Raw genomic sequence first — 144,179 nt, 5'->3', positions numbered from 1 at the left:
TCCCAAAAGTGAGACACATATCCTCCTTCTTTTGATTCCCATGGAGCCTCACGTGGGCTCAGCACAGAGAAAATACCTAATAATGTTTGGTGGGTAAAAAATGAAATAAATTATTCTTGAGGTGAACTCAAGAACTTAGTGGGCCTAGACCAGGAAGGACCAGGACAAGAAGGAGGGCAGAGTCGATGGAGTACTTGCGATTAAAAGTCCTAAGGGATGGATAGCTAAGAAGGAAAACACTCTGCTTTTCCTGAAAAGGTCATATTCTGGACAACCCTCGATCATTCATTCACCTGTGTAGTGTCTTGTCCTGAGTACCAGCTGGCACCACGTGTGCTGCTGAGGTAAAGACAACAACGAATATGCACACGCTCCTACTCCAGGCAGCCCTGTTTCTGTTTCTCTTCATGTTGGTGCCGGCCATTTGGCCACAGGCCCAATGTGCCTGATCCTGGTACACTGTAGAGTCACAGAGATCCCATCCATTAACACAGCTTTTGGCAATCCAACTTCAGGAATGGAGCTGAAGGACAGTTGCAGTGCGGTGTGACAGAAACAGGTCCTATCCTCCAACAGATAGAGCTGTGAGTCTTTAAATCTCCTATGTTACACATCCTCTCATTTTTGGATCTCTAGCCCTTGGTCCCTCCATTGTATCAGTCCTCATAGATCCCCCAAATGACCAAAATATAATCTCTACACTGAAAAGCCTTCTTGAACTAGGAGAGACAACTGGGGGCAGTGGATCAAGTAGAGCAGTTGCCTAAATTTGAACCATAGGTGCCATAGTCACTAGTGAGTGGGTTTTATTGAACCACCTAGTCCCACACCACTGCTGACTAAATGACCTGACATATGCAAGGACTCTTCCCAGTCCACAGTTGACCTCAACAAATATTAACTGCATTAACATGTACACACAGCTTTGTATAGTTTCCGTTTGTAATTGAGATGCTTCAGGATCTCCTTTCTTAAAATGCTATTTTGGAAGGCTATCCATTTGCCAAATACCAACGTTCTTATTAGTTATTTGTCAAGCATCAGGTGACTTCCTGTTTAGTCATCAGAGACTCAAGCTGTGCTCTGGAGACAGAATGGCTTTGGGAAGGCAGTTAGGGGATCTGAAAGCACTAAGGAGGAGAGCCTGGCTTAGGCTGGGAGGCCTAAAGAGGAGCTTGGGAAGGGACAGCAAAGGCAATCCAGAAGGAAAGAAGGGGCCTAGCAAACGCTGGGTAGGGAGGCATGTGACACTACAGGTCCTGTCCTGGGAGTAGAGTCTGTGTGAAGACTGGATGAGAGGAGTCACCACAAATAACCTTGGGCCAGCTTCAATGAGTCTTTCAATGAATATATTGGTTTTGCTTTTATTTTGAAGGTCCCAGAGAGACACACTCTTTGACAGCAGATTAGGAAAAGTCAGAGAAGGCTCCACACAAGACCAATCTGGAGGTCACTGTGGTAACCAAACAAATTACTGCCTGAATTGAGCCAGTGACCCAGGAGTGGGATTGAGAGATGTTTTGGTGGCATGACAAGCAGAAACAGCAATCAGGAATGAGGGAAAGGGGAGGCACCCAGGGGAAAAGGCCACTGAAGGCTGGTAGCACAAATCAGGAAGAGTGATCTCTGGGAATATGGTTTTGAAAGACATGAAGGACATCTAGGTCATACTTGTTGAATATGAATGAAGGCCACCACGATCTCTGACGTATCTTTTAAGTACAGTGGCCATAAATGGTTGCGAAACTTTTTATCGACATCTCCTCAGGGCAACAGGTGGAGGACTGGTCAGGACCAACTGGCACCCAGCCACCTTTTTAGGAGCTTCTCACATCCACCTCCTCAGCTCCCATCCCTGAGAACACCTCGCCTCTGTCCACTCCCAACAGCCACTTGCCCCAGCGGGATTCCAGAGACTAGGAGGTACTCCACAGCCTGACTCAGGCAATCTGAGCATGCTCATTCTGGCAGGCAGAGGCCCCAAGCAAGTCTTTCTCTGGGAAGACAAACTGGTTCTTATTGTCTCCACCTTAGGCAAAGCCTCAACCTTTGGCTTCTCTGAACAGTTCATTCCCAGGAAGAAAAAATGACCTCCAGTTGCAGAAGAGCATGTGATACCTCCCTGGTCATAGCGTGAACTCCCTGAGAGCAAAAACTGGGTCACATTGGTCCTCATTTCCCTCCTGGCCCTCACACCTGCCTTAGTGCAAGGAAGTTTAGACAGGTTTTAATGCTTTTGTCTTTGATTTCTCTTCACAGCTAGAAACTTCTAACACGTACACACTATATTCATAAAAATCCAATAGGAGCAGATGGAGAGATGGCTCGGTGGGTAAAGTGCTTGCTTGCACTGAGGACCTGAGTTCAATTCCCCAGCACCCACATAGAATGCCAGGCAGGCACTTCAGTGTGCATATGTGCTCCATTGCAGACAGGAGGATCCTTGAAGTTTACTGCCCAGCTAGTTTTGGCCAAATTAGTAAATTCTGGGTTCAGTGTGAGACCTGCTTTCAAAACAAACAAACAAAGCACTAAGGTAAAGAGAAACTGAAAAGACACTCAACATTGACTTCTGGCCTCCATACACATTTATCCACACACATGTGAACACGTACATAGACAAATCCAGTAGAAGCTAAGGCAACAGTATTGCTGTGAGTATAAGGCCAGCCTGGGCTACATAGCATGAATCTGTTTAAATAACAAAACAAACAAATAAAAAAAAAAAAAACCAACAGGAAAGCATGCTGGGTCAAGGTCAACAGAAACCAGGACCCGTACTTCCTGCTCCTTCTTTTTCTTCACAGTTCGGTACCAGCATGTGATGCAGAAACTAAGAATCCCAGGAAGAGATTCCCAAACCATGCCTAACACAGGGCAGTGGTGGGAGTCTGGAGTGTGAGGAACAGAGCCAAATTACATCACCTTCAGCAAGACACTAAGGCAGCTCCAAGAGCCTTCCCTTTCCCCGTGGTCACACACATTGTCCCAGGGAGCCTGGGAGTGGAACACTCAGGTGCTTGCTATCAAAACAGGTCAGCTCACAACAAGACAACTTCCCCTCTCATCTTCCGTTCTGCTGGACCTCCTTACAGTCCTCTCTGGCCAGGACAAGGCAGATGGATACAGTTGCTTCTCACTCCAACCATAGGGATGCATCAGGAACTATTGCTCTGGGTCCTATTAACCTTGAACCAGTATGACATTTTCAGACCCATGCCCTAAATGAGTTATGGAATATCAGCTGTCCAAGTGGCTTCCCTTCCTCCACTCCCCGGCCTCGGCTGGATCCCCCACTTGGTACCAGCCCAGCTTGTCTTTCATTTAGAACAGCCTTTGACCTTCCCAGGGGAGCAGTCAGTCATGCAAGGTCCCCACTTGGAGAACAATCAATTTAGACTTCAGTAATTTGGGAGACCTGGGGAGATTTTCCTAAATGAGATCCCTGCTCCCGGCATATGCTCTCAGTTGCCTAGCAACTGGAGGAAGCGATCTGGAAGTCTGGAACTTATACCACAGCCCCCTGTGAGGTGATGAGCTCGGTGTGGTCCACCTAGGGGAAAAGGCACTGTAGCTGATAATTATCAGGGGTGACAACCATAATCCCAGACCTGCTATTATTGTGTTTACAGAGGTGCAATTGCTACAGAAGCTCACGCCACTGGCCGGTTCCCAGGCCCTCACCCTTCCCGCCCAGTGCTGACTAAGGGAGTAAAATAGCCTCCGGCAGTTCCCAGGAAAGGAGGCTACAGCCTCATAGAGCCCTGGGGTGCTCTGATACCGGTTTGACCACTTAATCTGTTTCCCAGAGATGTGAGTGGCCCCCAACAAGGAAGAATAGGAAATGTATGTGAGGCTCAGGGTGAACACCCTTGGATTGGGTGGGAGCATCACTGGCAGGTGGCCAGGACCAGAGATAATGCCCAGGATGCAGGAGAGCTGGGCCTGTTAAAGAGAAACTGGGCTTTCTTCCCTCCCTTTCCTTCCCCTCTCCTCCCCTCTGCTCCCCTCCCCTTCCTGCAGGCAGTGGTCCACTCTTCAACGTCCTTCTGAATAGCATGCATAAGGCCAACCTAAGGGAGAGGGAGAGAATGTGAGCAACCTCCTTCTGGTCTCCAGCTGTCACATGTGATGGGATAAAGAAAAACAAGAAATTCAAATCTCCCATGTCATGAAGCCAGTGAGATGGGAGGACCAAAGTCTATAAAGCCAGCCACTTGCCTTTCTTTCTTGGGAACTCCTTTGTTTATGAGTTGCCAACCTAAGCTTCAGAGGTTTAGGGAAAGAAAAAAAAAATCACCCAGACTCGCAACAAATTGTCTCAGAGAATACATCACCCTCCCAATAGCCTTCTAGTTCTGCCTTCTGTCTCCATCCTTTGTGCCTCAGGTCTGAATCCCGGATTTAGCAACAATATCCTCCCCCTCCCCACCTCCTCTTTTGTTTCTCTATGAGGTAAAGAGAAGATTATCATGGAGTTCACCTGAAAGTCAAGACCTTAAGGACCAACTATGCAAATTCCTGGACTCAGAGGCCGCCATTACACCTTGTCTATTGAGCGTTCCCATTGTATGATAAGAAAACTGAGGCCTAAAGGTCAGGGAAGGCAGCTGCCTCATGCTAACAATGCTGGTTAGAGGTAAAACAGAAATCAAAATACAGACTTCTGACCACTACACAATTGATCTTTCTAACATCCCAGACTGCCTTGATTCTGCTTGTGCTTGGGGCTCAAAATACACACACACACACACACACACACACACACACACACCCCACACACACCACACACACACACACACACACACACCACACACCCTACACACACCCCACACACATATCACACACCACACACACACACACACACACACACACACATCACACACACACACACACACACACACACACACACACACACACACACACACACACCACACACCACACACACACCACACACACACACACACACACACACACACATACACACACCACACACACACACACACACCACACACCACACACACACACACACACCACACACACCACACACCACACACATAACACACACACACATACACACACACACATCACACACACACACACACACACATCACACACACACACACACCACACACACACACACACCACACACACACACACACACACACACCACACACACACACACACACACACACACACACACACATACACACACACCACACACCACACACACACACACACACACCATACACACACACACACACACACACCACACACACCACACACCACACACATATATCACACACCACACCACATACACACACACACACACACACACACACACACACACACACACACCCCTAGCATTGTTCAGTGCCAAACACTTTAACTTTCCAAGGATTTTTCTACAAGGGTCTCATCTTATCCTTTAAGCATTGTTTTCCAATCAATGAAGTAGGTAAGACTACTCCAGTTGTATAGTTTGGGAAACAGGCCACAGTGACTTGCCTCAAGCCATAACAAACATGTCCAAACTGTTCATCTCTCAGGAATTGTTTCTTCTTCTTCTTCTTCTTCTTCTTCTTCTTCTTCTTCTTCTTCTTCTTCTTCTTCTTCTTCTTCTTCTTTTTCTTCTTCTCCCCTCTCCTCCCTCCTCCCATCCCTCCTCCCTCTCTTCATCTGCCTTTTTGAGATAGGATCACACTTTAGCTTAGGTTGCTCCTCTGAAACCTGGGATCCTTCTGTCTCAGCCTCTCAAGTCCAGGGCTATAGGCTTGTATCACCATGCCTATCTCCTGGTTGCTTACCCAGCCCCTCTGCTACCATACTCCATGCTTCCATACATTGGCACGGTTGCTCAGAAGCACCTAGAAAACCAAATGGCACTATTCCTGGGGCCCCTTCCAGAGAACAAGTCTGCCCACCAACCAATCACCATCTTTACTCCTGAGCTAATTTCATCCCTCTTGCTTGTCTCCACTTAAGGACAAGTCATTTGCCCCTTGGTTCTTTCTTGTCTTCTCCTCCTCTTTTTCCCATCCCTTCCCACTTCTCAACACTCTGAAAAGAAGAGCAGTTCTACCTGTGTGCCTTCCCTCCTTCAGAGCTGCATCAGTGGAAACAGCCTGCTCAGCATTCCTAGATGCCACTGCTGTCTGCAGCTGGCAGGAGCCTCCAGTAACTTTTGCAAACTGCCGGGTGGTATTGTTCACCAGGAACCTGGCTCAAGAGGGCATTTACCCAAACCTAGCTGGCCTCTCTGCTATGGACAGGGTTTTCTTTAGACTCTTCGGACATTGTGACAAAGCAGTGGTTGAGAGCCTCTGAGAATCCCTTTGAGGGCCTGATAAGCTAGGGTGGCTGTGCTGTATCCTGACACTCAGATTCCCTAGGTCTGAGCTGAGCCAGGAGAGTTGCATTTCAAGTACCAAGTGAATGCAGATGTTGCTAGCCCAGTTGCCACACTCTGAGAACCACCAAGGGGTGAAGGACATAATTGACCCTCACTGAAGACCATGGGATGGAGTGTGGAGATGGGGGAAGCGTTGGAAAGGGGGAGGAGGGATTCAAGGAGTTTGACTAAGCTAGCCCAGCACCTGTGATGACGTGCAAGCTGTAAGAGGTATGTGTGACTACTAGTGTGCTCATCTGGAAATGACTGTGCCAGCATTGGAACTGCAGCTGAGCGATGAGATCCCCTGGCAACTTAGCTTTCAGTTCGCTCACTGCCTGTTTCCCCTTCCCATTTTCATCCTCCTTCTCCCCTCCCCTTTCAGTGACTCTCCTGCAGAGAAAGTTCCCATGTATTTGGCTCACTCCGCTAGTGCCTCCATAGCCAGTGCTGTCTAGGGATTAAGGAATTGAGGCCCCTGGGGCCATCGGTGTGAGCTATGGGCAGAACAAAGGGTCTCCAAGGCACCTGACCACAAGGCCCCTGAAGGCAAGAGTGTGACCAGTGACTCACTGGCCACATGGGAGAACACCTCAGGCCTCCTGCCTCTAGTTCCATGGAAAAAGACTACAGGAGATGGGGTCAGGGAGGTAGAAGAGCAGACACAGAAGCCAGGCTGTGCTGTCACACACACAAAAGAGAGGTTGGTACATACCTCTCTTTTCCCTCTGCAAAGGGCCCAGCCCAGGTAAGAAATGTCCACAGGAGGACAGGAATCAATTCCTTGAGGTAAAGGAAGGTGTCTTTGGGAAGAAGAGCCCACCTGTGTGGAGGGGGCAAGAGAGCCATGCACCTTGGCCCCAATCTCCCCTCTCTGTGATTGTCTTGGAGTGATGGAGACTGCTGAGGAAAGAGAAACTCCTGGCACCCCGGCTCACTGTGGAGCCACTCTGGGTAGTACACAGAGGCCTCACAACTCCAAAATGTAATGTCGAAAAGCCAGGAAAGCTCACCCACCCCCTCCTGAGTGTTTCCCAAACTTCCCAGGAGCCTGTGCATAAAAAGTACCCATAACCTAACCATACCTGTAGGCTGAGGAGGTATATAGTATCTTAGCTAAGAGAAAGATGGATAGAACCTCTGCTCCCCAAATCCTGGTTCCAGCCCCTATAATAAGACCAGAAATTGGACTCTTGGTATTCTTTGAGTTTAGAGCATAATGTGTTTGGGCTGGGGTAGGGGGTGTAAAGAACTCCAGGACTGCTCTCTGCAGTAAAAGAATTCTGTGAGGTGGGTGGGAAAGAAATGGGGACAGAAAGGGACCGTGAGAACTTATCAGCACCACAGCCTGCTTGTGAAGGGGCCTCCTGCCAGTGTGCTGGAGGAGCATCTCAGACTTGCCACCCTTGGCCTCTGTGAGCAACATGTTTGGCCTCCTCCCTGCCTCCACATCCTCCACACCCTTGCTTCTTCCCGCCTCCCACCTGCCAGGCATGTTGCAAGAGTCTATTGACCAATGTTTACAGAATGCTCCAAAGAATGATCCAGTTGCCAAATGCCTGAGTCATCTGGCCTAGTCACCCTTTGCTCCTGGTCTGGCTTTCCCACCAGAGCAGAGCTTGTGTTCAACAACATTGCTCATCAGGCCTTGCTAGCCAGGAGGCCAAGCCATTCTACAAAAACAGCGAAGAAGAAAAGCAAGGCACCTTTAGCAAGTGCCCCTGTCTGATACAGGCAGGGACTGAACCCAACCAAACATCACAGAACACAGTTGTAGGGAGCACTCACTTTTCATCTGAGGAAAGAGAAGCAGGAGGGGTTAAAGGGCTTGACCCAAGGTTAGAACTAGTGAGAGAGCCAAGCGTGGAAACTGGTTACTTTCAACCAAGCTTATCCCAAAGCAGAACCTGGAACAAAAGCTCCTGGGTAAAGGATACCTTTGAGGGTGTGATGCCAGCACAGAGAAACAGTCAGGGCAGGCTCTGCTGAGAGTCTAATCAATCCTACAAACCATCAAAGAAAATATTTTTAAAGTTTAATATTGAGTGCATGAGAGAGGGAGAAGGAGAGGAGAGAGAGAGAGAGAGAGAGAGAGAGAGAGAGAGAGAGAGAGAGAGAGAATAGGTGCGTGCATGAACCTGCAGAGTCCAGGTGTGTCAAACCTTTAGAACTGAAGTTATAGGCATTTTTGAGGATATCCAACTTGTTACACGGATGCTGGGATTTGAACTCTGGTTCTCAAGATTACACAGCAAGACCTCTTAACTGGAGAGAGCCATCTCTCCAGCCCCATTTGAGAAAAAAAAAAGTGTATCTCAAAATGATGATCTACCAGGGTAAAGAGGGGATGGATTTATCTATGTGCTCACAAGGCCTACTCCATGGTTCATCCACAGAGCTGGAACCCCTCCACAGAGCAGGGCACCTCGGCACAGCCTGGGAAAGAGGCCAGCAGAGAAGATCACAAGGGCTCCAGTAAGGGCTAAACGCTGGACACATGTTCCACTGCACCATCTGGTATGCTGAGGACCTCACATGAGGTCACTAGGGCACTCCAGGGGAAGTAAAAAGTGAATCATAGTCCATGACTTCTATGCATTCATTGGACAGATATCTGTCGCAGGCTGTAAATACTAGGTTTAAGAGAGAATGAGGAAAACAAGTTCTTGTTCACAGGGAACTTACACTCTACTGGGGACAGAAGGACATGAATAATTAGCAACTAAACAAATCACCAAACACCAGGTCCATATCAGGCTCTCAGCTAAACACCAAGAAAGCCCAGAAGAAAGGGTTTCCCTCCTGGAGAGACTAAGGATGGGAGCCATCAAAGAGAGCAGCATTGGTGACTGGGGCCTGCAAATGCTCCTCTGGAGGACACAGAAGGGACACCCTCCTCCAGGCTCAGAAGCCGAGGGCATCAGAAAAGGACCTCAAGGAAACACCGGACACAGCTCTTTGAAAGGCCTCATGGGATGAGCCAGGAACAGATGAGAGTGTTCCAGGGAGAGAGGACAGCACAGGTTAGAGACACTGGTGAGAGCCCAGAATTCTCTGAAAAATGACGTCAATATTCCCAGTTGACTTCAGTTACTATGTACAAATGCTGTTTTTTTAAAAAATGCAGTGGAATCCAGTCACGTCGGCACACACCTGCAATCTCAGCTCTTTAAGAGTAGAGGCAGCAGGGTTAAGAGTTTAAGGTCATCTGCAGCTACATAGTGAATTGGAGGCCAGTCTGGGCCATATGAGACACTGTTTTTTGGTGTTTTTTTTTTTTAAAGAAAAAAAGAAACAAAACCAAGAGAAAAGCAGGTGGGGCTGAGACACAAAGGCTGCTACTAGAGAGCTTGGATGCAGTTTTGAATTTCAAGCTGAGCCTCATTTAAGTCTGACTCCAACTAGCTCTTAAATATCTCAGCCAAGATGAACTGTCAAACTATCCAAGACAAAGGCTGGCGAGCAGGAATATGTGTGCATGAGGCTCACAAAGAAGACTCAGAGACCTGGGAATATCTAAGAAGGGCTGGACCAGAGCTGCCTGGGTCATGTGTCATCAACCCTGCTCTCAGAGCTTGATGAGATGCATGGGACATGAGGCCTCCCCCTTGGTCACTCTATCTCATGCACTAAACATCAGTTTCTCCATCTATCCCAGCTCTTCAGCTTCCAACACAGCCCTCCCCTTGGCTGTGTTGGTAGTACTCCATGGGCTGCCTCCTAAATGTCAGGGCCCTTGGGACCCTTGGGTTCAGGTGAGATGCCTCTGGCCCTCCTTTGGTTTGTGCAGAATACCCGCCAGGGCCTTCCAGCTGAACCCCACCAGCAAGAGCTAATACCAGGAAAGCAACTGGCAGCTGGCTGCCTCTCTCACAGAAGCCTGTCACATCCATCATCCAGGCAGGAGAAGAGCTTCCTGCAGCTCACAACTGCACCCTGCAATTCCCCTGCAGAGCCCTTGTCAAACTGAGCTCCTGGCTTCTGCTCGTTCTTCACAGACCCTTGAGATGATCTGCATGCAAACAAGAGCAATCCCCAACCCCCCCCCCAACACACACACACATACACCAGCTGATTCTTAAATTTGGAGTAAAATAAAATCTGGCTCAGATTCTCCTGTAATGAGATGACCCAGGCCACAGCACATGTCCACAGGGGTAGCTGGGCACCTCACCCTATAATTGGACCCAAAACCAGGACTTACTCAAACCTTGGTGTTTCAATTTCTCCTTTGAACTATTCCCATCTCATCAAAATCCCCTGGTCCTAGATCTCAGGGATTTTGGGGTGTGCCCTTTACTGTGATTGTTGTTCTATTCTTTACATCAAACTATGATCCAGGGGCTTCCAAAATCATGCCTCAAAACTAGACCACGGAGGGACTCTGAGGAAACTGCCAGCTAAAAGCAGACACATGGTTAAGAGAATGTGACACATCCTCTAAGTATGGTCCTTCCAACCATACTCAGCATACTCAGGTACTTCTACAGCTAAAAGAATGATGCCACGAAGAGTATTCTGGGCCAAAGAGTGTCCCAAGCTGAGGGAGAGAGAGAGAGAGAGAGAGAGAGAGAGAGAGAGAGAGAGAGAGAGAGAGAGAGAGAAAGAAAGAAAGAAGCTATTCCAGGCCACACACAGACATGAATCAATGAAGCTGACCAGCCCCAGGATGCTCTGAAGCAGCCTGAGCAGGAAAGCCAATCAGAATCCTTTAGAGGGACTGGCATTCACTATCCTGAAGAGTCACCTTGACCCTCACACCTCACCACTGTTGCTGGCTCAAGTCCTGACAATCCCTACAGACACCTAGGGGAGGGAGGTGCTGAGCACACAGTCCTGGAGGGAAAAACTTGGGGTTCATCAGGTCTCCTTTCCTACCGTTAAAGAGCAAAGAATCCGGTGCTGATTGAAAACTGCCCGAATGCTTGTGACCTCATCATCTTCCATGGCAGCCAGGACAAATACCCACCAACACCATCTTTAGGCTCCTGCTAGGAGCCTGCAAAGCACATCTGTCTTCATAAGCCCAAGCTGAACAAACTCATCTCACTTTAAAAGAGAACCAAAACAGGTAACCCTCCCCATTTCTTCTCGGAGCTCAGTGACAGACTGTCTGATCCACTTCATTACCTCCTCCTACAGGGGCCCATTCATTTCCACCTCCTTTTCCTCCCGATTCTTTTGTCTTGTTTTTTTTTTTTTTTTTGTTTTGTTTTGTTTTGTTTTGAGACAAGGTGGCATATAGCCCACATTAGCCTCCAAATTGTCACAGAGCTGAGGATGACTTTAAATTTGTGACCTACCTGCCTTCACCTTTCGATACCAGAGTTGTAGGTATGAGCCACCACGCCCAGAACTCCTCTTGGTTTTCTTTTTTCTACTGCAGCATATGCTGACAGGGTGGGCTTAGTCTTTAACCTGGGGTTTATTCTGATAAACATAATTTCTCTTACTCTGCCATTCTGTCTCAGTTTATGGTTTCTCTTTTCTACCCTTCCCCTAAAGGTCAAAGCAACCAGATGGTTGCTAGTGATCTCTGACTGCCATGTCAAAAGAAAGAATCCGTAAGAGAGGTAGAATAAGGTGGCCAACTCTCTGGGCTTTGGTTGAGTAGTCGGTGGAATAGTAGAAAGGAATGCTCATTTGGTTGGGAATCCTTTCTGCCTCACTTTATTCCATGTGCTAGTGGCCTCTCCAAAGCCCATTATTAAAGCCCATTATTCATATCTTTGAATAGCACAGTAACAATACTAAGTATACACTCAGTAAATATTAGGTGTAAGGAATCCTTGGTAAAATCAGAGCTATTCATTGCATGCTGGATCGCTAGTATATTTCAAAATTGCAGAATCTTGAAGGAAGACTGGTCCATTAGTTCATGCCCCACTCATCACTGGACTATTGAATTTCCAATAGAGCACCTTCCTTGACTGGGGAAGTGAAACCAAACCCCACAGTTCTGCTCACACTTGTCCCAATTCCAACCAGACCACTGTCTACTCCTCCATTCCATTCTCAACAATGAGGAAGCAATCTGAAATAAAAGAAAGACAAAAGGATCCTAAAGAGGCTGTGGGTTTAGCTCGACGGTAAAAACACTTGCCTAGCATATCCAACATTTGGGGTTTAATCCCCAGCAATACACACACACACACACACACACACACACACACACACACACACACCCTTAGAGTTTTAGGTCCCTCAAAATTTAACCCTTTCCCCATCCCGCAGAAATATTATTAAAAATCCTCAATGACACATGGGACGAGAACAAGGACAAGCCTTAGTCTCCAGCCTTTAAGTGTCCAGGTGAGATAAGAAGGCAGGAACAGAGCAGCAGGTTAACCTTGGACTAGATTTTAGACAAGGTCTTCTATAACACAGGTCAATTTTTATCACCTCTGAGGCTCTCAACAAGAAAGAGGCTGCTTGCTAATGGAGCCAGAAGACTGGCTGGAAAATTCCTGCCCATTAGTGTATTGTATAAATGGGGAAGCAAAGACACACTGTGTGAAAGGATCATCATGAGTGAGTCTCTTTTACTCTGTAACTGAGCACTTTGGGAACTGGACCACTGGGCTGCATCATAAGAGAGAGCACTTCAATCCCTGTATCACTGGATCCTGAAAATATTGAGCACTGTTTATTTCCAGAAAGGATGCATTCTCTTAGTTACTGAGTGAGAGCTGAGGATGAAGGCCAATGGCAACTCAAGCCTGGCATCCCCAAGGCCCTAGATCCCCATATCAAAAACTAACATATGAAAATGAAATAAGTGAGAGAAAAGGTCCAAAATAGATATGGTGATAATGGTTGGCATGGAGTGGCATGAGAACTCTTTATACACTATAAAACTCTATGACAAGTAGTATGGAGTCTCTATAAGAGGAGCTGTGTGGGGCTGGTTGGTGGTGGCGCACGCCTTTAATCCCAGCACTTGGGAGGCAGTCGAATCTCTGTGAGTTTGAGGCCAGCCTGGTTTACAAATCAAGAAGCCCTGGAGAGAGAGAGAGAAAGAGAGAGAGAGAGAGAGAGGGAGAGAGAGAGAGAGAGAAAGAGAGAGGTGATGGTGATGTGTGGGCTCTTCAGGAAATATTGGGGACATTTTCCTCGCCTGAAGGATAGTTGTAGGGCTGAGAGCTTTTGTTTATGCTTTTCCCCCCTCTTTAGGCAGAAAAGGAAATGTACATATTAAAAATATAAGTGGAGCCCATGAGATGGCTCAGTGGTATAGGTGCTGCCACAAACTCTAGAGACCTAAATTCAATCCCCAGGACTCTCATGACAGGAGACAACCAACTTCATTTGTTTTTAGGTTGTTTATTTGCTTTCTGAGACAGGGTTTCTCTGTAGTTTTGGAGCCTGTCCTGGAGCTCACTCCATAGATCAGGCTGGTCACAGAAATCCACCTGCCTCTGCCTCCCAAGTGCTGTGATTAAAAGTGTGCACCACCACCGCCTGGCTTTGTTTTTGTTTTTAAAGACAGGTGGCATAGCCCAGACTGGCCGACAGATTGCCATGGACCCGAGGATGACTTTGAATTTCTGACCTACCCACCTTCACTTCTCAAGTTCTTTATGTCTCTGTTGTGTTGATTTATGTCTGTATGTGTCCTGCAATAGCTTTTCTCTATACCACAGCCTGGGACACTCTTAGGTCCAGAATGTTCTTTGTGGCATCATCCTATGAGCTGTAGAAGGACCTGAGCATTATTCAAAGAATTCAGAGAACCTGTTACATTCCCTAATCTTGTCTACTCTTAGTCTATGGTTTCCTAAGGGTCCTAGTCTAGTTTTGAGGAATGATTTTGGGAGCCCTCACGGGGTTCCTGGCAAATGGCAGCAGAACCTTGGTTCTGGGATGGCCTTGGGCTTGACTTTCCATAACTAAAAAGGAAAGAAGTTAAAACAATAAAAAACCCTCCCAACAGATTCCACCTTCTTTGGTGGCCACTTCCTTCCTTCCCTCCTTTTTCCTTCCCTTCCTGCAGGAGCTACCCTGCCCCACCTTCCTTCCTGGAGAGGGGGACCTGCCCTTTCCTCTTGCAGAGCTAGTGCCAAAGGATGAACAATGTGGTGTGTGTGTGTGTGTGTGTGTGTGTGTGTGTGTGTGTGTGTGTGTGTGTGTGTTACAGAGGTGTGTGTGTGTAGTTCAGAAGAAACAGATGGGGTGCAAAACAAAGCCAGAAGTGAGAAGCAGGGATGGAGTAAGAAAAATTTAGCCCTCAGAGTGTGTTTCAAGAGTCTCTGGCGGGTTTCCAGTAGTTACCTTTGCTTGAATTTCCAAGCAAAGAAAGAGACTGGTGACCACAAGAGCCACAGAATCCCATAGTGCCACTCACAGAGCCCAAACAACGTGATTTTAGAGTTGCAGGAAGAAAAAAAAAAAAAAGTGGGCGATGCAAAAGAGATTCAACCTAGGTGGTCATTTGCAATCCTCTGTCCCACCGGCCCTGAGTAAAGGTAAGGAAAAGCGGGAAGCAGCAGCGGGAGAGAAGTCAAAGAGTTTCTGGGAGAGTCTCGCAAGGCTGAGGATAGAAAGAAGGTTCGCTAAAGACGGCAGGACTACAGAAAAGGTAACATGGAGCTGAGAAACATAAAGAGACCGAGCAGTCGTCCTCGCAACAAAAGTGCAAAGCTACCAAAGAGACAGACTGGAGGAGGGGCCAGATAGAGTCCTGGTTAAGACAGCTTTGGAGGGAAGGCCAAACTTGAGGTGGCAAGCACAAAAGACAGCACTCCAGGAGGCAGCTGAGAGGGGTGGGAAGAAGGGAGCGACGAGGACGGCAGGAGGCACAGGAATCAAAGGGTCTGCTAGGGAAGGGGGGGTCCCAAGAAAGGCGCCCAGGAAGGCCCTCTTTGTCTGGCGAGGGCGGCGGCGGGGGCAGCACGTGCAGCTGGGAGCGCCTGAGAGAGGCTCGCCGCGCGGGGGGCGGCCCCGGCGATCAGCGGGAACCTCTTGCCTGCGGGGCCCGCGCTCCAGAAGGGGCGCATTGTTACGCCCTCGGCCGCAGCAGATTGCCGCTGTCCTGCAATACCCTCGCACCCTGGCAGCGCGCCACTGGCACGGCCCGGGGGTTGGAAATAACTGCGCCGTTCCCATGGCGACCAGGCAGCGACCGCCCCCGCCCCGCCCGCCGCGCACCGCCGGCCCCTCGCCGCGACCGCCTCCCCCTCCGCCCGAGCGCTCCGGTAACCCTGGCAACGGCGGCTGCGGCTCAAACTCCGACCGCGGCCCGCCCCGCCTCCCTCCTCTCCACCCGCCCGCCGCCCGCGGCGCCTGGCCAGCCTGGGCCTGCGCTTCTCGGCTGGGCCGCACTAGGACCCGCCGCGGGCGCCGGCGCAGGAAGTCTCCCCTCCCCCTCTGCCCCGCCAGGAAAGCAGGAGCAGGAGGAAGTCCCAGGCAAGGCAGGTCCCTGTGCAGCCTCCTGACCTCCAGGCGCCTTCCGAGCCTCCCGGGGGTCCCCCGCCCTTCCTCCTGGGATGGGAGGAGACCTTGGCCCGGGATCCTGGTTCTGCATGGTCAGATGAAAGGGACCAGGGGGAAATGCCGCACAAGGCTGGAGCACAGGGCCAAAGCAAGTATCGACCTCGGGATTTGGGTTCGACCTGCGGCCTAGGGAACGCGGGCCTCCAGCCCTTGACCGTGCACTGGGTGGGTGGTCCCAAGTCCCTGCTTCTCCCGCTAAGATGTTCCAATCCTTTTATGACCCTCGCGCATTTTGAGTATAGGAGCTTTTTGGACCCCACATTGTCTCCTGCTACCAGGGTATGAGTGAGGATTAAGGTCAGTGTTGGCAGCAGACCCTCGCCTCCAAGGAGCAAAATATACTAATATTTGGAGCATGAGCTCCTGTCGGTCAGAGGCCCCAACGCTTGGAAGCGTCTCAGCTAAGTTAATGTTTACCTTAGCGAATAGGTGTAACTAAATCTACAGTAAGTGTCTCGTTTGTCCAGAATGTACAGAGCATCCGGAATAAATGCTGTGAGGAAGTGTGCAGGGCACTTTGGAATGTCCTCAAAATATAATAAAATGTTAATCTTTACATTTGTAATGTTCTTTCTTCAAAAAAATTGTCATTCCATGTATAGTTTTTTTGTTGTTAGTGTTTGGTTTTGCTTTTTTACTTCAGACCATAAAATACCAGGGCAGGAGGAAAGGACCCGGGAAGAGGCAACTACAAGAGAAGCATTTGAGCTGTCGTCATAGTGGAAGCACTCGGCCCTTCCCAGGTCTTTGAAGCAGATAGGGCAGAGAGATGTTGACATGGTGGTAAGACTTGGAAAGAACAGTTAGAGGACTCAGGCACAAGCCCTGGGCTTCATTTCCTCACCTGAAATGGTAAAGATAGCTTGAAACAATGGCTGGAATAGCCTTCACAAGCCATAGGATATACAGTGTGAATACTTTGGTTATTGTGACATCTGCAAATTGTTTACAAGTCATGATTCACGGGCTGCAGTTGTGAAATGGATGGGGGAGGGATTGTTCTGAGGGGTTCTACCTGCCTATGAATCCCCCTTACTACTGCCATGGACTGAATTGTCTCCTCCCCCACACCATTCATAGGTTGAAGACCTAATGTCCCACATGGCTACGCCTGAAGTCTGTAGGCTATAAAAGATTAAATGAGGTCACGAGGGTGGAGCCCTAATCTAACAGGACTGTGTTCTTACCAGAGAGAGCTCTGCCAAGGGAAACCAGGTATCTGTGAGCCACGAAGTGCTCACCAGGGTGCATCGAGCTAGCATCCTAATGTCAGACTTCCAGCATCCAGAACTGTGAGAAATAACTTTCTGTGTATACTACTCCATGATGGCAGCCAGAGCAGACTAAGACAAGTATGTCTTTTCTTTGAGCTAAGTGCCCCTCCCTCCCACCTCCACCACCTGGCGTGTTGTCCGCACTTGCAGTGTTGTCTCATTTTTAATTCATAACCGTGAGAGCTGGAATTGGTGAGATTTATTTTTAAATGAAGAAGTTAAGACTAAGAAAGATTAAATGACTGAAAGTCAGCCCGAATGAGCAAAGCAGGACCTGAGTCGCCCTAAACAACAGCCAGTCAGTCCCAAGTCAGTGCCAGATTCTCAGGGTAGAAAGATGAATGTGGTTTAGATGTAGGGTGGGCACAGCCAGGTCAGGAAAAGATACACAGGAGAAATAATTAAAGAAGTGTCTTCTGGGGTTAATTGACTCAGCAGGTGGGGGGAGGGGTCAGTCTAGGCGGAGGAAGCAGGGAAATACGTCTTTGGAGGGAGCCAGGAGTACTGCTGGAGTTGAGGGTGCAGTGCAGGGAAGGAAGGACGGATGTAACCCAGATGCCATTGGAGATAAGACTCTTCATTTCCCTGCCGGAGACTCTGATGGCCTCCCTTGGGCTCTAGTCAAAGGAGAGAATCAAGCACAGAGAGCAAGGCAGAGTCCTAAAGGAACTCACGTCCCTAAGGAAGCAATAGGAAACTCTTCAATTAGGTTCATATTCACACATCTATAGTAAATCGCCTTTGTTTGTTAGACCTGGGGTCTCACAAGGGTAAGTATATTACAGCCCTAACCATTTGTAAGTAAGTGAAAATGCGCCTTAATTAAAAGGTAAAAAGTGCACACCTTTGGCTTTCGAGGTCTTAACTCTTGGTCAGTGCTTTTCCAGAATCCCTGGCCTCCTGAGGCACTGACTTTCTGAACTGGGTACGTGAGCATCCCTCACAATAGGAATGCAGATAATGACCTTCATTAATGAAGGAACAAGCGTCTGTCCCCTTCCGTGAGCAACAGTACAAGCCCTCACCGTTACAGTCTGGTGGGAAGATTCGCCTATCTTCTGTTTTCTTTGTGGGTGCGATTTGCATACTTGTGTTTATCACATCTTTAATCCACTGTGCTTTTCAAGGATTTATCACATCGCAAGGCTCGAATACTCTCTCTAGGGGGGAGGAACCATAGGTTGTGAGAGAAATGGGCCCAGCAGGGGTGTTTGTACTTTAGAGCCCCTCTCCCAGAAACTGAGTTCCCTGGGCCTGCCCACCTCCCCAGGGTACTCATTCCGAGCACCCGGCCAACAGCCAATTTAAGGTCTGGCTCAGGGATTTGAGCTTCTCCCTGCCTGGCACTGAATGAACACTACTACCACCTCTACCTCACTGGAGACCTCATTAGGACTTGAACTCTGGTCTTTGTTCCTTCCCAGCGGATTCTTTTCAGAGGAAAAGGTGGAAAGAGGAGGGGTCAGGTAAACCCACAGCTCCCAGAGCAGCAGGAGTCCAACAGCCTCAGAGATCGGGAAAGTGAGTAAACAAGCAATTACTGGAGAGAGAGCCTAAAGCTGCAACCAGAGAAGCAGCTTAACTAATTCGATTCTACTCCCCGCAGGAGAGGACCGAGCCTTCCTCAAGCCCTCCTCTTACCCAGCTTCCTTCTGCCTTTCAAGTGAAATTCCATCCCTAGTGTAAGCAGGGCCCCAGCAGTAAGAGGAAGACCACTACCAAGACCGAATTCTTGGCTTGGCCGCTGTCACCCCTGCCCTTTGTTGTAAGGAGAAAGAATACAGTGTGCTGTATAGATCCCTCTTCCCAAAGCACATGTCGTTTGGATCTCTCTGCTAGAGAGAGCTAAGAAAGAAGGAGGTGACTCAGAACTTGCTTCTCAGAACCTCGAGTGGGAACCCAGCTGGGCTGCAGGAAGTGTGGGGTCGGAGTGAAAGAACCCCCACATTCCTCCCTTTTAGCTCCCAGCAGCCTCCTGCCTACTGCTAGTAGACTAGTCCCCAGTTTGTTCACTTCCTCTGCTTCTGCTGACATCAGTGCAGATCTTGTCACAGAAAGGTCCCTGCGTAGATAAGACTGACTTCTTGCTATTACTGCCTTCACAGACTTGATAATGTAGTGGCGGTTTAGAAGGAGAGATAAAATCTTCAGGGCATTAAACATGTCCATGAGGCCAGTCGGTGATGGCACACTCCTTTAATCCCAGCAGAGGCAGGAGTATCTCTGTCAGTTCAAGGCAAGTCTGGTCCACAGAGTGAGTTCCAGGACAACTACAGCTGTTTCGAAAAGAAACCCTGTCTGGAAAAAACAAAACAAAATCATGCCCTGAATAACAATACAACATTCAGTAGATTCCACTGCTGGTTTTGGTCCCAATAATTTCTCTCCTGGATGTTTTTCTTCTGAAAAAAAAAAAAAGAAAGAAAGAAAGAAAAGAAAGAAAAATGTCTCAAAGTCATCAAAATGGCTCCAAGCCTGAGGAATACAGTTGGTCCCCCAAACCTGAAGGGACCAGCTTCCCTTTTGGCAGCCATAACAGCTGAAAACGTGCTTCTATGACCTTGTCCTAGACACTAGAAAGTCAGATGCCTGCCTCGTGACAAGTAACCAATCAGAAGTTAGCTGGTGGTGCTATGCTTTATGACCCTGGGTGTGCTTTACGGACAAGCGCACAGCAATGACACACAGAGTATGGCAACCACCCTGGGAGGGCCTATGGACCATAACAACCAGGTGACCAATCAACACAGGGCAAGTCCTCCAAGCCTGGAGGCACACCAATCGTGAGCCTGTGTGTACCCCAGAACACTCCCCTTACGCTGTCCTATAAGATCTCTCGGGAGGCCCTAGGAGCCGTCTTTTGCGAGCCATCCGCCATGGCGGATGGGTGAAAGACCCGAGCTAACATGGGGTTAGCTCGTTAAATTACAATAAAGCCTCGTGCAATTTGCATCAAGCTCTTGGATCTGCCTGATGATTGGGGTGACCGCAGTCGTGGCCTGGGACCTCGGATACCTGAGTTTTTCAAGGGTCAAACAAACCCACATGGTGGAAGAGAAGAACGGACTCCCACTGACCTCCCCATCCATGTTGTGGCAGACCCACAGCCATACATAAAATTAAAATGTAACAAAAATTTTAAATAAATAAACTGGTCTAACTACTTAGCCCAGACTAGTGCCAAACCTGCTCTTTCTGCCTTTGCCTCTTGTGCTAGGATTATGAACCATCAGCTTCCTCCCTGGCTGGATTATTGGCCAGCCTCTAGCTGCCATTGTCGTTGCTTCTCTCTCCTTTCCTGCCCTAACTCCTGGTTTCAGGTAGTTGGGTACCCAGATGTGTATCCAACAGGGTCCCACTCTTTCTTCAAAGCCTTCCTTGGCTCCCAGAGCCACTTCTGTTTTTAGGCAAGCATTCCACCATCTTTTAAGATGAAAGCATACTCCCAATCTGGCACACCTCGCCTTTGGTCTGATCGTCTGATCGTTCTTAATCTGTGAGTCTATGCTCCACTCACGGTTCATACACTGATCAGAATGAAGCATTTGAGGTATACCGCTACAACTGGCCTCGGGACCTTTGTACATGCAACTCTTTATCAGTCTGAAAAGATTTCTCTCTGTACTCCCAACTTAGCTGATTCCATGGGAAATCATTATGAAAATACCTCCACCCCCCCCCCGCCTCAGCGTTCTCTCTAGACTAAGCATCCCTCATCAAATTCTTGTACTATTATAGTATTCAATCCGGATTATAGTCATCAATTTTTATGTCCTTCCTCTGTCTAGACATCAAGTTCTTTATTCATCTTTGTATCCAGTTCCTGCATAGACTAGGCAGCAAGTGATGGTTGAATGAGAGGCTGACCGACAGACAGAAGGATATGGGATGCCAGAGACTGATAATATCACCAAATTATTCTGTAGGATGAGTAACCTCTTAGTTAATAGTTAGAGCTTGGGGAGCAGAGTGTTGAGACAGAAGGGAAAACAGACTAACGTGAGTGCTTAAAGTCAAGGGTGCTCACAGTAGAAACTGGAAAGCAGGCACAGGAATGAACTACAGCGGGAAGGCAGGGGAGAGATGAACTGTGTTGTTATCCTGGTACTGAGAGGGAGTGTGAGAGGAGTATCAGACAAAATCCAAGAGAAGGCCCTAGATGCAGAAGTGGAACCTGGCAGAGGAGGTGATCTGTTTATTTTTAGAAATAAATAGCTTCAGCTAATGAAAACAGAAAGCAAACAGGCTGGAGGAACTTTGGGCTCTAGGTTTCATTTTGTTCCTGGGTGGGCTAAGCATGTACAGACCTACAAGTTAAGACCTCACCCTAGCTTTTGTTTGTTTGTTTGTGGTTTTTTGGTTTTTTTGTTTGTTTTTTCATGACAGGATTTCTCTGTGTAGCTTTGGAGTCTATCTTCACACCCACCCTGTAGACCAAGCTGGCCTTGAACTCATAGAGATCTGCCTGCCTCTGCCTTTCAAGTGCTGGGATTAAAGGCATGCACCACCAATGCCCGGCCTCACCCTAGCTTTTTAAAACACTGGGACAGAAGTCTAGTAGTGATGATGGTTTGTAAATCACTAACATAATTTTAACAGGAAATGATCCCACTACCAAGAGGACCTATTCCTTCTTTGACATTTTGCCCTATGCTCTCTCTGGAGGACTTGACTATTTCTCCACCTGAGCAGGACTTTTCTCTCACCCAATCTACAGTTCAGTCTTTTCCTACTTCTCACATTCCTCCTGTTTTCTGACTCTGAGCTTATTTTAGTCTTGTTTCTCTTGAAATCATCACAGACATCTGTCTCTCTTGCCTTTCCCATCCGTCCACGCCACTCTCTCCCACTCCTCCTTTCCTCTCTTTACTCTCCTTCCAGTTGCCTTAACCGACCCAAAGCTGCTTGGCTCTCCTCCCTCTCTTCTCAGTATCTGGAGTCTCTTGGTTGGACATGTCTCAACCTGTTTCCAGCCTCCGACTAATCCTCTACAACACTGACAGATGAGGTCAGACTTGGTGGGGAGGGAAAGGGAGAGAAAATTTCATTCATGAAGGACTTTCCAAATGGGAATAACTACATGTGGCATCCCAAGTGTACATATGTGTGTTTTCTGCAGGTAAGAAAACCAAACATTGCCTTCTTCATGGAAAATGCTAGCATTCCAATATCTTAGACTCTTAACGTGTTTAGGGGATGGTACATCAGAAACCTCTCTCCTTAGGCATGGTAGCTGGTGGCACTAGGGCTCTGGGAAACCATCCCTTTATTTTTTCAGAATCTATAGCAGTTTGTTGCCTTGCCAACTGGTACGTTGGAGTGTAAACTGCAAGGGTCTCTGTCGATTGGCAGTGAAGAAGAGATTGTAGGCTGAAACTAACAAGGTCCCTGGAGTAATTTATTAGTGTCTCTGATATTTTACAGAAGGCAGAATAGAAGGTGCTTATTCCCCCTGATAAGACACTATATATATATATATATATATATATATATATATATATATATATGTATATGTATATATGTTCCTTCCTCCATTGGTTCTGCTATGGTATATGCAAGCCTTTCAATTGACCTCAGCTCCTTTCTGCCACCTTAGTTCTTGTTTACTTTTGTGCCAGCTCAAAGGGCAAAGGAAGTTATAGCCAGAACCTCCACAGCTGTCCCTCCACTCACTCTCTAATCTCCTTTCTCTCATCTTCTACCAGAACATGTTAAATTTCATCCATGACAATCTTGGCTCTGTGAAATTTTCTTTGTCCCTTGTTTCCCATGAGCTCTCTGCGGCTTCCCTCCCATGGCAGTAAGTAGCCTGCACCAGCCCCTGCTTCTAGGCCTTAGCTTTCTGCTCTTCCTTCTTCCTGGAGCTCCTTTTCTTTTTAAATATGTAACACTTCCCAGTTTTGCATGTCATCCTTGAGCAGGGGCCATGCTAATCTTCTCTGTATTATTCCAGTTTTAGTCAATGTGCTGCCAAAGCAAGCAAGATTTTTTTACTCTCATAGCTCTGAGGACTGTAGCTAAACTCGACCACAACCCCATGAGGAAGATATATAGAAAGGTCCAGAAGCCTTCAGGAATGTTTCTCAAACTGTAAATCATTCCATATGGCTGGGGGCAGCATGCAAAGGAAGGAATGGTAAGAGGGAGCTAGGCCTCCGGTAATCTAAAGTTGAGGAATTCACATTTGATTGTGAGATCAGTAGAAATGTCTGCTTGTTTTGTTTTAAATTTTTTTTAAAAAAATTTCCTTATCTTTTATGTGCTTTGCCTAATGTCTACTTTGCTTTGTTTTGTTAGTTAGTTTTTGGTTTGGAGGGTTTTTTATTTATTTTTGAGACAGGGTTTCTTTGTGTAGCCCTGGCCATCCTGGAACTCACTCTGTATTCCAGGGTGGCCTCGAACTCAGAGATCCACCTGCCTCTGCCTCCCAAGTACTGGCATTAAAGGTGTGTGCCTTCATAAGCATATGTATATATTTTTTAATATTTTATTTATTTATGTATACAATATTCTGCTTCCATGTATATCTGCACACTAGAAGAGGGTACCAGTTCTCATAATGGATGGTTGTGAGCCACCATGTGGTTGCTGGGAATTGAACTCAGGACCTCTGGAAGAACAGTCAGTGCTCTTAACCTCTGAGCCATCTCTCCAGCACCATAAGTATATTTTTTAACTTTGCCTCTTTTAATCACAATTATAAAGCACACACACACACACACACACAAATAGAAACCAAGAGAAATGAGTGACTTCCTGAGTTGAGTCACATTTTTCAGTTTCGAGTTCCTAGTCTTCTTCTTCAGAAGGGTCTCATGGCACCAGGTGGGGGTGACTTTGAAATCTTCTTTTACTTGAGGTCTCACTAGAATACTCAAGATGCACAGCTTGCTTGCTGGTGACCTCATTTATTCTGTCCTGCCTGAGAAGCAACTCTCTCCTCTTTTCTCATGTGGGCATTCAGGAGCCCCAAGAGCAGGAGCAAGAGCCACCTTGGGAGGCCAGATGCCTGCTGCTGAGGTGACTAGGGGCTATGAAGCAGACAGCTGGGCCAGCCCACACCAGAATCACCAACATGTATATCTTGACAGCTGTTCCCACAGTGTCACTAAGAAAGCATCCTTTAAAAGAGTATGGAGATAAGAGCTAGAGGACACCCACAGAAATCATAGGACAGTAACCCCCCCCCCCCGACAATGTCCCAAGTCCCTGGACTTCAGCGTCTTTGCTTTTAGTGATTTCTCCCATGGCCGTAAAAATAAAAGTCACTCTACTCTCTAAAGTAGGTCACTTTGTGGGGGAAGGGAGCTGCTGAATGCAGATGTCAAGGAATTTTCACCCTTTTCCAAACCAAAAATAAAACTTGGAAACTGTCTGAAGAAAAGAGGTACGGCTTAAGAAAAGCCAGGGAGAAGAAGGTGGGCGGGGTGTGCTTGCCCTAAATTCCCTTGGCCCACAGCAGACCTCGCGCAGCAGAGAACTTGACTCAGTGGCAGTTCCTCACCGTGACTGCCCACTCCCTGCAACCCTGGACTCACAAGCCTCTTCCTGCTGGTAGGACTCTTGCTGCATGATGCCAATAGTGGCTTCCTTCTCCCACATCTAGCCACTCTCCCTGTAAAAAGCCTCTATTGATCCATCAAAGACTAGAGGGGGGCTGGGGGGGGGGGAGACGAGGCAAAGAGGCCTTTTGGATTTCTCCATCCAAGTGGTTCTGAGATTCATTATCTCTTCTATAAGGCAGCACATGCAGTCCCAGCAAAGGATGGAGGCGAGGCTGTGGAGCCCACGTGTGGGCTCCCCTGGCTTCGCCTCTCCTTTCCTGCACCTGGCCACCAGCCAAGCCGGCTTTCAGCTGCTGCTCCTGTTTCCAGTGAGTAGACTCCCCTACCCACCCCTGCTATTATGCAGGGATTGGGGATCTGGTGAGGCACAGAGAAAGGATGACATCTTCCAGCCAGCACAGCTGTGGCTTGATCTCCAGCATCCAGAGTTTTGGGAGACTCTTTGCAAGTTTGATGGTCAGCAAATATTACTCTTTACTCTTTTTTAGTGGGCTGTCACTTTCCCAATCATAGCTCTTCTTCCCTGAGCAGACTCTTCCTCAAAGTGCCCTCACAGTAAGATGGCCTAGGAAGACCAGAGAGACAAACAGGAGCAGAAACACCTGCAGTGTGGATGCAAGGATCTGTGCTGGGAAGATCAGGAGGGATGTTGGCAGTTAGTAGCAACTTGGAGAAGCCTACTGGATGGCTATCTGGGATGCAAGAAGGGAATAAAGTGAAAAGCAGCCGAGGCATCTTCCACCTTAGTGTTTGGAGTCCATGGAACACAGGTTTGCTGAGTTGAAGAGAACAGTTTAATTTGGTTCTGCTTTGGTTTTCCCTTTGTTACCTCAGAACAAGCAAGCTCCCTGCTGATGCCCTGCTAGGCAGGGTCAGGGGATGGATGGAAGAATAAGCAGTTGGGAACAGGACTTTCAGCATATCCCTGAGTACTCAAATAACTGAAAGGAGCCTTGCCTTAGGGCCAGGGAAAACTGCTGGCAGAGGTCCAATTGATGGAAAGAAACCAGAGAACTGGAGCCAGGGTTAAGCTTGGTTAAAGGAGTCAGGGACAGCTAATTCTCACCGTCCTTAAGTTAGGGATGTGGCTTATGACACAGGCCTGGTGACCAGGTCTCGAAACATATCATAGAAAATGCTTAGTTAAGTCTAGGTTTACCCACAGCATCACAGACCTACCCTGCCCCTGAGTCACCTGCTGGAGATGTTCAGTGGCTATGCTAGTGAAGGCCAGTTGTTCTTTCTACAGCTTCCACAGATGACAGCCAGGACTAGTCCCTAAGCGGGCAGCATCCCATGGTGCACACTGCTGTGGGTCTACAGAGAAGGGAAGAGAGGCCTTTTTAGGAATGCAGTCCCCGGAGGCTTCGCCTTCTCTGCCTGTAGAATTCCAAAGGCCTGAAACAAACCCCAGAATGCAGTCCAGCAAAGATGATTTGGGCTATATCCCTCTGGGACAGGGAAATTGCCAGAAAGGCTATTTATTTTTAAAACCTTCATTCCCATTGGGGGAGGGGGTGGGGGAAAAACCAAATCAGGAAGGAGACATTCTGCTAGTTGTGTATGTTTTACACTCCTAGCTTTCATATTCTTTCCCTATTGTGCCCTTATTATTACTAGCCAGGTGGTGGTGGTGGTGGCGCACACCTTTAGTCCCAACACTTGGGAAGCAGAGGCAGGTGGATTTTGGTGTTTTTGAGGCCAGCCTGGGCTTCACAGAGAAACCCTGTCTTGGAGGGGAAAAAAGAAAAGAAAGACGAAAGAAAGAAAGAAAGAAAGAAAGAAAGAAAGAAAGAAAGAAAGAAAGAAAGGAAGGAAGGAAGATATTACTGAAAAAGTCTAAGGGCATGAATTAAGATAGAAATGAGGCCTAACATCAACTCTGCTTTTACTGTTTTTCCTCTCAAAGCTTTCCACAGGGTAGAACTTTTAATTTGAACAATGGTTCAAAGGCTGAGAGACAAACTGCTCATTACTGGACAGAGTGCCAGGAATCCTGGGAAGCCAACCTCACTCCCCACTGGAGCACTGTACCTCACAGTAAAGGCTCCTTTCATAGTCATGGAAGGTTGGATCAGCATTTCTTTTCATCTCATCTTCTTTTAGGAACTGCTGGGATAAAAGGGAGTCTAGGAGAATGAAAATTTCACAAACAGGACAAGAATAAAATATTTAGGGCAAAAGACCAGAAGTCCCTTGGATATTCAGTGAACTGAACTAACTCTACAAAAAAAAAAAAAAAAAAAAAACTATAAAGAAATAAATTTCTGCCATCCTCTATGCCACAGTATGAGGCTTTAGACTACCACATACTGGCTCTAAGCAACATTGTTACACCAAATATGTGAAAGAGACTCAGGTTAACCTCAGGATAAAATGGGGGCAGTTCTGTCATTAACTTCTTTCCAAATACTAACATGTTTTATTCTGAGTGTTCTGCCAAAGAAGTTAAAAGGTACATTCCCTACAACTCCCCATTCTAAACCTATTCTACCATCAGTGGAAGGAAGGATAACACTGTTAGGAGCCACAGAGAGAAAGAAGCAAGGCGTTTTGGAGCAGCAATTCAAGTTTCCCATCATTAGTGATTCCCCCAAATCCTAGGGATGGTTTTTGAACGTGACGTAGTTGGGAAGCACGGAACTAAATTCTATCACCTTTACTTATTCTCAATTAATGTGATCTTCTTAGAGTACTTTTGTTTTGTTTTTAATAAGACCTGCTCTATGTATCTCTGACTGTCCTGGAACTTGTTATGTAAATTAGACTGACCTCAGACTCACAGACATCTGCCTGCCTCTGCCTCCTGAATGCTGGAATTAAATGCATGTGCCACCAAATCTGTGCCCAAATCCCTTTAAACACCTGGCTTTTACAGAGCTGTTAAAAGTTTTCAACTCGGGGGTCCAGCTCAGTGGTAGAATGACCATCTAACATTTTTGGGGTCTTGGGTTCAATTTCTAATGCTAGAATGGTTAATTTAATGAAGAGAATAGAAACCCTCTCAAAGTGGTCCCCATCCAAAAAGGCTAGATAACTCTAAACACACTGTATCTTATCTAGTTCTGATAATCCTACCTGAGTATCAAGATGTCCAGGCCTAGCAACAAGTATGGCTTAAGAAACATTCTATGCCCAACAATTAGAGCTAAACATAGCTCTATGCTCTATTTTTTTTCCCTTTACTCATCACTGAAAGCATTTGTATGTCAACAAGAACTTTGTTCTTTGTGAGTTTTTACTCCTGCTTACTCCTTCCTGAAAATAGAGCTGATAAAATCCAAGAAAGTCACAGGGTTGGTGTGAGACAGACACAGCAACAAACTGCTGGTAGAACAAAGCTTCATGCCTGCCAGGGGGAAAAAAAGAATAAAAAGTACCTATATTTGCTGATAGGATCATTTAAAAATAGAAAGTTCCTTTTCTCCTTTCCTACAAATGGACACAATTCTCTCAGCCCATCATCTTATTTATACACACAATTCACTTCTATGGCAACGATAACAACAGTTGAGTGCTTCCCAAGTAGGAGGTATTTGGTTTGAGTCTGAGACAGGGTGTAGCCTTTGCTAGCTTCAAACTGGAGAACCTCCTGACTCAGCTTCCCAAGCGCTGGGGACTACTGGCTTGTGTCACCTTGCCCTGCAGGAATGAAGTACTTTCCAAGACCATTAACTCAGTAATTTTTACAACTTTATGAGGTAAGTACAATTATCCTACTTTTACACTTGAAAAAAACCAAAACAAAACAGAGTTGAAGCAACACAAAGGCCTCAGAGAAAAGTGACAGGACCAAGGTATGAAAATCTAGGCATCCCGCCTAGCCCATGCTGTTACACTGTTTGGTTTGTGCAACAGAAAGATGCTGTAGAAACTTTTTCCAATTTACATTCTCCTAAATTAAGCAGATACATAGTCCCATGGTTCATTTTCGTGTGAAACCAAGGATGAAGAGGGAACTTAGTGTCATCTAAAACGAACACACAGCTCTTTTCACACCAAATGTTACCCCTTTCAAATATAAAAGCACTCTGAGACAGCTGTTCAAGCATAACTGCATTCTAGTAATAGAAAATGTTTGCAGAATTAAGGCCCCAGACACCTTAAGATCCACTTAATGTATCCTTAGTAGTTAAAATAGAGCTTAAGTCGCTAATGTCTAAAAGAAAAACAAGGCAATTTCATAACACCTCGCTTTTATTCTATGTATATATAATCGTGGTGGAGTAGAAAGCCAACAGCTCCCCTGCTTAAAGAACCAGTCAAGAGTCTTACAGAAAGAGCAAAGCAATAGCCTCCTGCACTATGACAGTTAAGGGAATTAGAACTTAAGCTAGGGCCAAGGCATTCCATCACATGCTCCTTTTGTCTACGGCTATACAGCCTTTGTCTCTTTCCTCAGTTTCTCCTGTCTTTTAAGCACTCTAGTTAAAAACTGGTGCTATCTTTTCAAGTGCTAGCAATTATGTTTTAAAACACAGTCTCTAATTGGCTTGCCCCTAAGAGATCACTACCTCTCAAATACTGAAACATTTTGCATTAGACAAAACGGTCCCTTTAAATTGACTTGGCTTTCCTCTGTATCATGACCAAAACACTTATGTCATCATGTAGGTGACAACAAATCAGGCAGTTCTGCTAAATGAGAATTAAATTTACCCAACCCTCCTTGGCCTCCTTCCTCCTCTGGTTTGAGGCACATAATTTCACTTTCACCAATGCATTTACTTTCTACAACTAAACTAGAAAACTTAAAAAAAAAAAAAGTGAAATTTCAATCTTACCTAGCAGAACACAGAGATGGGTCTGAACATTTAGATAAGTCAATCTCATTGGTTTCTTCATGTTTGGTCCTAATAGACTTCTGAAGTAAGTTGTTATCTACCCCACCCCACCCCCATTCAAATCTAAAAAATGATCCATGGTCTATAAATTAACAGAAGACAGAAAGGAAGTTTTGGTGGAAACATCTGAGGATATGTCTTTAAAACTCGGTGCTTGAAATTACTTAATATTAAAGATTCCAAGCAGACTAGAGAAAAACAAGCTGGCCTGTGATGGCTCTAGAAAAGGCAGTTGTAGCGGCAGGTTTCAAGAACCTGCCAGACAGTCATTGATACTGGTATCTATCAGTAGTCCTCTGAGATAGGGATGTGTGTGAAAAACAAAAACAAAGCCCTTAAATATGTCTCTTGATACTTAAGACAACCAACAATGTCCCTAGTCTGTCAATGACTGACTCTTAAGAACCACACCTTCCATTTCCCAGACTGACTGCCCCTCCCCCCACTTTGTTGAAAACCCAGACAGGTGATTACATACAAGCAGGCAATGGAGTTGCTTCAAAATATTTAATACGTGTTAGACACGTAAAGTTACATTTTTATACAAAAATCAATACAGAGGAGGAGAAAATACTGTACAAAAACCTTATCAGCTCCCCCAACCTTTATACAACAAAGACTGGAGTCACCGTATCTACAAAACCATAAGGTCCTTCCACTTAGAGCTCGTCTGTAAACTTTGTTTCATTAAACACTTTTTAAAAGCACTGTGTAGTAAGTTCTGAGCTAGAGCTTTTAAAAATATATCTTTTCTCTATAAACTCCGTATTTCCAAGCTTGAACTCTTCTGTGAAGTTCACCAAGCTTTTTTATCCCCTTTGAGGAATTGAAGGTCCCTTAATGTTCTGCTGTCCCAGAGTAATCACAGGGTAGAAGCGCTTCTTCCGTGCCAGAGAAAGGTAGGGAGGGAGAAAAATAATACAAGTCTCTACTCCAGGCGAACTCCCTCTCGTCTGAGGAAATCCTGTGAGGAAACGCCACTCGGCGCGCCGATGAGGTTCTAGCTTTCATGAGAGTGTGTAAAGTCCCTCTCTCCCCCAAGATCAAATGGGGAACTCCCCTGCCTCGAGCCATTCAGCAGCTTCCTTTTCTGTGCTGCTGGCAGAGGAAAGTCCCTGTCTGCGCCCCCAAAAGTCTCAAGCCCCGGGGAAGGGGTGGTGCATTCCAGAACCACAGAACAGTCTCAACAACACAAGACAAACTTACACACGGACACACACACACACACACACACACACACACACACACACACACACACACACACACACACACACAGTCACACACAGACACAAAATTTAACGATCGATCGTCCTCTTCCGATAAGCCTCCAACTCTAGGTCTCTCTGCGTGAGACTCGAGAGCCACGGCCCAGCCGGGCTGCCCCGTTCGGGGCGATGTGCTGCCCGGCAGCAACCAGTCTCCCCCTACGCGCCCAGCGCCTACGGTCTCGGCTCGTCCTCGGGGCCGGGAAAGGCCACGGCCGAACTTCGGGGACGCCCGCTGCTCAAGCTCCAGCCGCTCGGGCCCCGGAGACTCAGAAGGCCACGATGGCTGTGCTCCAGGGGCTCATGTCTCTCAGCACCGGCTTGTCGCAGCAGATCTGCCCAGGCTCGGCGGCTTCCGGGCCGCTCTCCTCCGCCTCCTCTTCCTCCCGGCCGCCCGCAGGGCTTTTCCGTAGGAGTCCCGAGAAGCTAGAGCCGAAGATGCTGATGAGGTTTGCCACGTTCCCGGTCTCCATCTCCTCGTCCGTGTCCGTGTCCTCCTCGCCGGTGCTCGGCTGCTCTTCCGAGTTCCGGCGCGGCTTCTTGAGAGGGGTCGAGCCGGGCGCCGGGCAGCCAGCGCGGCCACCACCCACTCCCGCTGCGCCGCGCTTCCTGGGACACGGGGCGGGTGGCGCGGGGGAACCGTCCTCGGCTGGCTGCTCCTCCCGGGCCGGGGGACAGCCGCACGGGCGGCGCACTGCCCGGGGCCCCTCGGGGCACGTGTCCGGGCCGCCTCCAGAAGCCATCGCGCGCGGACGCTCCACGCGGCCCCAAGCAGCTGCCGCCGAGTCTGCCTCTCGGCCCGGGAGAGCGTCCCCAGCTCCGGCCACGGCGGCCACCGGCTCCGAGCTTCCCGTTCCCGGCGTGTGGCACACCGAAGGGCGCTGAGGCTGCGGCTCGGGCTCCGGCCAGGCGGCGCGGGCGGACGGCGGAGGCGGCTCTCCCCAACCGGAGGGTGGCCCGGCCACCGGCTCTCCGGGCTGCTGAGGCGGCGGCACCGTCGGGATACCCGTAGGGCCGGCCAGGTAGAGGCCAGGGCACGGGTCACTCAGGTAGACCTGGCGGGCGCTGCGCAGCACCAACGACACCAAGAGGTTCTTGTGTAGCTTGATGCCGCCGCGCTGGACCCGCGAGTTGTAGATCTTGCCGAGGGAGATGCTGACGATGCGGTGAGCCTCCAGCTTGAACTCCATCCTGCCTCCGCTTCTCGAGAGTGGCGCCTAGACGATGGGGTGAACGCCGAAGCTGCGAGAGGAGAGGGAGGCGGAAACAGGATCGCCTCTGGGGTGCACCCTCGGCGGCTGAAAGCTCGGTGGAGAAAAGACCCGGTGATGCGTAGCCCCCTCCGCCTCTTCGCCGCAGACAACAAACCTGATCTGCGTTGGTCGCTAAACTGAGCGGAACGAGCCCCACACAGCGCCTTATATAGACTCCTCGAACGCCAATCACAAAGCGCCGCCAACCGTTCTGGGCGGGCCGATGTGCCTCGTGCGCCGTCCCCAGCCAATCGGAGGCGGAGGAGGGGCGCCAGGGCCGGTTCAAACGTTAGTCCCGCGGAGCAAGCTCTTAAAGAGGGCGATCGCAGGCGGCCCAGGGACCAAGTGCGGTGGGATTTGGGTCCGAGGTAACGGTGAAGGTGAGTGAGGCCCACAGAACTGTCTGTCGTCACAAATTCCGATTTGTGAGCTGTCTTAGCCAACCTCACTAGAAGCGGACTATTGGAACTTTCGTTGGTTTGGAGTGCTGGAATCTACTACATAGTAAAGTTCGGCTCCTTTCGTGCGCAGTTTCCAGCTGCTCACACCATTTCTTGGCAGGAATAGAAGCTATGGCAATACAAAGCAGGGACAATCCTGAACGACAAACAGTACGAGGTATTTGAGATATTATTTTGGAGTCAGATCCTTTCCCATTAGCGTCACACTTTCAGCATCTGACCACAAGCAAAAGGGGAGGTTCTAGAAATTCCCAAGCTTCTGGCCTATCAAGGAACAGTGTTCAAGTACAAAGTCATTGTTTCTCACCTAAAGCTGGCATCTTTCACTTAGTTCCCTAAATTCTCGGTTGTCACACAGATTAAATGGAATAAATAGGAGGTGTTACCTACTTCTCCGAAGTGTTTGCTTGTTTGGTTGTTTTTATTTGTTGTTTGTTTATTAACACAGTAACTGAACTAATCCACACTTGGGGAAATCTAGTAAGTTCTAAAAATACAAATAGAGAAGTTCTGGGTTCCCATAATAATGTTGTAAATTTGTTTTATGTCAAGCTAATAGTATGGGGAAAGGGTTCCATCCACTGAGTCTTAAAAGTACCTAGCAAAGGGGCCACAAGATTGTATTAGTGCCTTCTGACTTTGTAAATTACCTCATAGTCTTTTAGTTTCAATTCTAAAAAGGAGAAATCATGTATACACCCACTTTATTATACAAAAGATGCATGACAACTCTTAGACACCATAAAATTAAGTGCCACTTTCATGGAGCCTGTGTGCAAAGTTGACCTAATCCCACAGTAGGGTTTCTCCAAACAATGTGTTTATGTAGAAAAAAATACTAGTGAGAGTAAGGCTTGACCACAGGAGAGCAGCTTAGTGAGGTTCTGATAAGAGCCTGCTGCATTACAAATGACCTGTTCAGGGGAACACAGAGAATGTACCAGGTAATAGTGCATCTCATGGGTACATTTACTGATGCCACATAATAAGTGGTACTTAAGACAACTGCACAGAGATGTCCCATGCTCCTGTCTAACACAGTTTGCTTAAATTTATTGCCAACTGACAATCCATCTTGAGTGGACTCAGTGACTTGGCTAGTGACCATGGACAGGTGCAGGACCTGGGTCTTTCAAAGCTTTCTTTCTTTCTTTCTTTCTTTTCTTTCTTTCTTTCTTTCTTTTCTTTCTTCCTTTCTTATGAGTGCTCTGTCTTCTCCTATGTCTGCAGGACAGAAGAGGGCACCAGATCCCATTCTAGATGATTCTGAGTCACCATGTGGTTGGTGGGAATTGAACTCAGGACCTCTAGAAGAGCAACCAGTGCTCTTAATGACTGAACCATCTCTCCAGCCCCAAAGCTTTATTTATTTTAATCAGAATTTCTTTTAAATATTTATTTATTTTTGGTTTTTCGAAACAGGATTTCTCTGTGTAGTTCTGGCTGTCCTGGAACTAGCTGGCTTTCCCCATGCTGGGACTAAAGGTGTGCAATACCACACCCACCGAACATCATTCTGATTTTATTTTTAAAAAGTCAAAGGACATCAATCCCGTTCCTACCAAATTTTCTGGTAAACCTGAAAATAGGGTTTCATGGGGACTGAGATATTCCTAACAGGGCTTTGAAGCATCTGGGAAGGGCCACATCCTCAGGCCTCACCAGACTCTGACTGTCAACTCGACAGTTTGAGAACTTTTAAATCACTGTGAAACAATGCTTACAGGCACAGGCTACCAGGGTAAGAAACCCAGCTCCACTTCTTACTTGCTAAGTACACTGTGGAAAGTTATTTCCCTCTCTTTGATTCAGTCTTTTTTATTTGATTACAGAGATAGTAATAGAGCCTACCTCTTAGAGCTCTGTGAGAACAAAACATTTACTACGCATATAAAAAAAAAAACCTCTTAGCACAGCACTGGACATATGTACACTTTCAATACACCTTAGTTATTAGGACATGCTACCCTACACTTGAATTTGGAGCAACAGAAGGGACTGGAGAGGGAAGGAACATAGATGAAAGTTTTAGTAGGGAAAGCGTATTTGAAGAGGTACTGAAAGCCCTTAGGTAGAATCCACAGACTCTAAACCGCAAAGCAAGGATGGAGTACAGGGAGCATCTCATTTGTCAGGTTGCCAAGGTGATGATAGTAAGTCATGGATGCTTCCACGAGGAGATGGGGCCTCAGGGACTCACTAAAGATTTCCCCATAATAAGAGAGCCACAGGATGGATTCTAGAACCATCAGTATGCAGGTGATTGTTCAACTATAGTATTTAATTATAAAACTTCTGTGAATGTTTCGGCAAAGGATTATTGAGAAGGCCTGGATTAGACAGAACTAGAAAGAGTGAAGAAAAAGAATAAATAAAGAGACAGGGCAACAGCTTGTTGCTTAAGCACAGAGATCAGAGTTTGAATCCTAGCACCCTTATAGAAAGCCAAGCTCAGTGGTGCATGCCTCCCTGGGCTGGGGAGCAGAAACAGGCTTCCAGGGACTCACTGGATAGCCAGTCTAGCTGAAATGGCAAGCTCCGGGTTCAGTGAGAGACCCTATCTCAAAAAATAAGATGGGACTCCAGCATGAATAGGAGAGAAGCTCATGAGGCCCTACCCCAAGCTGAGGAACTTTTGGCAAGTGATGGCTGCTAAAGAAGGGAGATATGACCCCTGGTAGGTTGCCCGTGCTGCAGTGGGTAGCTCTACACCTGTGGGCAGCAATGTGGGCAGCACTCAGTGAACTCAGTAGGGTGAAGAAGAGAAGAGGGATGTGATGATAAGGTTGGGAGAAGGGTGTGGGGTTCCAGGAGGAGTTGGAATGGGGTAGAGGACACTAAATGCAATCTAAATACTTTGTATTTGTGTATGGAATTACCAAAGAAAAGAAAAAGAGATAAATTAGGTGGAGTGAGATTGAGGAAGATACTGAACTCTGGCCTTCATATAAGCATGCAAAGGTGAGCACACACACACACACACACACACATACACACACACACACACACACACACACACAAGAGAGAAAAAATTCCAGTGATGAAGTGATGATCCCGGATGCTGCCAGCTATCCATAGGGTGTTAATGGGGCCTGAGGTCAGGCTATCCGACCCATCTGAGCTGAACTATCCCACCATTCACCACGGTATACTTTATACTCCTTCATTTTCTTTATAGTTCCTTATCATTTTCTCCTTTTTTGCCCAGTACCCCTCCCAGCTTGTGCCCTCATCAAAGACAGGGATAGTGAAAATATGGAATGACTGATGGGACACAGACTCTAACCAGCAAAATAGGTGATGAAGCCCTTTCAATGTCAGGTTACAAAAGGTTCCTGTAGGACAGGCAGGATGGCAGGAAGGGCAAAGAGCTAGTAAAAATGTCCTGTCAGCTGGCAGGGGCTATTACAATATTGTGACAGTTAGGGTGGCCATGGTGGTACATCCAGAGGGGTATATCTCTAATAATCATAAGGCCCACCAAACACCGCAATGGTCCCTTACAGGAATTATCAATGAGTAAACTGAGACTCTGAGAAGTGAAGTCAACTTCTCAAAGTTATAGAGCAGTGTAAGTTGGCATGGTAGGATTCATACTTGACTGTGTGAGGCTCTGGGCTTTAATGCCTGAATCTCCCTCTTATTTTCTATGTGAACTTCAAAAAGTTACTTCACCTCTAATGAAAAGAGAAAACAGCATCCTAGCTTTGTGCCTCAGTCTACCATGTAAAATGGGACTAATAAAGATACTTGCATTGCTTAGTTCAGGCTGTGGCACATATAAGCACTTATGAAGCCTTACCTGTTGCTATGGTTGTCCTTTTTATTTCATCAGGGCCTAGCACATCACGGGGGCTTGCTTAGCAAATTTCAGCTAACTTGCAATTGTGCTTTCGCAATTATTGCCAGGATTTCCTCTAACCCTGAGCCAACAGAATGGACTCTTCAGAATCCATCTCTCAAGGGACCAAGCACTTGTGACAAGGAAGCTTCTACAACCAAAAATGTGGGGACACAGTGACTATGAAATGTGGCTAGTGTGACCCAAGATACTAAGCATTCAATTTTTTTGACTTAAATCAATTTTAAAATAAAAACAGGATGTCCCTGCCCCTCGAGAATCCATTTACTGTGTCATATTTTTGAATCTTGAAGTGATAAGTGTGACAAATATAAAATACACAGGAGGTTATAACGAACTTACTCTCAAAAAGAAAATGTAAAACGCCTCATTAATTCTGTGATGGCAGAGCACAGTAGTGCATACCTGTGATCCCAGCACACAGAGGTAAGTTGAGGAAAGAGGATCAATGAAAGCTGAAAGCTACCCACGACTACATAGAGAGACCCTGTCCCAAACAAACAAAGTCCTCCCCTCCCAAATCACAATGGAAATCATACTAAAATATTTTTATGTATGGAAACAACAAAATTTTTTGCTATGTTGAGTTAAATAAAATAATTTAAACCAATTAATATATTATATTATATATCATATCATTTATAGTTGTATTATATATGTATATGTTAATCATTGCATTTCTATATAACTATATTATAATTGTCATGTATACGGTTCCAGTTCTATTTCTATTAGACAGAACTGACCTAGGAACAATAAGGAGGTAGGGAAGCATAGCCATATAAATATGCCTGAACATATTGTGGGTAATTAACAAATGTCTTTAACTGGAGAAGAGAGAAAGAACAAGGAAGATAAAGTAGAAAGAAAGTGAAACATAAAACAGTTGCAGCGGTAAAGATAAGATCAAGGGAAAATATGCTTCCCATATTTGCAGCAATATAGAAATAGTTAATTGGGTGAAGACAGTCAGAAAAAGTCACAATGCTGGAAAAGCACAAGCCTGCTTACCTGGACACAGTAACACAGAAACCTCCCAAACCATTTTCATTCAAAATACAAATGTGCCAACAAGGTGTTGTTGGACACACCTGTAAGAGGAACGTTCTGTTCTGAAGGTAGAGGCAGGAGCATTAAGACTTTGAAGTCTGATGGCTGGAGAGATGGCTCAGTGGTTAAGGACACTGACTGCACTTCCTGAGACCTGGATTCAATTCCCAACACCTATGTGGCAGCTCTCGACTGTCTGTAGTACCAGTTCCAGGGATTCTGACAGATGCACATGCAGACAAAACACCAATGCACATAAAAATAAAATTATTAAAGAAAGGACTTTTTTTTTTTTTTTTTTTTTTGGTTTTTTGAGACAGGGTTTCTCTGTGTAGCTTTGGAGACCAGGCTGACCTCGAACTCACAGAGATCCACCTGCCTCTGCCTCCCGAGTGCTGGGATTAAAGGCATGCGCCACCAATTAAAGAAAGGACTTTAAGTTCATCCTTGGTTACATAGGGAATTCAATTTGGGGCCAGCCTGAGCCACAGGAGAATTTGTTTTAAAAGCAAACAACAAAACAAAACAATATGCAAATGAATTTTCGAGGATGCACACCCTCCTGGGTTGTGGGAGTGGACATTTTCTTTAGTCTTGATAGCTACTTGAAAGGTATAGGTCCATTTACTTTTAATGTGCCATATTCTTTAATGTGCCACCATAAATGGCTTCCCATGACTGCTGTGTGTGTGTGTGGTGGCGGGGGGGGGGGTCTAGTTTTCTGGCCTGTTCTCCAGAATCCTACACAATACAATGTCAAAGACAAACTGCTGGGACTGTGGATAGAGCTAGAGCCCACTGACTACCCTGACTACCACTGACTACAGACTAAGTTTGGGCACAGGGAGGAGGGAGGTGTCCCTATTCTTGTGCAAGTGGCTAGTAACCTTCAAAACATAACTGCAACATTAGCATCCCCTGCAGAGGCCTTCAATATCCGGTCACCAAAACCCTACCAGATCCCTTAAATCAGAGGCTCTGTGGTGACAGAGTTGTGTGTCACTAGTTTCCAGAGCTCCCGAGGTGATCAAACAGTCTAGAAAGTGAGAAGAGTAGCCACGATGATTGTTCTTGGATGAGATCTAACAGTTTAGGTTCTTCAAATCTACTCCTCTGAGAACACAAATACTCCATCTGTGTCCCAGCTAAATAGCCCCACTTAAATGTATAACTTTTAACAGAAAGATTGATATGACTTCAAGGTCAGCCTGGGTTACTTGGACTGTAGTGTGAGACCCTGTTTCAAAAAAGATTATCTCAACAAAACAAAACAAGTGCATCTTGGTATGCAGAAATGGCTCAATGGGTAAAGCACGTGTTGCACAAGCAAAGGACCTGAGTTCGAATCCCAAGCACATCCATAAAATCTGTATATGGCAGTAAGCTTTTGTAACCCTAGAGCTGGGGACAGAGACAAGTGGATCCTGAGGACTTGCTGGCTGGACTGTCCAGCTGAAACAGTAAGTGCCGCATCTGGTACCTGTACCCAATCCAGACCCTGTCTCAAAATATAAAGCAGACAACAGAAGTCAAGCTCTGGCTTCCAGCTGTGCGCACACGCATACATGCATAGCTCTAATGAAAGTATATCTTTTAGAGCTGGGCATGTAGTTCAGTGATAGAGTGCATACTTAGCACACCCAAATCCCTGGTATGATCACTAACACCCAAAATAAAAGTGTACGTCTCATTCCTTATCCCCTCAACAAAATAACCTCTCAGCTTCTACCCTACTTCTACACATCATTTCTATCAGGAGCCTTCAGTACCCACTGCTGTTTATAGTCTACTGGCTTGTCTCTCCCTCCCTCCCTTCCCCACCCTTTCTGTCTGTCTCTCTCTCTCTCCTAACAGTTATTTGTTACTTAAAACCACCATCTTGTGATAACACTTATATATCCGCTTTGCAGTTTATTTAACTAGCATATTATACATTCAACTGTTTTATGGACACATTTATTTCCCCTGAACTGTATAAAGTGCTAGAAGATGCTATCATGTACTTGTCTGCGCCCCACTTCCCTGTTTACAGATGGGTGATTTTATTACTGAAAAAGTCACAGAGTGCCTGCTGGTTCTCTTCAACATGGATTGCGGGTCAGTGACATGCTGAAAGCACAACTGAATAACAGCATCGTATTGTTCAGCCAGTAAGAAAGTCTGCCCCACCACTCCTACTCTAACTGCTGTAACCAATAGGACCTTTCTGATTCACCACTCAGATCTTTTTTAGATCAACACAGCTGATCTCAACCGGAACATGAATGTTCACACAAAAAAACCCAAGTCTCCAAGCATCTCGTGCTCATTTTGACTAAGCAAATTCTGAGTAAGTACTTATTTATACAGACATTCCCCTGGTACAAAAGGAAGTTTCAGACCTGCTGTCTAACCCAGAACAGGTGTGTGGATTAGCATATAAGGCACACTGAGCTCTTCTGAGGGCAAATGATTGTCACTGGCGAAGCTCTCATCACCTTCCCTTTACCACTATCATCTTATAAAAGTCCTCACTTCCAACTTCTCAACTCATGGAAGGGAGAGAGGGGTTCCTTCCATTGTTCCCTTAAAGTAACAATTCTAAGTTTCCAAGTAGGAGCCAAGTGTCATGGCACACCAGGGTAAGGAGGAATTGGAAGCAAAACTGTACTTCATAGAGAGACCCTATTGATATATATAGAGAGGGAGAGAGATGGAGGGGGGGGAAGAGTTAACACGAGAACTGGTCAGGGGAGAAAAGATCGAATCAGTAATGATACGTAGTGCCTCTCTTTTAAGAAAAATAAGATCGTATTCCAGTCCTGCCCCCTTCACTAGCTGACCTAATACTTAGAGAGTTTCAGAGTCCCAAAGGGCTTCTGAGGTCAGAGTCCTCCTCCGTGGCTTTTGTTCAGTCTCTGTCACTTTCTGTTTGTTTTTGAGTCGTTTCCTGCCCTGATGGAGTAAATGTGTGTTGTATGAGTGTTCTGATGAGTGGGTCGGGTGGGATCACTGTCAAACATGTCAGAGGGGAGGTGGTGGGGCCTGGGTGTGCTTAGTCAATTTGGCCACAGTATGAACAAATGCAGTTTTTCAGAAAGCCCCGATAGCTTTTTTTTTCCATTACCAGGATTATTTGTTTGCTGGGCTTTCCTTTGCTCTGTAGCGGGTTTTTTTGTTTGTTTGGTTTTGGTTTTTTTTTTTTTTTTTTTGTCTTATAAGTGACTTTTGAAGATTTATTTTTTAAGTATGTATATATGCGGGAGTAGGCGTGTCTGTGACATATGAGAGCAGGCTCCTGCAGAATCCAGAAGAGGATGTCAGATCTAGTGGAGCTGGAGTTAGAGGCAGTTATGAGCCACCTGCCATTGGTACTGGGAACCAAACTCAGGTCTGCTTCAAGGGCAGTGCCATCTCCTAACTGCTGAGCCATCTCTCCAGCACCATGTGTGATTTTAAAAATATTCTGGTTGGTTCCTGGACCAATATTATGTTTGTTGATGTGTTTCTATTAATAAGTGGGCTTTTAAAAAGTGTGTATTATGTATTATGTATGTATTATGTATGTATGTATGTGCATGAAGAACCAAAAGAGCACCTCTCTCTTTCCCTCCTGTGGACAGGAGAGGAGGGTGGAATGAAGGAAAGGCTGTGGCTTCACTCTTTTCTTCATGGGATCTAACTAGAGTGGAAGGATTTGACAAACAATTAACAACCCTCCCTCCTCAGCTGCTGTTTCCCAAAATAGCATCTCCTTTGCTGCCGGGGTAGATGGGCGCCTTCGGGGAGGAAGACACAAAGGTGCCCTCTTTATGAAGCCTGAGTGTCTCGAGATCTTGAAGGCAGAGGGGAAACCCAGGGGATTAAATTAGCAGGCAGCTCAGGCTCCACCTGGACGGGAACTAGATAATAGGCTTTAAAGACAGGAAACAGCTTGTGCTCCAAAATAATAATTTTCAAAAGCAACACATGATGGATGCTGGGTTTTCTACACTTCCACCTCCCACCCCCAGCCACACCCTTAGTTCATCACATCCGAGGGCAATTGGCCTTTGAGATTTGGCTGCGTGGATGAGCCAGGTCCTCTGGTATTCTTGCAATTCTGCTCCACCTCTCCCCCATATTTGGAAAGATTGTCACAGCCAGTCCTTTTGGAAACCCGATTCCTAGTTACAGAAATTGCTCAGCGCCAGGCTTTGGAGAGAGGGGATTAGGGCTGCAGCCTCTGCCTAGCTTTTGCTCTTCATTCTCTTTCCTTCCCTGCTCTCCATGCCTGCCATTTGTCCTTCTTGTTCTTCATTTTCCCTGAAAGACTGCTCTTCACACTCCCACACATCCGTGTGTTCTGCCAGCCCAGGCTCTCTGGGGTCCTGAAACATCGCCTGTCATGAGCAGGGATGCGGATGGAAAGGGAAAACACACGCTGAGCTAAACAAAGGGAACAACCAGCAGCTCACCTTTGAGGAGGACAGGAGCCCAGGAGCCGGAAGATAAAGGAGGAAGGTGGAAAAAGGCAAGGACCGAACTATTACCTCAGTGGATTCAAAGATTAAACATGTTACGCTGGATTCTGGGCTTTGCTGTTTTAAAACTTCCTTCCAAGTATCCCCAAGAGAAATTAAAGCAGTGAAGCCTGTTCTGTGAATTAACTTGACACTAGCTTCAGCTCCTGGAAACACAGGATTTGAGCCCGTGTTTTGCACACATTTTTATGCTACAGTGTCATATTATTTCTAAGTCTGATCACAGAGCTGGGTTCTTTTTAGACCAGGACTTCCCTGAGGCCAGAAGGAGGGCCTTGTCTTGGGTGTGTGTGTTTAGTGCTCAGCACACTGGTCCACAGGAGGTACTCAAGTGCTGAAAGGTCACTTGAAGGTGGGTGGATGGACAGACAGATGGATGGACAGACAGACGGATGGATGGATGAATAGATGGTAGAGAAGGATTGGGATATTTATAAAGCATTGCATTTTCTCCCAACTGTCTAGAAGAGGGAATATATTATAAAATTGGAAATTTTTCTTTTGACAGGCAAAGAAGTGAAATGATATGATTACCCTTGACGTTCCAGGAAGACTTGCTCCTCCTATGTCCTCTTCCACACCTAGTGTTTCAGATGGCTTGCACAGAATCACAATCAGCATATGAGGGTTCAATTAATGATTCAGGAGTCAAAAAAAGAATAGCTGTTCTCCTTGCATCTCCAGGAGAGAGGGGAGGAGCAGTAAACAGAGGCATAAATATAAAGCATTCTATAACATCTTCCCTTGTGTTGCTGTTTTGACTTCGTTGCTTTGAGACAGAGTCTCACCATGTAGCCCTGGCTGGCTTAATCTCAGTATGCAGGGCAGGCTGGCCTTGAACTCACAAAGATCCCTCTTCTCTCAGCCTCCCCAGTACTGGAATTAAAAGCATGCATCACTACACACAACTGATCTATTTTTGTTATTGTTGTTGTTGTTTTGGTTTTTTGAGACAGGGTTTCTCTGTGTAGCCCTGACTGGCCCGGAATTCAGTTTGTAGACCAGGCTGGCCTTGAATCCACAGAGGTCCGACTGCCTCTTCCTCCTGGGTGCTGGAATTAAAGGTGTCTGCCATCACCCAGCCTGATCTGGTTTTTGAAACATCTTGATAGATGGAAAATCTGACAAAGAAGAGAGACACCTCAGAGACCTTGGAAGGCTCTCAGTGTAAGGAGAGAGGACAGAAGTATTTGTGTGGTGTGAAATTTCTGAAGGCCTTCCTTTGCAGGCCTCTGGGGCTGACTGAACCGTGAGGGGAGGCATTCAGATCCAGACAGGCTTATAGCCTCTTCACTTTGGCAAGGACTCGCTTTGCTTGACTGACAGATGTTAATTAGGGGAGAAGATCAGCTCCAGAACAGTAGGCAAAACAGAACAACTTACAACCCTGGGGACACAGCCTCTGCTCTAACCCCAGTCAATACTGGGAGGAGACTTACACCCACATCTGGTTATGTGGATAGTCTAACCATAGGGTGGCTCAACCTGGGATTTGTCACACAGCAGTCTTTAAGGCCATTCCTTCATTCCACTTCCCTGGCTCCTCAGCCCTTGCAAAAAGAACAACAAAAAGCGCTGGAGAGCTGAGATTTACATAGGCCAGCAGCTTCACCAGATTCTGAACACAGAAAATGCCTGGGCGGTATTAGGAAGGGCAGTTAATTGGTTGGCTCCTGAACGTGTTAATCCTGAGCAAAGCTGTGTTAGTACCTCATTAGCACATTAATTCTACTGACTATTCTCTAGCAGTCCTGTATCGGTGAAAATCCAGAGCATTTCTGGAGGTTGTTTTACGGAAGTCAGGTTGTATTGACAAGAACTGCAAACACAGATCCTTGTCTCAAAAGCGGGTATTTAGGAAGATTGAGATTAAGGAGAGATAAGCTTGTAAACATGTGTGTGAAATACTGAGTTTGGACCTTCTCTGAAAAAAACCAAAAAAACAAAAAAAGACTTGCTTCGGGCAAGAGCGTCATCAGGGATCCTTGTCTCTCAGGTCAGAGAGTCTTGAGAGGAGAGGTGAGCAGTCAGCATTCCAATCCAGCTTCCAGCTCTGTTACCAGTGAAGCATGCTGCTATCTCCACATGCCTGGTACCATGCTCCAGGAGGAGAAGGTGGAGGCTTGGTGTTTAGATACTGCCTTCGGGCTGCAGAAATGGCTCCATTGGTAAGGTGCTCACTGTGCAAGCTTGAGGATCTGAGTTTGGATGTCCAGAATTGACATAAATGCCTGGCTTGTTTACAGGTACCTGTAACCGAAGCACTGAGGGGGCAGAGACAGGCAGATCGGTGTGTGTGTGTGTGTGTGTGTGTGTGTGTGTGTGTGTGTGTGTGTTGCTGACCAGCTAGCTAGTCAGCTAACTCAGCAATCTCCAGGTTCAGAGAGAACCTCTCTCAGAAAATTAGATGGAGAGCAATAGAGGAAGACACCTGAAAGTCTGTCTCTAGCTTAGTATGCATAGGCACAGGTAAGCATGCCCACTCAGGACGTACATCACACATGAACACTGCACCACTTTGCTCCCAAGCTATCTGCCATTCTTTCACACCAGAGCTCATGACCTCATGGGTTTTCTAATGGGACCTTTTGTCATGTTTTTGATTTTTGAAACAGGGTTTGCTGTGTAGCCCTGGCTGACCTGGAACTCACTCTGAAGACCAGGTTGGCCTCAAACTCACAGAGATCTGCCTCCCTTTGCTTCCCAAATTCTGGGATCAAAGGCATGCACCACCACCGTCTTATTTCTTAATGTATTTTCTGTGCATTTTTTTCTTCAGTGTGCTATATTTTGAGTATGAAATATCCCCCAGGGCATCAGAAAATAGGGGTTTAATCCTGCCAACTGATGTGCCCGAGTGACTGAAGGCTGATGACTGTGAACTAATCAATAGGCAACCACTGGTGTCATCTGGGAGGTGGTTAAAGAAAAGGAGTTGGACCTATTTGGGCATCTTCTAGAATGATGGATCTTGTTAACTTTTTACTCTCCCTACTTCCCACCTGCCATGAAATGAGCGGGCTCTGCTACATGTTTCTTCTGCCATGACCTCTTTCTCACCTCAGGCCCAAAGCAATGGATCCAACCAAATACAGAGTGAAGTCCCTGAAACCATGAGACTTTCCTCCTTTTAAATTATGCTAAGTAGTTAACACACCTTTAATCCCAGCACTCAGGAGGCAGAGGCAGGCGGATCTCTGTGAGTTCCAGGCCACCCTGGTCTATAGATCAAGTTCCAGGACAGCCAGAGCTACACAAGAAACTCTGTCTGGAAAACCCAAAAATAGATAGATAGATAAATAAATAAATAAATAAATTATGCCAAATGTTTTATTACACACACATAAATAAATTGACTAAGGGTGTGATCAAAAGGGGCAAAGTTAGGGGCTGGAGAGATGGCTCAGAGGTAAGAGGGCTGACTGCCCTTCCAGAGGTCCTGAATTCAATTCCCAGCAACTACTGGGTGGCTCACAACTATCCGTTATGAGATCTGGTGCCCTCATCTGGTGTGCAGATATACATGGAATCAGAATAAATAAACAATTTAAAAAAGGGGGCAAAGTTACACAAGTAGTTTCTTTTCTCATTGCTACACCCAAACAAACACCTGCAAAAAACACCTTATCCAGGAGAGGTTTGTTTTGCTTCAGTTGAGGTCTTGTCTGGCTGTCATGTGGTGGGGTAGCCTGGAGACCACCAGAGGGTGAGGCTGCTTGCTCATACATGGGCAGATCAAGAAGGAGAGAAAACAGAATGCCTGAGCTCCGTTTACTTCCTTCTTGTTTTACTCCATCCGGGACAGCAGCCAATGGATGACATGCCACTGTCCAGGGCTGGTTTTCCCCTTTCAGTTAATCCTCTTAGGAAACAGGCTCTCTAATGCCCTAGGTGTTTGTTAAATCAAACATGTTGGCAATGAAAATTAGCCTTCACAGCTCCTCTTCCTAGGGTACAGACAGGCCATGCAACAAGGAGAGAACTGTGGCAGAGGTTTATGGTGTGAGAGAAGCTTAATATCGTTCCCCTCTATTGAAGATAGGAAAACCACACAGAAAAATGGGAGACTTGGGGAGAGGCCTAGTCATGATCCAATCCTTAAAGAAGTGACCTCTGCCATTAAAACACACTTAAAATGTTACGTTTCTCTGTGTGGTTCACTAAGGGATATTAAACACCAGTGCCAGACACTGTCACTCTATATAAACTCAGAAATATTTCATAAGTCTGGGCCTGGTGGCACACACCTTTAATGTCAGCACTCAGGAGGTAGAGGCAAGTGGATATGAGTTCAAGGCCAGCCTGATCTACACAGAGAGTTCATCCAGTGACACCTGACTAAGAAAATAAACAAGAGTAACAAAACACAAGCTAGGGGTGTGTGTGGAGAGATGGCTCAGTGGTAAGAGCACAGGCTGCTCTTCCAGAGGACTTGGGTTCAATTCCCAGCATCCACATGGCATTTCCTGGGAATCTGACACTATCACACCAGTGCACATAAAGTTAAAATTTTAAAAAATAAAAAAACAAGCACACAAAAATACTTGACAAATAATTTAAAAAAAAATAGAACATATAACTTTTTTCTCTCTACTCATAACTGTACTTTGACCATTTCAGAATGCTACAAAATGACATCAAAAGCCAAGGAAGCAGTGTCCATTCTTGGTATCTCCTGCAAGAGAAATGAGTGCAGATTGGGCAGTTAGGAGTTTTCTGGAAACAGCCAAGAACAAGTCCTTCAGCAGAACACTTAGGTGGTGAAAGAATTCTGTCTGCAGCACCTCATAGAGCTATGGGGGCATGAGGTAGAGAAGGCAGCTAGAGCAGCTTGCTGTTAAAATTGTGACGTGAAGATGATGGAAGGTCTTGACTAGAGAGAATTCTAGAAACTCTTGAGGCTTTCTGAAAGCTGAAAAGGATGTATCAGAGGGTGAGCCTCCATGCATAAGAAAGCTCAAAGGTAAGGATAAAGAACAGCCCACATCACCGGTCATTGGTGGCACACGCCTTTAATCCCAGCATTCAGGAGGAGAGGCAGGTGGATCTCTGTGAGTTCGAGGCCAGCCTGGTCTCCAGAGCAAGTGCCAGGATAGGCTCCAAAGCTACACAGAGAAACCCTGTCTTGAAAAAACAAAAACAAAACAAAAGAACAGCCCACATCAACTCCCTGTTGTATTTAGTCTTTTCAATAACTCGAAGGACCCGGGGTTAGAGGAAAATGTTAGTGCTTACAGAAATACTATTATACAATGGGACTAACCTTAAGGATACAAAACTGAATGAGATAAGCCTGGCATAAAGAGAGGTTGTACTTACATGGAGAAATACCTAGAGTAGTCAACCTCACAGAGACATGATGAACAGTGGTTGTTGGGAGGGGCCAGGGAAGGAGGGGGATGGGGAATTGGCATTTAGTGGACACTGTTTTATTTACCAAGGTTAAAAAAAGTCCTGGATGTTGGCTCCACAACAGTGTGAGTGTACTTTATATTGAAGAACTATGTACCTCCAAATGGTTTAGATGGTGAATTTTGTTATGTATTCCATGATTAAGAGCAAAACAAAAACCTTAATATGGAGCTTAGTTGGTAACATACCTGTCATGCAAGCGCAAAGGCCTAGGTCTGGACTCCCAACATCCATGTAAAAGCCGAGTGCAGGCCCTTTCACTCCGAGTTGGGAGAGCTCATCTGACAGCCAGCATAGCTGAATGAGTGGGCTTCAGACTCAGTGAGAAATGCTGTCTCAAAATGTAAGATGGAGACTGATCAAGAAAGATACCTAATGTCATTGGCTTCTAGTCTCCATTGTGTGTCCACATTGTGCAGCTATGTATGCTGCACACACACAGCACATCACAGGGATAGCAGATAGAGCCCTGAGTCTGGCCTCCTGTCTTTGGCTCTCTGACACATCCATTTCACTCTGGGAGGATGAAGTGATACCAGAGAGAAGGGAAACATGGTAGAGAGAAATCTAGGGAGAATCAGTAAAGAATGGGATCTGGAGTCTTAGGCGGAGGCTGCCACACTGCTGAGACTGAAGGAAACATAAATAAATAAATAAATAAATAAATAAATAAATAAATAAATAAATGGAGATAGGATGCAGGCCCGTGTGTGACTGTGAGTGTAAAGGTATATGTAAGAACCTTCACTGTCTTCATGAACTTGTAATCAGGTGGTGCTGGAAGGAGCCAAAGAGGGAAAGAAAAGCATTTAGGATAGACTGACTAAGGTTAGTTGTTTTCTTTTGGTTTGGTTTTATTTGTTTGTTTTTCGGTACAGGGTTTCTCTGTGTAGTCCTGGCTTTCCTAGAACTTACTCTGTAGACTATAGGCTGGCCTTGAACTCTCAGAGGTCTACCTGCCTCTGCCTCCTGAGTGCCCACCACCACTGCCCAGCTCCAAGATTAGGTTTATAAATATATGCCTAGCATAGCTCAAATTCTGGCCATCATGGTTAGCCACATTGTTGACTAAATTCAATGAGGAACTGTCCCTAAGCCAGTGTGCAGTTAACTAAAGTTGGTTCCTTGAATTGACCAGCATGGTCCCATTAAAAAAGAAGCATTACCTAGACCCACTAGGTGGGATAAAGGCAGCCTCTGTCTGAGAAAAAAAAAGATCCCCTGGAGCTTCCTTCTACCTAGCACTGAGAGCTTTGGGACCCATGGGTAGATGACAGTCACCTTAGGTGACATCTTCAAATCCTGAAAGACAGTAGAGTAGCGAGAGCCAGGCACTAGCCATCCTGGGTTTTTCATCCGTGAGATTTCAAACCAGTGGAAACAGCTGCAAACATTCCCCAAGCAAGTGGTCCCCCCACCCCCTTCACTGGTTTTGGAAACAAGATCTCATGTAGCCCTGACTGGCCTTGAACTCACTATGTAGCCAAGGCTGCACAGAGCGGCTGTTCCCTTTTACACTTCTGCATCTCACCAAGGGATGAGAGCAGATTCCTTCGATTCTTTCCAGCATTTGTTCTTGTCACATTTTTTTTTTTCAGTTTTATAGATGTGTAGTGGGAGCTACTGTTGTCTTCTTACTTGTATAAATGTGTAGTGATAGCTGTTGTTGTCTTCCTACTTGTATAGATGTGTAGTGGGAGCTGCTGTTGTCTTCCTACTTGTTGTATAGATGTGTAACAACAGCTGCTGTTTCCCTAGTGACTGGTGACGTTGGAAATATTTATAGCAGGCTATGAAGTTTGCCACTAGTTTCAACTTTTCTTTCCACAGATGATTTTCTTCTCTTCAAGCCTTAACTTTCTCATCTGTTGAATGAGAGAATTGAACTAGGTGCTTTCTGGCAGACTCTGCAGCTCTCCATACCCACATTTCCCTGGACCCATCTCAGGGGAGCTCCTTTGCAAGGTGACAAGCTTTCCATTTTCCCTTTAGGCATCATTAGCCCTATCTGGCAAGAACTGACAAGCAATGAATCTTACCTGTGAGCTTCGTTGACATTTCTGTGAAATGTGCAGGAACTTCATTTGACCCTTAAAGCCTTATTCAGCACTTAAGGCCCATCATCACAGGCTGAACAAAAAAATTCTGACAAATTTGCAAGAAAATTTTATTAATTTTCTGATGCACTGAAAAGATGTTTGAATTCCTTTGTTTAAAAGATCACTGTAGGCCATAGTTTTGAGTGGGTGGAAAACTCATTATTTTGGTCAAGCATCATTTGAGTGCCTACTGGATTTTGTTCTGGATAAGGTGCAGTTAGTTGTCTGTGGAGAAAAAGTTGAGTTTGGTTCATGCTCTGCCACTTACTGAGTGTATTAGTCCATTTGTCATTACAGTACCTAATACAGGCCACACACACACACACACACACACACACACACACACACACACACACAGTCTCATTATCATGCAATACCTAAAGCAAGATGTATGTGGGTGTGTCTGTGTATATTTATGATGGGGAATGTTCTTCTGTGTATATGTTTGTCTTACTGGTTGATGAATAAAACACTGATTGGCCAGGCAGGTAGTGACATAGCTGGGCAGAAACTGCCACCAGCTAACCATAGAGGTCTGGAGGTCTGTACAGATAGACAGGAAATGACATAGAAAATCGCTCTCTTCTCTCTTCACTGCCCAGGCGCTGAACAGTAGGATGCCAAAGGAATAAGAGGTCCCTGGACCTTTCTCCAGTAAGACAAGACCATGTAGAAATACTTACAATAGTAGTTATGGGTTAATAATTAAGACAGAGCTAGCCAATAAGAAGCCCAAGCCAACTGGCCAACAGTTCCATAATTAATATAAGTCTTGTGTGTTCATTTGAGGCTGATGCGGCTCTGGGACCGAGCTGGGCCAGAAAACTCCTGTTACATATGTATGTTTATATGTATGTACTATGTGTATATACAGGGTCTCACTATGTAGCCCTGGATGCCCTGGAACTCACTATCTTGCCATATAGACCAGTCTGGTCTCAAACTCACAAAGATCTGCCTGCCCCTGCCTCCTGAGGGCTGGGATCCAAAGTGTACACCACCTCAGGTGGAGGGGAAAAAAGTTCTAGACGTTCAAGGCCATGCTGTTGATATGACCTGGCTCTGTGAGGATCCAATGATGTCATTATGGGCACAGGTGCAAGAGAAAGAAATTATATGGGCAGACAGAAAGCCACAGACATTGTAGCCAGGATCCCATCAGCAATGCCTGACTTAAAAACCCTTCTGAGGACATACTCCTGTTAGACCTAAGCCTCCTGAAACTGCCATCCTGGGGACCACATTCCTAATATGTGAACCTTTTAAGAGACAAGTGCCATCCAACCAAACCATAGAAACGTGTGAGCTTGTCAAGAAATTCGACTTCAGCAGAATGTGACAACAGTGTCTGCTGACAAAGTTGTCATGAAGAAGAATAAACACTTGATAACAAGTAGCTATAACTATGTGAGACAACTTGAATGGTCACTGCAGAAAACATGAAGGAAAACACGTAGCAAGCACCATGCTTTCACATACGCATACCCCCTGAGTTCTCCATCAATACTAAGAGACACGGCGGTTTATAAAACCAGGATGCAGAGAAGCTGTATCATTTAAGATCACCCTGACTTAGAGAAAGAGATGGAATTCAGTCAGCACGCCAATCAGCATGCTTGTATTAATAAGCTGTACACAAACATAAATACCAACACAGAGTAGCTAAGGCAACAAAGTCCCAGAGCATTCGACTCAGCAAGAGAGTTACTGCTGAGGACCAGCCAAGTAAGGGAAGCAAAAGGAAGCTAAAGAATCAGAAGTCACTGTCTCAAGAGCATCCCATTGCAGCAGCTGCCTGTGGTCCTGGAAGCCCAGTCCAGCTGCTGCAGGGAGGAAGTGACACTCAGCTCTCCACACCCCTCCCTTTCCTCATTAGTTCACAGTATAGTTAAACAGGACCCCTCCATTTCATGTTCACTTAAGTCTTACCAGCCGTGTTTTTTTTTTAAACATTACCATAAAAACACACAGAGTTGTATTCCTTCTATTAACCAGAATCCAGGAGCTACTGTTTAAAATAGAAATGCATCAGTTGGTGATGGTACACACCTTTAATCCCGGCACGTGGGAGGCAGAAGCAGGGCAAACTGTGAGTTCTAGGTCAGCCTGTCCTACAAAATGAGTTCTAGGACAGCCAGGGCTACAAGAGAAACCCTGGCTCTAAAAACAAAACAAAACAAACAACAAAGCACACCCCTATATGACTTAAGTCTCTTGTTACCACCAGCCTGGGGACTATGCTCAAAATAATCAAGCCTTTTAAGGGACAAACAACATTGGAAACATAGAAACCTGTGACCTTGTCAAGAAACGTAACCAGCAAAATGGGACAGTGGTATCTGCTGACAAATACATGGGTCTCTGGGTATATTTGTGTATTTTGCATTCAAACCACCACAGTCCTCTGAATAGCCAACTGTTGCCCCCATGTATCTAACTTAATGTTTTTCTTTTTCTTTGTTTTAGCTATCAGATAACACCTTTGGATTGTATTCTTCTATAAAAAATAGTTCCATTTATTTATGTATTGTTTAAGTGTGTGTGCCTGTGTGTGGATATGTGTGGAGGTTAGAGGACAACTTGAAAGAGTAAGGTTTGTTGTTGTTGTTGTTGTTTTTTGGAGTTTTGTTTTGTTTTGTTTTTTTCCATATGAGTCCTGGGGGTCATGTCAGGCTTGGTGGGAAGTACCTTTCCCCACTGGGCCATCTTTCTGGCCCTGGAATGTATTCTTAGCAGAACAATAGTTTCCACCAACCCATGGACAAAGAATGTCATCAGATAACAGAAATCTACAGCTTTTCAGCACCTTCCAGTGTGTTCGATAAGCATCTTGATTTGTGAGTCTTTTTTTTTTAAAGATTTTATTTATTTAATATGTATACAACATTCTGCTTCCATGTATATCTGCACACCAGAAGAGGGCACCAGATCTCATAACGGAAGGTTGTGAGCCACCATGTGGTTGCTGGGAATTGAACTCAGGACCTCTGAAAGAGCAGTCAGTCGGAGCTCTTAACCTCTGAGCCATCTCTCCAGCCCCGATTTGTGAGTCTTTTGCTGTATGACTATAAGAAATTCAAACAACCACCTCGAGAGTGGAACAGATCCACCCGAATCCTTGTTTCTGGGTCATGGTCACTCATATTTTGGCTTCTAATAAACTCTTTGATCCCCTTTGAAGTGGCAGCTGTGTTTTTGGTCCACACTATGTTTTCTGGCTCCGGGTAGGCTTTACAGCAACTCACTGTCAATATGTGTCAATATGCATGTGTATCGAGTACCTTTCTTGTCCCAGACACTGGACTCTTCGGCTTCACGGAGCCTGCATTTTATGAATGGCTGAGAACTAGTGAAGGCCATTAGAATATCAGTAACTATGGAACATTAAGAAGTTGGAATAAACAAACTGTGGCATTAATGAACCAGCCTGCCTCCATCGTAAGCTTGAAAACCATCTTATAGTAAAGACTAACTAGGCTCATTCCTGTTGATTAAATCTCTGTTTCTTAAGGATTGAGCTGTGCCCCATCTATAACCTTAACTACAAATGGCTCTGTACTGCCTGTTCCAGGAAATGGCAACCATATATTTCTTTTAAAAAGTAGCATGACCGTCTTGCCACCCTACCTTTGTTTCAAAGGGTTGTTCTGACTACCTGCTTGTTGTTATGTCCACCTTGTTAGGTTCTGATTCTGTAACCCTGACCATTTGCCCACCAAATCCCCCATTTGGAAACCCCCTAATCAGACTTGTAAAAACCTTGTCTTCCTCATATCCAAGGCTGATCTCTTAAATCCAGCTTTTAGGGAGAGACTTTAATTAATTAATTGCTCACTTTAATGACTTTGGCTATGATGATTTGGGTTGGTGGTTTTTCTCCTTGAATCTTTGGGATTTACAATATTATAGTATGAACTGTGCCAAATAATTCCTTGTGGTAGGGACCTATCTTCCAGGAACTCACCAGGCTGGCCTTGAACTCACAGAGATCCACCTGCCTCTGCTTTTCACCTGATGAAATTACAAGTGCACCACCTCGTCTACCTAAACAGCTACTTTACAAATCTTTGATGTTTGATTTCAGTTTCACTTGGAAAGGCCAAATTGGATTAAAGCAGCTTGCTTTTCCCCTTTGGGGAGCCACAGGGACCAACGACTAATTCCATTAGTTTTTAAGTAGGGCGAAAGGCAACCCATGGACTCAGCCTCTGGGGCTCTGTCTGGTTTGAGGACTTCCTGTTGTGGGTAATACAGATTATGTATTCATAGCTGTCTTGTGAGTAATGAGCAGAGCCTGTGCTTAGGTATGTTTCAGCAGCGGATGCGACTCCAAATGATTGCGCTTTATTATTACAACCGCTTAAAATTTCCCAGAATTGTCACCTCTTAGAGCATGTTTCTTCTCAGAGTGTTCCTGGAATTCTCTATTTATTCTACTGTCGTGCTGCTCAGGGGGAGAGTAGAGAAACAAGAAACAACCATGAGCTTTTACTCAGTTCCGGTAACCATAGCTTCCGCTCTGATACCCAAGAAGGAAAAAGGACAAAGACCGCTCCAGCTCCGGTCTGCGTGCCTTATTTCTTTCCCCTTGGGGAACACTTCTTTTCCCATTTTGGTGGCTTTCGGTCTCATCCAGTGGGCCCCGCTCCTTGACTGTATTTTCTATAGGCGATCTTGGTCTCAGAAACCGTGTTCCTCCTCCCTTGCTCCCTTTCTCACCTCTTTTGCTTCTCCGAGGTCTGGCTGCTGCCTTCGCACTTGCCTCAGACCCAGACTCTCCTTTGCCAGGGCTCCAGGCCAGCGCAGCCTTCCAGCTGCCACTCTGTCACTCAGCCCCTCAGCGCCAGGACTCAGAACCTTCTGGCCACAAACATTCTTTCACACCCAGCCCCCACAAGGGACACACGCAGAGAGGCCCCTGCTGGGTTCAGTTAACTCTGAGTGGGAGAAAGAGAGGAAAGAGCAATGCCTCCGGAGGAGCAGTTTCCCATACTTCCTCCCAGACCGGCATGGATGAGAGCTGAAGTGTTCTGCTGGGCATGAAAGGTTCTGCTGAGGCAGACAGCTCAAGACAGAGCCCTTGCAGTTCCGTCTCGAGTCTCACAAATCTAGGTTCTACCTACAAGAGAACTTAGGGACTGTTTGTCATTCATCCTCCCCATTACCCTCTCTCGTTGCCACGCCTCCCTCCTTCCTTTGGATCTCTTCCTCTCCCTCAGTCTCCCTTCTACTTTCCTGACCTTTATATTTGTGTTTATATCCAGATTTCGCAGATGAAAGAAAGTATGTGATATTTGTCCATCTGAGTCTGGTCAAGCGCCTCTTACAGCTTTCAAGAAGAGCAGTGCCTTAGGAAGACTAGGAGTTCAGCTCTGCTACAGATGGAGTTTGAGGCTACCCTGGGCTAGGAGAAACCCTGTGTCAGAGAAAATGAGAGTGCAAACCTTATTCCTTATTGGGCACGGTAATACATACCTACAGATAGGGCAAGGCTGAGGCAGCCTGGACTAACCCTGTCTCAGAAAAACAGAGAGAAGGAGAAGGGGGGAGGGGGGAGGAGAAAAGACTGCCTCATGTAAGCGCTGAGTTCTGTCCTTGTCTTTAATATGTTTACAGTGGGGGAGGGTAGAAGTTGGTAAAATCTTTGGGCTCTAATCTCACAGACAGGGCACAATCTAGGTAAGATCCTGATGTCTGCAAGACCAGCCCAGAAGCTGAGGCAAGAGGAGCACACCTGGGCTATATTGTATAATCTGGAGGTGGGGTATGTGTGTCATATTGAAGTTTATTAAACACAGAATGTTGAACTGGCAAGCCAATTCACCAGGCAAAGGCACTTGCTAAACCTGAGACTGATCTAGATGGTAAAGAGAACCAAACCAATTTGGCTTTAGCCTTCCACATGGGCACGTGCCCTGCCCCCAACCCCACTCATATAAAAGTCAATGGATGTCATTTTTAAACAAGTTAGTGCTGTTGAAATCCGTCAAGAATTCAGATGAAGCCATGGCCTGTTGACCGGCAGGCACTGGAGTGGCTCAGGCTATTTCTCCTCTCTGACTTCAGCTGTAAGATGACACTGTCCTTTTGCACCAGTACATGAAGACTAGCTAATTAAAATACTGTACTGACTCACTCAGGAAGCATTTACTGAGCTTCTACTACATACAAGGCATCATGGAAGCGGACCGTGAAGTGTTATACAAAGATTTTAAAAATAGATTGTTACAGATGAACACTGTGATTATGTAAAATGGTTGGAATAATTTTGACTGGATGAAATAAGGAGGGCATTCACTTCTATTCTGTTGGGTGGACTGACCTTTTATTCCCACCAGCACTCCTCCCTTCCAAATGAATCCGATTACTTCCATGTTGGGCCTGTTTGGTTTCTAATGGAATGATGAGTTGCTGGGTAAAGTGCAGCCTGCACGGGGATCCCCCACCCAAAAGGCAAATGAGGTCAAAGCCCACTCTGTGTTTGAGAGGTCAAGCCACAGGACCTAGTCTGGCTAGTTTTATGTCAACTGGATACAGCTGGAATCACCTGAAGAGAGGGAACATCAATAAAGACATTGTCTCCATGAGATCTTGCTGCAGGGTGTTTTCTTAATTATGATTGATGGGGGGAGGACCCAGCCAATGGTTGGTGGTGGTCCTGAGTCCTACAAGAAAGCAGGTTAATAGCCAGGTGGTGGTGGAGCACACCTTTAATCCCAGCATGGAGGAGGCAGAGACAGGAAGATCTCTGTGCGTTTGAGGCCAGCCTGGTCTTCAGAGAGAGTTCCAGGACAGCTAGGACTACACAGAGAAAGAAAGGAAGGAAGAAAGGAAGGAAGGAAGGAAGGAAGGAAGGAAGGAAGGAAGGAAGGAAGGAAGGAAGGAGAGAAATCAGGTTGAGCAAGCCATGAGGAGCAAGTCCAGTAAGCAGCTCCCTTCCATGGCCTCTGCATCAGCTCCTGCCTCCAGTTTCCTGCCCTGAATTCCTTCAGTGATCAACTATGATACGGAAGCATAACTCAAATCCTTCCCTCCAAGTTGCTTTTAGTCATGGTGTCTCATCATACCAATAGTAACCCTAATTAAGACTCTTGGAGAGGTTCTTGACCACAACTGTTCTTTATGGGTTAGCTATGGCTCTGCTGGCTCACAAGACAGAAACTGAGAAACTGGGCAAAGTTTTGTGTTTTAATCCAACAAGATCTACAACAAACTTTCCGGGTGAATACAGACAGCTTCTCTTTCTACATGAGAAGCTACTCATATATGTGATGCATTTTCCCTCAGCCCTGCCAGCTGTGGGAAGAAGAGGGAAACTGGACAAAGGAGGCCACAGTGAAAGCCTCAAGATGTTCTCTTGGTTCAGGGAGCCTATACTCTTTCCGGAAACCTCATACCCAGGGCAGCTAAGAACCCTAGGGTCTTAGCTCATTTAACCTACTGGCAGGCATCACCATTTCCCCTCCAGTAGAACTTGACCTCCATGCTAAGAAGCAAAGATGGAGGCACCAGAAACCTATATGCTCTTCAAAATGTTACTTTGACAATTTTCCCACTGAGTGTCAAGCTCTGTGTCTCTTTGCCTTGAAATTGAGCGGGCTTTAGTGACTTTCTTGGCCAACTAAAAGAATGGCAAAAGTGATAGCAGGTGAGGGGAGTTTACACCACCTTCAGACTGATTGCACCAAGGCCACCATGTTTCAAGGAAGCTCAAACTAACCCACATAGAGAGCCAGCATAGAGTCCCTGAAGCACAAATTTTAATTGTTATTAATAATAAAAACTCAGAGTTAGATAGTGGGGTTAATGATGAAGATCAGAGAAGCAAAATATCCAGCCACTAGAGAGTTCTTAGCTCCACTAGTGCTCAGACCAATGGGGGTGGTCCTGTCCTCAGACGGCTTAGACCACACTGCTTCTCAGACTACATCTCTCTCTTGTCACCGCCCACTTTATATTCCTCTCTCCACCCAGCCATATCACTCCTGTTTCCACTCCTTAGTGCTGGGATTAAAAGTTTGGGATCCCAAGTGCTGAGACCATCTCTGTGTGAGCTCTGTTTCTCTTTTAGACTGGATCAATCTTGTGTAGCTCAGGGTGTCCTTGAACTAACAGAGATCTGTCTGCCTCTGTCTCCTGAGTGCTGGGATTAAAGGTGTGTGCCACCACTGCCTGGCCTCTATGGCTAACTAGTGGGACTAGCTTTGCACTCTGATCTTCAGGCAAGCTTAGATCATAAACAAAATATCACCACAAGATCCCCCCCCCCCCCCGTGGTGTGTGTGTGTGTGTGTGTGTGTGTAAGCTTGGCTTGGAGACAGGCAACCTACGTTGTACTCACAACTTCCCTAGTCCTTCACTGTTTTACTTTCCAGCCACCAATTGTCTACAGTTCCGTGAAAGGCTACAAGCCAGCATTGCCTACCCAAGTTCTACCCAAATCCCTCACCTATAGAAGCCTTGAAAGATCCTGGAATGATTGCTGTTTTAAGCAACTAGGTTTGGGGGTTTGTTACATAGCCTGTCGGTTTGGAAGCTGTAAGGACTGTGAGGAAAGGGAGCCCAAAGCGAAAGGGAGATGCAGAGATTTTACGTGGAGATAAAGGTTAAATGAGGGCACGCATCCAAGGAGAGGTGCTCGGGAGGAGCCAGAGGAGTTTATCATCTAAAGATAGTGATGTTGTCAAGTGAGTGGGAAAGACTCAGGTTTGTAGATCCAGATTCCTTTCTAGCCTTGCTGGCCACTGTTTGTGGCTTGAGACAAACCCCTTCTCCCAAGAGAACATTCTGTGAATTAATATATTGCTATGAAAATATAGGAGGTAAAGGAATGTGTCTCTGAGCCCCCAGGTCTGGGATCAGTAGACCCCTTTCTGTGATGCTCTCATGTGAACCTTCCCACTAGAAGGCTGAAACTGGTCCCTGACCCATTTGGCAGTTCTGCTCCTGATAGCAACTGAGTGCATTGGCATTTGGCATCCCTCCTAATGCATCCATCTGATTCCCTCATGGGGACACTTGACCTGCACATATGAGGACAAAACCTCAGACTCGGGTGACAAAATATGACTTCCTTGTGGGATCCTGCCAGAAAATGACCAACTAATGGACCTTATGACACAAAGCAAAAACACCCTTCTCCCCATCCAAAAACATGGAGAGGAGGAAAAAGTCAGCAATTCCTCAGAGATAAGGGAGGGGTCAGAACACGAAAATTGTTGGAACAAGAAGTAAAGGAGGGCATCAAGAAACTTGTCACCACACTGCTTTTATTTTATATTTGTTTTTTACAGGGTCTCATGTATCTCAATCTGGCCTCAAATTCCCTATGTAGTGGAGGATGACTTTGAACCCCTGATCCTCCTGTCTCCATCTCCCAGGTATTGGGATTACAGACATGTGTTGTCACGCCCAGTTCTGTGTTGCCCTGGGAATTGAACCTAGGGCTTCTGAATGCTAATCCAGCAGTCTAGCAACTGAGCAATGTGTCCAGCCCCCACACTGCTCTTCAACTTGTTCCCTTCTTACCTGTTCTGTTTGCCATTTTCTGAACAAAACCTTGGTCTGTACATGCTAAAAAGAAAGCAGGTAATAAATGTAGTGGAGTTTAAATCAAAACCAGTCAAACAGGTTCTTCATGTAGCGTTCTTGATGTAAAATATTCAGCACAGAGGACTCAAATCGAAAGCATAATTGAAGAGGTAGTGAAGTTCTCTGTCACACTTAGATTATGGTGCCACATTGTTCATAGACCTTGCTTACTGAACAGCTATAGTCAGTAAACATGAATTAATTAAATGACAAGTCTACTGGTATTCAGAAACAATATTGTTTTAAACCACAGAAAAAGAAAGATCTAAAGTTTTAGTTCTTGTTTGTTTGTTTGTTGTTGTTATTTTGTTGTTGTTGGTAGTGGTGGTAGGGTGTGTGTGTGTGTGTAATGACCCCAGGATCTCACACATGCTAAGCAAGCTCTCTACCACTGAGCTACACCCTCAGCTCCCAAAAGTTTAATTTTAACTTTTGTCTTTTCTGTTCTAATTCAATCTCCAATACCAGAGCAGGGATGGGGGACAGGGATGACTTTTGACACATGAGCATGCTATCGTATTTATAAGTTTTTTATATTCATTTATTTATTTATTGTATGTTGAGCTGGGGCACTCATATGGAGGCCAGAGGACAACTTTCAGGAGTTGGTTCTCTCTGTCACAATATGAGTCCTGATGATCTACCTCAGGTAGTCAGGCTAGGTAGCAGGCATCTTTACCCACTGAGCCATCCCCAGCCAAATATTATTATTATTTTTTTAAAGATTTTATTTATTTATTATGTATATAGTTATCTGCATGCATGCTTGCACACCAGAAGAGGGCACCAGATCTCATTACAGATGGTTGTGAGCCACCATGTGGTTGCTGGGAATTGAATTCAGGACCTCTGGAAGAGCAGTCAGTGCTCTTAACCACTGAGCCATCTCTCCAGCCCGCCAAATATTATTTTCACATTCAAATGTTGCAAGTGAGTCTAGGTCTCTGTAGTTCCACTGGAGGTGATAATATGTCTGGTAATTACTGGTTTTGTTCTGTTAAGGGTTTTTTGTTTTTGTTTTTGTTTTAGATAGGGTTTCATTGTGTAGTGCAAGCTATCCCCAATCTTATCTGCCTCAGCTTCCTGAGTACTGGACTTCTAGGAGTCCCATCACATTCAGCTTGGCAAATTATTGCTCTCATTTCTCCCAGAAGCAGTAAAAGTGAAGCCATTACCATAGATCTACCAGACACACTTCCAATATTCCAAGGTAGTTCTTCTGTTGCCTGTTGGGCCATGATATGTATTTCATATTTAGTTCATTCACAGGCTGCAGTAGAAACTAGCTGGCTGTTCTCAAGGATGCTCCAACCCTCCTTAGAGATTCACATGATAGTCAAAGTTCTTATATGGTAAATACTCTCAGGAGAGAAGATGAACTAGAAAGGCTGTTTTGTGGTGGAATGGGGTCTCCACACATGGTGTCACAGGAAGGCTGGATGCTCAAGTCTGTGGCATGATAGGAAGACTTCTTCTGCTAGGATGAGAAAGCTCCTTGCAGCTCTAAAACTCTGTAATCTACTTGTAATCCTATGGAGAAATAAGATGTTGGGAAGTATTGGCTCATGAGATAGACTGTATTTAAAGCCGACTGTGATAAAGAAGTCCATCAAGAGCCTGAAAGTTGACAGCTTTTCGGGAGCCAAAGAACAAAGAAAAATTTGTAGCTCCTGTCTTCTTGTCACAAATGCTCAATTCTCTAAGCCCCCATTGTGTCAGGTGCATGGCCGAGACTCCCGACAACGGGCATGTGGGTGCCCTCCGAAAAGGGAGAGCTGTGCCCGCTGACTTAGTGGGATGGTAGATGACTTCTTCTTGCTCTGAAAGGAAAAGAAGTTTTTAGTCAGTTACATGTGTTTTTCCTCACATTCAAAAAAATTACGCAATATTCAGCAAAATCTGGAAGCAGCCACTGACAGTTTTAGCCTTTCTCAAAATTCTCTTAGAACTTGACAAATTTTAAATCAAAATTTACAAACTCCAGAAGATAAAAAGCCGGAATTTTCTTCTTGAGATGCATGTATTAACTGGTTTAGGATTCATACTGTACTCTATTTATAATGGAAATATTACTCACCCATGTGCTATCTGAGTTGATTTTCTAGCAAATGGATTGGTCCTATTAGTACCTAGTACCACACACCAACAGTATCACTCAGATTGGGCTCAAGCCCATGACTGTCAAGAAAAGGCAAGCTCCTGCCCGCCCAGCTTCTGAGCTTGATCCAGTTTCACTGATATTTGCTGTGATCACCTTGAGTAACTAGTAAACCAGAGATAGAAAATGACCTTTCAAGACTATGCCATCAGCTCTATGTCGTGGGGTCATACCTGTCTTTTCCATGGCTGTCTCCCACGAGCCGGTATGGTATTAAAGCACAACAGACATTTGGTACACGGTTAATGAATGGGTTTATAGTCTATGCCATCATATCTCCTGCTTCTCCTCCCCCTTTCCTTATCCCAAGTCCTTTTTTCCAAAGGCACCTACTGTTAAACTTTTCGTATTCTGAGAAATGTATTTTTAAAGAGGACTTTCATAGAATTGGGATAGAAGAATGGCTGTGAAAATGAGAAAATTAACAGGCATTTTCTCTGTAGAAGACAAAAATTTTCCCAGGTCCTCCAATGATCCCAACATGAGAGTCAATCCATTTCTAAATGGAACTCACATGGCAGATACAGTAAGGAGGCCACAGGTAGCCCCCTAGAGTCCTTCATGCCTCTCACCTCGAGACCTTCTCCAAGTCAGAACACCAGCTCCAGCCAAGACAATGGTGAGGATTATGGGCCCAGAGATCACTTTCACCGTTAGAAGAATGCTTTCTGATTCTGTAAGAAAAGGGAAAAAACCTCAAGTTGCTTCTCCCATCTGCATTAACTGTGTCACTGTGATCATCAGAAAGTGCCACCATCATCTCAGCTCCCTCATTATCTGATAGTAAGTAGAATATGTGCCTATACTATCTCCTATTTATTTGCTTATTTAGTCCCAAGACAGGGTTTCTCTGTGTAGCCCTGGCTGTCCTGGAACTTGCTCTGTAGAAAAGGCTGGCCTCAACTCAGAGATCCACCTGCCTCTGCCTCCTGAGTGCTGGGATTAAAGGTGTGTGCCACCACTGCCCAGCTTTCTTGGGGGGGGGGTTGAGACAGTATTTCTCTGTAGCTTTGGAGGCTGTCCTGGAACTCGATTTGTAGACCAGGTTGGCCGAGAACTCACAGAGATCAACCTACCTCTGCCTCCCAAGTGCTGAAATTAAAGGTGTGCACTACCATCACCCAGCCCTGCCCGGCTATTTTTAAAAATGCAATTTGTAATATAGTAAACAGCAACAAGTATGACCTATACAAATGATAGCTGCTTGTGGTCCTCAGTAATTCATAAGAGTATGGAAGAGCATAGAAACTAAACACGGAGAAACACCGATTGAAAAGAACCATGTTTGATTTTGAGAAATGGCTCAGCTCAGTTAAGAATACATTTTTTTATCTTAAAAAAACAAAAAAGCTATTGCTGTTGTTCCACTACCTGGTGAGGCAGTGACCTAGCCTCAGTTCCTTGCAGGAGTCACAGCTTCCTATTATCTCTTCCCTCAGTCTCACTTCCCAGACAACCTTCACCCACACACTTACCCCGAGGGGCCAGAGTGCTCCACAGGACAAGATAAACGTCTTTGCTCTGAGGATCCGGATCAACCGACACCCACATTTGATAGGTTCCATCCCCACTGGGAAGCACGCCTCCATAATCCACTTCTTGGGCAATTTCTTCCCCATTTTTCATCTACGTCATGGAAATTTCTGGTGGGTAGAAGCCATGAGCTCTACAGAAGAGAGTTGTAGTCCCTGGAAAAGTTTCTTTTCTACTTGCTCTTACCATTGGAAGGTCTAGACAGAAGTAGGCACGGATAAATGGGGGCAGGGGGAGTCTTGGGTACTGAATATACAGTGTTCAAACACAGAACTAAGCGTGGGAGTTAATTTTCTTTGTTGCAAGAAATATCTAAAACTGAGAGTGAACCAGAATCCAGATTCAACGGTAAATTTGGATTTTGTAGACTTCCTGCTAGGGAAGACGCAAGGGAACCCATGGAGCTGAACCACATTTTGTCCTCTAAGGGGAGAAAAGACATATAGCATGAAGTATTTGAAGAGTGTATTGGAGTTGTTAACTGTTCACCTTTGAAATATCCTTATGTGTCAAGGAAAAGTAAGTCACAACATGTGTAAATGATTGTCTTGGTAAGTAATTCACCAAGAGATTGGAGATTAGAAGGCAATAGATATGAATTCTTCTTTAAGTGACAATAAAAAAACATAGCTAACTCAGGTCAGTGGGGGCTCTGAATTGCACCATGCTATCAGATTGGTACTCTGGTAGTTGTAATCAGATACAAACATGTGTCATAGTTCATGTGCCCTCAAAGAAGCTACAGAAATGAATATTACAGAAGGGCTCTAACAATGATGAGAGAGGGAGAAAGGGAGGGGACATCATCTCTATGTCCAAAGATGGCCTTGAGCTTGCAGTCTTCCTTCCCCAGCCTTCTGAATGTTGGAATGACAGGTATGCACCACCACGATCACCTCAGGGTTACCCATTGGTGAGCTTGCTTCCTCATGACTGAATACATTCATTTTCTATATGGTGTTGTCTTAACATTTCCATCTCAAACTGGTCATGGAGCCATGTCAAAACCAACCACACTATCTGGAGGGCCTTCCTACTCATCTGTGAGACTTACCTCCTCATCTCCACCTTATTTTCTGACATTGTGGACACAGGGAAGCCTTCATCTGAGCCTTCATCTCAGACATACCTCCCTTGTCTTTTCCCTGAGGCATGTAGGAAAAGACTTTCCAACATTTAAAATAAAACACTGCCAAGAGAATTTTTAAATTTTATTTATTTATTTTGTACTGTGCTTGCAAGAAAAGACTCTACCTCCTAAGACATGGGTTTTGACCAAAGCCTGAGACACTACTTTAACACTCAAGATAGGAAATGGGAACCACATACACTTACGTCAAACTTTCCACATTCTTCCCACACAACCCAGGTTCCTCCTAGTTGATCCAAAGAGCTTTTGAGCCAGGTTGAATCAACAGAATTGTTGACTAGTGACTTCTAAACCTCAATTCTTAGCGACTCTGATTGTGTCTTTCTACCCTTTGCCCAGCACTGTATTAAGAACAAGCAGCAGGCCAGGTGACTTGGGGTAAATGCTACTGGTGTGCTTTGAATATAAAATGTCCCCCACAGGCCTCATGTGCCAAATCCATGCTTTCTAGATATTGGTGTTATTTTGGGAGGTTCTGGAAACTCTAGGAGGCAGGGCCTAGCTAAACAAAGTAGGACCCTGTGAGGAATCCCTGGAGGCTGTATCTTGCCTTTGCCCTTCTCCCTCCCTCTGCTTTCTGTCCACTGTGATGTAAACAGCTTCATCACATCCTTCCCACCAGGATGGACCCAAACCTCTGAAATTGTGAGTAATCTTTCCCACTTTTAAGTTATTTGTTTCACTCATTCTGTTATAATGATGAAAAAAATAACCAACACAGCTATGTGATAGACATACCCTAATCAGAAAGTAAACTCATATTTCCCCTTTTTCTATCTGATAAGATCCAGACTAAAATATCTTAGTGGTTAAGGGTGGCCCAGACTGGCCATAGATTTGAACCATATCTAGGCTATCAAACATTTTTAGTCAGGCATCAGTAATATTTAATATGTGAGCAGAGCCCAAAAGCTTATACCAAGCATTTTCATCTATATTATTTTCACTAATTTCTATAAAGTAGGCACTATTACCATATTTTACTCAAGACTGTGGCTTTGCTGGATTACCTTCTAGAAGCTTCATTTTTTGCTGACAGGAGAGACACGTGCCAAATACCAGTACCTTTTGAGACATAACTCTAACCCTCATTAACATGAACTCCTATGAAGTAGTCATCTTAATTCCTCATCTTCAGTCATCACTCAAACAGTGCATAACAGCTAGTGTCTCTTTATGGGCCCCTGGTTCTAGCCTCTGACCCTCTGTGGTCTGCCTAGGCCTTTACACTGTATCTCTAGAACTGCTCTGCCCCTGGTTTGCAGCTAGACTGCCTCAGCCAAAGGACATCGAGCTGATGAAGTACCAATCTTACCACACTGCAGCCCTGCCCTGGGTCACATTCCTCCACAGTCACACCTCTCATAGTAAAGATCCCCTTTCCACACACAAACTCCTGCTGGGCTCTGCTAGTGATGTCTCCTCTTCCTGCCCTTCAGATCATGTTGCTGCAATGGTGTTCCCATATTGCACCTCTTAAGACTCCTCACCACCCTTCCTGGGATCCCCACGAGGCCTCTTGTAAAGGATCCCTGGTTGAATCTCCTCAGTTAGACCATGTTGGCTGCGCCATTCTTTCTTGCCAGAACTTTGTTGCCCAGTGAAAACCTTTGAAGCTTGTTCTGATGGTCACAGTGGTTAGCTAAAGAGGCCAGGTACAATCTGACTCAGACCAGTCAACAGTTCTTTTGTGATTTATCTATTTAGGCAACAAGTACTCAGAGACAGTAGCCTGACTTTTGGAATGGAGAAGCCATGAAGATGTGACATTTGTGCTGATAGTTTCAACCCTTCTCCCCCACCCCCATGGAGAAAAGCATTCAAATATTGGTTTTGGTTTCTTAGGTCCCCATGCTGCTCTGATTCTTGCTTTCAAATAGGATCTTCCCAAGCATGTTAGAAATGGGCTTGTTTGGTCAGTGGTGGCACACACCATTAATCCCAGCAGAGGCAGGCGAATCTCTGTGAGTTCAAGGCCAGCCTGATCTACAGAGTGATTTCCAGGACAGCCAGGACTACACAGAGAAAGCCTGTCTCTAAAAAACCAAAATCAGTTATTAAGGAGTGGAGAGATGGCTCACAGGTTAAGAGTAATGGTTGTCTTAGTGGAGCCCATTCTATATGGAGAGATACCTTGCCTATCCTAGACACAGGTGTGTGGGGTGTGGACAGGTGCTTTGATCCTGCCTCAATTAGATGATGGGACAGACTTAGTAGACTTCCTAGGGGAGGCCTTACCCTCTCCTTGGAGCAGATGGGAGGAGAGGGGGAGTGGGGTGAATGGGAAGAGAAGAGGGAGGGGGAACTGGGATTGGAATGTAAAAAATAAATTAATAAAAAATGTTATTAGAAAAAAAATTTTTAAAAAAAGAGTACTGGTTGCTCTTCCAGAGGTTCTGAGTTCAATTCCCAGCAACCACATAATGGCTCACAATCATCTATAATAAGATTTGGTGCCCTCTTCTGTTGTGCTACATGACAGAATACTGTATACATAATAAATAAATAAACCTTTAAAAAAAGAAAGAAAATACATGGATTTGTTAACTGCAACCATTGAGCCTATGATAGCAAGTAGGGAGGAAAGCAAACAAGAGGCTCTAATCATCTGCCTGCAAAGCCTGTACATTTAGACGGACGACACATGTTTACAACCATGGTCCAGACTCCTCCTCTCCACCCCGGGTTGGCCCCAGCTCTGGAAAGTCCCTCCGGCTGGACATTACTTTCATGGGAAAAGGTCTACAATGTTCAGGGATTTCCTGAAACATTTGAATCATCCCATCAAACACGAAACATTCTGCATTCTGCTGAAGGTGACCAGTAGGACCATGTTTTTATGGCAGAAGATGAGCTGTGTACCCAGAAGAATTGTCCTGTTAATCCTCAAGTAGGGAAAAGCCAGTCTTTCTAAGCTCCTCTTCACAGTCCAGCTTTTCGATCACACCTTGCTTCTTAAATAATTTGCAACAACTGTCCCACTCTCAAAAGCTTTTCCCACCCTCTCTCTGACAGGAGACGGAGGACTTTTCTTGATAGAGGTGCCCTTGGATGCACTACATTCTGTCAAGACAAGTGGAACTGCTAAGGCTTGTCAAGATGCTGCTAAAAATATAACTAATGAGAGTTCTCTTGGGGGTTTACAGGTCAGAACAGTCCAACCAAGAGCTGGATTTCAGCACAGGGTGAATATCACCTGCCAAAGAGGAAGTAAGACACAAAGTTGGTTTTTCTAGGGATGTGAGAACAAAGTTCTCTCTTCTCTTTACCTGTTCTTTCTAGGGTGTCTTTTCCATACTCCAAAAACCTCTTTAGCCAGGCAATGCATTCCTCTTCCAGCCAGTTCTTTTGGTATTGCAACTCCTGCAGATTGACCTCCCATGCCTGCTTACTGATGTGAGCCACATTATTTATCTACAGCTACCCAGGAGAGGGCGTCTTTATTGGAGATGATGAAATCTTGTCCATCAGATGCATATTGGAGAAACCCTGTGGTGCTACTGTCTTCCAGCAACTTGCAGCCCATCATTTTCTGATAAGTGTGAAGCCCTGAAACACACACAAGCTATGGAAGCATGGGTGAAAGCAGAGACAGCGAGCTTCTCAGATGATGCAACTGGAGCATGGCTGGAAGCACTCTTTCTTCTGGAAGACACCCCACTCAGGCCTGTATATTTGGGTTCAGCAAAGTTCCTGTTTTGCAGACCCACATACTAACAGACATTGATGGGGTACTTACTGCGTGTCAAAGGGTCATTTGCTCTGGTCCCTTGCTTGCTCCAATAATTATGAAATCTGGTTTGGTTCTTCCCTTTCCATGAATCATCAGCTTTAGTCACTTGAGCTCAAATTTATGGTCTAAATTTGGCCCTTTGTCCAGATGGGCCAGTCAAGCTGCTTCTCAAGGGGCATTTGCTGTTTATTTACTTCTGCTAGGCATTGCAGAAGAACCAATACAAACCAACAGGCAGCTCTCATACCAGTGCTGGCTGCTTCACTGTCGTGAGCTTTGTCCCTTTAGCTTGGTACAGTGGCACATTGAGAAACATCTAAGGAAAGCTACTGGATTACAAAACAATTGAACATGTGTTTTCAGTCATTCATCCATGGAGAAGATTTGCACTTACTATCTACCATGGACAAGATACAGGGCAAAGTTAGAAAGAGAAAAATTAATCAGATACCAATTCTTCTCTCCAGGAATTAACAGTGTAACTGGGAAACCAAGTTTGTAACATAAACAAACACAAGTGTGGAAAGAGGAGCACCAATGGAGTCCAGTCAGAACAGGAACCCTGCACTCACAGAAGTGGTCCACTGAGAAATCCTCTAAGGGCCAGGCAATAGTGGCACATGCCTTTAATACCAGCACTTAGGAGGCAGAGCAAGGTGGATCTCTTGAGTTCGAGGCCATTCTGGTTTACACAGTGAGTTCCAGGACAGCCAGGGCTACCCAGAGAAACTCTGTCTCAAAAAACAAAAACAAAAGAAAAACCAAATAAACAAAACCAGAAATCTCCAAGGAGATGAAGACAAGTCAGCTGAACCTTCAATGACTCCTAAAGGACAGCAGGTACCTCCATCATAACTATTAGAATTGCATTTATTGAGCAAGTGTCATGTGTTTGGTATCATGCTCAAGAGAAAAATTGGTTTCATTCATTCCTCACAATAATTAAACAAACAAAAAAAACACATGTTCTCATGTACCCCAGGCTGGCCTCAAGCTCTCTATGTAGGCAAGAATGACCTCGAACTTCTCCTACCTCAGTTTCTTAAGTGTTGGGGTCGCAGACATGCATCACCAAATCTGGTTTTATGGGCACTGGGGATTGAACCCAGGACTTTGCACAAGCTAGCCAAGTATCCAGCCCTCCCGATAACCCTTTAAATTAGATCCCATAGTTCCCATTCCACAGATGAAAAGTGCAGAGATATTAAGTAACTACATTGTTCAAAATTCTGAGGTTGTCCCAGTCTAAATTAAGTAAGAACAACCTCAGAAGTCATGATGAAAGAACCAGGATTCAAAATCTGATCTCTCATAGAGGGAGCTTCTCTACCTATACTACCCAACTCTGCTTAAGAGAGAGGTGCTTTCCCAGTACAAGAGGGTGAAACCTTCTAGACCCTGGATTACCAGTGCTCTCTCCTGCCCCCTTGTGTCAAACGTGTTTCAGTCTCTGATTTTCCAGTCCGAAGGCCCACATTCCACATTTTCCTCAGGTGATAATAGGTTCTGGTCAGATAATCATGTCAACAAAGACTATTTTATTGTTGCCATGTTCAAGTAACCCAATGCCTTAGTAAGGTAAAAATGATTTCTGATGACTACTCTTCAGGTTTCCGGGTGTTATGGGAGTGAAGAGAGAAGTAGATGGTTGTATTTTTAGTTAAAAGAGCCTGTGGACTCTCCTCAAAGCATACAGTGATGTTGAGGGTTCTACATTTAGCTGGAACCAGGCAAACTGTCAAGTGGCAGGGTCTTATGGTGAGCCTAAAAATAACAAATGTGACAGTCCAACTTCTTAGCCACTTAATTACTTTTCTTGTCTCTTTGGGAAAATATGTGATAGAAACATAAGGAAGAAGGACTTATGTTGGCTCACAGTATAAAGGGGTACAGTCCATAATGGTGGGAAGGCAAGGTGGCTGGGTTCACTCTGGTCTGGGTTTGCCAGATCTTGTGGTATAGTTCCCTTACATCTCTCAAGGTCAGAAAGCAAAGGGCTCAGGCTAGAAGCATCCTGGACATTTAAGCCCTAATTGTAATGCCCTACGTGTGTTATCTAGGCAATGTCCAAATGCTGTAATCTTCTAGAAAGATGCCATCAAATGGGCACCTACTGCTTAAGTAAACAAGTTTGGGGGTACATTTTACATTCAAACACATCATTCCACCCTGGCCCCAGAGGCTCATGGCCATTTCATAACGCAAGATGCACTTTAATACTGTAAAAGTCCCCAAAGTCCTAAGAGTTCCGATACCGATCAAAAGTCCAAATCTTGAAGCTGAAGAGATTGCTCAGTGGTTAAGAGCAATTGCTGCTCTTGCCAAGGACCTGAGCTTGGTGCCCAGTATTACAAAACAGTTCAAAACCGTAATTGTAAATCCAGGAGATTCAGTGCCCCTTTCTGGCCTCCATGTGCACAGCACCCATGTGATACATACACATGCATGAAGACAAACATTCACCTATAAAACACAAATAAATACATCCTTTAAGAAAAATCCTAAGTCCAAAAGGATTTTCCCAAGGATCAGGCAATCTTTTTTCTTTTCTTTTCTCTCTCCCCCCACCCCCCAAGGTGGGGTTTCCCTGTGTAGCTTTGGGGCTTGTCCTGGAACTGGCTCTTGTAGACCAGACTGGTCTCTAACTCACGGAGACGTGCACCACCACTGCCTGGCTGATCAGGAAATCTTTTAACTGTGAACCTCTAGAAAACAAAAAACAAATGTATTTTCAAAATATGCTAGCATAGAGTAAATACGGCCATTCTGAAGGGGAGGAACAAAAGGATAGCCAGGAAAAATAGGACTGAAGCAAGGCTAGCTAGCAGTTTTAGCCAGGTCAACGAAGTTCATCTGTTGTGCAGTTCAAGCAACCCAACACCTTAATAAGATAAATATGTTTGTGATTCCTGGTAACCAGCGTTGGAATTTCTAGCATTGTGGGAAGGAGGGACAGAAGTAGATAGTTGTTAGTTTTCAGTTCCATGTCTAGGGGTTGTAACAACGTCATTTGTGTTCCAGTGGGAAGTACAACCTGTACAGCTCTTCTACCAGCGATATGATTGGTCTCACTCGTGCCCATGGTGCTTACGGCTTTCTAGAGTGGATGTCCCACAGTCCTTCAGCATGCTGGGATCTTCATTGCATCTTAGGTTTCACCCTCACTTGTCTATGCAGAGTCCACTCAGGAGCTCCATGCAGGAATCTTCCCCTTCTATGCAATGCCTAGCGTCAGTAGCTTTCTAGGACCTTGGTGCAAGCCTCTTTAACCTGGTAACTGTTGTGTGTGTTTGCAAGGCCAGCACCATATGGATGCTGTTGCTAATTCCAACTACTGGCTTGAGGTGTCTCCCTTTCAACATAGCTCTGGTGACGTCTAAGTCCCTGCATAGCTGAACCTGAGAAAACTTTTCCCTAAGTGGTCCCTTTGGAATGGGGTGGGTAGAACCTTTGATGAGTGAGATCTTGCCTTCAAGAAATCTTACCATTTCTATTGACCTTATGCAGAATGCGAGACTTTTATTTAATTGTACTAATACCTTTATTAATTATCCTAGCTTTTCCATAGTTGCTTTGACCACAACTGTACTCATGTTCCTTTCCTTGTCAAAGCACACACTTTTTAAATATTTCTTCTCTACTTTCTGCTATAGAAAAGCATGGGATAGTAACTGCCATAGTCTGAATGCTGTGCTGACTAGAAATTTTCTTCACCAAACAAATCGGCATGTTACTTTTTAATTCAGCCTCATTTCAACTTTCAGGACACAGGAAGAACATAGATGCTTTGCCTGAATGTAACATAAATGTCCTGTAGTCCAATTCCTGATAAAGTCCTGTTGCGGTCTGAAACTCATAAGCAAATATTCCCTGTCTCACATATATGAGCATCTGGTCTTCTACACTTCTGCCAGAACAATCCCACAAAGCTATATTTACAGCGCTCTAAGGTTCCACTGGCCCACAGCTCCAAACCTTTTCACATTACTCTTTCCCATCACTTCCAAAGTCCTACAAACTGCACAGCTAGGTCTATCATCATAATGACTCTACCTCTGGTACCCATATTCTGTATGAGTTCCTTTTCTCATTGCTGTGACATGATACTTGATTGGCAGAAACAACTCAAGGCAGGAAGGATTTATTTGTATAACAATTTATGGGGATACAGTACATTATAGTGGAGGAGGCATGGAAGCTGGGATTAGCCTGCTTAGGGAGGGAGGACCTCCAGAACACTATGTACACATTACACAGTCAGAAAGTATTGAGTTCAGGATAGAAGCAGGGTCAACTCTTAAACCTATACCTCTCAACTCTTGCCTCCTTAAGCCTGCAAGCTAAGTCCCGTGTCCAAAAGCTCTATAATATCTCAATAGTGCCACCCTCTGGAAACCAAATGATTAATCACATAAGCCTGTGAGGAAAACCTATTGAAACCATAACAGCTACTCTCTCATGGCTACTTGTCTTAGTTAGGGTTTTTATTGCTTCAATGAAACACCATGGCCAAAAAGCAATTTGGGGAGAAAAGGGTTTATTTGGCTTACACTTCAGCATTGCTGTTCATCACTGAAGGAAGTCAGGACAGGGACTCAAGCAGGGCTGGATCTCAGAGGCAGGAGCTGATGCAGAGGTATGCTAATTACTGACTTGCTCCCCATGGCTTGCTCAGCCTGCTTTCTTATAGAACCCAGCACCACCTGCCTAGGGATGACACCACCCACCATGGGCTGGGCACTCCCCCCTTGATCACTAAATGAGAAATGGCTTACAGCTGGATTTCATGAAGGCATTTCCTGAGCTGAGGCCCCTTTCTCTCCAATGACTATAGCTTGTATCAAGTTGACACACAAAACCAGCCAGTGCACTCCTCTTTCAAAGGTTACCAAGATCTCATTTCATGTAAGTATTAATTTTTTCTGAATTTCCAGGAAACATAGTCCTAGATGCTATGGGTACAATAATGAGCAAATCAAAGCCCCAGTCTTCTGAGATAATTTCTAGAAGGGATATTTACAATCAACAAATATATACAAGGTCAAGTGGTAATAAATGATATAAAGAAAGCTAAAGTAGAGAAAGGCAATGGTGTGGAGAGGGCCGATATGTTAAAGGGACTGGAAAAGGCTTCTATGACCAGATAATATTGAGCAGAGTTATGTCTTTAGTGAAGAAGGAGTTCCCAGGCAAAGACCCTTCCAGACAGCTAAGCCCAAATCCTTGAGGGTGCATGCTTTCCATACTGGAGGAACATCAAGGAGACTACTGTCATGCTCTGTGGAGGGAAGGAATGAGTGAGCTGATAAGCTTTTTTCCCTTCCACACACCCTGGTCCCATAATGACTACATGTATTGTATTTCCAAGAACAATCTCAATTTTATGAACATTACTATTGCTGTTGGTATTTATTTATTTATTTATTTATTTGGTTTTTCAGGATAGAGTTTCCTTGTGTAGCCCTGGCTGTCCTGGAACTTCCTCCAGAGATCAGGCTGGCCTCGACCTCACAGAGATTTGCCTCCTGAGTCCTGGGACTAAAGGCATGTACCTAGTGAATCTTATTCTTTAAATGATTCATTGACGTTGTAATAAAATGTGATTTGACACATATACTCTTAAAAGATTGTCTCTAATATAAACTTAGATGTCAGAAATAATGTCCTTTGTCATCCGTCTCAATTTGGACTTCATAAAATAAAAACATTTAAAGAGTTATGTGTTTGATCTTTAATCTAGACCTCTTCCCTCCAATTTTCAGCAGTCCTCTGGGGCAAGAGGATTGTGGTCAAGCAAGAATAGACAGCTGTTCTGCCTAGTTAAAAGAAAAATCTATAAATTAGCTAGATTTATCAGATTTAGACACATTCAATGTCACCTATGAAGAAGAGGTCCTTAGAGCATTGAAATATTGTCTTGGAGAAATTTCTCCTGCATGGACCTGGGCAAGAGCTCCATAGAAACAGACTGAAGTCTAGTAAGGTTTTTAGCAAATGTCTATATTTTCTCATGTTAACTCTTTGAACTCAAGATTATTTCTAAGCAGATAGTCTACAAGCATATCTTCTAACACTAGCACAACTGGCTTATCTGTGACCAGTCCTTATCTCTGAAGCATCAGTCATAAAGTAGATTGCTGTAGCAGACTGACACATCTATTAAATTATTAATAACACCAAGAGACTCACTGTGACTATATTAAGATGAAACACACATACTATATATGGCTATACAATGGAAATCTCGTGCACGATGTCCCCAGTTTGATTACAGCGACACACATCATCAGTTCAATTTCACACCAGCTGAAGTGAAGAGCAAGAAGGGTTGTAAAAGCGCACAACACTCACTTTTACATAAATCCTGCCACTACAGCAGACCGAGGTTTTAAACTCAAACTCATTATCATTGTCCAAGCTCAGTGTAACTCAGGCAGGTGATTTCAATGCCTTAGGAGTGTGACTTTGAAATATGAGGCCTTGCAGGAAGCTCTTAAGTGCCTGTTGGGAACTTGATAGGGTCACAGAAACAAAAGGAAAATGGAGCTGTCTCTTCCTGCCTTCAAGGGGAGCAGTTCAGGGAAGATTTTGGGGAAAGAGAGCTAGAGGACTGAGAACAGGAGCTATGAGAGCACAAGGAAGGAGCGGGAGTAAGCGATCCCTTGTGGGTTATGCAGCTTAAGAGAGAGACATGTTGGAAGTAAGAAGGGAATTATCTTAACATTTCTGAGAGTTATGTCTCAAACACTCTGGTTTTTCTTCCCCACGTTCTCCATCCATCTATGGCATGAAAGTATCTATTTATGGGTAACACTGGGCGCAAATACCAAGTAGACCTTAAGCCATTTTCCACAAATCTGAAAGCCCTTCCCCGTCATTGTCCTCAAAACTCATTTAGTGAGAGTCACAGCAGGAAACAGCCTTCACCAGATAGGTCCCATGGAGAGACAGTAATGAAGCAACTATAAAAAAACATTTCACCCCTAAGATTGAAGGGAAATGAACAGCAAATAAGAGTAACTGAAGCCCATAAAACTGTAAAGAAGAAGGATTTTCAGGAAAAGGAAAACAAAACCAATCTACATTGCAGAGAGTTATAGCTACTGCCAGAGACTCAGAAAGAAGGGAAGGGCCCAGCAAGGCACACTCCAGTCTCTTTGCTCTGTGTTCTGGACACTCTTCTTTAGTGTCTCCTACCAAGTGAGCCAACACAGAAACTAATCTGTAAAATGACAGTGCTGTAGTCTGTAGCAATCAGCTTCCAGAATGTAAGCAAGCAAAGGGGTGGAAAGTCACCCAAGGAGTCAAGAGACAAACAGTGACAGCACGGAGTGACACCCTATCTTATAATTTCCTACCGAATACTCAGAAGTCCTGTGGTATCACAGAAAAGGCCTGGACTGAAGGTGGAAGACCTTGATTGCTATGTGAGCTCTGCCAATATCCTTAAGCCAGAGAAAATTCTAACCTCGTCTTTATTGTTCTCCCCACCCCCTCTCTTCCTTTCTTTCTTTTAGGCAGGGCCTCATTATGCTGCCCAAACTGGCCTCAAACTCACCATTTCCCTCCCCCAAGCCTCTAGAGTAGCTAGGATTGCAAGTGTGCATCACCACATCCAGCTTTTGTATTCCTTAGCTCATCTGGCACATGCCAAGCTATCAATCACTGTTTGTAGAGCTAATGCGTAGATGATTTGAAAGAGCTCCTTTCTGGAATGCACAGCAGCCAGCAGCTGAGGTCGTCTGGTCTGAGTTCTGGAACTCTCCTCCGAACTTTTAGAAGCACCAGTACCAGCCAGAAAGCAGATGCTTAGGTAGGAAAAACAGGCAACTGCTGGCAACACAAGCTCCTTAAACTGTGAAGAACTTTTGGGGTCTTGTTTGTTTCTGTTTTTTTATTTTAATTTTTATTTATTTTTATGCACATTTTCCCTACATGTATGTCTGTATGAGGGTATTGGATCCCCTGGAGCTAGAGTTACAGACACTTGTGAGCTGCTGCCATGTGGGAGCTGGGAATTGAACCTGGGTCCTCTGGAAGAGCAGCCAGTACTCTGAACCACAAACCATCTCTCCAGTCCTAGAAGTTTTTGGGTTTTTTTTGTTTTTTTGTTTTTTGTTTTTTGTTTTTTAATGAATATTTCTTATGCCCAGCAAACAAGCTCAGTGCCACGGCTTTATCTTTCTTGGATCTTTTGTCACAGGTAGTCCTTGGAGGAGGAAGAAAAATATCTATTAACCTGAACAACAGACCCATTGCACTCACCACAGACCTATGAGATTCACTGCTAGAAAAGAGGAGAAACAAGGAAAAGAAGGGTATAGTAGAAAAGTAAGGAGGCAGCTCTCAGAGGGAAAGTAAGGAAGTTACTGAGTTTTCCAGAACAGCCTGTACACATACGCATGAACGCTCTCGAGTGCATACACGCGCTCGCACACACACACACACACACACACACACACACACACACACACACACACACACACACGTGCATATGAGCATACACACAACCTGAACAACAGGTCAGCTAGTCCATCACCCTTCAAGTCTTGGGTATAATGGATCTGCTGATTTGCTCCTGACCTTTTGTAGAGTGCATAATTCAGGAATTAGCCATTGTACTTCAGTTTTGGATTTGGGAGTAAAAGAGCTTGGGATACTTACGGGCATGGCTGTGCTGCACCAAGAGTACTGTGAGCAGAGGTAACAGGAGCATCATCAACACCCCAACTAAAGTCCTTTTCTTTTTAGACCCTTTTACCTCAGGCTGGACTTGCACTTTGCCAAGCTTACCGGAAATTTGGTAATTGAATATACAAAAGGCCTTCTCCAATAAGAACTGGAAAGATATCTTGTATCATCAGTTGCTAGGTAGTATAGATACCTACAAATTGAAAGCAATGAAATTTAACCCCTTGTTGGATTCAGACACTGCTTGCTCCAATCAGTCAGCTTCTTTCTACCCAACTGTTGTACAATTACATGTAAGGGATAGGGAAACAAAGATTAATAACTCAGGTTATTGCCTTTGGTTCTTTCTTGAAGTTTAGACTTTTTAACCAAGTGAGAAAGAAAATGACACCTGCTTTCCAGGATTTGGAACTTCCTGCTCAGTCTGATTTCCCCATTCGTCTCATACAGCATGTATCGTTTAGCTTGTCCTGTAATTTTCACTTATGTCTGTCTTCCCTCTACTTTTTCACTAGAACAATAGGCCCCAAATGTGCCCGTTGAAGTGGGAAAAGAAAAGGCTCTGTCGGGGGAGAGTCAGAAGGAAAGCAATCTCCAAGCCCAAGCTGTGGTCACATTGTCATCAGAAGCACAGGGCAAGTTAGGGAACAGCAGCTGAGGTTGTTCAGGGAAACAGGTCTAGACAGGAAAGAGGAAATGCAACAGAATAGAGGGAAGAATGGAGACAAGGCAGTGAGGCAGGCAGGCTCTGGCTGGGGTCCAGGCTTTAGACCTGGGTTTGATATCAGCTCTCTGATAGGGGGCAGAATCTCAAATTGCACCAAGCCTGGGCATCTTCCACTGTAAAAGCAATCTGGCATATATTCCACAGGACTGCTGGAAGACGCGGTGAGGTTTTGTTTATTGTGCACATGAGGGATAGTAGAATCAAACATCCTGGTTTCCTTCAGAGCTGAGTTGAGTGATGGCTCAGAACCTATGAATACAGCAGTATGTTACATGGCAAAAGGGACTTTCAGATGCAATTGAATTAAAGACAGTGGTGTGGAGAGACGATCCTAGATTATCTAGTAGACACAGTATAATCACAAGGGTTTTTTTTTTAATAAGTCTTTATTGATTTTGGGGGAATTTCATATCATGCACCCTAATTCCACTCACCTCCCTGTCCCTCCATAACCTCCCCTCACCCCTGCAGCATGCCCCCCCCAGAAATTAATTAAAAACAAAACAAAACAAAAAAAATCATCTCACTCCGCCATCTTTCCAACACTTCTTTATTCATCCTGGCATGGGGAGCTGCAGTGCGTCACGAAGCTCCCTTGTGTCCAATCAGCCCCACCCATAAAATGTTCACTGCAATGAGTTCAAGTCCCCTGGCACACCGTCATCACTGGATCCTCTCTAAAACTCCTCTTGGATGTCATGGAGATCCTGTGGTCATTGTTCCACAGGGCCATTCCCTTCATGCATTCCAGCAGGTCAGAGGTAGGATAGAATGTAGATCTGGACTGTAGCTGAATTGGCAGGTCAGGGTCACTGGGACCACCCCCTCAGATGAGGGTCAGAGCCAGCTCTCCTAGGCCCACACCACTGGGGACCAGCTCTCCCACACCCATGGTGAGGCGTGGGATCATCTCTCCCAGTTCGGGGAGATGTCATCTCCCCATGGGGGCAGTGTCATTGAGAGGGTTCTTATTACTGGAGGCAAAGAGTCAGAATCTGAGGAGGTGTGACAGCAGGAGCAGGGATGGCAACAGTGCGTTGCTGAAGGGGGAATGCCAAGGAATACAGGTGGCCCTGGACCTGGAATGAGAAGGCCCAGATCCCACCCCAGAACCTCGAGAGAGAATGCATGTATCAACATTGGATTTTCTTTTGCTTGTAAGACCTCTCTTCAGAGCTCTGGCACCCTGAATTATAAGGGAGAAAATTTATATTGTTTCAGCAAACTAATTTTTTTGTCTGTCTGTCTGTTTGTTTTTTAATTTTTTGAGACAGGGTTTCTCTGTGTAGCCCTGGCTGTCCTGGAACTTGCTTTGTCGATCAGGCTGGCCTTAAACTTACAAAGATCCACCTGCCTCTGCCTCCTCAGTGCTGGGATCAAAGGTGTGTGACACCACTGCCTGGCTTAGCCACCTAATTTTTGCTTTTGAAAAAAATAGGACACTTTTAGCTGTGTCTTTCTGTAACGTGAGTTTTCTGGCCCGGCTAGGCCCCACCGCTGCTTCAGCCCCAAATGATCACACAGATGCTATATTAATTATGAAAACGTTGGCCGCTAGCTATGGTTTCTTACTGGCTAGCTCTGACTTGATTATACCCATAACTACTAATTCATCTATTTCCACACGGTCTTGGCTTACCAAAACTGCAACTCCTTTGCCTGCTACATGATGGCACCTGGCTCAGCATCTCTGCAGAGAAGAGAAGAGAGAAGAGCACGATTTCCTGTTTGTCCCTGTTTATATTCTGAGTCTGTCCTACTACGTCACTTCCTGAGATCCCATGACAGCTCCTCTCTGCCTACACTTCCCAGAATCCTCCTTGTCTCCTAGTCCCACCTATCTTGCTTCACTATTGGTCAACAGTGCTTTATTCATCAACCAATAAGACAAACATACACACAGAAGAACATTCCCCATCATCTTTCTTTCCCCAAATGAAATTATTTGAAGATCATTCCTTGAATGCTTATATCTCTTTCTTCCTTTCCTTCCTCCTCCACCTTCATCATCCATCTAGAAGATATAGATACCCACATTCCCCTCCCAGAGACCACCAGTTATTGCTCCATGGTCTCGAGTTCCATGCCAATGTACTTGTTTCTTTGTTTTTTTCTGTTAATAGCTTGTCCCCCAAAATGCATGCTGTACTCTTAAAAAGGAAGAATGAAAAGCATAGGTAGATTAACATAATTTTATTCTAATTGCAAATTAGTGAAGGGTAGGAAGAGCCACCCAACAGAGAATACCATTCCTAGTCTATTTTAGTATTTGATTCTTCGATGATTTTGCTGTGGATATGCATGAGGTATATGTATGTGTAGTTCTCCTTTTAAAAAGGGTTTCTATGTTCTAATCCTATTTTATAAATTGTTTCTCAAATTTCTGTTTCCCTGGCTGATATACATATTTAATGGCATAACTTTACTAGCCCTCATAATTTTTCCTTTTATTATTTTTGAGATTATAAGTTGATTACATCATTTCTCCCTTCCCTTTCCTCCCTCCAACACTCCCATATACCCCTTCCTGTGCTTCTTAAAATTTATGGCCTATTTTTTTATTAATTGTTATCACATGCATATATATATATATATATGTATGTATATACACACATATATATTCCTAAATATAGCCTATTTAGTCTATATAATATTACCTGTATGTATATTTTCAGAGATGACTATTTGGCAATGGACAGCCAACTGGTGTGCTCTTCCCTGGGTAAGGCCACCTCTCCCATTCCCAGCCCTCCACAGTCACTTATAGTTTTTGTGTAAGGTTGAGACTTCATGGACTTTTCTCCATCCAGTTTGGCATTTTCATTGATGTCATCCTTATTAAGCTCATATTTGGGTGGCATAGTAGTTTGAATGATATTGGCTCCACAGTCTCATATATTTATTTGCTTATTCCCCATATGGTGTATTGTTTGAGAAGGATTAGGAGGTTTGATCCTGTTGGAGTGGGTATGGCCCTGTGGGAGGAAGTGTGTCACTGGTCTACAAGAGCTAGCTAGTTCCAGGACAGCCTCCAAAGCCACAGAGAAACCCTGCCTCGAAAAACCAAAAAAAAAAAAAAAAAAGAGTTGCCTTGGTCATGGTGTCTCTTCACAGCAATACAACAGTAACCGAAACAGAAGATGGCATCAGAAGTGGGGGTATTGCCGTGACAGGCCTGACCATGCTATTATTTGGAGGAATACAGAAGACTTTGAGACTTTGGACTAGAAAAGTTGTTGGCTGCTTTAAGTGTGACTTAATGGGACATCCTAGGATAAGCATGGAAGACAGTGGTGCTGAGAGCAATGTGGAATGTGAGGGACCAGCTCAAGAGATTTCAGAGGGGAAGAATATTCTGACTCGCTTGGAGACCATTCTTGTGATATTCTGGCAAAGAATGTGGTCGCTTTTTGCCCTAGTCCTAAAAAATCTGCCTGAAGCAAAAATTGAAGAGTTTTGGATGAATGGCTTTGGCAGAGGAGACTTCAAGACAGCCTAGTATTGACTGTGTCAAGTGGTTAATAGTGATCACTCTTATGCAGATCTACAATGAAAATGAACAAGAAGGGCAAAAAGAGATACTAAGTGTACAGTTTAAGGATAGAAGGTGCACCAGGAATAGTGAGACCCTGTCTCAAAAAAGACAAAACCAAAACATAACAGTCCAGGCTTGATGCCTTTAATCCCAGCACTGGGGAGTCAGGCCGGCAAATCTCTGTGAGTTTGAGGCTAGCCTGGTCTACATAGTGAGTTCCAGGACAGCCAGGGCTACATAGTGAGATGCTGTCCAAAACAAAACAAAATAAAGACATCAACAAAGAGCACTTAGAAGTGTTGGAACCAGGTCCTATGCTCAAGGACATAAAAAGTTTAAAGAAAAACCTAATGCTAACTGGAACAAAGGGAGTGGTGACCCCAGGGCAAGACCCCGCCCAGCTGTGCTTCCAACTTGTGAAAAGGAACTAAAGGAAAGCCTAAGCAGCAAAGGAAATAAACAACAATAGAAAGCTTATGCAAATGAAGTCAGGGAGGAGCCCAGGTTCCAGCCCCAGCAAGCAGAAGAACTTGGCAGCTTCAACCAGGTGGTTCTGGTTTTATTAAGAAAGATACAGGAAAGGGGTTATAGACTCTTCCTCCATGGTGAAGGAAAGCGGCTGAGGTCAGGTATTTGGCAAGACATTCCCCAAATGCAGGCTTGGAGAAGCCATTGTTTGAAACTGTGAATTCTAAGCCTGGATTGAGTTGGAGACCCCAAGAGAAGATGCCAGAACTGGGAGATGCCTGTTAAGGAGAACTGCAGGCTGGGTATGGAACCAGCCTGGGGGCGTGGGGGGGGAAAGAGGGGGGAGGGGGGAGAGACAGAGACAGACAGAGACAGAGAGAGTTGTAGTAAACAAAAATGCTGGAAGGAGTTGAAATTCTGGAGAGCTTTGACATTGGAAATGGAGAAGCCGAATTTGGAGTTTGTCCTGCTGGGTTTTGGTCCTGTTTTGGTCTAGTGTTTCCTCACTATGGTCCCCTTTCTCTCTTTTGGAATGGAGTAGTGTCTGGAGCCCTTCCCAGGTTTTAACCTGGGAGGAATGACAAACTCAGTGAGTTGGTTTTGAGTATATAAGTTTTACTTCACACTTATGTCAAAGCAACACACAAGCAGAAGCAAACAATCCTAAGAACCACAGACAATAGGCTCACAGCAGGGGGTAACTCCTGCAGCAGCCTGTAGGTTCAGGCTTGTTCCTCTGGATACAGGCCATTGAGTCTCCTGAGGGCCCCAATCCAGTTCAGAACCGAGCGGCACTCAGCTTGATGGACTGGTTGTTTTAGGTTAACGGAGGAGAGCTCCAGGACATAGAGTCGTGGTATACTCTAAAGTTCCCAGTTCTGAGCTGGTCCTTAAATAGTTTCCTAATCATGCTAATCACACGTTGCCACACTCCACACATTCTCACTCTTATCTCCAACAGCCGCCCGAGTAGTGGGCCTATGCTCCCTTTCTTTCTTTTAATCTTTCTTCAGCCAGGACTTTGCCTGCCTGGTTACAAGGCTCCTTACAAGTAGGTATGACCTTGTTGGAGGAAGTGTGTCACTGGGGGTGGGCTTTGAAGTTTCAAAAGCTCATGCCAGGCCCAATGTTGCTCTCTCTGCCTGCTGCCTGTGGATCAAGATGTAAAGTTCTCATCTATTTCTCCATCACTATACCTGGCTGCTGCTTGTCATGATGATAGCGGACTGACTTTCTGAAACTGTAAGCAAGTGTCCAATCAAATGCTTCCTTTCATAAGAGTTGCCTTAGCCAGGCGGTGGTGGTGCACGCCTTTAATCCAAGCCTGGTCTTCAAAGAGAGTTCCAGGACAGTCTCCAAAACCTACAGAGAAACCCTGTCTAGAAAAACCAAAAAAAAAAAAAAAAAAAAAAAAAAAAAAAAAAAAAAAGAGTTGCTAGACAGTGGTGGCGCACGCCTTTAATCCCAGCACTCAGGAGGCAGAGGCAGTTGGATCTCTGTGCGTTCGAGGCCAGTCAGGTCTACAGGAGTGCCAGAACAGGCTCCAAAGCTACACAGAGAAACCTTTTCTGGAAAAACAAACAAACAAACAAAAAGATTGCCTTGCGGGGCTGGAGAGATGGCTGAAAGGTTCAGGCTTTAATGCTGATGCGCTCTATGTCTTTAAGAGACAGACCCCACCCCCTGACAACAGTCAGGGCATGCACAGGGGCGTGCCATCACCACATCACCCACCACGCATTTACAGCCTTCATGAGGACTCTGGGCATGCGTGGAACCTCAGTGCGCACGCGCAGTCTTCCCTTTAAAAGGGAACTTCCCTGCTTCACTCTCTCTCTCTGCTTCTTCTTTGTTCTCTGTTTGCTTCTGCTTCTCTTCTCTCTCTCTCTATGGCAACTGGCCATAGTGGTCAGCCATTAACTCTGTTTCTCTTCTCTCTTAGTCTCCCTACTCTGCTGGGCCTAATAATAAACTGGTTAATATGTCTCATCTTGTGCCTCCTCTTTTTCTTCAAAAATTTTAACAATGGCTCAGTGGTTAAGAACAATGGCTGCTCTTCCAGAGGACCCAGGTTCAATTCCCAGCACCCACATGGCAGTCCACAACTGTAACTCCATTTCCAGGGGATCTGGCATCCTCACACCAATGAACATAAAATAAAGTTAAATAAATTAAAAAAAAAAAAGAGTTGCCTCGGCCATGGTGTCTCTTCACAGCAACAGAACGATAACCAAGACAGGTGGTCATGTTTGTGAGGCTCTTATGGGCGTAGCTTCTGATATTCCTGGGAGACACAATGCCATAATCAACTTCCTAATCATCTGACCCTTACGATCTTCCTGTGCTCTCTTCTCCAATGTTCTCTGAGCATTGGGTGTGGCTGTGTTTTGTAGGTATATCTATTGGGACTTGGCTCAATGATTCTACATTTTGGTTGGTTGTGCTTTTCTGTAATGGTCTCCATTTATTGCAAAGAGAAGTTTTCAGGTGGTTTGTGGTGGCATATATCTTTATTCCCAGCACTCAGGAGGCAGAAGAAGGACCATCTCTGTGAGTTTAAAACCAGCCTGGTCTACAAAGTGAGTTCCAGGACAGCCAGGGCTGTTACACAAGAGAAACCCTGTCTCTAAAAACAAAAACAAAATGAACAAACAAAGCAAAGAGAAGTTTTCTTGATGAGGGGTAAAGACTTTTCAGATATCCTTATTGTTATTTTGCTTCCCTCCTGCCTTCTTCTGTGTTTACCTCCCTCCCATTCCCTCGAGACCCTCCCCAACTCCTTTTCCCATTTCTCCTGTCAGAACACTTATGTCCTGATATTTCCCTTTATCCTCTATGGTGGTTTGGAAGAAAATGGGCCCCAAATGGAGTGGCACAATTAGGAGGTGTGGCTTTGCTGGAGTGGGTGTGGTCTTGTTGAAGGAAGTGTGTCACTGTGGAGGCTGGCTTTGAGGTCTCATATATGCTCAAGCCTCACCCAATGTCTCAATTTACTTCCTATTGCCTGCACAAGATGTACAGCTCTTAGATACCTCTCCAGCACCATGTCTGCCTGCATGCCACTATGCCCCACTGTTGTGGGATAATCTTTTTGTACACTGTGAAGATGTGTCTCTACCACATTGGTTTAATAAAGAGCTGAATGGCCAATAGCTAGGCAGGAGAGGATAGGCAGGACTGAGAGAGGGGGGGGGATCTCTGGGAAGAATCTGAAGCACATGAGATTCATAAATGAGATGTGGAGCAAGTCATACATACAGTATGGAGGACAGGCAACAAGCCATGTGGCAGAACGTAGATTAATATAAACAGGTTAATTTAAGTTATGACAGTCGGAACAAGCCTAAACTAATGTAGGGAGACACTGTAACCATGCCTCCTAAGGGCTGGCTACGGGTGTGCCTGACCACGCCTGTCAGGGCATGGTCAAGGTGAGGTCAGGATGATGCATAGGTTTTTAAGGGGGTACAAGGCACATGGGAGCCCCTTCTCTCTGGCCTGCCTGCCTTGCTGTCCCTGGCACGCTCTGCTTGTGTTTGGCTGGTGTTTATCTGATAAAGATATCTTAACCTTACAGACTACGGATCGGCTCTCATTATAAACTACGGCCATATTTTCATAATTAATAAGAGGTTTCCATGTCATTATTTGGGAGATGGCTGTCCAAAGAAAATCCAACTATATGATGTGATGATAATGTACTGGACCTCTGAACTGTAAGCTACCCAATTAAATGTTTTCCTTTATAAGAGTTGCCATGGTCATGGTGTCTTTTCATAAAAATAAAAACCCAAACTAAGACACCCTCTGTGGTGGTTTGAATGAAAATGGCCCCATAGGCTCATTAGGGAGTGACACTATTTGAAAGGATTAGGATGTGTGGCCTTGTTGGAGTAGGTGTGGCCTACAGAGGAAGTGTGTCCCTGGGGGTGGACTTTGAGGTTTTAGATGCTCAAGTCAGGCCCAGTGTCACCCTGTCTTCCTGCTGCCTGCTCATTCATATGTAAAACTCTCAGCTACCTCTACAGCATTATGTCTGCTTGTATGCTGTCACTATTCCCACCACGACAGTAATGGAACTAAACCTCTGGAACACAAAGTCAACTCCAATGAAATGCTTTCCTTTAAGAGTTGTGATCATGGTGTCTCTTCACAGCAATAGAACAGTAACTAAAACATTCCCCTCCAACATTCTTCTCTATTTTTTTTTCTTTCCGATTTTCTAAGGAGTTCCCCTTTCATGTTCTAATTCCTTTTGTAAGTTCTTTTTCAAATTTATATTTCCCAGGATTGATACACATGTTTAATGGTATAACTTTATTGCTCCTTAAGGTTCAATCAAAACTAAGATTTGTTTTCTTCACACAATTTAAAAATTGAACTTATTATTATTGTGTTTCTGATCATGATATGGGTGTGGGTGCCCTTACCATGGTGAATGTGTGGAGGTCAGAGGACAACCTTGTGGGTCAGTTCTCTTTTCATCTTTATGTGGATTCTGGGTATCAAACTGGTTAATAACTTGTCTTATTGTAAAACTTATTTAAAACTGCTATCTTCAGGGGTTCCTTATTCACTTGTGATTCCTTGGCTTATTTTTTTTTTTTAATTAAAGGCATTTCCTTGTCATGACATACTTTTAAACATTTCTAATGACCATCAAGTGAACATTCCATAAATTACCCACCACTTTTTAGCATTTAATATATGAAGTGACTAACATCGGTATTATTAATTTATTTGGTTTTTTGAGACAGGATTTCTCTGTGTAACAGCTCTGGCTGTTCTGGAACTCACTCTGTAGACCAGTCTGGCCTTAAACTCACAGAGATCCACCTGCCTCTGCCTCCCGAGTGATGGGATTAAAGGCTTGTGCCACCACTGCCCGGAGATCCTTATTTATTTTAAGCCCGAATGTAGAAGGCAAAAGCAGACATATTGATGATAATCAAAGAATGGAAAGAAAACACAACCAAAGTGTTCATTCGTGTGCATATTCCTGATGTTACAGCCAGATCAATGGAATTTAATGTGAGTGAAATATATCCTGGAATGACCCAGAGAATGTACATGGCCTTCATAGTTGTTAGTTGGAATGCAGGCTGGAGAGATGGCTCAGAGGTTAAGAATGCTTAAGAGGACCTGTGTTCAGTCCCAGTACTTACATGGCAGCTCACAATTCCCTATAAATCCAATTTCAGGGGATCCAACTCCCTTATCTGACCGACAAGGGCTCCTGCATACAAATGGTGCACATTAACTCAGACAGACATGAACATAAAAAAGAGGTTGCAATAATGATAAAGTCTAACGCTGTATACCCATAGTACCCTTTTATTTATCTTCTTTCACAAAAGACTTAGCATGAACTCAGAATAAAGAGCCCAGTTAAAAACAGCCCAAGGACTTGAACATGCCAAAAAAAATTATACTGAAAGACCCCCGCCCTTAGCTTTCTCTTTTAAGTTTTCCCGCATGCAGCTGGTGAATACATCCTCTCCTGCACCCCCTGACCCTTGATACCCACAGCTGCCGGCACTTCCCCGCCGCCGCGCAAGGCCGGCCCCGGCCCCCGCCGGACCGCTCCGTCCCAAGGTCTCCGCCCCCAAGGTCAGCCACCTGGGCGCGGAGGGAGGAATCAAGTCTGTTGTACCAGACACCAGACCTTGAGAATATGCTGATCTGGAATGGCTCTGTGCCTCATTTGAACCATCAAATAGAATCCCTGCTCCTAGCTTGCGCCTTTTTCCCTATATAAGGACGCCTTTCCCTTGGGGCGGGCGCGCTTAGCCACACAGAAGCTAAGTCGCCCCAGGTACCTGCGTCTCCAATAAAGCCTCTTGTTTTTTGCATCCAGTTCGTGGCCTCGCTGATTCCTGGGTGTGTGGGTCTCCCTCTACGAAAGTGCCTCTTCGGGGTCTTTCATTTGGGGGCTCGTCCGGGATTGAGACCCGCCCAGGGACCACCGACCCACGTCTGGGAGGTAAGTGTTGTGCGGATCCGCTGTTTTGTCTTGTCTGGTCTGAGTCTGTCTTGTGAATTGCGTTTGTAGTATACAGCTGTGTACATTTGTAGGCGGATCCGAGGAGGGACTGACGGGTCCGAACTCCCGACCGCGGCTCCAGGAGACGTCCTGGTAGCGTTTGAAGCCCTCTGTGTGAGAGATTTGTATTTTGAACTTGGGAAGCCCTCAATGTGAGGGATTTGTACTTTGAAAACTGCGCTGCGAAAACCTGTTCTGTGTTCTGTGTTGTTTGGCCTTTGTTTTATAATTGATGTGCATAAACGCAAATGAATTACTCTTTGTTCCTCAGCTCGAGCGTATAAACTTATCTGGCCTGATCCGGACATCTAAACGGCCTTAAAGTTATTAAGAACTGTAAAAAGGACTTTGATAAAATTTTGATGTTAACTGAGAAAAAAAAAAATGTAGGAGACTTAAATAATAAAGAGGGAAAGAAAAAAAAAAGAAAACTTGTCTAAGAATGTCTAAGAGAGTCAGAGAAATGAACTAAAAGGTTATAGAAAATTAAAGCAAGCAAGTCATAGCAGAGAAGATTGTTACAGAAAGTTATGGAGGGTCAAAGCAAGTTGTAAAAGGTCAGAGGAAAGTTGTTAAAAGTCAGAAAAAAGGTTATTATAAGTCAGAGAAAAATGTAAACTGTGCTATGGTTTCTCATGTCTAAAATTTTAACCATATTAAGCTAATTCTGTTTTATATATACTTGTTTTAAAATGTTCATATGACTTGACTGGTCGCCATTTTGCTAAAATTAAAAAAAGAATACTTAAACCGCCATCTTGACTAAAGATGACCGCATGGAAATTAGAGGTACCATCTTAGAAACAAGTTTTTCAATTGAGATTTACAATGTTAATGCTTCTATATATTACAGAAAGACCTTAAGGGAATTTAAATTTCTTTTTAAAACCAGTTTTTTTTATGTTTGTTTTTATTAATGTTTGTACTTAAAGAGCTTCAATTTAAAATTATTTTTGAGCAAAGCCTGACAATGTAAAGTTTTTGTTTTATGAAAGATGCTGATCTATTATAAGGTATTACAGTTTATATTTTAGAAATAAATTTAGGATGTTGATAACACACACCTTTAAGCTCAGGATGTTGGTAACACACGCCTTAAGTTTAGAACATTGGTGACACATGCCTTTAATCCCACCACTCGGGAATAAGAGGCAGATAGATCTTTATGAGTTCAAGGTCTGCCAGGTCCGGCAGATCGAATTCCAGGACAGGCTCCAAAGTCACAGAAAAACCCTGCCTAAGAAAGAAGTTAAGCTACTGTTTAAGGAATATAAGGTAGCTCTATGCAGTTTTAAGTTCAGCTGTGCTGTTTCAAACATCTTACTAAGTTAAAACCAGTTACAGTCAGACTAAAAATTATTTACAGAAATAAGACCTTACCTAGCCACCTGTATACTTAATGTGTGCTTAAGGCAAGTAATTAAAACAGACAAACAGACCTCTAATGCTTCAGAGATCTTCAGAATATGGCATTTAAATTGTTATCTTTAAAGTTTATAATGTCAGACAGACTGCCAGATCCTGACAATGACCCGAAGATTACAGGCACCTCAGTTCCTGCACCTGGACCAATGAGCAGATGCTCAGATATGAAACCTGCCTGCCAGAACCTGGCCGAGACTGTGGACAAAGCTGCTGGACGCTGGAAAATTGATTGTACCCCTTTGCCTAGACAAAACAAGGTCAGTCTTTTCCATGTCCCTCTTCCACAGAGAGAAAATAAAACCTCTCACAGATAGGCCTGGCGAAGATTGTTGTTCTTTGAGACAGCTGCCTCCAACGGTAATGGAGAAACTTGGGTTTGGCTAACTGTATATGGACCTACTTCTAACTGGCTTCTGTCAATTTTTAATAGATTCGGATAAAATATACCCTTCTCAGATCTCTGAAATATTACTGGTTGTCAGCTTGACAGCATCAGACAGTCAGATCCACTATAGACTAGTCAGTATGTTAGCTGATAAAATAATGACTATCTACTGTTCAGGCACAAGCTCAAGGTTTTTAAGTTTATTTTGGTTGTCATCTAAGTACAAACTTAAAGGGCTTTTCATCAGGCCAAAGGCACCTCTGTCCAATCCATACCTAGCTCTCTGGACAGAAGAAAAATGTACATGCTTATAGCCCAAATCTGTAGTTTTTGCTAGGACTCAAAGTTATAAATGTGTTCTTGCTGTTTGAACAGATATCCAGATATCTGCTTTTTCTGCACTGTGGGCTTCTATAAATAAGTTTTAACCTCTGTTCCTAGTTTAAATATGTCTTAAACAGGTTTCTGCTTCTGACAGACATCTGAGTACCAGTTGCTGACTTCAGACTGTTCTAAGTAGACTGCGAACCCTAGACTTGCTATGGATGTGAACTAGTCTGCTGATATGGACACCCCCTATCTCTGCAACAGTGTCTGCTAACCAGAAGCCCCTGATGGATTCCCCGTTGCCTAAATTCCTTTTTGCTTTTGACTAGCATTTCAACCTTCTGGGGTCCCTAACTTCGTCCCAAAGTCAGCAGGAAGCAGTTTGGAAAAGAATTTCGCCGTCCATTCTCCCTGGTTGAAATGCTAAGTCAAAGGGAACTTCCTTGCGAGGGGATGCCAGTACCTATCACTCCCTGATGGGGACTGGGCCCTCCTACTCCCCCTAGCATACCCCTAGGCCATATGGGCTCACATCTTTTAAAAAAAAAAAAAAAAAAACTTATAAAGACCCAGAGGGACCATCCTACCATTCCCCATTCCTACCAGATCGGGGACACTGTCTGGGTCCGGCGTCACCAGACCTCAGCGCCTACCAGTTGTAAAACTGCCATGCAGCACAAGCTCACATTGTCTGAGGTCTCAGGAAAGGGGCTATGCATAGGCAGTACTGGTTTGACCCCCTGCGTCTCTACCACTGTTCTCAACACCACCATTGACTTTCGTATATTGACAGAACTTTGGCCCAGAGTCACGTATCACCAACCTGAATATGTTTATAGGGTACTAGAGAAGTCAACCCGACATCAGAGGGAGCCAATGTCCTTAACTGTGGCCCTATTATTCGGGGGAATAACTATGGGAGGTATAGCAGCTGGCATAGGAACTGGTACGGTTGCCTTACAGGAAACTAGTCATTTCAAACTTCTACAGCAAGCCATGCATACCGATATCCAGGCCCTAGAAGAGTCAATAAGCGCACTTGAGAAATCCTTAACATCACTCTCTGAGGTAGTCCTGCAGAACAGACGAGGGTTAGATTTATTATTTTTAATAGTTAGAGACAGCATGGCCAAGCTTAGAGAAAGACTTAACCAGAGACCTCTGAATGAAAGATTCCATTCAGTTACAAGAGAAATGGGGGAATGAAAGACCCCCGCCCTTAGCTTTCTCTTTTAAGTTTTCCCGCATGCAGCTGGCGAATACATCCTCTCCTGCACCCCCTGACCCTTGATACCCACAGCTGCCGGCACTTCCCCGCCGCCGCGCAAGGCCGGCCCCGGCCCCCGCCGGACCGCTCCGTCCCAAGGTCTCCGCCCCCAAGGTCAGCCACCTGGGCGCGGAGGGAGGAATCAAGTCTGTTGTACCAGACACCAGACCTTGAGAATATGCTGATCTGGAATGGCTCTGTGCCTCATTTGAACCATCAAATAGAATCCCTGCTCCTAGCTTGCGCCTTTTTCCCTATATAAGGACGCCTTTCCCTTGGGGCGGGCGCGCTTAGCCACACAGAAGCTAAGTCGCCCCAGGTACCTGCGTCTCCAATAAAGCCTCTTGTTTTCTTGCATCCAGTTCGTGGCCTCGCTGATTCCTGGGTGTGTGGGTCTCCCTCTACGAAAGTGCCTCTTCGGGGTCTTTCAATACAAATGGTTCCTGAACACATGAAAAGATTCTCAATGCCATTAATCATTAGGGAAACGAAAATCACAACCATGAGATACCACCTCACACCCAGTAGGCTAGGTGCTACTTAAACAGATCAGAAAATAACAAGTGCTCACAAGGATGTGGAGAAACTAGAACCCTTGTGAACTACTAGTGGAAGTGAGAAATGATATAGCCACTATGAAAATAGTCCCTCCAAAAGTTAAAAAAGGAGACTTACCATATAATCCAGCAATTCAACATTTAATTACTGCATATGTTCAAAATAGCTAAATGTAGGGTGTCTATACATTTGCACTCAAAGCATCATCATTCACAAACACCAAAACTTGAAAGCAATCCACTTGTCCCATGATGGGTGATTGGACAAATGAAAGGCAGCAAATAGCAGTAGAACATTATCAGCTTTGATAGTGGAACTCTGAAATTCACTACAACATGAGTGAACCCTGGAGAGAGTATGCCTGGAGGAATAGAGTGCTGTGGAATAATCCTCTTGTGCACTGTGAACATGTATTGCTTTCATTGGTTTAATGAAGAGTCAACTGACCAATAGCTAGGCAGGAAGAGGTTAGGTGGGAGAGTCAGACTGAGAGAACACTGGGAAGAAGGGCAGAGTCACCAGCCAGACTCAGAGGAAGCAGGAGATGAACTTGCTATGCTGTAAAAGGTACTGAACACGTGGTTGAACATAAATAAAAAAACAAATGGGTTAATTTAAATTGTAAGAGCTAGTTAGTAACAAGCCTAATCAGTTGAGCATTTATAGGTAATAATAAGTCTCTGTGTGGTAATAGGGGAGCTGCCTGGCAGGACAGAGAAAGTCCACCTACAACAGAAAATCACTGAAAGACAGATCCTGAGTCCACTCATCAGAGGTGCCTAGAGCAGTCAATTCAAAGACACAGGAAATAGGGTGGTTGATGTCAGAGATTGGGGCAGGGAACAATGGGGAATCATTTCATGGGTACAAGAGCATAGTATTTTTAGAGATGGGATTGTACCACTCTACGCTTCAAAATGCCTGTGGGAAGCTAGAGAGTTGCCTTAGTTGGTTAAGCACTTACCGTGCAAACATGAGGGCCACCAGGTTTGAACCCTAGAATACATGTGAAAGACTAGATGTGGTGGCATGTGCTTATGATCCCAGTGTGGAGGAGGCAGAAGCAGATAGATCCCTGGAGCTTGAAGCCTGGCTGGCCTAGTCTAATTGGCAAGGCCCAGGCTGGTGAGAGACCCAGTCTCAGGAAACAGGTGGACAATACCTGAGGAGCGACACAAGGTTGTCAATTGACCTCTATGTGCACTTGTACACATGTATACTCTTGGACCATTGAGTACACTCAAACATCCATACACACATTCAAGATGATAGATTTTATGTTTAAGTATTTTTACCACGATTAAAAAGTAACATTAAAAATGAGTTTGGATGGTCTCCAGTATTTCATACTTTGTAAAATACATTCATGTATATGCACATATTAGATATTTTCAACAACTTATAAGGGAGAGGGCTGAATGTTATTATTTCCCTTTCACAGGAATGGGGATATTTTAAAAGAGACATTTTCATCCCTCCCTTTAGCTCTCAGGCTATGGAAACAACGATATCCCAAGAAACAGGAATTTCCCCTGGAATTTCATGCTGAGAGAAGGAGAAGGCCGAAACCTGGTGCCAGCCAGAGGATGATGTTTCCAGGAAAGAGATTTCATACGGTCTGACAACTTATCAGACCACCTTGTAGGAAAGGTTGAGCTGAGACAATGACGGGGTCAGGGGTGGGCAAGACTACACTTTGAAGATGACTACTTAGCTATGCTGACCTCTGGACCTATGTTTAAATCTCAATGCTGGTATTCTTGGTGGTTATGAGCTATGATGTGATCTCCTCTTATCTTCATCCCCACAGCTCTGTGGCACCGACACCTGTGCCTGCCCTACTGTTTGCATTGTCATATCTTTATTTCTACACACCCTATCTTGTGGGACCCAGTGAGCTCTCCCCACCATTCACTCTCCTAATTTGGAGACCTACTCAGGGACTAGAGTTTCCCTGGACAACTTTCTCAAGGGCTCCATAGAAAATGGAGTTGGCATGTTAAGCCTCTCTCAGCAACCAGAACAGACTGACTTACAGTGCCATGGTTGGGTGAATTCTGAGAAAAACATGCACCCTGTACCTCACATCTTGTCCAAATACAGAGTGTTTCTAGCAACCCAGAAAGTTTGCCACTCTACCCCAAAGCATCCACCTACCCTCTGGGTCTTTTACTCTGTAGGAGTAAAATCTTCACTCTTTTGGAAAGGGTGGGGGTGGGAGTGGGAGTGCAGAAGGAGGTGCCTGTTGCTGAGCATTGTCCCTAAGCTATTGTTCTCACCCAAGATCTGGGACCTGCTAAATGGGGGTGGGGGGTACAAAAACACAGAAAACAAAGAAATAACTTCCTCTGATTCTCACATTTGGCTAAAACTTCCCTTTCCTTGGATAGTGGAGGCCGAGTTCTAGTTTGAGAGAGGGTGAAGGAGAGAGCGGACCTCCCCCCCCCCCCCCCGTACACAATGCTCTCAGTTCTCCACTCTTTCCATTATCGGTACTGTTTTCAGACCCTAATTACTAAGCTTCCTTAAGCATCTGTCCTCTGTCCTCTGTTCCTACTTGTAAAGCTCTTATGTCTTTATAGCTCAATTAAATCCATAAGCTGGATAACAGGGGTCTATGATAGCCCTTGATATGGTAATGACATTTACATAATACCCCCTTTGTCCCCTGCCTGCTTCCACTGATTGCCTCATTTTCCCAAATAGTAGGAGTGTCTTTCTTGGGGATGCAACTAACTACCAACCACTCACTGACAGCCCCAAACCCTGCAAGCTTTCTCCCTGGCCTCTTCATCCTCTCTCTCTCTCTTTTTTAACCACCTTCTCCACATCAGGAACCAACCATGTCTATTTCTGTGGTCTCCATACCTCTTCTCAAATGCATCCCCCTTCTATGTCTTCATTTCCACACTGGCTCATGATCTTCTCATCCATCTTCTGGACCGTGACTTTCTAGCCTCGGCAACATTTGTCTCAATGCCAGTGTCTCAGTTACTTTTCTATTGCTATGAAGAGACACCATGACCAAGGCAACTTATAAAAGAGGGCATTTAATTTGGGGCTCACAGTTCCATGATCATGGTGGGGACACAGCAGCAGGCATATAAGCGTGGCGCTAGAGTAGTAGCTGAGTACTTACGTGTTGAGACAACAGGGAGAGAGAGAGATACAGAGAGACACAGAGAGACAGACAGACAGACAGACAGACAGACAGACACAGAGAGAGACAGAGAGAACTGGAAATAGTGTGGGCTTTAAAATTCAAAGTCCACACATTTCCTCCAACTAGGCCACACCTCTTAATCCTTCCCAAACAGTTGCATCAACTGGAGAACAAGCCTTCAAATGTATCAGCCTATGGGGGGCCATTCTCATTCAAACCACTGTAGTCAGTCTGACCCAACCATTTCATTCAGTTCCTAGGATTACAGGACAGAATACACAGTACTCAGCACTCCTAACCAGCTAATCCTGTGTATCTGCAGCCTTAGCTCCTGCTGCCTGTTTTTTCTGAGGCATGGCAGAAATACAAAGGAAATTCATGGATCATTAGAAAAAGACCCTCCCTATCCTGAGACCTAGTTTGCCTTTCCTGTTGACAGAATCAAAGAAGAACTTCAACACAAAGGACAAAAGAATCGCCTACAAAGATGATGTGTGTTTTCTTAAACACATCTCAATACAGATGGTTTTTTTTTTTGTTGTTGTTTGTTTGTTTGTTTTTCGAGACAGGGTTTCTCTGTGGCTTTTGGAGGCTGTCCTGGAACTAGCTCGTGTAGACCAGGCTGGTCTCGAACTCACAGAGATCCACCTGCCTCTGCCTCCCTAGTGCTGGGATTAAAGGCGTGCGCCACCAACACCTGGCTCAATACAGATGTTAAAAACAGAAAATAAACTAGTCTGTTAATTTTAATTTTGTTTGTTTAAAATTTTCATTTATTTTCATGTGTGTGTGTACTTGAACATACACATAGCACAATGAATATGTGGTAGTCTGTTGTGGAATATCAGTTAAAGATGTGTTACATTCATTCATGCTGTGGAATATTTGTTTAATGATGCAAAGATGTGTTGCATTCTTTTATGTTGCATTTTTTTAACTCAGTAAAGCTATGTTATTTTGCCTGTCTAAAACACACCTGATTGTTCTAATAAACCAATAGCAAGGCAGGAGAAAGGATAGGCAAGGCTGTCAGGCAGAGAGAATAAATAGAAGAACAAGAGGAGAGAGGAAAAGAAAAGGAGGAGAGGAGGATGCCAGGGGCCAGCTTCCCAGCCATACAACCAGCCATGGAGTAAGAAGAAAAAAGAGGTATGTAGAATAGAAAAAGGTAAAAGCCCAGAGGCAAAAGATAGATGGGATAATTTAAGTTAAGAAAAGTTGGCTAGAAATAAGCCAAGCTAAGGCTGGGAATTCATAAGGAAGAATAAATCTCCGTGTGTTTATTTGGGAGCTGGTGGCAGGTTCCGTACTTAACTTTTAAACTTTAAATTTTAGATTTTGCTTAATATTTAAACCCTGTAAATTGCAACCTTAGAGAAGTTCAAACTTTTCAAAGTCATAAAATCATATAGATATCCAAGTGTGACTGACTGACTGTGGAAGAGCTCACATTCATGTCTCAAGATTGTGCTTGCTTTTTTCCTATACAACTTGATTTCTAAATATTTAGTACATTTATTAACTTGATTTCACTACAGTTCATCCTGCAAAATCTTTCTGAGGTATAGTTAAGATTCAATCTGTACCTGAGTGGAGGTCCCAAACATCAAAGGGAGTGACTCAGGCTGCTGGTAACAACTGTGTGCAGCTGTGTCTCCCTGATGGAACTGACACTTCTACCCCAGTAATGCTCTTTGCTCTGGCTCCAGGAGGCTGCTCTTCTGGTCTATACCACTGACCCCTCCTGCTGTTAGTCACTGTTTAGGAACCTCCCATCCCAGCCCCGACACACCCACAAATACACTGGTATCTAGGCTCTGTTATCTGTCCAGTGTATTTCTCTGGTTACCTGTGCCCTCTCTCATTATCTGTAACTGAATGCTCCTCCCCACAAGCCTGAGAGCTCCTGGAAGGCTAGGGTATTCATCTCTGAACCCTCCTTGAACAGAGAAAAAGCTCAGGTGTGCTAGGCTTTGTCCCAAAGCCTTTCACAGATCCACTCAGGCCTTGAGATAATGTAGGAGAAAGACGTTATTATGGTGTCCATTCACAGTAAGGACAGTGAACAGTTAGGAACTTTGCTCAAACACAGCTGCTGAGAGTAGCAGAGCTGAGGTTTTAAACTCAAGGATCAGGCTCCAAGTATCACTTGCAATCCCTGGGCTCATCTGCCCTTCCACTTACCTGTCATTGTCACATGAGCATTTTAATCTACCTATCTCAGTATGCAGGTATCCAAAGCCAGCAACTCTCCCAGAAGCCCCTCTTCTCTACATCTGCTGTCCAGTGCTCCTTCAGTTCAGTGAAGCTTGGAGTCTTAGACATTCTCTTCTCTCTTCTCTCCTCATCCCTTCTCCCATTATGGCACTATGTTTTGTATTCCATGGGCAACATCTATCTGAGTCACTCCTTTCCCTTCATTCTCTCTTGCTGTCATCTGGTCCACAGCCTCCTCCAGGTGTCTCTGGCTGTACCTCCTCTTTTTTGGGGACCTCAGAGTTTACATACCTACACAAGAGCTAGATATTGTTTACATCCTCCCTTCCCTCCAGCCAGGGTTTCTTTGTGTAGCCTTGGCTGTCCTAGAACTAGCTCTGAGTACGAGGCTGGCCTCGAACTCATAGAGATCCGAGTGGTGGGATTAAAGGTATGTTCTACTACTGCCTGGTTTGTTTACATCTTAAAGATGAGGAGTTGATTGAGGGACTACAGGTTCAAAAGAGATTTGTTTGATGCAAGCGCCAAAGAGACTAGAGACTTTGGGCAAATCACTTAACCTCACAGAATCTCAGAAAGCTCATTCATAAAATACAGATACTAAGTAGCAGTAATTACCTTACTGAAGATAGTGAAGTAACTTAGAACCCTGCCCAACGCACGTAAGTGATTGGTGGTTATCAGCAATGAAAGGTCACACTACTTAACCATGAAAGATCTGTACAGTGCGTCGAATATTCCAGTTTACTAACTGTGCCAGATAAAATGTTTTCTGGATGTTTTGGAATCATAGTCGAGAGGAAGTTACCCTGCCTGGTTACTTTGACCTTCAACTCTCTGCTGCGAAGTTCATTTTCAGAATGTAATTCAAAAGAAAATACTGTCCATTTTGGGGAAAGTGTCCAGGATCTGGGGTTCTGTGATGTCTGGGTCGTGAGACCCTCCCTGTACAACAGAGACTGAAGCCTCTCACAAAAAACAGTAGGATCGTCCCCCAAAGAGTATGGAGTATTGAGCCTGTAGACACTACATGACTTAAGACTTTATCATAATCAGGTTATTTGAGAATCCTATGGTGCAAGTCGTGGATGTGATGGGCACGGAAGTCATATGGCGTTAAAAGCAAGTCTTAAAAGTTGAGGAAAGGTAAGAGGTCTAAGCAGACAGATTCAGCAACTACTAAAATCCCCTGTAGGCTTCTCCCAGCGGAGGCAGAAGACCTCTCCTACCTCCCAGAGCCCGCCTCTCGGGCCCAGGGACGCTAGCCCAAGCCCCGCCCCTCTTAGGCCAGGAGCCTGAGCGATCTGGGTCACGTGAGCGTGAGTGCGGAAGTGGAGCTGCGATACGCATTCTTGATTGGTCGCAGAGAATGTCTTGGGGGCGGGGCCAGGCGCCGGAGGTGCCGGGGGAGGAGGCTGCTGTGGGGGCCGGCTTGGAGTGGGATTCGGCCCACGGCGCTGACCGAGTGCTGGACCGGCGGCCGTCGGGCACCCAGGTCTGCGCGCACCGCTGCTCCGGGTCACTCGGCCGAGGCGCTGGCCGCGGGAGACCTCAGGGAGGGCTCGGGCTGCCGGGCCGGGCGCCATGTCCATGGAGGACCCCTTCTTTGTGGTGAAAGGGTGAGTGTGGGCCGAGGACGCTCGCCGCAGGGGGAAGGGAGGGAAATCGAGGCAGGGCGGCACAGCCTCTGCGCCCCGACACCGCGCGTCCTCCGGGGCTGGGCCCCCGGGGGTCCTCCTTTCGGCCCGCACGGCCACTTCCTCGGGGTCGCGCGCCGCAGGTGGGGAGCGGGGAGCGACGCGCTGGAGAGGGCGGACAGCATCTGGGCAGGAAAAGGGAAATGGCCCTCCTGGAGTGGGCGTGCGCGGGGGCGAGCTCCATTGTGGAGTCGGGAGCTCGCCCGGGACAGCCACCCCGCGGCTTGCCCGGAGGCGTCCAGCCGGTGCGGGAGCCGGGTGCGGGAGGACGCGCGGTTTCCCGGGGGAGGAAAAGTCCTCCAGGCCGGGTACTGATGTTGGTAGGAAAACAAGATGCAAACAGCCAAACCAAACTTCCCGAGGTTTTCTGAGAGCCATCGGGATTTTCCCACCGTGTGGAAGGAAATGATTGTTTCTTTTGAACTCCTTGGTTTCGTCCTGGGTGTTTGACAGGTTTCTCTCACTAAACGTTCTGCCTTTTAGAAGTCATCGGCCCTCTTTTTGCCAGGGAGCTGTCCTGACTCCATCTTTGATGCTCTGTTGGGAGATGGAAACATCAGGGGCACTTCGATGTATCAACTTTGTAGCCATTACACAAAACGCAATTACGATGTCGCAACTTATTTCTAATAACATGTCAGCTTTATGCTTTGAATGTCAGAGAAATGTCAAAAATCTGAGAACTGCAAAGTCAAGACAGGATAAGTTCTACTGACTGTGAAGCATTCCTTGTTTCTCACTAGTTGCTACTTTCATCTTATTTGTGGAGTGGTAAAAGCTGACCAGTTGTGTGGGTGTTTGTTTTTATACTTAAGGGTACTGGGAATATTTAAATGGTATTTTAGAGGAGGTACTTTATTATCTATGGTGTATTCAATCAAATAATTACGACTGTTTCTTAACATTTCAGTTAAAGGGTTTTTCTTTCACTGGCTTTAATTTAGATGGGAGAATAGGAAGGTATAGATTTAACAGTAAAATTTACCTATACAGAAAATAAGTTATTTATTAGGGAATTGATTTAGGATTTTGTTTTTAAATTTAGAGTTGTATACTTTTCCCTTGAATGGAAGGCTTTTTTGTTTTGTTTTTAATTTACACACACTCTCTCTCTCTCTCTCTCTCTCTCTCTCTCTCTCTCTCTCTCTCTGTGTGTGTGTGTGTGTGTGTGTGTGTGTGTGTGTGTGTGTGAATGTGAATGCTGTGGCACACATGTGGAAGCCACAGGGCAAGCTTGCAGGAATCCCTTCTCACCTCCCACTATGTGGGTCTCAGGGACCAAAGTCAAGTCTTCAGGCTTGGTGGCAGGCACCTTAGCCCGCTGAGACATCTCATCAGCCCCAGAACTGAAGTTTTTAACACTCAAGTTGTAAAAGTTATCTCTGGCAGTTAGTTGATGTCAGAGAAAAACCAGAAAATGTTTATTTGTTTGCCTTTGAGTGTGATTTTTGACAACTCTTCATTGTTCAGTCATGTAGATATCCCCCCTCCCCCATAGTCTCCCAGCACTCCCTTATTGACTAGATAGTACTACTTTATTAGAACACTGCCATAGGTCTTTAAGGTGCCTGAAGTAAGAGTAGTTGTCTGTACTTTATCCAAGAGGAAAGTGAAGTCAGCCACATAGGTGTTTCCAGATGTGTGATAGCATGTTCATGCATGTTTATTTGTTAACAGTTTTGAGGGCCAGTGAGATATCTTGGTAATAGGGGCACATGCAGCCAAGCCTGATGACCTGAGTTTGATCCCCACAAATCCTGCTTGTTGTCCTCTGACCTCCACATGCAGGAATTTACACACACACAATGGAAAAGTTTAAAAAATAAGATTATTGAAAATATCACAAATAGAAAAAGTAAAGATGTCTCAACTATGACTTTTTTTTCCCATTGGGCTTTTGGATTTACCAGACAGGGTTTCTCTGTGTAACAGTTCTAGATGTCCTGGAACTTGTTTTGTAAACCAGGCTGGCCTCAGACTCACAGCGATCCTCCTGCTTCTGCCCCCTGAGTGCTGGGACTAAAGGTGAATGCTACCACCACCTGACCAATGTCTTTGTTAATAGATTCAAAATATTACTACTGCCAGAGGTGTTTTTTTTTTTTTTTCTTTCCTTTTTTTTTTTTTTTTTTTTGGAGATAGGGTCTTGTTATGTAGAACTTGCTTGCCTCTTACTTGCAGTGTAGCCCAGGCTAGCCTTAAACTCAGCAGTTACTGCTTAGGCTTCTAAGTGCTGAGATTGTAGGCATGAACTTAGCTTCAACATGCAGTTAAAGATTGTTTGTATTAAGTCTTCAAAATTTGTTATTTTAAACTTCTGTCTCATTTCAATTTGGCTGTTAAAATTTGAACATATGTCCTATATTTAGAATTCTTTAAACTTACAGTTCAAAAGATATATTCAGAGTCTGGGGTGATAGGGAACACTTGTAATCCCAACACTTGTGTCTCTGGAAAGCCAGAGACACAAAAGCTAACCTCATAATGAGTTTAAGATTAGCCTGGGCTATATGAGATACTGTCTGGAAGAAAAAAGAAAAGAAGGAAGAAATTCACATATCCTAATTGCTCCAAACATACATACCACTTTTTTGGCAAGAAGATTTTGTGCCAGTTTTTAAGATAATTAAATGCAAGTTTCTCAATGACACTACTTTTTAAAGACCTTAGTCATACCTGAATAGTCACATGTGAATTTCATATTGGACAGCACACTATAGCCCTTCAAGGCCCAAGCAGGTGTAACCTACTTAATGTCATTTAAAATGCAAAATCAAAACACTCTTCACTTATTCTTACTGCCAACCAAATTCAGCCAAATTCAGAAAAAGCGTCTACTTAGCTCTCTGCAGTTCTCTACAGTTGACCCCAACTCACTGCCATACATTCACTGTCCCAGTATATAAACAAAACACTAGAGAGAACAAGAGAGGAAAGACCCATTTCTGCCTCAGGGCCTCAGAAGGCTCAGTCCATGGTCTTTTGAGCTCACATGCTTGGGCAGAACATGATGTCAACAGGAGAGTGTGACAGAGGGGAGGTGTTCATGCATGGCAGGCAGTAGCAGAGAAAGTGAGACAGGAAGGGCCAGGGTCAAGATTCCCCCAAGGATGGACACACACACACACACACACACACACACACACACACACACACACACACACACACACGGAGAGAGACTTACTTCTTCCAGTCAGATCCTCCCTGCTAAAGTTTTGAGAACTCCCAAACAGCACCACCAGCTGAGGCCCAGACTGTGAGCCCTTCATATCCAAAACACAGTATGCTGCTCCCACAATGCCCCTCGGTGGGACTGACACCACTGACACTGCAGGTTGGGTCAGGAGTGAACCTGACTTGTCCTTCCTTCAATATACTTAACTCTAGACCCATCACACTTACTTTCTTGGAACATACCATTTTCCCTTTCTCCACTTAGTCCCAGCATTCCTCAGGATTCTTGTACAGCTTCTGGGTGCTCACCAGCACTTGGGTGGGGGTGGAGGTCAGAACATCTCTTATAAGCTGCTGAGTTTCCAGCTGTGTTCCCAACTCTAACCTCTTATCCAGGGTTAACCACTTTATTGATAGCTACCTAGGAACATTCCCATTGCTAAGACCAAATGTCATCATACCTCCTGTAGAAAAAACAAGTATTCAAACAAGCAAGCCAAGATAGACTAAAAAGAAAACCTGCTATCCTAACTCTTAGGGTAGCCAACAGCATGGAAACGTATCTAGGTGTGAGTCACTGGCCCCTCCTTCACTTCTCATCTTGTACAGCCTGCACTAAGTCAACCTTAGTTTTGAGACCTGCAAGGAACTTTCAAGATAACCTAGCCTTCACCCACAAACAGCTAAAGAGATCCAGAGTGCTGACATTTTGGCTGCTTGCCTCAGTTCTGTTGACCTTGAGGATGAAAGCATTCCACTACCACGGCTGTTTAATCTCAGCCTCCAAACAAATCTGCTTTCCTTATGGAACCAAAAGATCTGAGTCTAAGCCCTTGAAAAGGTGATTTTAAGTTAGTGAACAGGAACTTCTCTTTAACCACCTGCTGGCAGCTGGAGAGATGGCTCAGAGGTTAAGAGCACTTTTTCTCGAAGAGAAACCAGGTTCGATTTGCAGAATCCACATAGCAGCTTACAGCTGCCCATAACTCCAGTTTCAGGGGAATCAATGCCGTCTTCTGACCTCCATGGGATCAGGCATGCATGGGAGCAAAGCACTCATATACATAAAATAAAATAAATTAATGTTAACATCCCACAAAAGCTTCCTTGACCCAGTGAGGGAGGATAGCAAAACAAACAAACAGATGAATGACAAACAATGACAACAAAATACCTCCTAAGCAAGACGTGGTTGGTATGTGCCTGTAATCACAGAATGTGGGCCAGAGGATTGCCATGTTTTTGAGGTCAGCCTGGGCTGCATATTGAATTTCAGACCATCTTGAGCAACATGGTGAAACTGTCTCCAAAACCAAAAGTGGGGCCTGTAAGAAGGCTCAGTGGTTGAAGAGGCTGCTTTCCTTGGGAAGCATGTGTTGAAAGAGAGGACTGACTCCCACAATCTGATTTCCACATGGACACAAAATAAATACAAATTTAGTTTAGAAAATTAAAAAAAAAACTGTAAGATTATAGCCTAGTGGTGTAGCTGTCTTAGTTCTTGTAAGTACATCTGTGTCATCTCACAATGACAACATTGTCTAATGAGGCATTTCTCAGACTGTAGCCCAATCATTAACAATATGTGACCGTATTGACACATCTCAACATGCTCAATTTTGTGGTTTTCTTGGTGTCTTGTTTCACTAGAAGTTTCAAAAAAGCTAATTCTCAAAGCTTGGTAATGGTGTGTGTGTGTGTGTGTGTGTGTAACCAAAAAACTTGACTGAATTAACTCATCAAATACTGAGTAAGTTCCTATACTATATATATATTTTTTTCACCCAGCAAATTAGTACTGAATCTATGTACTAGCAGAGGATTAATGAAATAGGCCTGTTAAGACTCCCTGGCACATTCTAGGGGTAGTCTGGCAATGTTCATGAAAAGCTTTGTTGTGCATGTGCACTGAATTAGCTATTATGCTACAGGAATACAGTTCATGAAAACAACCCAAAGCAGGAACAAATTGGGACAAATAGTTTACCACCATGTTTAAGAGTGAAAAAATTACAAATGTAAGTTACTTAGAAACTGCTTCTGCTAAACAAAACAAAAACAAAACCAGGGACTGCTCTTCTGGGCCTACAAGGGACAACAAGGCCTCCTATGCAGGACAGACTATGGTCAAGATGAGAACAGTTCCCTATGATGGAGAGACTACACTCTGGAGCAGCTCATCTAGTAGGAAGCAGATTGGTCTCCTCCTAATGACAAAGACTACCTTACCTGATGTGACCACCTTGCAGGACCGCTTGCTGATCATTACACACTTAAATCAGTGCTTTCCAAGGCTTCCTTTTAAAGTTTCCCATACACGGACACACTGATGTAGCCAAACTACTACCAAACCAATATTCCTAAATTCTTAATTTCACTTCCTTCTCAGTTCCAAAAATCTCTAATGGCATCAAGATGAGGTCTTCATAACTTGGGTCAACATAACTTGACTCTGTTGTACCTCTCCTCAGTGAAATTAGATTATTTAAATGTGGAGTCTGCAGCTATTTGTTAGCAGTGTGACCACTATATACTCCCTCAGTTTCTCCTTGTTGAAATGAAATGAAACTCTCCATTATCTGGCTGTCTTTACAAGGTGACAATCCATCTAAAGTGATCTTGGCTCAGGAGATGCGTCCTTTAAATGTTAGCTATTGTGTCTCAACAAACTGTGTCTCTGCTTGACTGCTCTATGATTTGTAATCACACAGTGCCCTGCCCCCTTCCAGGAACTCATCTGGAGGTGCTGCCTTCCACGAAGCACCCCACCTCCTCTACCCACTCCACCACCAGTAAAGAGTGCATCTTAGCATCTGTCTGTGCTCTAAGGTACTAAACCAGAAATACAGAAAACAGAACAAAACAAAACAGTCCAACCCTCTGCTCACATTCTATTTAGACATGGGAGAAGCAGCAGCATAATAATGAATGATAGACCTCAAGAGAAGCCCTTCCTGGAGGCAGTGGAGATGCCTGCAGTGACTCAGGGAAGCTGAGTGTGTAAATAGGCTGGCTGGGTGTTTGTGAAGTACAAGCACCTCATGTTGTAGCAGTCACAGACTGGACTGGCAAGCTGGAGCATTGAGGCAAAAGGGAGCAGAGTGAATGCAGGCTCTAAGAAGGTGCTCCAACAGGTGCTGTTGTGTAGGCAGCTGACAAGGACATGGTTAACCCTGGATAAGTTGTTAGGGTTGGGAACACAGCTGGAAACTCAGCAGCTTATAAGAGGTGTTCTGACCTCCACCCCCACCCAAGTGCTGGTGAGCACCCAGAAGCTGTACAAGAACCCTGAGGAATGCTGGGACTAAGTGGAGAAAGGGAAAATGGTATGTTCCAAGAAAGTAAGTGTGATGGGTCTAGAGTTAAGTATATTGAAGGAAGGACAAGTCAGGTTCACTCCTGACCCAACCTGCAGTGTCAGTGGTGTCAGTCCCACCGAGGGGCATTGTGGGAGCAGCATACTGTGTTTTGGATATGAAGGGCCACCTCAAGAGGCCCTTGTCCTCACAGTCTGGGCCTCAGCTGGTGGTGCTGTTTGGGAGTTCTCAAAACTTTAGCAGGGAGGATCTGACTGGAAGAAGTAAGTCTCTCTCCGTGTGTGTGTGTGTGTGTGTGTGTGTGTGTGTGTGTGTGTGTGTGTGTGTCCATCCTTGGGGGAATCTTGACCCTGGCCCTTCCTGTCTCACTTTCTCTGCTACTGCCTGCCATGCATGAACACCTCCCCTCTGTCACACTCTCCTGTTGACATCATGTTCTGCCCAAGCATGTGAGCTCAAAAGACCATGGACTGAGCCTTCTGAGGCCCTGAGGCAGAAATGGGTCTTTCCTCTCTTGTTCTCTCTAGTGTTTTGTTTATATACTGGGACAGTGAATGTATGGCAGTGAGTTGGGGTCAACTGTAGAGAACTGTAGAGAGTTAAGTGGACACTTTTTCTGAATTTGGTTGGCAGTAAGACTGATTGAAGAGTGTTTTGATTTTCCCTTAAATGCAAAGGATGTGTGTGGAAGTCAAGCAATGGGAAGAGCTCCTCTTTCATCGTTGATTGGCAGTGGAGTGGAGTGTGTGGGGTGCAGGGCAGGAGCGAGCTTGGGGAGCGTGGGAGGTGGGTGAGTAAAGTGGTTGCTGAGGCTTGCACGGCTTGCAGCCTGGGTCTTTGAGGTTGCACCTCTGGATCAGACTGTGGTTGCCTTTACTAGTCTCTTGTATCTTGTTGAACCAGAAACTTCTCACTAAGTCCTTACAGGGAAGTTTGTTGTCCCAGACACAGGCTGTGCCATGTAGGCATGGCCTGGTTGCTTCTTAAACTGGGAAGCTGGCATTCATTTCTATCAGTCAGTAATCCATGCTCCCTGTGTTACACCCAGCCAGATCTTTGTAACTGCCTTGACTGACAGGATGAAGGGACACTGATTTCTGAAGTCCCTCAGCTGGTGCGGTCACTGCATCTTCCTCTGGGTCATCTTCTCTTAGGACACAAGCTTGTGGTGCCTCAGCTGACACATAGAAGTCAGCTGCACTGAAGCCACTCCACCAGAGGGATGAGGAGAGACCTCAGAGAGCTCGGGAGAAGTGACTGGGGTGCCCCTGTTTTTAGCGTTCTTCAGCTCAGACCTGAGATAGTGTGGACCTGGGACAGGTCATCCTTGTGTCTGATTGCTCACCCACAGAACCTGTGAGCACAACAAATACTGTTTTACAAGGAGTCGGGGAGTAATGTTGCACAATCACAGTAAAAGGAACAGATGCCAACTCAGAGTCTGGCTGTGTGGTCAAAGAAGCAAGGCAGAATCCAAAGGGAAGTTGGAACTGCAACCGTGCTGTTTCTTAACACAGCCAAATAGTAGCTACTAAGAAACAAAACTCTTTTCTGTTGGTGCAAGGCAGAAACCAAGGCTGGGTACTTTGTAAAAAGAGGTTTAATTAGCTCATGGAAAGTCTAAGACTGGGCCCTGTAGAGAGAGTCCACTGTATCACTCGATGATCAGTCCTCTGTGAGAGGGACAGGTGCTGTGGAGGCGGGAAGCCAGAGATCAAGGAGGGGCCAAGCTCTGTCTTTTGTAGCAACTTTTCTTTCAGGAGCTAACTGGGGTCCCAGAAGAACTACCTTTAGGTTTGCTTGCCATGACCCAGTGGCCTAATCACCTCCCTCTGGGACATGCCTCTTAAGGCTTTCAACACCTCCACTCTGTCATTTTGAGGACCAAGCCACCAATATGCATGAACCCTTAGAGACATATTCCAACCCTATCCAAAGCTTGGCCCTAGCTATTAGCTGAGCTGTTCTTCATTTCTTTTCATACTTGGCAAACTTTCTTTTTCTTTTTCTTTTCAAGACAGGGCCTCACTAGACCAGACTAGCCTCACAGTTAAAGAGATCCTTCTGCTTCTGCTTTCTGAGCTCTGAGATTAAAGGCCCACCCTACACTTGGCAAACTTAGATACAAGTAAGAAAATGTGATTTTTTTTTGGGGGGGTGACATTTGGGAATATTCTCTGTAGCCCTCCCAAGCTAGAGTGGTTGGGGTGGCGAGCCCCTTACAATGGTGTGACAGATTGGAATGTTGTATGGAATCAATAGCAACTGGTCAGCATTGAGTTAGCTTCCAAAGGTTAGTCCTGTTGCTGTCAACTTTCCTCTAAAGGGGGTAAAAGAAATCTTGTTTGGAAAGTTTGGATGACTTCTTTTTTTGCAAAGGTGCATTCTTTATTTACCAGAAAAGAAGTGCTCTGTTACAAGTGGTCCTGTGTCCGTGTGGTAGGTTGGTGTTAGAGTCAGCCTGTGGTTGTGAGAACTTGTCAGGTCCCATGGTTTTGACAGGCTCTGGATAAAGTCTGTTTTCCAAGTTTTACTAACACAGTGCTTTGTTGCCTGTGACATGCTTGTAAGACTGACTCTGGAAGCTATGAGCAGAAAACTTGCCTGGCTCACCAGGAGATAGATACTTACTTCTCTTCATCAGTGACTTGATCAAGGCATGAGGAGCTGGAGCCACGGTTTGTAGGAAGATAGCCAGTGAGTTTCCATTGAAATGCCAGACACGATTCCAATGCTGTTGGTGAGCCAACTGTTACTTTCCAAGAAGCTTGCTTAGCTGAACCCTAAGAAGTCACTTTGTACCTGTATATATATTCTTTAATCATTCCCATTGCATATTTGGGAGAAACCCTGAAAATAGCTAAGCCAGACTGTCCAAATAAAGGTATGTTTTTTTGGTCACAGCTACTCATTTAAAAGTGCTCATTGGGCTGGCTGTGTAGGGCAGGCAGTTTCCTGGAAGCCCCTCCTCAGCTGGTTTGACTAAGGCCCCTCCCTTTCCTTTCCTGGGAAGTCTGAAAAGGAAAGAAGGGCGCTTACTTCTCCTTCTGCCCTCCAGAATGGCAGATGGATGGGTGGCCGGATTATGTGCTGCTGGGCTTTATGGGTTGACCTAGTTGAAATGCTAGGTACTCTTTCGTGTTTAATGCTAAGTGCTGGCATGCACTTCTGAGTGGAGAGGGTGTCCTCGTTGGTCTTGTGCGTTATTAGAGTGGCTTGTGGCTCTTGGCACTGTGTAGAAATTCAAGTGCTTCGGGAAGTTCTGAATAGTGTTTCCAAAAGTTTCCTGCAAGACCTAGTTGCATATGCCTACAATAAGCTCAGCCTTCAGGAAGCTGAGGCAGAAGGAGTATAAATTCAAGGTTAACCTAGGCTACATAAAATAGTGAGATTCTTTGAATATCCACCACCAGCTAGGCGTGGTGGCTCACTCCTTTAATCTGAGCACTTGGGAGGCAGAGGCAGGCTCTGAGTTCTAGGCCAGCCAGTGCTACACAAAGAGACTCTGTCTTGATAAACAATAACAATCAAACCAAAAACCTAACACCATTAGAAAACTTGGTTGTGCCCACATTATTCCCTATGACTTATTTATGCCTGGAAAATGTTACTAGCAGGTTGGGCTCTTGGGAGGCCTCCTGGATACGAGCTTTGGCTTTTCTTTTAAGAAGCCATTGATGACAGTACCTACTTTTGGGTCTTTTGAAACATCTGCCTTCGAAATGTGAACTAATGATTCTCTCTCTCTCTCTCTCTCTCTCTGAGACAGGGTTTCTCTGTGTAACAGCTCTGGCTGTCCTGGATCTCACTTTGTAGACCAGGCTGACCTAGAACTCAGAGATCCTCCTGCCTTTGCCTCCCTAGTGCTGTGATCACAGGCATGAGCCACTACCTCCTGGATTTTTTTTTTCTTAAAAAAAAAAAGCAAAACAACAACAACAACAACAAAACCAGGGTTTCCCTATGTAGTATTGGCTGTACTAGAACTTGCTCTGTAGACTAGACTGGCCTCAGACTAAGAGATTTGCTTGCCTCTGCCTCCTGAGTGCTGGCTGGGATTAAAGGTATGCACCACCACAGCTGACTTTCCTTTTTTTTTTTTTTTTTTTTTTTTTTTTTTTTTTGGTTTACTTTACCTATAATAAAATCCACCCCTCTTAGTGTTTGCTTCCGTACAATTACATGGATTTGTGGGTGTGCAATTACTGTAGTTACCAGACATGGCTATGGAGACAGTTCACTTGGTGAAGCTCTTGCTAGGCAAGCATGAGGACCTCAGTTAGCTCTCAGGCAGCCACAGCTTGTTATCCCAGCTTGGTTAGGTGGATACAGGGAGATATCTGGGGCTTGCTCCCTAGCCAGCTCAGCTTCATTAATGAGCTCCAGGCAGATGAGAGACACAGTCTCAAAAAACAGGGTGCATAGCCAGCTGCTGAGGAACAGCACTGAGGTTGCTGTTTGGCCTTGGCATTTATGCACACATACGTACATCTGCATACTGACTTTTTGGTACAGTAGTCTCAGGATATAATGTTAAAATGGGATTTAAGCTCAGTGATAGTGAGGGGTATTCATAGACCCTTTTAACTACATCTGCTGCATGGTAGAATTTCTGGGCCTAGTCCCACACTCGCAACAAGAAAAGCATCAGTCTGTTACACACTGTTGCTTAATCTAGGGAAGTAGATACTAACAAATCTGAAATGTTTAGAAATCTTCCAGTGAGATTTTGAGTTTAAAATGTGTCAGATTAAAATACTTTATAAAACACAAGCCATGGGAGAGTGGTTCTCCACTCCTCCTACCCCAAGAAAAGAAAGATTGACTATCATACCCAGTGAAAGCTAAATGAAAGTGAAGGACCCTTTAGTTAATTTATAGGGTTGCTTCTTTGTGTCACTTTAGTATTGTCTGTTTAGAAAAAAAAAAAAAAAAAAAAAACGGAACTGTCTTCCTCAAACAAATGTGATGTTAAAGTTGCTTAAATAATGGCCAATTTATTCTGCATCTGCTGGGAACAAAATAGTCTGTGTGTTTGGGCTTTGTTCAGTACGACAGGGTTTCGAGGGTGGTGGTGATGGGATGGGAGTTTGAGGGTGTGATATGGTGATGCCATGGGGTTGTTAGGGTGGTGTGTGGTCATGTGACAGGCTTGGGAGGGTGGTATGTGGTCATGTGACAGGCTTGGGAGGGTGGTATGTGGTCATGTGACAGGGCTGGGAGGGTGGTGTGTGTGTTGTTGCCCTAAGTCCTGCTCTCATTCACAGAATGAGTCATGTGTGACCTCTCCTTCCTTTCCCTTCACCTTGACTACAGAGAGGTACAGAAAGCAGTCAACACTGCCCAAGGATTGTTTCAGAGATGGACAGAGCTCCTTCAGGGCCCGTCCGCAGCAACCAGGGAGGAAATCGACTGGACCACCAACGAGCTGAGGAACAACCTCCGCAGCATAGAGTGGGATCTGGAGGACCTTGATGAGACCATCAATATCCTTTTTTCTCTGTGGTGTCTGGGTGTAGGAACTCGGGGGGCATAGGCAAGAGGGCTGTTCTGTCCAGACCTTGAGCCATAGATAAGAGGTCTGCTGTTACAGTGATTGATCTGACTCTTCTTTGTACCATGACACATTTGAAGGCTGCCTAGTGAGCTCAGGTGGGATAGCCTTGTTCTTCCATGGATGGATTATCCAGGCTGCATAGAGCAGTGATCATCACTTTGGACCCTGGAGTCAGTGTGCTGGTGGTCAGTTTTTCATTCCACCATCGTAAAAGTAAAAATAAACTTTATCTCGTACACAGTAAAATACTAATACTTGTGATATCTGTGCACATTTCCCTCACACACCAATCAGTTCTCCAGCAGACACCAGCCAAGTGTCCTACAGTTTTGACACTGTCTACCTGGAGACAACATGGTATGCTCTAGCATTCACGGCTCCCATATCAGATGCCGCATGCAAACCCCAGGTTCTGACCCATGCTTCAGACCCACATCCTGTTTGTTTAACTTTCAAGAGCAGCTTGTAGAGCTCAGGAAAATGCATTGCTTAGGTTGTCTGTGTGTTGTAAAGTCTGTGTGCAGAAGAGAAGCACAGGGAAGGTATGGCAGAAGAGCATATGTGGCCTCCAGGAATGCTATCCTCCTGTGGCACTCCACAGGAGCCTGTCCATTGCAGGTTTATGAGAGCTTCATCACAGAAACATTATTGGTTAGGTGACTGGCCATCAGTGATTAGCTCAGCCTTTAGTCCCTTCTCCTCCAAGGGGTCATTGTGGGCAATTAGTTCAGATCAGTAATTGCAACATTGTTTTGTTTGGTGATCAGAGGAACTGTGTAGCAATTATCAGCCATCTACTCGCAATAGCAATAGAATCTAGAAACTCCAAGGGCCATAGGAGCTCTGGGCCAGAGTGTTGAATACATATTTGATAATAGTGTCACAATAGTGAGTGGCTTTAGCCACATTAGTAAGCTTCTCTGTGCTTTAGTTTCCTCTTCAGAAGAACACTAGGACAATGAGAGTACCCAACTTACAGACAGTGTCAAGAGAGTTAGATGTATGAAGAGCTTAGAATGGTGCCTGCCCAGAGTAATTGGCTGTAAAGGATGAGCAGTTATGCTGGGCATGCGTCATGGTAATACAGCCCTTGACTAACCTAACACATGAGGACCAGGGTTCTGGCTCTGTAGAAACACACTCGTGAGTGCATACACCACACAAGCAGTCATTGCTGCATAGCAGAATATACAGATCAGTGCTGCAGCTTGCTAGTTAGAACTCAAAGACTCCACTTCCCCTTAAGAAGTGATTTTAAAATGCCACTATCCATCGAAGAGCTACCTGTACCATGAGAACTGTTTGGTGAGAGCAGATTCAATATGCTGGTCTATGCAGTTGATGCTGGGAGAAAGGTCAGACTGATGAACTAGAGATCTGTTGAAGCTGAGTTGTGCAGCTTTCTGTTTTCAGCTGGAAAGTCTCTGGAACCAAAATTTTAGTTAGAAAGTACGCCAGTTCTGTGTCTGACTTCTGGTTTATGTTTTTCTTTGAAATAACACATCAAAGAAACCAGCTTCTAGAAGGTGCACTCTCTAGGCAGCATAGGGAGTTGATATGCAGAGTGTTAATTGTGATGCTAGTGACCATAGTAGTTTTTCTTCATTAATGTTTTCCATGGTATCTCTTACGTCAGTAAAAGACAAGTAAAATAAAATGTAAGGGGATAGGATTACAAGCAATTATAAGGGATATTGTTTCCTTTGAGACAAATTGGGAGGCATGAATTGTAAGGCAAGAGAACAGAGGGGCAGTGGGGACAGACGAGCAAAGGGTAATGGCACAGATGTGTGGCATGCTGCAGAGAACCCATTGCTTCACATGATAACCAGATTTTTAAAAGACAACACACAGATAATCAAAAACTTAAAACCTGTAAGACAGAAAAGAAAATTGGTAGTGCTAGGCATGGTGGTGCCCACCTGCAGTCCTAGCACTCAGAAAGATGACGCAGGAGAATCACAAGTCAAATGACAATCTGGGCTTTAGGCTAGTTTTTGAATTCTAGGCTAGCCTTGATTGCATAGTCTGCCCTTGTCTCAATGAAACCATGAGATAAAGGACAAAAGTTTTGGTATTTATCATTCATTCAGCAATCATTTATTGAGTATTCTGTGTACTAAACATTTTCTTGGTTTTCAAGGTTAGGTCCAATGAAACTAACTACCAGGCCTCATGGAATTAGGGTTGGGAACAGATAATAAATAATAACACAGATAATAAATGTAATTACAGGCTATGAGAGAGACCATAGAGATTTTTCTAGTGTCTGTCCTAAGGCAATTGAACCAGGCCTGAAGGTAAAGGGAGCAAAGGCAGCTCCCTGATCTCTTTAGGGTGAGGTAGAGGGTTAGCATGTTGGCATAAGAAAAAGAGTTTTGGAGTGGTAATTTAAAAGGTTTGCAGAAGCTGGCTGTGGTGACGCTATGCCCAGTACTAGGGAGGGTGAGGCAGAACTACAGGTTCAAAGCCTGGCTACATAGTGACTTCTAGGCCACTGGATTTCCTGTGTCAGCTAATCAGAAGGCTAAAAAGGATAGACACAAGTGTTGGCAAACATTAGGAAGATCCTAGCTGATCCGTGGTCAGATAGCCATGAATCTATGGTGAGCCCCATAGCTCTTTTCCTTTCCTTTCACCCCAGCTACATTTCCTGCTCCTGGTTTTTGAGACAGAGCTTGGCCTGGAACTGAAGATCCACCTCCCAAGTGCTGGGGTTACAGGTGTGCTCCATTATGCTTAGCTAATGGGGCAATTTTTAGCTTACCAGGTTGTCTCTGTCTTGGGACAGAGGGATCTTCACAAAGCTGTGGTTGGAGAGAAAGTTTAGGGATGCTTATATCACGTTGGCTGTTTTTAGGAGGTTTGGGCTGTTTGGTTCTCATTTCAGTATCCTGTAGTTTAACAAGATGCTTATAGCTTCAGATGGTGCATTTGCTTTACCTTAACTTTTTGGTCCACGCATAGTTGAAGCAAATCCTAGAAAATTCAACCTGGATGCAACTGAGTTGAGCATAAGAAAAGCCTTCATCACAAGTACTCGGCAAATTGTCAGGGTAAGGCGCATTCCTTACAGTATTAGCTGTATAGGAAATAGACACACTTCTCAAAACCCACCCTCAATCACAGACCAGCAGGTTGACTCTGAAATAACCTGTCAGCATGAACTCAATGCAAGTGTCCCACATACAACTTCCCTGGCTCCGTGGAGGTGAGGTGGTGGGGTGGTGGTAGTGTCTACTTTTAATGCTATCTGGTTTGTTAGAATGAACATGAGACAATAAACTGCTGGATAAAAGGTTACTTTAACAGCATGATCTCACTTGCCTATATGGCCAATTTCTTTAAATAGTGATTTAAAAAAATCTCTTAATGTGCTCAATTTCTGGACAAAAGGAAAGTCTTGTAGAAGCCATTTGGTTTCCTGATTGACTGGTAATCATGTGCATTGTGAAGAGTGGCTCTTCCTGGGTTTGGCTGGTGGCCCTCTCTACCATCTGAGTTGCTTCTGGAACTCCTACCACCCGTGCTATTACTATTGCCATGTACAACTGCTTGACAACCTCTTAGGAATTACCCTGAGCTGGCAAGCCAAAATGCATGTAAAAACATGCCATCAAATAGACTCATCTTTAGTACTAAATTATTTAGAATACTACCCATTAGTAAAGCATAAATATAGTTTAGGTAAAATCTTGTGTCATTCAGATGCATTCTGAAACTATAGGGCTAAGCCGTTTGATTAGCATAACTAGATGTAAGAAAAGCAGCTGCCATTAACATATGTCCTCGAAAGTAGCTTCCTTGAAGAAAAAGACTTGGGATCAGACCAGTGATGACATATGGCAGGAACCTTGCTGTGTGCTTGCCAGAAACTTTCATCATGTGATTTCCTCTTGAAAAGATCTGAAATGGTAGATTATCATGAACTTTATACACCCTTGTTTCTTGTTTCACTCAGTAGTTGGTCTTTCCCTGTACCTATAACTAGGTTGTGTGTATAACACTCACATGTCATAGAGCAGAGACCTTTTTGACTTCAGGTGTGCCGTGGATTCAACATTCTGACTTTCTAGGCAGTTGTAAACTCTGCTCTGCTAAGACACTGTTAGGTGACATCTTTGGTGTATAATTCCCTCAATTTTTTTATTTACTTACTTAGACAAGATCTCACTCTGTAGCCCACACTGGCCTCAGCCTCCAAGTACTGGCTTTGTGAACCACTGCATCTGACTGTCTGAGCCTACTGTGCGCTTGAACCAAACTCAGGAACAGCATCAGGTGCTCTTAACCACCGAGCCATCTCCCACCCTCAGTTATCTCTTAAATATAGTTGGTTTTCCTTCTCTCCCTCCCTCCTTGCTTCTTCTGTCCCATGCTCTTTTCCTCATTTCTCCTCCCTTCTTCCTTCCTCCCCTCCCTCCCTTTTTCAATATTGATTTTTCTGAGGGATGCTACTTTTGACCCTAATATTTCATGGTGCCTTGCTGTAAAGTATATATTCTTTAATCAGTGCACTTATTTTTTCTGTAAGGTGATATTTGTGAGTTTTGAAAATTGGAATTCAAAGATCTCAGTATACTGAAAATTAAATTGGCATAACTATGACTGGAGGTAGATAGGGAAGTTCATTTCTTAATATTTGAAAATCTGCTTAAAGTACATCTTAGAATTACTTTAATTTTGAAGATTTATTTATTTATTTTATGTGTATGAGTGCTCTATCAACTTTATGCCAGAAGAAGGGGTCAGATCCCAATATAGATGGTTGTGAGCCACCATGTGGTTGCTGGGAATTGAACATAAGACCTCTGAAGAGCAGCCAGTCTTCTCAACCACTGAGCCATTTCTCCAGCCCCCTTAGAATTACTTTAAATCATGGCAATACATCAGAATTTTACTATCCTTATAGAGTGTGAGATCTGCACCATACTCAGTTGTGTTTTCAACAGACTATTTGATAGACTTTTAGTTTTAATTTACTCCCTCCCCCCAATTTTGGGAAGCTGTTAGTAATTGCCAGCTTTACTAACAGTAATTACACCTGAACTTTTGCCGATTTGGTTTTTAATAACTTTTAATTGACAGTCTTACAGAAAAGAAAAAAAATAAGAGTCACCTTCACTAAAAACAAAAAGTTGCCTGGCAGTGGTGGCACACACTTTAATCCCAGCACTTGGGAGGCAGAGGCAGGTGGATCTCTGTGAGTTCGAGACCAACCTGGTCTATAGAGTGAGTCCCAGGACAGCCAGGGCTGTTACACAGGGAAACCCTGTCTCAAACAACCAACCAACCAACCCCAAATAGTTGCATGTGTTGACTTCAGTTTCTGTGTTCAGCTGACGAGATCTCAGGCTCTTGGTAGAAACTGTGGAGAAGGGACAGTGAGGTAGCAGATTTGGGAAATGGACAAGACAAAGTTTACACAAGGACTTTGAAACCACAGGCTTAGGCAGCACTAATCCTAGTGACCTTTCATTTAGTAGTGCCCTACTTTTTTTTTTTTCATGTCTTAACTTTAATTTTTTTTTAGATTTCATGTATAAGTGCTGTATATCCATCATTTCTACGCTCCTCTCTCCCCCTTTCAACTCCTCCTTTGTCCTCCTCACTTGCTCTCAAATTTGTGACCTCTTTGTTCATTATTATTGTTACACACGCACACACACAAATGTATGTATGTGTATATATGCATGCATATGAATATATAAATACAACCTGTTTCTGTTTAGTATTGTTTGTATGTATATTTGTGTAGATCTAACTACTTGGGATTGAGTAGCCTGTCACAGGCTTGTCCCTGAAGAAGACTGAATGTCCCTCCCAGCAGCTATTCATAGTCTGTATAGGAGTGGAGCCTGTGACATTTCCCCATCCATGTTAGGATATCCACTGGTGTTGTCATTGTTCAGGTCTTGTTTAGATGACTATTGTTACAATCCCATGGATGCATTTCCCTGTCATTTGTAGAAGACAGTGTCTCACAGCAGACTGCCTCGTCTTCCAGCTCTTCCAGTCTTTGCAGCCCCTCTTGGTGATGTTCTCTGATGTGCCCCTGAACCTTCACTGTAGGGGTTGTGTTGTAAATTCATCAGCTGGGGCTGGGCACCCCACGGTCAGTTGTTCTCTGCATTTTGACCAGTTGTGATTGCTATAGTGGTTCCCATCTGCTGCAGAAGCTTCTGTGATTTGAGTGAGAGTTATGCTTGTATGTGGGGTAAGGATAAGCACGTAGAATGCAGCTGGGAGTGAAGAGTTCTTACCACATGTATATATGGTACACACACACACACACGCACGCACGCACGCACGCACGCAAGCACGGTAAAAAACTATATATATGATCTCATTACATAGCCCTGGCTGGCCTTGAACTCATAGAGATCAGCCTGCTTCTGCCTTCTAAATGCTGGGACCAAAGGTGTGTGCCACCACCACCTGGTTTCTAGAGAGTATGCTAACTTGATTGTGTCACTTCCTCAGGCAGAAGAGTCAGTGATACATAATAACTTCTTTATGTGAAGAAGCAAATCTTTCTCCTGTATGATTTGTGTGTATGCTACTTGTACATGCTGGACAAGCACTCTGCCCCTGAGCTACAGCAACAGCCCTACTCCCAAGTGACTTTCTGATTAATATTCATTGGCCACTAACTTTATACTCGTCCCTTGTTTGAAGAATTTTGTGTATGTTTTTCTAAGCATCTTCTAAGACTGTCCAATTTTTATTAACGTTTCCTCATAAGTTTTAGCTGAAAAAATAAATTTTAGTTTTGATGTAATACAGCTCTTTGTTCCCTTCTTTTCTTTTGGCTTAGCGCTAGAGATCAAGCTGAGGTCCTCATGCATTCTAGATAAAGCACTCTAGCACTGAGCTATCCTGGCTCATTTCTATTCGCCATGCAAGGCTTCACATGGGAAAGTGCTGTTTTGTAGGCACATCCTGCAAGTGACTTTGGGTTATTCTAGTGATTCAGTAATTTAGTTTGCAGCATATACCAGGAGAACAGTAAAAGCCCAAGAAACCTGAGCTGTACGTTAAGCTCTGACCTTAATAGATTTTCATCACAAACCATAAGCCTCCCTGAACCTCCATTTTTATCTATGAAACAGACCTTACTAACATTCTCCGATTTTAACTTTGGGAGGAAAATCAGAACTGCACCTGCACCCTGCACCCAACACCCAACATTCCACAATATGTTTTACTCAAGAACTGTTTGCCATCAGTTAGCTGTTATCAGTTAGAGCAGAAGTGACTTTGGGTTAGTCTAACAGGTTAAGATAAGCACGGGCACACAGATAGTATTGGGACAAGGGGGTTGTGAGTGGGGAGTGTTGCCATCAACAGTGTCTCATTCATTTAGCTTGGAAACAGTTTAGATGAAAATAGGAACATAAATAACCAGGACATTTGTTGTTCTTTTGGCAGATGGATCATGTTTTATTGGGACTAACTGCTGATCCTAAGCTTCATGTGTTAGAAAGACGATGAGTAATTATGTTTTTGGCATGATAGATTGTTACAAGATGTTTAAAACTGTTTAGTAACACAGCTTAAAATTCCATATCCCAGTGTGGAGGTGATCTGCTGTGTGGTGTCTGGTGGCCAGCCTACATATATAAAATGCCACCTACACGTGAAGGTTGCACTCCACCACGGCTCTGAGCATGTATAGAAGCACACAGCCTTTAAGAGAGTGTATCCAGCAGGAAGGTCTCTCTCTCTCTCTCTCTCTCTCTCTCTCTCTCTCTCTCTCTCGCTCACTTGCGTTCTCTCTCTCATTCTCTATGAAATAAAAACTTCAAAGTCTAATATTAAAGCATATTTCATTCAACTATTACATGCTTATTAAAGAAAATTAGAGTAGCCTTTTTACAAGAGGAGGAAAAAACCCTGTAACTCAAAATAATCCTTGATCCAGCACTATGTTGTAGCTTCCTCTTGATGAATAGCTGGAACCCTGTTGTTAAGTGCGTGTTTATGTCTTAAGAGTATTCTCAGCCTGGTGTGGTGGTTCGCGCCCTTAATCCCAGCACTCAAGAGGCAGAGGCAGAGGCAGAGGCAGAGGCAGGTGGATCTCTGAGTTCGAGACCATCTTGGTCTGTAGTGAATTTCAGGACAACTAGGACTACACAGAGAAACCCTGTCTCAAAAAATCAAGAAAGAAAATAACAGTCTTCATTTACATTTTATAAAACTTGCAATTGAAAACCCAACTTTTTATGGGCATGCTTAAAAGAGTTGACCAATAACGGAATTTACATTTTAGTTAATTAAAATAATTTACTGACCTTGTTTGAAGGAACTATGGCCTGTATGACCCCTGCGTTGGAAAGAGCAAATTTTGATAATCCTTTTCAACGGGTACATACTTATATTATATATGTGTCCATTTCAGTGGTCACTGTTTATCACCACAGTGGCCCTGTGAGTGTCTGATGCAATTGTACAGAAGAAATGGAAATTTAGCAAGCTGCCCAACTTAGCCCAGTCACCTATTGCTAGGTCTTGAACTCAGCTCATCTTTCCTGGTCTAACCGGGAAAATGCCTCTAGCTTTGCTCTGGTCACTGGTGGGCTCGTGCCTCTTTCCATGCTTGATTATCTGTCGTCTGCTTTCAGAGAGGAGGCTCCTGATCAGCATGCTGAGTATCTGCAGTCCCATAGTGCAAGGCTTTACGGTACCTTCCTTCTTCCCCTCTATTTGGACATAGTCCTTACTTCTACTTTTATGTTGTAAATGACACTGCAGAAAATTTTTACACATCCATTTTGGTTAATTCCTTTCCATAAATTGCTATTGATGGGGTCAAGGCAGTGAATATATATTTTTTTTAGAAAGGATTTCTCTGTGTAGCCATGGCTGTCCTGGAACTTACTCTGTAAACCAGCCTGGCCTTGAACTGAGAGATCCACCTGCTTCTGCCTACCAAGTGCTGAGATCCAAGGTATGTGCCACTACTTCCCAGATAGCAGTAAATATTCTTAAGTTGTTTGAAACAAAACAACAGAATTCATTTTCAAAGAGTATTAGTTTCTTAAATACTTGATTGACGTACAACAATATAGAAAAAGTCCATATCCTCAGCAGTCAGTTTGGTGAGTTTATTACAAAGATACTCCATTTGAGCATCACCTAGAAGCATAAAGTAGGTTTACACATTATTCAGGAGCCTGTTGGAGGTGTGTTCAAGTCATTATCTACCCCTACCATCCAACTTTAGTCAGTAAACATATTGTACATACAGTCTTTGAAGGCTAAGGTGCTACAGTTTTATGTACACAATGATTCCATTATGAAAGTGTCATTGTTTTCTTAGAAAGACTCAAACTGTTTTAGAAAGATTGTTATAAAGATGGCAAACTGGTGAACATCTCCGATACTGCTCTTTCTTACTAGTAATGCGCCTTAAATAAATGTAATTTCTGGATTGAATAAATGTTATCTTAAACTAACTTAGTTGATAAATAGAAAGAGAATTCTGCAATCCTGGACATGCTATCATAACATCTTGTTTGAGGTTTCTAGAATTTGTATATAGCAGAGGCGCTCAAGTTTCAGTCTTTGTTGTTGTTTGTTTTTTGTTGTTTGTTTTTTGAGACAGGATTACTCTTTGTAGCCCTGACTGACCTGCTCTGCAGTCCAGGTTGGCCTCAAACTCACAGAGATCTGCTGCCTCTGTCTCCCAAGCACTGGGACTAAGGTCATGCGTCACCATCTCCTGGTTCAAGTTTCAGTCTTAAGACTACCCAGAGAGACTTGTTAATAAAGACTTGCCATAAAAAAGAGCCTGTGGTATAGATCAGAATGGGACCGAGAGAAGTGCAGTTTTAGTAATGTCTTGGGTGTCTGAGTCAGGTACTTCACTATGTGAGCTCCAAGGGAGCAGAGAACTAAACCATGCCACTTGCTGCATGCTTGGTACATATCAGACATCAGTAAGTGCTTGCAGAATGATCAGGTACTTTGAAAGTTGAAGTAAGGTTGTTTTTCAGAATTAACCATAGTAGGAATTGTAAAGCCAGGGTACGTCCAATCTAGCATTCACTGTCACAGGTCTTGATACCTGGCAGGGTGTGATGGTATACCCCTTAATCCCAGTACAGGGAAATAGAGGCATGCAGATCCCAGATTTCAGGATTAGCCTGGTCTACACAGTGAGTTCCATGCCCATCGGGGCTACAGAGTACAACACTGTTTACAACAACGGAAGTTGAGTAACATAACATTTGCATCTTTAAGAATAAGTCCACTTGAAATTTCAGAAAATTCAGAAACTCAGAAGAAAATTGCAGAAAAACAGAAAATTCCAAAGTATCTTGACCTTTTTTTTATAGAAAGAGAAAATTGTATTATAGTTACACCATACTTACTTTAGATCTTTTTTCTAGTATTCTCCATTGTAGTTAAATGAAAGAATTAAAATGGCTCATATTTAATGAAGTTTTGCTTAAGGTTAAATAACATATCCCCCAATTTTTGATAATGCTTTAGAATCACATATAGAAACAGTCTATACTGTGAAGGAATTAGGCTCAGCAGTAAGGCACATGCAAGAGTTTCTCGGTATTAATGGTAGATGCACTTTAAGAAGAGCAGGTCTTACGTGTGTTTTAAAGCATGCTAGTCCTGAGCACAGGCTCTACAGGCTTTTTACCTTCACACTGTCCTGTTGGCTGCACGACTCTAAAAAGAGCAGTCTTTCTGGACCCAGGGCCCCTCAACCTGAAAACTGAGATCACATCGGCTTATTCAAGTTCTGGAAAGTTTGGGAGAGCTCCGATTCTGTCTGGTAGTTGCCCTTTTCTTTCTAGTTAAATTTAGTGTCTGTATTACCTGTTTTTAAGGTCTTACCTATTTCTTTTATGTTTGAAATGGAAAATAAAAGCCAAAGAATGCTGTCTTTTTTGCTTAAAGATAAGACAATCAATTGTGTATTTTGCTAATACGGGAAATACTAGCCACAGTTTTCTTTAAGGGTATTTTCCCCTTTGTTTCTGCCCTTTCTGTTTGATTAGGACATGAAGGATCAGATGTCAGCTTCATCTGTGCAGGCATTGACTGAAAGGAAAAACAGACAGGTGAGAAAGCATCTGAATGTAAGTGTCCATTAAAGAAAATATGTGTTCAGACACTTGAGATTTGAAATTGCTGGCCATCTCTGGATCATGTGATCAAGAACAAGACCTGTGTACACTGGCCCTGGGGTGATAGGGTACTTATGGTGACCGTCTTTTGTTTGTTAGTGCCTGTTTTTTTTTTTTTTTAAGATTTTATTTATTTATTATGTATACAACATTCTGCTTCCATGTATATCTGCACACCAGCAGAGGCACCAGATCTCATTACAGATGGTTGTGAGCCACCATGTGGTTGCTGGGAATTGAACTCAGGACCTCTGGAAGAGCAGCCACTGCTCTTAACCTCTGAGCCATCTCTCCAGCCCTAGTGCCTGTTGTTATACTTGCCACTGTAACAAACTCCCAAACTTACCTGCTTATGAGAAGAGGGCTTTACTTTGGCTGGTTGGTTGGCAGGTTTTACCTATGATTGGTTAGCCCCAGTGCTTATGAGAAGGGGGTTTTACTTTGGCTGGTTGGCAGGTTTTACCCATGATTGGTTAGCCCCAGTGCTTTTGGGCATGTGGCAAGACATCATGACAGTAGGACACAAAACCCACTAATTCCACTTCCTTAAAAAATTCTCATAAAATATATTTTGTTCATATTGTTTGCTGAAAGATCGGAGAAGCAGAGCAGCCAGCCACTAGTCTTTACCTCTACCTCAGATTGAAAGGGCGATCCTGCCTCTAGGAATCCTCAGACTGAATGCTAGGAGTTCCTGTCTCCTCCTGCCTTATATTCCTCTGTCCACCCAGCCATATCCCTGCCTGTCTCTACCTTCCTAGTGCTGGGATTAAAGGCATGTGACTGCCAAGTACTGGGATTACAGGTGTGTGCCAACAGTGCCTAGCATCTGTGGCTAACTTGTATGGCTAAGTCTGTGCTCTGATCTCCAGACAAGCTTTGTTAGAGCACAAACAAAATATCATCACACCCCAACTTTCCTTAGCTTTCCCCCTCCTTACCTACTCCATTTCATATTCTTTTTTTTTTTTTTTCTTAAAAAAGCAAAACCAACAGCATGTAGTCCATTTTGTGTTGGTGAACTACTCCTGGGCATATGGGCAACTAGCCCACTTCCTCGTCTCCATGCTGGGATTTTGTCCTGTTTGAACCTGTGCTGGGCTTGTCCATGCTGTCATAGTTGCTGTAAGTTCATATGTGCATCAGCCCTGTTTGTCTAGAAAAATGCTATCTCCTTGGAGTCACCCACCATTTCTGGCTCTTACTATCTTTCCACCTCCTCTTCTCTAGATTCCTGAGCCTTGAGGGGAGGGGTGTGATGCAGACACCCCAGTTAGGACTGAGTGCTCCAAAGTCTTTGACTCTGTACATTGTTTAGTTGTGGGTCTCTGTTAATTACCATCTACTGAAAGAAGAAGCTTTTCTGATGAGGGTTCCCCTATGCACTGATTTTATGGTATTAGCTACACTTTTTAAAGATTCCATTACTCTCAGGGGTGCCACAAGCCAGGGCCCAAGGCTTTACTGCCAGACCTTCGGCAGACATCTAGACAAACATTAGTTTCTAGGCAGCTTTCCTTAATACACACACACACGCACGCACGCACGCACGCACGCACGCACGCACGCACGCACGCACGCACGCACACAGGTCCCCTGCTCCTATCAATTGACCCACACCACCGGCTCCTCCGGCACCTCCTGTGAGCCAGGCATCTGCTAAAGACTCTTAATAACTTACTGTCTTTTTACGGGACTCCAGGCTTCCTGATAATGGCATGGTTATGTTTGAATTTTGATGTAGCCAGGAGGTTGCCTGTGCCCCTAAGATGGCTACAATTTCAAGGCCAGTCAGGTCCACATAGTGTGAGCTCAGCACCAGCCTGGATTATGTAGTGAAACTTTGTCTCAAAACAAATAAATAAATTAAATTGATGTAGATATTTGAGTAATTTTTAACATGTTTCAAATTTAGTTTTGTTTTTTTGAGACAGGGCCTCTCTACATAGACCTGATTGTCCTAGAACTCACTTATATAGACCAGGCTGGCCCTGAACTCACAGAGATCCACCTGTCTCTTGCTTCCCAAGTGTAGGGACTAAATACATGGGCTACCATACCTGGCAGCATGTTTCAGATTAAATCTCTTCATTTAAAAATGCTGGTTATTGATTTCGGGTAGGGGTTTGTTTTGTTTATTTTGAGACAAGGTTTTCCATGCATGTAGCTCTGGATGACCTATGTAGCCCAGGTTGTCCTAAAACTCAAAACAGTCTTCCCGCCCTAGCTTTCTGAGTGCTGGGATTATAGACCCGAGCCATCATGCCTGGTTGTTGAAAGTATTTTAAGAAATTTTGTATAAAAGAAATTCCTCTGGGGGCTGGAGAGACTGCTCTGCCATTCCAAGCACTTGCTGTTCTTCAGAGAACTGAGATTTGAATTCAGCCTTTGATACCTGTAACCCCAGCTCCAGTGCCTTCATTTATGCACATAGCCACATGCAGACACACACTAACATAGAATTCTGATTGTTAAAATATAATTCTTAAAAAATATATAGCTACCACCTGGAACTTAAACTTGAATAAGTTCAGATTTGTTTGAGTTTCTTTTGGTGAGGTAGAATATTCCTTCAAGTCTGTTCTTGTTTGCTTGGGTTTGTTTATGTTGATTTTTTTGTTTGTTTGTTTTCATTGTTCTTATCTATCTCTCCTTTTCATGTTCTTTTTTTGGAACTATAGCTAGGAAAAGCTATTGGTCAGCTTGTCCCATCTACCTTGGACCCTTCAAAGAAGCTAGTGAAAGGCCAAGGTGGCCTTTACCTCATGGGCCTTTGGCAGACACTTAGCTAGACCTTAGCCAGCCTGCCCTAACGCTGCTCCCCACTGCTCCTTCTCATCTTCCCCTAGCTGCTCTCTTTTGGAGCAGAGGCCATCTGTGAGGCTTATCCTGGAGGTCTTGAAGACAGAGAGAGCCCTTCCTGGTGTTGCTCAAACCATTCCACCAGGCAGAAGCCTGCACTGCCACATCAAAGCCTGGTCCAGGTTTGAGGACCATTTAAGTGGCTCAGCAATAGCTTCTGAGTATTTGTCCTAACTGGTTGTCCCTACTCACACAGGCACTGCTAGGAGACAGCAGCAGCCAGAACTGGAATACTGGAGTGACGGATCGATATGGGCGCCTTGATCGAGAGCTGCAGCTAGCCAACTCCCATTTCATTGAGGAGCAGCAGGCACAGCAGCAGGTACCTGAGAACAACCAGTCAAGGACAGGAGGTAGCAGGCAGGGTGCCTCCCCTGACTCTTTGCTAGCCACAGGCTTATTACCTAATGACGAGTAGTAGGTTAGACCTGAGTGAGTCCTATGCTTGGTTGTCCAGCCGTAATGATTGTATGAACTGTTTAAAGTCTTGAGAGCATGGGACCCCAAAGAACTAGACTTGATCAGATCTCAGGAAATGCAGAGCTGACATCAAAACTGACAAGGCCAAGGGTTTGTGCAGGTTTTGTTTTAGTTGCTGTTTTGAGATGGGTTCTCACTGTATAGCTTCGATGGCAGGCTGGCCTCCATCACGGAGATTTGCTTGCTTCTGCCTTCCAGGTGCAGAGTTTAAAAATGTATGCTACTCCCAAATAAGGCCAAAGATTAAAAAAAAAACAATTCCTCTTCCCCTTTGTACATTCAGGTTTTTGTTTATTTTAATAAAGATACTTTCAGGAACATTGAGGTTTTGTTTTTTCCATCGAAAGTTGTTAATTGGAGATATATATATATATATATATATATATATATATATATATATATATGAAATCAGTTGCTTTGATGGAAGTTAGGTATAAAAAGAAAATGAACTTGTCTCCATGTTGTTACATCTATTATTTGTGTATTTATTTTTATTGTTTTATTGAGGCAGAATCATGCTGTGTAGTCCAGGCTGGCCTTGAACTCATGGTTGTTCTGCCTCAGCTTCATGTGTGTTGAGCTCTTAGGCCTGGATCACCATGCCAGTTTGTGTTCTTGCTTTTATAGATAGCAATTCTAGTAAAAGGAAGCTAACAATTAAATTATGTATCAGGATATGAGAATCACCTGTCCATTGAAATTTTGGTTCATAAATACCATTTTCATGTATATATGTAGACATTATGTTATTTTGTTCTATTTGCATTATCATGTTAGGCAACCGAGTTGTTTGCTCTCAAAATGTTACAATGAAGCAACATTTTTAATAGAGAGTAAGTCGAGCAGGCACAATTGAAAGTCTGTCTTTGTCAGCCAGCAGTTGTCATTGAGGTAAATTATTGTCCTTGAAGAAGAGGAGACGGACACTGTGCAATCCTCCCACATCCAGAGATTTGCTAGGCTCTCTTTCAGTGTTGCTGTGGCAATGTGTTGTGGACTGAAACCTTGATCTTGGCAGTGGGCTTCCTCTTCCTAACCAACCCGTGATGTGGTGGTCATATGCCTGTGTGCTTTTGGCCATTATCTGTTCCCTTATTGGACCTCAGCCAAGCAGAGTAAATCTATCTCTCTTGGTGGTTTCAAGCCCTGCTGACTGTTCACAAGTTGGATCAGCAGGCAATATGGGTAGCTTGACAATCCAGTCTTTGGAGCAGTGTGTTCTCAGAGGCAATGGTCTGGTTCTTTGATTCTGGGCTTTGCTTTTGAAAGTGAATTGTCCCAAGCTGGCAAAGAAACTAGCAGCTGCTGGAGTGCTGGGCTTGGAACCAGGTAAGATGGATTTTAATTGCTTATTTCCGTTTCCCTGGCACCAGTTGATTGTGGAACAGCAGGATGAGCAGTTGGAGCTGGTCTCTGGCAGCATTGGGGTGCTGAAGAACATGTCCCAGCGCATCGGAGGGGAGCTGGAGGAACAGGCAGTGTGAGTAGTGAGATGCCCTTATCTGCAGTGAGGATGAGGGGGGAAAGCCATCCCATGAGACCCTGAAATCCTAACCATGAATTTACATGGCTGGTAAAGAGAAAAAGCAACGTAATTTACAGTTACAGTTTTTACTTTGTTGCCCAAATTATCTCCCCTAAAGAAGCAAATCTACCAGATAAAAGTCACAATGGTAGTTTAGGCAAAGCTGTTACTTTAAAAACCATTTAAAAGCCAGACAAATTTCTTTCAGCAGATTCTTGTTTGTTTGTTTGTTTGTTTGAGACAGTTTCTCTGTGTAGTTCTGGCTGTCCTGGAACTCACTCTGTAGACCAGGCTGGCCTTGAACTCACAAGAGCTTCCTGCCTCTGTCTCCTGAGTGCTGGGATTAAAGGGGTGTGCTACCACCACCTGGCTCTCTTAGTAGATTCTTTAGGCGTACAGACAGAGCTGTAGACTCTGGAGACAGTGCTCCAAAGGGGAAAATAGGCATGAAGAAGCCATGTGAAGGTGGCATAGGACTCTCAGCTGTCATCGCAGGACACCCTACTACATTAAACATAAATTATAATCTTTTTTTAATTAAAAATGTATTTTTCATTTTACATACCAACTCCAGTTCCCTCTCCCTTCCCTTCTCCTGCTCCCCATTATAATCTTATAAAAAACATTTAAATTTGATTTTAACTAGGGAAAACAATCTTCCCCTCAAAACAAAGAAAAAAGCTAAACAAAACATAACTCTTAAAAATTGTTTTTGCTTAAGAACCTTGTCTTTTACACTCTAAAAGTATGATAAACAAAGATATCTTTCTTGAACACTGCCATATATCATTCTACTTTTTCCCCCCTGGGTGGGTGGGGTATCTACTAAGAGGTCTCAGAAAGTACCCACTGCTAATGTTCACTGTTACACATGCTCACTATCAGTTCCTCCTGGGCCCTTGTTCTGCACCAGGCTGTCTGGAAAGCTCAGGGGTACAGGAGTGAGCAGAATAGACTCTGCCTGCCATTCAGAACGTTTGCCATTCCCAGGTACAGCACATATAGTACAAATGAAGGAAGTAGTCCCATGGTGGCAGTGGGGACAGAGCCACTATCACTATGATAGGCTAGTTGGCTGACTGGAGAGCCCCATCTTTTCCAAGAAAGAGGATCAGCTGGAAGCTGTGGAATGTTTGGAAGGAAGGTGGTTGCGTGAGAGCCGGTGCCTGCAGAGATGTCAGCAGGTGTGCCGAGGAAGGTTCAGAGGTGCAGGTGTGCACAGAACAAGGTATTGAGTGTCTAGCATGGGGAGAGGGGAGCTGAGGACCTGATGGAGAGTCAGAGGACAGCAGGAAGGGCCTTGTCAGTGTGATGAGAAAGCAGGACTTTGACTTTTCAGTGTGGTGGGAGGGCAGGAAGGTGGAGTTTGGAGTGATGGCACGAGCAGGGACTGGGATGTTATAGCAGAGTGGAGCCAGGGTGGTGTGCCAGATGGGAATCTAGAGTAACAGGAACCCAAATGCACAGGTTAGTTTCTAATTAAAACGGAAGGGGCTCGAGCCACTTTGTTGGTGAGGCAGCTTGAGAATGAAGACAACCTGAGAGATACAGCTAGTTAAAGATACTGAAGTGACGACAGTCTGTAGCTCCATTCCCTTCAAAGTCACCACAGCAGTAACAGAAATGTTTTTTGTTTGTTTTTTGTTTTTGGTTTTGGTTTTTTTTTTTTTTTTTTTTTTGCAATGATATAAAACCTCTGGAGAACATATAACAGGATACATCAGTTATACCAATTTAGATGATGGACAGCAGGCAGGCAGCAGGTTGTGGATTCAATAGGCCAAAGGAAGCTGACCCCTGAGCCAGTGGGGAGTGAGCAAGAAGCGGTGTGCGTCCCACCACAAACCCCTCAGCTGTGACTAGCCTGCACTTAGGTGACTTCATGTTAATGGTGAATATTGATCTAATCCAATTGTGGCACAAGTGTATCAAAGAGAGAAGTGAGAAGGAGTCAGGGTTGGAATGGCGAGGACGAGGGCTGAACCCTACTCTAACAGTGCCATACCCTCAAGTGAAGTCTGCGGACAAAAGCCAGCATTGTAAGACACAAGCATGCTACTTCACAAGGGGAGAAAGCACCAGAAGCAGCTGAAGTGATGAGAACAGAAAGAACTGTTCTTTAGCATAAAATAGTTTAGCATAAAATCCCTGTGGGCCTGTTTCCTATTTAAAGTGGGTGTTCGTGTATCTGGTAAAAAGAGAGAAGAGATATGGGCCTTGAGCTGATAGATACATGCGCCATGCAGGAGACTAGCCACCCACTTCGTGTAGCTACCGAGCATGTGGAATGTGGCCAGACTGAGCCAAGATGTGCTGCGAGTGGAAAGTGAATGCTACAGTTTGAACATTGTTAAAAATGAATTTCAGAGGCTGAGGATGTAGCCCGGTTTGTGTAGTGCTTGACTAGTGTGCACTAAACCCTGAAGTCAGCGCCCAGCAGTTTATTGGCCAGGTGTGGTGATTCACACATTTGCAGAGTAGAAGCAGGAGATCAGAAGTTCAGGATCACCCTTGTCAGTTTGAGACCAGCCTGGACTGCGTGAGAGATCTTGGCTCAGTGTAAACCCCTTTAAAAGCACAGCTGCCAGAAAATGCAAAGTGCCATTTGTGACCTGCATGGTCTTTCTGTTGGGCAGAACCTTGGCTGTGGCTGTCCTTGCCTGAAGATTGAGTGGCATGCCTGTTTCAGCTTTAGCAAGAAAAGTTACGCCCAACATACACAAGTAGCCCTTGTTTTTCAGTGCTTGGCCTGGAGATGCCTGCCAGCCATTGGACCAAAGTACTGCCAGTTTCTGAGATGAGCTAAACATGTTTTAATTTGAAAACTCAGGTATAGAACAAAGATTTATTTACTTAGTTGTTAATGTGGAGTTTGATAGTTAACTTAATGAGGTCTTGGTGGCTCCAGATCCTGAGGGACTGTCATGTGTCCTTTGTGGGCTTACACCCAGACCAATGGTTTATAGCTGCCAGTGACACTGTCAAAGTAAATAAGGTCTTTGTAGGAAGGCCTTGGTACTAATTGGTGTGTTAATTTTAGCCTCAAACTAATCATGTTCTAGTCAGAAGTTGAAGTCTGGAATGTGCTGTAATTTATGAAATAAGGGTTCCTAGAATACAAGTACAGTGTTCAGTGCTGTGTTTTCCAGCAGCATGCTGGATAACAAATAGTGGAGGCCTCCCCAACTGGTTCAACAGTTATCCTTGGAGAAACACTGCTTGTCTGAAGAGATAGGGTCTTTCCCCCCTCCTCCCTCCCTCCCTCCCTCCCTCCCTCTCCTCCCTCCCTCCCTCCTCCCTCCCTTCTCCCTGTCTCTCTCTGTCTCCCTCCCTCTCCTCTCTCTCTTCTCTCCTCCTCCTCCCTCCTCTGTCTCTCTCTGTCTCCCTCCCTCTTCCCCTCTCTCCCTCCTCCCTCCTCACTGTCTCTATCTGTCTCTGTCTGTCTCTGTCTGTCTCTGTCTCTGTCTCTGTCTCTGTCTCTCTCTCTCTCTCTCTCTCTCACACACACACACACACACACACACACACACACACCATCCACACCCTACCCCATACACCATCAGAGATGTCAGTCCTCTGGCTCTTAACTTACAATAAGGCAGACTGTTTTAAAGGAGAATCTGACTGATTTGAAGTCCATTCCTTCACTCACATTGACATAAAGTACTTCTGTATGTCATGAAGTTTCCACAGGCACCCTCTCAACAGGAATTGGGTTGGTAGAGTCACCTCTTTAACAGGTGACAAAAGAGTTGTATAGGGTGCCTTGTTCACAGTAGCAAGAGACAAAGGCTGGCTCTCTGATGGTATTGTGCCTGAGCTGGTAGTGCCATATAGGCGGAGCCATACCACCTTGTCTGCGAATCTGAAATCTGCAAATCCAAGTGTTTAATTTGCAGCAGACTCATGTGATGGAAAAACCTCAGCCGAACTGACTGAAGCTGTGATTCCTCATGGGTTCTGCAGAAACACAAGCGTGTGTGTGTGTGTGTGTGTGTGTGTGTGTGTGTGTGTGTGTGTGTGTGTGTGTGTGTGTGTGATTATGGGAACTCCGCCAGACCTTGCTAAGGGGGTGTTAATTAATCTATAGCACATGTAACTTACCCTAAAAACAAAAACAAACAAAAAACCCCTTAGATTTCCCAAATTTATAAAAATGCAAGTTGTCCCAAGGACTTGGGGTAATAGAATGCAATCCTGAGTACCAGAGTCTCCTTTTTATCTTTGCTGAGATGGAGGCCCAGACCCACTGTAATCCACAACAGATAGAAGGCTCTGCTTACCACGTACTTTTCTTCCTCTCAGCATGCTGGATGATTTCTCTCATGAGTTGGAGAGCACTCAGTCTCGACTGGACAATGTGATGAAGAAACTTGCAAAAGTGTCTCACATGACCAGTGGTATGTATGTGTAACTCTTGGGAACTCCTACTTAGCCCTGCCTGTGACATTCCCTTGCCTGTGTTACTTCAGGATCAGAAAATGGAATGCTAGTGTGTAGAGAACATAACTTCTGTTCATGATCTTGTGCCCAGCACTTCTTGAATAACCTCCTGGTGCAGAAATTTCCTTGAAATTATAAAATCCTTTTTTTTTTTATTTACTTTTTTCTATTTCTCTTGCCACATTAGAGAACTTAAAATTTTTTCTTTTGGTGTTTTTTCTCTTAGCGTATGTATGTGGATGCATTTTTGCCACAGCACATGTGTGCGTCAGGCATGGCAGCAGGCACTTCTGCCCACCAAGCCATCTCACCAGCCCTAGGGAATTTACTTAAAGCCATACCTGATGTACCGGTTGCTCCTTCCTTTGAACTATCTTCCTTTCAACATTAGAAAAACACTACTACTTCAACTATACTAGCCTAAAGTGATGTCCTAGCAAATGTGTGCCAGGATGGGGTAGAGAAGGAAGTTTTCAGGTCAGTCTCTGTGTTTGAAGATATTTTCTAATGATACTTTTTTTTTTTTAATTACTACAAATTGCCTCCCTTCTCAGACAGGAAATGACACATTTTAAGTCAATACCCAGTATCTCCTCTTTATCAGGAGGGGGTTGCTTGGTGCAAGGAAGAACTATGATATTTCTTGAGGTAATTTGAGTACTTTTGTGGCCATAAGATGCCTCTCTCACTAAAAGACCCTTCCCCCTTCCCTGAGATCACATTCCTCTGTTGGTTTTCTGCTGTCAGGTACACATGACATGGAAGATTAAAACAGAATTGCAGTTTACATCCCAGCTGTAGAGTGTCTGGGGCTTCATTTTTTAACTAAAAAATCAAGGGTTGCTTGTAGGTATGCTCAATGGTAGAGTACTTGACCAAGCATGGGTGAGGCCCCATGTTCTATGCTAAGCACCACAGAAGGGTGAGCACTGGATGAAAAACAACGCAAAGGTGTTTAACAGTGTACTCAAACTCTGTAAATACCTTAAACTACTGCAAGGTAGAAAAGACCTAAAGGATAAGGAAGCAGCAAATCCAAACGTCTTTATGCTTCAAGCAGTCACCAGCTCAGTGTATCTTCCCCATGATTAGAAAAGGCTTTGACATTTATTTTCTGGTTCCCTATGTTCTCTCCTCTACCTGTGTAGTACTCTAATTTATGTATCTGTTTTTAAACTGTATGTTTGTGTGTGAGGTATGCATGCGTTTTTGCAGGTGTATGTGTGTGTGGAGACCAGACATCATTTTAATTTCACTATTCATTTATTTATTTATTGTGTGTATGTGTACATGTGTAGGTCAGAAGACAGTTTGAGGAAGTCGGCTCCTCCCACCATGTGGGCTCTGAGCTCTAACTTAGGCTGTCGAGCTTGGCATCTTTCTCCACTCAGCTCTCTTGCCAGCCTCTCAGCCTGGCTTTTTTGAGACTGAGTCTCTCCTTAACCTGAACCTCAACATTTCAGCTGGATGGCTGACCAGTGTGAGCCCCTGATTTCTGTCTCTGCCCCCTTGCCCTCCCCCACCCTGGCACTGGAGTTATAGGCCCACACCACTGCACTGGGGTTTTACATGGATGTGGGGATCCAAACTTAGGCTCTCATGCTTAACCTAGCAGACACTATACCCACAGAGTCATTGCCTCAGCACCTTTGTATTTAAAAAAAAAAATGTTGTCTTAAGGAAGTATTACATAGCAAATTTAAACAGCAGGCCTCTCCCTGGTGTGTGTTAGCTGTACCAGTAAGTAGCTACTTCAGCACCACTTCTGTAAGGGAGGTAGGTGACCTGTGTCTTTTGTTTTCTAGCATTCTGGGTGTGAGTAGTTTAGGAAAGTCCTGGCAGTGTGTTTGCAACACTGAGGCTTTCTTATGCTTTATTCTGCTTCTTTCGGAAAGAAAAGTTTGGGGAACAACATGAGATACTTGGTTATATTTGTATACGGAAAAGAGCCAGGTAACAGCAGCTAGCATTCTTCATTTTCATTTTTGCTTGCTACCAAAGATATCTGCTTCAGTTTGTTGCCCAGGCAGTTCGTAATTGTCTTTTTTCTCTCCCAGAACTTTTGGTTAGTTAAGTTCATTGCTTTGTTATCAAACCTTGTGTAAAGACAGTCTGAAAACACCAGAGTTTGATTGAGCAGGCCTGAGCACACGTCAGCAGCTCCTGAGAGCCAGGCCCTTCTTGTGAGAAATGGGCCAAGACTCCACACTCACTTTTGTAAATGACCCAAGAGAGACACTAATTTGCTTTCTCTTACCCAGAGAAAAATACTCTTTTGAATAAAGCCAAGTTCCCCTTTATCACAGTTCAACAGTCTGTGATTCATCTCTTCTCTCGAAGACAGGAAGATATTTCGAGAAGGAAACTACCACTGGAGTTCCTTTTTGTCCCACTCAACAGAAGTATGCTCTGTGCTGTAGGTGTAGCTCAGCGATGGTGCACAGGCTTAGCTCTGAGTTACATGCCTGGTACTGCAGTTAGGACCCATTCCCGGTGTGCTGGAAGCCATACAGGAAGAGCTCAGATGTCAGCTAGGGTAGTATCTCCCTCGGGTTACCTAGTTCATGCCTAGTAGAAGCAACCTACCACTTCAAAGGAAAGTGGCCTTAAAAGTGCAGGCCTGGGCTGTGTTAGCTCCTGTGGTGGTCCGCTTGATTAGTGCCCCTGGGCTCTATCAGGTTGCTCAAGAGAAAGCCACTGGGGGAATACAGAAATTTGAACTGTCAGAAGCAAGAAATCTGGCCTTTAGAATGGTGGGATGCTGGAGGGGGAGGGACAGGAAGTATGTGGGAGGTTGTGGAAGAGAAAGGAGGAAGCAGTTACCTTCTCTGGCTTTACCCTGGGGAAGTGTCAGTTGTTTTTAATAAAAGTGACTTATTGTTTCATTTTTTATATTAATAAGTTTACTTCCTTTCTCTTCCTCCTCCTTCTTCTTGTTTGTTTCTGAGGCAGGGTATGATTGTGCAACCCTGGTTTGCTTGGAACTTGCTCTATTGATCAGGTGGCCTCCAGCTCACAGAGATCCACCTGCCTCTGCCTACCAGTGCTGGGATCAAAGGTGTGCACCACCACACCAGGCCATTGTATGGGTTTTGACAAAAACATACATATCTATCATCATCCTGTCATACAGGAGAGCCTTGCTTCTCTGAAAATTCTTGGTTAATTTAATTTTTGGAATTAACACATAATATTTGTAGATATTTATGAACTACAGAGTGATGTTTTGCTCTGTGTGTACATTCGGTAGTGATCAAGTGAGGAGAATGGCGGGCATATCCAGCACCTTACCATGTTTCCATTTCTCCCACATCCCCCGAAAGGCTGGTCCAGCTTCTGGAAGTAAAGCTTGCCCATGTTGGGTCTCCCTTTAACTGGTGGTATCTTAGACTTGTCCACATGGGCTCCTCAGCAGCTGGTCGGGCCCATGGTTCCCATCTCCACACGGGTTCTAGTGGTGGTTACTGCTGGGGTTAGGTGGGGGAAGGGCTCTGTTCCCACTGTTTGCCTGTAGGGTTCCTACTGTTAGGGTCAGCAGGCTTCCCTGTGGCTTTACTTCTCTGAAAAACCTAAGAAGAAGGGCTGTTTTTGTCACTGTGTTTACCCTTTTTTTATTAGGACAGGGTGATAAGGAACAATCCTCCACGGTGGACTGGAAACTATAGTTCAGTATCTTTAAAGAGCTAAGAGAATGCTAGATAATGCTTTCCCCACACTGGCATTTGCTCCCTGTCATGGACCTACTCTACCTTCTCGAACCCTTCAGAGCAGTCTGCTTCAAAAAACAAGGAGTGGATAGACTTTGGATCTGAATTACTCAATGATTTTTCTGGTGTGTCTGGGGTAGACAAGGTGTTGGTCCAGTACAAAGGGGTTCGCTGTGCTGTTGGGATTCACATCTTGTGGCCACTGAAGAGCTCTAAGATATTGCTATCTGTGGCATTATTTAATACATGTTTTGCTCTGTGGAGAGTTTTGCTATCTATTTTTCCTAAATTCAGACTACCCTACAATATGATTATCTGCAGGCTCTCCAGCAGACTTTAACAACCTCTACACCTTTATACTTCTGTTTCAATGGAGTTGTTACTCCTGCTGTTCAACTACATTTCATAGACAGTGACATTGTATATGTGCATATGGAGGCTAGAGGTTGACTTTAAGTGTCTTCCTCTATCATTTTCCTTTATTGTTTTTAGTTTTTGAGGCCTAAAACTTGTAAGTTTTGCTCTAATGGCTGGCCAGCAAAGGTCCAAGGAACCAGCTGTCTCTGCTCCCCACCAGCCCTGGGCTCCAGGCCATGCTGCCATGCCTTATTCTCCCCTGCATTCAGGTAAAAATACAAGGGAATTTATTAGGGAAAAGCCTTACTTACAGAGTGACCTACCCAGCCGGCAGGGCAGCAGTAAGTACAGCAAGCCGAAGATGAAACAGACGAAGGGGCCTTCCACGTGTGCCCCTCACTCTTAAACCTTCCCTATGTCACCCTGACCACGCCCTCGAAGGCGTGGTCCGACACACCTGTAGCCAACCCCTAGCAGGCGTGGTTACAGTTTCCCCTATATAGGCTGGCAGCTAACTTGTGGGAATCCTCCTGTGGCATCCTTCCTAGTGCTGACTTAACAGGCATACCCAGCATGCCTAGCTCCTTGGTAACATTCTTTTGTAGCTTCCTGGTCCTTGGTGGAGGACACTGGGACTTGCCACTCACATGGCCATGTGTCCTAATGATGATGGTGTCTCAGCATCTTGAGCTTGGGCCCTGCCCAGCCTGTGATTCAGTTGTTACTTAACCCTCACAGGGGCCCTGTGGGGCAGCTGTTATATAGACCACCAGGATTGTGGGCTGCGGCAGGCATTCCCGGGCCTATCTGTCCTTCTGTCTTGGAGAGGGCTTCCCTGCTCTCATCTACACAGAGGACATCTAGCTTCTCTGTTTCCTGTGCCAGTTGTTCACAACTATTGGTAGAGCTGAAGGTTTCAGAAGACATTGGCCTCCACTCACAAATACACAAATGTGTAAGTCATTTGCACACACTTACTGGTCAAGTCATCTCACCTGACTAAGTGTGGCGTGAAGTTAATCATTCCTGCCGTGGGCGTTCGCTTACTCACTGTCCATTCCTCAAGTGACCAGCAGGGCTTTCATCTCCTTTCCACTCTCCCAGTCCTCCTAAGAGCAGAGCCTGGGCACTGCTGAAGTACAGTTCTTTGGTGGGAGATTGAGCAGGTGGACTTTGACCTGCCGCACTAGTGCCAGCAGCCTTTTCACTGTCGCACAGACCACCAGCAGCAAGCTAAGATCCATGGTCTTCACTAGGGGCTTGCACTCACAGCCTGTACTTAATGGCTGAGCTGTAGATGTGCTTGAAGTGTTGCCCCAGGCAGTATAGCATGGGGGTCTGGTGCCCAGGCAGGGGCAGGATCTGCTCTGCCCCTCCTAGCTTCAGTCTGAGTACCCGTGTCTCAGGGAGGGAGGGAGTGCCTAACCCGGGGAGGTCATCTCTGTGTCCTGCCTTCCAGATCGGCGCCAGTGGTGTGCCATAGCCATCCTCTTCGCAGTCCTGTTGGTCGTGCTGATCCTCTTCCTGGTGCTGTGATGTCGGCCCTCCTCAGGCCCTTCTGCACATGGACTCGGGAGAGGAGAAGCAAGCACTCGGCCACTTACATTCCTCTCCCAGAAACACGCCTCTGCCCTGCTTCCTCCGTGTGACTCCGCCACTGAGACAGCCCTCTCTCCCAGCGCTGGAAGGGCAAGGTCGGAAGAGGAAAGAGGTCACCACACTTCCAGCTGGAGAGCAGAAGCTCCAGCTGCCCATTCTTTCTGGGACAGCTAGTCACTGCTTTGCCTTACTGGACCTCACTCCTTGAGGAAGACTCAGAGTCATCAGAAGAAAGAAGAGCCCTACTTACTCTGTTGCTCATTCTGATGGCCTCTGGCAGCCCCTTCCCTCTGCTCAGATCCTTTCCCTGCTTAGATGGGCGCTGTTGTCCCTTCAAAAGAAACCTGGCAGGAATGGGACATTTGGAGAGGACGTTTCCCACTGCGTTGTATTTCTTAGCCCCCCAGGAGCTGGCTGTTGAGGATGACAGAAGGCTCAGAAACACTTCATGACAAAAATGCAGTGTTTCATTTTGCTGGGTAAGAGCTGAGATTAAATTGCTTTTCCAGGTGTGTTTGTGGCAGGGCTAAGCAACAGGAAACAGTGAAATCCCTGGGGGCTTGGGAGTGCTGAGGACAAATGGCTTTAATGGACTGGAGTGGTTGAGAGCAACAGCACCTGTGTTGGTCCAGCTTAATGAAGGGCTGGTGATGTCTCCAGAAGCCAGACCTGCTGACTGACTGACTGTCCCAGGGAGTTCTCCCTCAGAGGTGCAACTGCATTCTTAGAGTGCCCCTCCACACAACATTGAACAGCATAGCAGCCTTCAGTTGGGTGGAACACACCTCCTCTGGTGCCTTTATTCCCATGGCACTCCGAGTGAGGTGGAGGGTCAGACATTTATTACATTTATGCAGAAGCTGTCCTGACACAAACAGGCTGGTTCTGGATCGGATGTCCCTTACTCTGTGAGTAATAGCTCGGGTGGTATGAGAACTTGATTCTTGGTTCTCTGAGGAGATGACACTTGACTCCATCATGCATTTGAATATCTGAGCCGTCCAGATCTACTGACAGATGGTCTGTTGGGCTGAAGTAGCTGAGAGCTGCTGACACTAAATTCAGGCTTTGGGTGACTTTTAGATGCTTCGATGTGCTCATATCCAGAGGATTTTTTTATAATGTCCCTGATGCATAACCTGCTATTAAAGTAGCTGTCAGGCCCAGAGCCGGCTCTTCACAAAGGAGGCTGCTGCTGCTCGGCTCTGTTGTTTTCTATGCTGGGAAGAGAAGCAGCTGGACAGAGTTTGACCTTTGACCTCTCTTGCTTTGCCTTTCTGTGCATTCCTTAGCATGCCAACTTAAAAAAAAAAAATCCTGGGTTGTTCATATTTCTTGGGATTTTGATTTAGGATCCCTTATTTGTTTTGTTTCTCAATGATGTGCTTGCCCAGCTAACTTTTAAATTGCACTTTTAAATAAATATTTGTAACAGTTTTTAAAAGAAGGATATTTTATCTCATTTAGGATCACGATAAGTAAGGAAATCTACCTGTTGGTAAAAGCTAAAAGAAGATTTGTAAAACCAAAAGGGTCGTCGTCGGCACCACGTTTACATTCAGCTCTGGTGTTTAATATAGAGATGTTATTTCTTTTCAGATTAGAGAAAAATGTGAATATTACAAAGGGCTTCAATGTAGGGTCTGTGTTATTTATGTTTCACGGAATTTTAAGGTTTTGAATAGTCTTCTGTGAACTTAGGCCATGGATAGTCCTTAGATTTGCATTAAAATATAGAAGCCTTTTGTTAAAAGTCAATGTGGGCCTTGTCTGAGTACTGTAACCCACACTCCACATTACACAGCCGTGAGCGGTCAAAGAATTAAAATTACCCTAGTTAAAGCCATGTTCTTCTGCTGTTAGAAGAGTGTCAGTCTGACCCCTTCAGAAATGCCCACTACTTTAGTAAGATCAGTTTAGGGAGGAAATTTGTGACCCTGGGCTTAATTGTGTTGGATCTGTTTTTGAATTGGTATTTTGACCTCACTGATTTACTTGTTGAACAGTGTTGTAGACCTGAAACAGGCTGGAGCTGTGTGTGGAGTGTGTTGAGAGAAAGTCAACTTCATTTGCAGGTGTTCCCTCCCTAGGCCACATCTTCCTCAGCACCTGGCTTAGCCCAGGCTCAGTAGCTGGCTTAGTCCAGGCTCAGCAGCTGGCTTAGCCCAGACCCCACCTTTTGTGCCTGGGCAGCCACTGCAGAGCCAATGCTCCTTTGCTATTGTGGCAAAGAGAACAAGGACATGACTTTCTTCCTTAGTGACCCAGAGAACTGAAGGGTTTCTTCCACCATGTGTCCTAGAACAGGAAAGGGGCAGCAGGGTGCCCCCCCCACACACACACACTGCTCAACGGTGTCTCTTGCAGATCCCTGCCCCCTCCAGCCTTCTGCACTTGGTCTCCCATCCGTATGTTTAAAGAACTGGCAGAACATGCTGGATAACAGAAAGCTCAGCGTGTTTACTGAAGAACACTTTACTTAACTGCTTGGGGGTGAGATGGAGGATGATCCATTGAGAGCATTTGGCAGAGTGCAGATCCAACTGGAAAACCAAATTGCCTTTAGACTTCAGCCACATTTTGGGTCTTGTCTTTGTTTGGGCTGGGAAATCCCAATGCCATGCATGCTCTGGACAGTGAGGCAAAGGGAATTGTCGTGTATGCCTGAGCTCTCGCCTTGTATTTTCTTCAGTTTCAAAATTCAAGCTAGAGCTGAAGCAGGGAAATTTGGTAACTTGCCCATTATTCTCTGCTTTTAGCCAGAGTTAAACAGACTGATGGGTCTGCTAGCCAACAACTTGGCAACTCCCATGCCTTCTCACCTCGTGCAAGTAAGGGCTGTGAAGAGAAATCCAGTCCGACTCCAGCAGGAGTCTGTCTCTGTTAGTGTTGTACCTTCTGTAAGGAAAGGTGCTGCAGCCAAGGCTTTCCTGTTGGTAATTTCTCTGCCCACAAAGTGAGACCAGAGGGGCATTCACAGTATCTGCACAGCCCAAGCTCAAGGGAGGAAGGAGTTCACCTCTGTGGACGAGGTTCAGTTCGGCTTCACCTTATGCCACATAATGAATTTGTTAACAAAGCAGAAAAGAAGGATCTGGAAAGCAAGTTTCCCCTCTGCCTTTCTCTCACTGCATAGCCTTCCCACCCAAATGTGTAGGAATGACGGGTGTTTGTTTATTTTTAAAAAGTGTCCATCAAAAGTAGAGAGAAGGCAAAATCAGAATCCCCAAATGTATCAGCTCTGCATCACTGTGCCCGCCTCCCACAGTCAGTTCCTAAAGGGAAGACTCCCCAGCAAGAGGCCTTACTAGGCCTCTGGAGACTCAGCCACAGGATCCTCCCTGGACTTTTGATTCCCAGAGGGCCTGGTAAGACAGCAGGTGGTCCATCTGAAATGTCCAGCTGCCTGTACTCAACTCCCAACCTTGAGAAACCATGCTAACCCTGAAAATGGTCTCACTCTTGAGAGTGCAGCAATGGGGACTGGTGAGATGGGAAAGGCACCTGCTGCCAAGCCAGGCGACCTGGCTTTGATCCCCAGCTCCCACAGGTGTCCTCTGACCTCTACATTCATGCTGTATTGTGGGTGCGTGCACATGCACGGATAAATAAGTATATAAACGCACATTTTTTAAAAGAAAAAAAAAAAAGGATGACATTGGTCTGTTGTATATAAACATGGATGCCACTGTCACCCATTTTACTAAAGCTTACCGGGCACTTTGCTGTCTGGTTTTAAATCCAGAAAAGTGTGAGTTTGGAGTTTGCTCCTGGGACCTGAGCAGCAGGGCTGTGACCCAGGCCAGGAATGAAGCTGTGAAAGAGCTGCCTCTCATCACTGTCAGTGACTCAGTGAGACCAGAGGCAGAGCGCCACCAGGAGGCGAATAGCCACTGCGGGCAGTGCGTAGTCATTGGGAGCCATATGCTTTTAGGACAAGTCAAGACACTTGAAGCTAGCCTTGGTATTCAACTCCACACCATGGTGTGCTTGCCTTGGGACAAACAGTGGAGCTCTGAGAGTTGCATGGTGCCTGTTGGGGGGTGGGAGGGCTGCTGACTGGCTGCATTTGCAGGTTCTCCATATGTTACAGCCTGTCAAGTCAGCTGTCAGGGCAGGGTGAGAAAGGAAGAAAAAAGCTCGTGTGTGTGTGTGTGTGTGTGTGTGTGTGTGTGTGTGTGTGTGTGTGTGTGTTCGCACACACACTCTCATCCCTGCTGCCAGCTAACATGTTGGTGCTATTTTTCTTCTGACCTTAATCCAGAAATACTCTTCCCCTGGCTGTGCGTACTAGCTGCTCAGGCAGCGCCTGCCCCACTGCTGGGGTTTCACATGAACATTTCATGGACCTGGTTTGCCAGCTGCAGCCAGAGCTTTATGAGAAAGTGTATTTTACAGTTTGCTTTCTTATGGTTATGAATTACCTACCGGAAGGCCACTTGGTCCCCGGGGCTGTTAGAAATAAGACCACCCAGCTTCACTGTTTGCTGACCAGATATCTGGGCCCTTCCCCCTTGCCTTGATGGAAGCCCAACCCCCTGTTCCATCTGAGCTTTCATGAGCCCTGGGGTGGGACCAAGATCAGGCTTTTCATTCCACCTCAGAGGAATGTAGATTCAGCTGGAATCAATTTGTGAACAGCAAGTGCGACCCTGAAGCCGAGGTCTGTCCTGGGAGAGGCAGGTGTCTTTATTCCCAGGGAAAGCAGGGTACCTGTACCCTGGTTGTCTGGGGTGAGAGCAGCCAGCTGCCCACTGATGAGGTTTGGAAGTCCATTTTTATTTTGTTGTGCTCTTTTTGGGTTTTGCTGTTGGCATGGCTCAGGATTGAACCCAGGACCTTGCACATGTAGCTCACTGAGTACCACCGTGTCACACCCCAGCTTTGGCAGTGTTTTCAGCTCCCACTGACTTTTTTCCTAATTGGCCCAGGCTGCGGTTAGCCCACAACATGCTAGCAGATATGAGGGCCATCTAGGAAAAGGTCAAAGGAACCATGCTGTAGATGAGGTAGATTTGAGTTTTTTGGAAGTAGCTTCCCTGGCTCATTTTAATTAGAGATTGGTACAATTGGTATAATGTAAGTGACAAAATAGTGGGGAATAAACCCTCATATATTTTTCCAAGGATGAATAGCTTTACTGGGTTTTACTTTTAAATAATAGGATACACACAGTGCCATGGGATCAGGGTCAGAACTTTACCTGGTGACTTCCAGGTCATGCTTGGCCACAGCATGGTCGGAGTGAGCCGATCCCTGGGACAAGAGTTGTGTCACCCCTGCCACAGGTAGATTTATATGGTGGCTCTCCCAGGTTAAGAAGCTTGTTACAGCCAGGTGGTGGTGGCACACATCTTTAATTCCAGCACTTGGGAGGCAGAGGCAGGTGGATCTCTGTGAGTCCAAGGCCATCCTGGTCTACAGAGTGAGTTCCAGGACAGGCAGAGCTATATAGTGAGGCCCTGTCTTGAAAAACAAAGAAGCACCTCATTAAAGATGCATTTTCTGTGGAATCATTAAGTCTGGAGATGAGGCCAGCTGCTCCCCCTCCCCAACCCCAGGTTCCAGTGCATGCCATTCAGGACCACTGATGCTGCATTGTGGACCTCCATCTACAGGGAAACAAACATTCCTCAGTGTCATCCCTGCTTTGATAATCCTTTGGTAATCCTAAAATTTGATGACATCACACACTTGAAAACATCTAAAGCATACTTGTGTAAGATAATAGCCATCCATAACAGTGATGTTCTTATTCCTTAAAGTCTATTGCTCACATTTCCTACTGCTGCTCTTGAAGTTGTGCTGCAGCCATGTAAAAGAATTCTGTTCTGTATTAAAGCGACATGAAGAGACAAGAGCTTTGTCCTGGATTTCTTTCTTTCTACTTTTTTTTCTTTAATTGGAGGCTTGAGCTTAGGTTACCACCCATGCTAGGCAAGCGTTCTATCACATCCTGGCCCCCTTTGTTCTTGTTTTTAGTCTTTTCACACTTAGATACAGGCTATTACTTCTTCCCCTCTGCACTAGTTAATGGAACATATGGAGGCTGGGGAGGCAGCTCAGTGGAGAGGAGCACTCCCTGTGTAGGCACGAGAACCCAGTTCAGTTCTTCAGTCCTCACATAAGAGGGAGGTGTGGCTGCTCGTGTCTGTAGCTTCAGCATCAGGTCTGGGAGGAGACAAGAGGATCACTGGGGCTTACTAGCCTACCTATCTGAAAAACCAGCAAGTTCTAAACCCAGTGAGAGACTCTGTCGAGAGGAGAGCAAGGAGAGGACACCTGACGACCTTCTCTGCCCTCTGTACACGAACACATGGGTGCCTTCACACACACACACACACATACACACATACACACACACACACACACACACACACACACACACACACTTAAAAATTACTACCATATAAAGGAAGCTATTTGCAGTTGATACATGCTGGGTATCAGGGAAAAATCATTTTTCTTCTGTGCAGTGTCAATGTGTGTATCATTTACACTCCCAGGCCCAGGAGTAGTTGGCCAACACAAAATGAACTCCATATTGTTTTATGTGATTACTTTTTAAAGAAGATTTTGTATTTATTTATTGTGTATACAGTGTTCTGCCTGCATGTATGCCTGCAGGCCAGAAGAGGGTACCAGATGTCTTTATAGATGGTTGTGAGCCACCACGTGGTTGCTGGGAATTGAACTCAGGACCTCTGGAAGAGCAGCCAGTGCTCTTAACCTCTGAGCCATCTCTCCAGCCCATTTTGTATGATTCTTGTTTTGTTTTTTTCTTGATGTTTTATTTTTATTTTTATTTATTTATTTTTGTTTTTCGAGACAGGGTTTCTCTGTGTAGCTTCAGAGCCTATCCTGGCACTCGCTCTGGATCTGCCTGCCTCTGCCTCCCGAGTGCTGGGATTAAAGGTGTGCGCCACCAGCGCCCGGTTTGCTGTTTTATTTTTTCCTTCCTGTTTTAGTCTTTTGAGTGAGAGAGAAGGAACATGAAGTTGGTAGGGAGGAAGTGGGGAAGATCTGGGAGAAATTGGGGGAGAGGAAGTATATGATCAAAATATATGAAAAAATTTAAGTAAACAATTTGAAAACGCTGACATAGACATCTGCCTGCGACAGAGAAAGCTGATTGCTGCTGGATGAGAAGTATGAATTGTGGGAGCTAAAGATGTAGTGAAGATGGTAGAGAGCTTGCCTAGCATGCACAAAGCCTAAGGCTTAATCACTGGCCCCACATAAACCAGATTGGGTACCTGCCTATAATCCCAGCATATAGCAAGGTGGAGCAGGAGGGCCGGAATTTCAATCCTCCTGCCTCAGCTTCCTAAGTAGCTTGAATTACAGGCCTCCGCCTGCAGACTGCATCGAAGCTACTAAGAAATGCACCAGCATGGAACTGGAGAGAGCTCAGCAGTGAGAGCACTTGCTCTTGCAGAGATCTGGGTTCTCTTCCTAGCAACTGCCTGTAATCCCATTTTCAGGGGATCCGACCTCTTGGCACCAGGCATGCACAGGTGTGCATACATACATGCAGGCATTCACATATATACATAAAATAGTCTTTTTATTTCTTGACATGGTTTCTCTGGTAAGACAGCCTTGGTAGTCCTGGCTGTCTTACTCACTTTGTAGACCAGGCTGGCCTCGAACTCACAGAGCTCCACCTGCCTCTGCCTTCCTTCTGAATATTAGGATTAAAGGCATGCACCACCATCTCCTGGCACACAAATCTTAAAAAAGAAATTAACCACAGTCTAGTGTCAAAGGCCTATAATTACCAGCTATTGCAAAGGCTGAGGCAGGAGGATTTAAAGATCAAGACCAGCCTGAGCCACTTCAGTGAGACCTTACCCCCCCCCCAAAAAAA

General features: G+C 44.9%; 3 protein-coding genes, 1 long non-coding RNA gene and 1 other non-coding gene across 6 annotated transcripts; 2 read left to right on the top strand and 3 right to left on the bottom strand.

The window, feature by feature from the left end:
• Positions 1-23,033: 23,033 nt before the first annotated feature.
• LOC113835976 lies at positions 23,034-23,136 on the bottom strand. Its single transcript, XR_003485877.1, has one exon. It is a non-coding gene; the product is annotated as a U6 spliceosomal RNA (small nuclear RNA).
• Positions 23,137-30,054: 6,918 nt separating this feature from the next.
• Ier5 (immediate early response 5) lies at positions 30,055-32,714 on the bottom strand. The gene has a single exon (XM_027417347.2). The coding sequence runs from the start codon at positions 32,019-32,021 to the stop codon at positions 31,101-31,103; it is 921 nt and encodes a 306-aa protein (XP_027273148.1). The 5' UTR covers positions 32,022-32,714; the 3' UTR covers positions 30,055-31,100.
• A 6,614-nt stretch (positions 32,715-39,328) lies between these two features.
• On the top strand, positions 39,329-42,698 carry LOC118238864. The gene is made up of 2 exons (XR_004770188.1): positions 39,329-39,786; positions 42,468-42,698. It is a non-coding gene; the product is annotated as an uncharacterized LOC118238864 (long non-coding RNA).
• Positions 42,699-59,850: 17,152 nt separating this feature from the next.
• Positions 59,851-68,284, bottom strand: LOC100753615 (major histocompatibility complex class I-related gene protein). Its single transcript, XM_035445674.1, is given in 4 exon segments — positions 59,851-60,881; positions 61,792-61,893; positions 67,172-67,313; positions 67,315-68,284. Coding segments are annotated over 4 exon segments (600 nt in total). The 5' UTR covers positions 67,432-68,284; the 3' UTR covers positions 59,851-60,642.
• Positions 68,285-97,856: 29,572 nt separating this feature from the next.
• On the top strand, positions 97,857-142,167 carry Stx6 (syntaxin 6). Of its 2 annotated transcripts, none has more exons than XM_027417345.2 (8): positions 97,857-98,060; positions 109,946-110,115; positions 113,148-113,242; positions 121,208-121,270; positions 124,395-124,520; positions 126,052-126,158; positions 130,509-130,603; positions 136,170-142,167. In XM_027417345.2, exons 1-8 carry the CDS (start codon positions 98,026-98,028, stop codon positions 136,244-136,246), a joined length of 768 nt encoding a protein of 255 aa, XP_027273146.1. In that variant the 5' UTR covers positions 97,857-98,025; the 3' UTR covers positions 136,247-142,167. The 2 variants fall into 2 exon arrangements, with proteins under 2 accessions (XP_027273146.1, XP_035300948.1); XM_035445057.1 differs by lacking the exon at positions 136,170-142,167 and adding an exon at positions 130,873-131,123 and having other exon boundaries at positions 97,904-98,060.
• Positions 142,168-144,179: the final 2,012 nt, after the last annotated feature.

This window comes from Cricetulus griseus, chromosome 5 (genome assembly GCF_003668045.3).
Source record: "Cricetulus griseus strain 17A/GY chromosome 5, alternate assembly CriGri-PICRH-1.0, whole genome shotgun sequence".
In the NCBI taxonomy this organism is placed as follows: Eukaryota; Metazoa; Chordata; class Mammalia; order Rodentia; family Cricetidae; genus Cricetulus; species Cricetulus griseus.
This window is presented reverse-complemented; position numbering and strand designations above follow the sequence as displayed.

Coding starts and splice junctions, on each gene's coding strand:
- Stx6 (XM_035445057.1), top strand. CDS start 98,026: ATGTCCATGGAGGACCCCTTCTTTGTGGTGAAAGG. Junction 110,116..113,147: donor GGACCTTGATGAGACCATCA/ATATCCTTTTTT, acceptor TTTTTGGTCCAC/GCATAGTTGAAGCAAATCCT. Junction 130,604..130,872: donor AGTGTCTCACATGACCAGTG/GTATGTATGTGT, acceptor TTTTTCTCTTAG/CGTATGTATGTGGATGCATT.
- Ier5 (XM_027417347.2), bottom strand. CDS start 32,021: ATGGAGTTCAAGCTGGAGGCTCACCGCATCGTCAGCATCTCCCTCGGC.